At 44.7% G+C, this 139,140-nt stretch overlaps 8 protein-coding genes across 15 annotated transcripts; 4 read left to right on the top strand and 4 right to left on the bottom strand.

Annotated features, from left to right (window-relative positions):
- Positions 1–24,115: 24,115 nt before the first annotated feature.
- On the bottom strand, positions 24,116–39,643 carry REST (RE1 silencing transcription factor). Its single transcript, XM_062492935.1, has 3 exons — positions 38,740–39,643; positions 32,470–32,553; positions 24,116–29,469 (listed from the first exon to the last, which is right to left on the bottom strand). The coding sequence occupies exons 1-3, from the start codon at positions 39,641–39,643 to the stop codon at positions 27,767–27,769; spliced, it is 2,691 nt and encodes an 896-aa protein (XP_062348919.1). The 3' UTR covers positions 24,116–27,766.
- Positions 39,644–54,312: 14,669 nt separating this feature from the next.
- On the bottom strand, positions 54,313–62,119 carry SARAF (store-operated calcium entry associated regulatory factor). 2 transcript variants are annotated; one of them, XM_062492933.1, is made up of 6 exons: positions 62,038–62,119; positions 61,203–61,378; positions 59,604–59,991; positions 56,516–56,624; positions 54,898–55,016; positions 54,313–54,374 (listed from the first exon to the last, which is right to left on the bottom strand). In XM_062492933.1, exons 1-6 carry the CDS (start codon positions 62,111–62,113, stop codon positions 54,349–54,351), a joined length of 894 nt encoding a protein of 297 aa, XP_062348917.1. In that variant the 5' UTR covers positions 62,114–62,119; the 3' UTR covers positions 54,313–54,348. The 2 variants fall into 2 exon arrangements, with proteins under 2 accessions (XP_062348917.1, XP_062348918.1); XM_062492934.1 differs by lacking the exon at positions 54,313–54,374 and adding an exon at positions 56,311–56,434 and having other exon boundaries at positions 54,897–55,016.
- A 225-nt stretch (positions 62,120–62,344) lies between these two features.
- LEPROTL1 (leptin receptor overlapping transcript like 1) lies at positions 62,345–67,574 on the top strand. The gene is made up of 4 exons (XM_062492932.1): positions 62,345–62,410; positions 62,577–62,652; positions 63,854–64,040; positions 65,094–67,574. The coding sequence occupies exons 1-4, from the start codon at positions 62,395–62,397 to the stop codon at positions 65,208–65,210; spliced, it is 396 nt and encodes a 131-aa protein (XP_062348916.1). The 5' UTR covers positions 62,345–62,394; the 3' UTR covers positions 65,211–67,574.
- Positions 67,575–68,985: 1,411 nt separating this feature from the next.
- Positions 68,986–82,950, top strand: SRP72 (signal recognition particle 72). Of its 2 annotated transcripts, XM_062492921.1 has the most exons (19): positions 68,986–69,118; positions 70,142–70,262; positions 72,007–72,130; positions 72,915–73,058; positions 73,847–73,958; positions 75,057–75,088; positions 75,661–75,785; positions 75,867–75,924; positions 76,104–76,235; positions 76,631–76,759; positions 77,252–77,324; positions 77,889–77,953; positions 78,968–79,063; positions 79,520–79,623; positions 80,226–80,303; positions 80,948–81,085; positions 81,353–81,390; positions 81,714–81,873; positions 82,697–82,950. In XM_062492921.1, the coding sequence occupies exons 1-19, from the start codon at positions 69,013–69,015 to the stop codon at positions 82,869–82,871; spliced, it is 2,010 nt and encodes a 669-aa protein (XP_062348905.1). In that variant the 5' UTR covers positions 68,986–69,012; the 3' UTR covers positions 82,872–82,950. The 2 variants fall into 2 exon arrangements, with proteins under 2 accessions (XP_062348905.1, XP_062348906.1); XM_062492922.1 differs by lacking the exons at positions 75,661–75,785; positions 75,867–75,924.
- Positions 82,951–85,057: 2,107 nt separating this feature from the next.
- On the top strand, positions 85,058–91,778 carry ARL9 (ADP ribosylation factor like GTPase 9). 3 transcript variants are annotated; one of them, XM_062492923.1, is made up of 5 exons: positions 85,058–85,207; positions 85,599–85,767; positions 86,741–86,875; positions 89,202–89,377; positions 90,455–91,778. In XM_062492923.1, exons 1-5 carry the CDS (start codon positions 85,058–85,060, stop codon positions 90,632–90,634), a joined length of 810 nt encoding a protein of 269 aa, XP_062348907.1. In that variant the 3' UTR covers positions 90,635–91,778. The 3 variants fall into 3 exon arrangements, with proteins under 3 accessions (XP_062348907.1, XP_062348910.1, XP_062348909.1); XM_062492925.1 differs by lacking the exons at positions 85,058–85,207; positions 86,741–86,875 and having other exon boundaries at positions 85,752–85,767; positions 89,283–89,377; XM_062492926.1 differs by lacking the exons at positions 85,058–85,207; positions 86,741–86,875; positions 89,202–89,377 and having other exon boundaries at positions 85,720–85,767.
- A 3,730-nt stretch (positions 91,779–95,508) lies between these two features.
- Positions 95,509–101,969, top strand: SPMAP2L (sperm microtubule associated protein 2 like). 2 transcript variants are annotated; one of them, XM_062492927.1, is made up of 5 exons: positions 95,509–95,803; positions 97,347–97,460; positions 97,759–97,879; positions 99,597–99,772; positions 100,313–101,969. In XM_062492927.1, the coding sequence occupies exons 1-5, from the start codon at positions 95,643–95,645 to the stop codon at positions 100,425–100,427; spliced, it is 687 nt and encodes a 228-aa protein (XP_062348911.1). In that variant the 5' UTR covers positions 95,509–95,642; the 3' UTR covers positions 100,428–101,969. The 2 variants fall into 2 exon arrangements, with proteins under 2 accessions (XP_062348911.1, XP_062348912.1); XM_062492928.1 differs by lacking the exons at positions 95,509–95,803; positions 97,347–97,460; positions 97,759–97,879 and adding an exon at positions 98,757–99,072.
- Positions 101,970–102,160: 191 nt separating this feature from the next.
- Positions 102,161–109,496, bottom strand: HOPX (HOP homeobox). Of its 3 annotated transcripts, none has more exons than XM_062492931.1 (3): positions 109,477–109,496; positions 104,887–105,062; positions 102,161–102,641 (listed from the first exon to the last, which is right to left on the bottom strand). In XM_062492931.1, the coding sequence occupies exons 2-3, from the start codon at positions 105,028–105,030 to the stop codon at positions 102,564–102,566; spliced, it is 222 nt and encodes a 73-aa protein (XP_062348915.1). In that variant the 5' UTR covers positions 105,031–105,062; positions 109,477–109,496; the 3' UTR covers positions 102,161–102,563. The 3 variants fall into 3 exon arrangements, with proteins under 3 accessions (XP_062348915.1, XP_062348914.1, XP_062348913.1); XM_062492930.1 differs by lacking the exon at positions 109,477–109,496 and adding an exon at positions 105,329–105,345; XM_062492929.1 differs by lacking the exon at positions 109,477–109,496 and adding an exon at positions 105,329–105,343 and having other exon boundaries at positions 104,887–105,065.
- A 17,042-nt stretch (positions 109,497–126,538) lies between these two features.
- Positions 126,539–131,496, bottom strand: SPINK2 (serine peptidase inhibitor Kazal type 2). Its single transcript, XM_062492852.1, has 4 exons — positions 131,454–131,496; positions 130,933–130,970; positions 130,366–130,475; positions 126,539–126,584 (listed from the first exon to the last, which is right to left on the bottom strand). The coding sequence occupies exons 1-4, from the start codon at positions 131,494–131,496 to the stop codon at positions 126,539–126,541; spliced, it is 237 nt and encodes a 78-aa protein (XP_062348836.1).
- Between the last annotated feature and the right edge of the window lie 7,644 nt (positions 131,497–139,140).

Below are 139,140 nucleotides of genomic sequence, written 5' to 3'. Positions count from 1 at the left end.
AATCTCGCAGGGATTCCCTCTTCTCTCCCCTTCCCCTTGTCACCAGGGCCCAGTCAACAGGTATCTTAGCATGACAATGGGGAAAATTCCACAGAGGGGAAAAAGGAAAGAACCAACCCCCAACAACTCTATGTCCTGAATTAAAGCTGTAAGGTGAAAAAAAATGCATAAAAAGGAAACTAATTCAATTGTATAAGCAACACAGGAATTAGTGCAGAGCTATTTAAAAATACAGAAGGGAACATATTTGGTGGCTGAATATTATATACATTGAAATCAATTTGGCTTTACAAGCACAGATACCACTAAGTTTTACTGCCATCTTCTGTTTCAGGGTCAGTATGGACATAACCAGTAGGTCTGGACTCTGGGTTGCTGTGCCACAGGGAAGAGGTGAGAATGCCAAAAAATCTGCTGTTCACACACTAGAGGAGTTTGTGGACACTTCTACTCAGCAGAAATTAACTTTGTTTCTTCTTCCAAAAAAAAAGGAGCAAAATTTCAGTTGGATTTTCCAAATATTCTTGGCATGAGAAGTAGAATTGCGGAAACATTTATTTTTGGTGTTTTTAAAATAAAGTACTTAAAGACTTTCTGAGGTAAATTTTGGGCTACTCTTGATCTTATTTTCATTTTTGAAGACTGAAAAAATATAATCAGGACGAAATATGTGAGTCAGAAATTGATTGTGTGACCACTTGCTCTGTAGGAGTACTCATTCTAAAGTCTCTGTAGTTTATGGTCTATGCCATGTCTCTGTTGCTGGTAGGCCCTCACCTCTTATATGAAAGGTGCATCAGGCAGGTCATGATTATATTTCAGATACACCCTTGCTGTGTGCACAGCAAAGAACTTTTGAACTTTCCTGCTATCTCTGTGTGCAGCACTGTGAATCTGGTTTGATGATCTAGAATTCATACTAGTATGGCCAATAACAAAGACATTTTGTGCTGAATATTTTAGCCTGCACACTCATTGCAGATTTTGTGATAGAGGCAGTATTTCAAGATGCTAGTTTCAAAAATACAAAGATAGCTTAAAAGCTGTTCACAGCTGATTTAGGGAAAAAAAGAGACACACAAGGGACTTTATTTCCATGATAGCTGTGCCTTCATCTCAGCTGTCAGCGATGTGATTCTGTCATATGTTTTCTTTGCAAAACATCAAAATATCTCCCTTTGGAGGGGTAATGTTAGCTATCTCTTTTTGAAATGGCATCAAGGGAATGTACTTTTCTAACTTCAGTTTCCAAAATGAGAAGCAAAGGTTTGAGCTCTTCTTCACTGAAGAACCTAAGTGAATTAATATCTTCTGTTTTAGAGAAAACACTCTGATTTTGTGCTAAATATATCATGGTCTCCATCATTACCATTTTTAAAAATAAATTTAAAAAAAAAATACCAACAAAACAAAACCAAAACAAACAAAAAAGAAAACCCCAAATGACACAACATATTTCTTTCTTTTTTTCCAGTCATCATAAAGCTGTAGCCCATACATCATCAGTCAGGTGCATGAATAAAATATTATGAAGCAATTCTTCTGCCTTGTCTTGTTTCAATCCCTTTTTAAGATGTTGGCTTCAGGCAATAATTTGTCAGTGCAGGTGCGCCATGTTTTCTTGTGTCTGCAGGAGCTGGAAAAGTGACTTGGAATAAAGGAGGGTGGAAATTCTAAGGCTGTAACAGCACTGGGCCTAAAGGTAGGTCCTCTAATGACAGGGACCATTGTCTTACAGCCATGCCCATAGAAAGAGATTTTGGCCTTCAGAGAATGGAGGAGAGTTATTTCAGAAACTGATTGAAACACAACAGTGCATTCAGTAAAAGCAATTAAGGTTAAGGATGTGTTTCATGTCTGTCTTATGCTCCTCTAAACATGGGCAATTCCACTACCCTCTCACACTCCCATCCCATGGTTAAGTAGTGAGGCAGTACAAGGATGAAAGCAACACCCTATTCAAATAAATTTGTTTTAACAAGGCCATAAAATCACAGTCCAAAATAGAAAGCTGTCCACCTTTCCTGTATTTCTGGAAGGCTGAAAGCTCAAGAAGGATATCAATGGCTGTCCAGGTGCTGACACCCTCCTAAATCTCCCCATTGCTCATTTGCTTTAAAATCTGGCATCAGCACACTTTGAATAAGGCTCTGAAATTCTATTTCATGCTTTTGTTGTGATCTTTGAGCAGGAGGTGTTGCCTCTTGCAGGAAGAAAAACTGTTGAAATAAAATAGAAGGAGGAATAGAGGGAGAATATAAAAAGATATTCAGATTTAAATAAAGTCTATTTTGCAGATGTTAGGGTTAAGATACTCAACAATCAATACAGCTGACATTTTACTCTAATTGTCATCCTTGTTGCTCTTTTCTATCAAGCCCACATGCTATGAGAAGCAGTGAAGAGACAATTTCATATCTACTAATTATTATCGTGAAGTTATTAATTTAGGCTAAGGATAATAATTAGATTGGGTGTGTGTAGAAAAAATTCATTATGAAATTAATTGCACTGATTAGGGTCAACAAATAAGATAAGGTTTATAAAGCATTTTAGAAACAATTAGCTTTGATGGCTATTTGGCACCCTAAGACATGTAAATCTAGAGCATGCATTTTACATTTCTCCCCCCTCCCCATTCATATGCTAAGTCCTCTGATAAATGCAGCTTGTTCAAAAGAAAACTGCAATCAGGGGGTTGAAGCAAATATGGATAATGAGGTATTATTGATATATTCTGTAAATGCTTCAATTATTCCTGCCTTTGGGTTTGAAATTATTCCAAAGAAACAAAGAAATATATTAAAAATAGCTTTTTACAAAGTCAATTTTAATGTCTCCATTGCATTTCTGATTGGTGTCTTTTCCCCTTAATAGATATAGAAAGGGCTTGATTATAGTTATCTTTCTGAATATACTGTTGCTTTTTGCAATTCCTTTCTCTTGACTCTCAAGAGCTCTCTCATAGAATGGTGGCCCTCAGTTATATGAAGCACCTGTTCCCAATTCATCTCTGTAAATGAAACTTAACATGGCTTTGTCTCCTTGCATCCTAAATACCCTTTCTTCTTTCCTTTCTTTCTCCTAAATTATTAAAGAAAACAACTGACAGAAGGAACTAGCAAAAAGATCCTTTAAACCAAAGAGTGATTGTGCATTCAGGATGTTCTTTACCATAACGGTTCTGCAGTAGTCTAGATTCCTCCCCAATGCAGTTGATTTTTGGCACTTGATTTCAGTGTGCCCATACTTAGTCAATCCTGACAGCTTTCATAGATCTCATCCAAAATACAGGATGTTCACACCAAAGAGACAGTTTAGCTAAAATTAACTGCTTCTGACCCAACAGAGGTCTGATCCTTGCTGCCACAGCAGGTGAGCTCTCAGAGGTTCATCAGTGTAGCTGCCCTGAAAGCAGATATATCCATTTAGATCTTGCTCATCTCCCTTTCTCACTGTCCAGTCACTCTGGAAACAACCAGCTTCTCTATACAACAAATGAGAAGTCCGCAGGCCGTTTTTTTAAAGACACAACTGTTATTAGCTATATATTTGCCCATGGGGAAAGTGAGGCCCTGATGTCCATTACTAATGTACCCAGAAGACCAAAGTGCTGCTGGTATCCAGCCTGTTTCTCCAGAGTCATGGCACAGAAAGGACATTAGGGAGCTGTGAGTAAAGAAGCACAGTATATACAGCTTCCTGGATTCAAATCCCTGAGAAACACAGGAGGGTGTAATTAGGAATGGAACCAGAGCTTACTGAAGTCAATGGAAATCTTTCCAATAATTTCAACAGGTATCTGGCACCAGCCTCTGATGAATCCTCTGGGGTTGCCTGTTGCCTGCTCTGCATAGCTTATTAACAACAAAACTCATGGTAAACATGCAAGTCCTCAACTGGCAGGTTTGCTGGTATCTGTGCTTATCTTTTCATTGCAAGCAGCAGCTAAGAGACAGGATGGGGAAAAGAACGTAAGAGGGGAGAGATCAGCCATAGCAAGTCACAAGAGAAAGCAGCTTACAGGAATGGCACGAACCCTTGTTCACTTTTGCCTGTCCCCCAGAAGCTTGGCAGAAAGCTGACAGCTCTCTGGCAATCAGTAGAGCAAACACCATTTCTCATCTTATATTCTATTGCAAAAGTAGCTTGATACTGTGATTGATCAATGCTCCTTGGAGAGTCAATACTCAGATCACATGCAGTATATCCCACAAGCAACAGCAAAACTGCAGTGAGTGACTATGTCTCAGCACACTGCCAAATTCTCCTTCCCCTCCCACACCGGAAACCCACCTAGCTGATGGAGCTGGTATGAGTGACATCAGCACACCAGGAGCTAGAGGTTGGCTCATTTCAGTCTCAGAGACATCATCAATGGACATAAAGGTCCAAGGGAAATGTCTAGAAAAGGCAACATGTTCTTTAAAAGAGAAAATAATCCAGACGGGAATTTTGGAGAGCTGCAGTAATGCAGTACAATACCCCAGGTGATATGCCACACAAGCAATGCCTCTGAGTCAGAGCAAGCTATTTCATTAGACTAGTAGAAGAACAAAAAAGAAAAAGAAGAAAAAAGGAAAGAAAAAAAGAAGAAAAAAATACCCCCACCAATTTATACAACAGCAGGCAGCCCTGCTGCTCAATGACAAGTAATAAAAATCAATTGTATGATCAATAGGCTTTTTTGTCCACAGGGCATTGAAGATTCTGTTATCATGCTCTCAGCTATAATTAGCACCTGATGAACTTAAAATGTTTGATGACTGTGAAATTGCATTCCTGTGGAGACAATGCACATCTGGAAGAACAAGATTCAATTCAGAGGTCTATGGAGTCTCACACCATTAAACACAGAACTTTAAATAGAGTTTTAACTGTGAAAATGGGGCAGCCTCTTTGATGTGCTACCATCAGCTCTGGTCCACATTCTCCTCAAATAAATGTGAAGCAGACAATCTTCATAAAGCTTGGGATATACTTTCAAGCAACTACAAAGTTTGCTTGTTTAGGAATGAATGTACTCTCCCAGCAGAAGAGGAAGAGAGGCAAACTACCCTTACTTCAATTTCACCTTCACAGTCAGAATGAAGGCAGAATGGGGTATATCACTCTATATACCAATAAATGTAGGGAGAGAGAAAAACTTATTAACAAATTAATCTGTTTTAGCTTCAGTACAAAATAAGCTGCTTTGTGATATAGATAAGAACACAGAACATTTTGTCGGAAGAAAAAAAAGATAAAATGCACTGCAAACATGATTTACTCCAACTCACAGTTTTGCAGGACTGAGAATGCAATGGAAATGCAGAAGAGAGTGTGTGTTTTCTTCTCCAGAACCAGTATTTTCCACTGTAAGCATTTCTGCCTTGCACACTAAATGAAAACAGCCCCCTCTTTCCTGGGCTGGGAACACATGCGTGAAAAGGAATGCTGAACTGCCAAAGACAAGGCAAAGGACAAGGAAAGGCTAATGTTCTCATTCCCACGAGCAGCAGAAACTTGGCTACACCCTCAGGTTAGAACTGACCCCTTCATAGGGTCAGGATAACCTTAACTAATGTTTCCACCTTTGCTAGTCATTACTCATCTGAGGAACTAAAACCCCCCAAAGAAAGGGCCCATTGTATCAGACAGCTGTTTCCAAAGGGTGGACACACAAGACATCAGGTTGTGTCACCAACCCTGCTTTAAGTGTTAATGCCAATGGAGTGTGAATGTGACTTTCAGAAGACATTGGGTGAGAAGCTGGCCCTCTCAGAATGAGGGCCCACAAAATAGGAGCACTGTGTGGCAGCGCAGACTGGCCTAAGCTCACTTTTACTCTACAGGAAAGCCTAAACCCAGAAAAATAAAAAATGAAGGCCTGCAAATGGATCTTATCCTTACAGAGGTGGGCAGGGCCAATGCTAAGAACCAGAACACTGGTTTCTACTATCATACCAGGCAGATGTAAAAAGAAACTGAGCAAGAGAATCCATCAGAATTATCTCTTTTAGTGTGTCTCCTCAGACGTGGAAAAAAAATCTCTTCTGTCTCTCTACATATCCCACCATTGTGCTCACAGTCCAAGGAAACAAATGTAAGCCTAAATATTCAAAAAAAATTTGATGGTTTCACTCTCACTACATGTGTTTCTGTGCAGAAATTCAATGTGAATTGCTGCTTTAAATATTATGATTGATCTCTTTGAATTTTAAGTCTGTGTTGGGGGTTGGTTCTTTCCCTTTTCCTTCTGTGGAATTTTCCCCATTGTCAAGCTAAGATACCTGTTAACTAGGCCCTGTTGGCAAGGGGGAGGGGAGAGAACAGGGAAACACCGGCGAGATTCAAACAGCCAGAAGAGGAAAAGGAAGGCTCAGGCTCAGCCCATTTCCCCCGCGGAGTTTGGACGAGAAGGACGATCGCACCCTCAGCTCCATCCCTGCCAACCCAGTGCCAGGAACCATCCTCGCTACTGTCCGACCCAGTACTGCTGCCTTCTTTCTTTAACCTGCCATCATCCAGCACTCTGCTGAGCACCAGGACCCACACCGTGAGCGGAGGGGTCTCTCCATCATTTTCTCCTACGTGGGACAGCGATGCCATCAACCCCAACCCTCCTGCAGCTCTGCAGGACCTGCCCGCCCCCAGAACCGGGAACTGCAGCTCAGAGAAAAGGTGCCTGCAGCCAAAAAACACTGGGACTGAGTTACTGTTCTGTTTGTGGGTAATTTCATAGCTGTTGTTGTTCTTGTTTGTCTTATTAGATATATTAGTAAAGAATTGTTATTCCTATCCCCATATCTTTGCCTGAGAGCTCCCTTAATTTCAAAATCATAATAATCTGTAAGAAGGAAGGATCACATTTTTCAGTCCAAAGGGAGGCTTCTGCTTTCCTCAGCAAACACCTGTCTTTCAAACCAGGACAGATTTTGGCCGCCCAACGTGGGGGCCAAGGGCATTCAGAGAAAAAGGTTAAAAAGGAATAACAGTTCTTGACTTACCTCAGTTTTGTGTTAGGTGGCATCATGTTGTCCAGCTTACCGTGGTTTGGGCTCCATGTGGCCACAGCTTTATCTCTCCCATTTACAATCCCTTATTTAAACATGGGTCCTATAACTCAGGCTGCTGTAACTCTTATCCAGTTCCTTTTGTGGGTTGATAACATGAGAAATTCATGGATTTTTAATTTCCTCTGGAAGGTGGGCACATGGATTCAGGGCTATCACACTCTAACTGTATGTTTTTGGGGTTACTTTAATAATGGTACATACTGTGAGGATATGACACCAGGAAAAATTTTGTCCCAACCCCTTACACAGTTTTTTGGGTCCGCTCCACCAGCTTTTGAAGGGTTCAAATCTCTTCTAAGTGGTAATGATATCATACAGTGGCTGACATTGCTAATAGGCCTTGTAAACCTGTTCTATTTAACATTCCGAGATGAGGGGAGATTGACTTGGATGACAACCCTGATACATCCCTCAAGAAGTAGGGATTCTGCCCTAGGGCCTGACCCTGCCCCAAACACTAAATATTCTGCCCCAGAGCCTAACCCTGCCGCAAAGGTTAAGGATGTTGCCCCTGAACGTAACTCTGCACCAGAACCCAACTCAGAGAAGAACCACCCAGCGTGAGTGGGGTTTCTAGTGAAGGAGATGGGTCAGATGCTGAAGAAGTACCTTTCCCCAGCTCTTGAGAAGCTCTACCCCTGCCTTAAAGAGGGAGAATCTGATGGTGCAGCAGTGGAACCCACAAATGTTACATCTCTCCAGGTTCCAGCTGAACTGCAAGGGCACTCACAGCCAGCAGCAGTTGCCCCCTGTGGAAACTAGGAAGTCTAGGGGGAAAACAAAGCACCTAGATAATAAGGATCAGAAAGCAGGGCCCTCACAACCAGCAGGGGAGCCAGAGGTTGAGATCGTCACCGAGTCCCTGTCGTAAGAAAGTCTCCGTAATCGGCATAAAGACATTGTACGAAGGGGCCGTGAGGCTTTTACAACTTGGCTGTTGTGGGTCTGGGACCTTATGGGTACATGTGTGCAGCTGGATGGTACTGAGGCAAGGAATATGAAACCCCTAACCCAGGACTCAGGCGTGGATCACGTATTCGTAAGGGAACCAGGCCTCCTTTCCCTCTGGGAGCGGCTTTTAATGAGTGTAAGAGAGACGTTTGTCCATAGAGAGAGAATGCAGGAGCACCACCATAGAATGCGCTGGAAGACCGCTGAGGAGGGGATCCAACAGCTGAGAGAAGTAGCAATACTGGAGATACTCTTTGGGAGGGGTGGACAACATGACAATGACCCCGACAAGGTCAGGTGCACAGGGCAGATGTTGTGGAATCTGGCACACCTGGGACCATCTCAATACACCACATTCATTGCAGCCATTAATGCTGACAACAACCAAGAGACAGTGGGTTCTGTTGCCAATAAGCTCAGAAATTTTGAGAGTATAATGAATGGCCCAGTGCAGGCTCAGGTCTCTGCCGTGGTTGGGGAAATCAAAGAGGAGATAAGAGGGGTGAGGGAGGAGATGAGGAAGGTCAGTGCAACACCAGTGCGAGTCACACATCCCAGAGTTAGAGCCCAACGCCCCCCAGCTAGGGATAGAGGGTACACCCCATGAGCTGACCTGTGGTTCTTTCTGCGTGACCATGGGGAAGACATGAGAAGGTGGGATGGGAAACCCACTTCTGCCCTGGCAGCATGGGTGTGTCAACTCAGGGAGGGAAACACTAACCAAAGGAGCTCCACTAAAGTGAAGGTAACCTCAACTTCCCATAGCCCAGGTGCAGGGTATTACAAAAGGGAGGATGATTTGTCAGATCCACTTGTGGGAACCTCCAATATGTATACCCAGAAAGGAAATAATAACCAGTGCTAGAAGGGTCCTGCCTCTAGCCAGGGAAAAGCACGGAAAAACCCGGTCAGTTTTGTCGGATTCACAGTGTGGATCTGATGGCCTCGCACATCAAAGCCACAGAAACATAGAACATTAGTTGATACTGTTTCACAGTGCACCCTAACACCATCAAAACACGTGGGGAAGAACCTGTTTCCATTGCTGGAGTGACAGGGAGATCACAGGAATTGACTTTGCTGGAGGCTGAGGTGAGCCTGACTAGGAAGAAGTAGCAGAAACCTCCAATTGTGACTGGCCCAGAGGCACCGTGTATTCTAGGCATAAAGTTCCCCAGAAATGGCTATTACAAAAAACCAAAGGGACTCAGGTGGGCTTTTGGAATAGCTGCTGTAGAGGCAAAAGGCATTAAAGAATTGAACACCTTGCTTGAAATGTCATAAAACCCATCTGCAGTGAAACTCATGAAGGTGAAGGAGCAGCAAGTGCCAATTACTACCTCAACAGTGCACTGCCGACGATACAAGACAAATGGAATTGCCGTTATCCCCAACCGCAAAATGATCCGTGAGCTGGAGGGCCAAGGGGTGGTCAGCAAAATCCACTCACCCTTCAACAGCCCCATCTGGCCTGTGCGCAAGTCTGACGGAGAATGGAGATTGACTGTGGACTATCGTGCATTGAATGAAGTGACTCCACCACTGAGCGCTGCCGTGCCGGACATGCTGGAACTCCAGTACGAGCTGGAGTCCAAGGCAGCAAAGTGGTACGCCACCATTGACATTGCCAATGCATTTTTCTCCATTCCTCTGGCAGCAGAGTGCAGGCCTCAGTTTGCTTTCACCTGGAGGGGCGTGCAGTACACCTGGAACCGACTGCCCCAGGGGTGAAAACACAGCCCCACCATCTGCCATGGACTGATCCAGGCTGCACTAGAAAAAGGTGAAGCTCCAAAACATCGGCAATACATCAATAACATCATTGTGTGGGAAAACAGCAATGGAACTATTTGAGAAAGAAGAAAAGATCACCCAAATTCTGCTGGGAGCCGGTTTCACCATCAAGAGGAGCAAAGTCAAAGGTCCTGTCTGAGAAATCCAGTTCATGGGAGTAAAGTGACAAAATGGGGGGCACCAAATCCCTACTGAAGTCATCAATAAGATCACCGCGATGTCTCCACCAACCAACAAGAAGGAAACACAAGCTTTCCTAGGTGCCATAGGCTTTTGGAGAATGCACATTCCTGAGTACAGCCAGATCGTGAGCCCTCTCTACCTGGTCACCCGGAAGAAGAACGAATTCCAGTGGGGCCCTGAGCAGCAGCAAGCCTTTGCCCAGATCAAGCAGGAGATCGCTCATGCTGTAGCCCTCGGCCCAGTCAGGACGGGACCAGAGGTGAAGAATGTGCTCTACTCTGCAGCCGGGAACAAGGGCTTGTCCTGGAGCCTTTGGCAGAAGGTACCTGGTGAGACCCGAGGCCGACCTCTGGGATTCTGGAGCCGAAGTTACAGAGGGTCTGAAGCCAACTACACCCCAACAGAGAAGGAGATCTTGGCTGCTTATGAAGGAGTTCAAGCTGCCTCAGAGGTGACTGGCACAGAAGCACAGCTCCTCCTGGCACCCCGACTACCAGTGCTGGGGTGGATGTTTAAAGGGAAGGTCCCCTCTACCCACCATGCCACCGATGCCACATGGAGCAAGTGGATCGCCCTCATCACACAGCGCGCCCGTATCGGAAACCCAAATCGCCCTGGGATTTTGGAAATAATTACACACTGGCCAGAAGGTGAAAATTTTGGTCTTGCCGATGAAGAGGAGCAAGAACAAGTGACCCGGGCTAATGAAGCCCCGCCATACAACCAACTTCCAACAGACAAAACTCACTACACTCTTTTCACTGACGGTTCCTGTCCAATTGTGGGGATGAACCGGAAGTGGAAAGCAGCCGTATGGAGCCCCACACGACAGGTTGCACAAGCTACTGAAGGAGAAGGTGGATCAAGTCAACTTGCTGATCTCAAAGCCGTTCAGCTGGCCCTGGACATTGCTGAAAGAGAGAAGTGGCCAAAGCTTTACCTTTACACTGATTCATGGATGGTAGCCAATGCTCTGTGGGGCTGGCTGGAAAGATGGAAAAAAGCTAACTGGTAACGTAGGGGAAAACCAATCTGGGCTGCTGATAAGTGGAAAGACATTGCCAGTCGGGTAGAGAAGCTACCCGTAGAGGTCCGTCATGTAGATGCCCATGTCCCCAAGAGTCGGGCTAATGAGGAGCACCGACACAATGAGCAAGTAGATCAGGCTGCAAGGATAGAGGTGTCACAGATAGACTTAGACTGGCAACACAAGGGAGAGTTGTTCCTGGCTCGATGGGCCCACGATGCCTCAGGTCACCAAGGCAGAGATGCTACCTATAAGTGGGCATGAGACCGAGGGGTGGATCTCACCATGGACAGTATTTCCCAGGTTATCCATGACTGTGAGACGTGTGCTGCCATCAAGCAAGCCAAGCGAGTGAAGCCCCTCTGGTATGGGGGGCGGTGGTCCAAATATAAGTATGGGGAGGCCTGGCAGATTGACTACATCACACTGCCTCAGACACGCCAAGGCAAGCGCTACGTGCTGACCATGGTGGAAGCCACCACTGGATGGTTGGAGACCTACCCTGTGCCTCATACCACTGCCCGCAACACCATCCTGGGCCTGGAAAAGCAACTCCTTTAGACACATAATACCACTTAAAAAATTGAGTCAAACAATAAAACTCATTTCAAGAACAGCCTCATAAACACCTGGGCCAGAGAACACGGCATCGAGTGGGTGTACCACATTCCTTATCACGCACCAGCGGCTGGGAAAGTGGAACGGTGCAATGGGCTGCTTAAAACCACCTTGAAAGCACTGGGTGGGGGGATTTTCAAAAACTGGGAGATTAATCTACCAAAGGCCACATGGTTAGTGAACACCCGAGGTTCCACTAATCGAGCAGGCCCTGCCCAGTCTGAGCCCTTGAGAACACCAGATGGGGACAAGGTTCCAGTAGTGCACATGAGAAGTATGCTAGGAAAAACTGTTTGGGTGAACCCTGCCTCCAGAAAAGACAATCCAATTCGTGGGGTGGTTTTCGCTCAAAGACCTGGTTGTACCTAGTGGGTGATGCAAAGAGGTGAAAAAACCCAATGCATACCCCAAGGAGACCTTGTTTTAGAGTGAACTACCTATGATACTGTGCCTGTATCTGTAACTGTATGGATGTGTATAATTTGAAGATTTTAATTTGATGTAGCATGATGGTAGGGGAAAATTCGGGGTGGATAATGTTGGGGGTTGGTTCTTTCCCTTTTCCCTCTGTGGAATTTTCCCCATTGTCAAGCTAAGATACCTGTTAACTAGGCCCTGTTGGCAAGGGGGAGGGGAGAGAACAGGGAAACACCGGCGAGATTCAAACAGCCAGAAGAGGAAAAGGAAGGCTCAGGCTCAGCCCATTTCCCCCGCGGAGTTTGGACGAGAAGGACGATCGCACCCTCAGCTCCATCCCTGCCAACCCAGTGCCAGGAACCATCCTCGCTACTGTCCGACCCAGTACTGCTGCCTTCTTTCTTTAACCTGCCATCATCCAGCACTCTGCTGAGCACCAGGACCCACACCGTGAGCGGAGGGGTCTCTCCATCATTTTCTCCTACGTGGGACAGCTCTGCCATCACCCCCAGCCCTCCTGCAGCTCTGTGGGACCCGCCCGCCCCCAGCACCGGGAACTGCAGCTCAGGGAAAAGGTGCCTGCAGCCAAAAAACACTGGGACTGAGTTACTGTTCTGTTTGTGGGTAATGTCATAGCTGTTGTTGTTCTTGTTTGTCTTGTTAGATATACTAGTAAAGAACTGTTATTCCTACCCCCATATCTTTGCCTGAGAGCTCCCTTAATTTCAAAATCATAATAATCTGTAGGAAGGAAGGATCACATTTTTCAGTCCAAAGGGAGGCTTCTGCTTTCCTCAGCAAACACCTGTCTTTCAAACTAAGACAGTCTGCTATGGAAATATTGTCATGAATCCTGGAATATTATGAGTTGCAAGAGACACACAAGGATCATGGAGTTTAACTGCTGGCCTTGCACAGGATACCCAAGAATCACACCATGTCACTGAGACCATTGTCCAAACACTTTTGGAACTTTGTCAGGCTTAGTGCTGGGAGTCTTCCCTTGGGAGACTGAATTTATTGTGAAGAATGAAAAGTAAAATTGTTAGCTCTCCTCTAGCATTCATTATGTGACAAGGTTAATGCATGGTACGGTTTGAGGGCTGGATATGAATCTATGAGGCTTCAAGATGAGCTTTTTAAAGGTTTGTCCATGCCAACACTGCTAGAATTTTCCAAGTCATTCCCATTTCTGATCTGTAAGGTCTGAAAGCTAACAGTTCTCTGCACATAAAAATACAATGAAGATAACACATTGCTGAAACAGAGCAGCATCTCATATTTAAAGACACCTGCAAAAAATGTGCAAATATGGATCAAAAAACAACAAAAAATTCCCTTCATATATGACATGAGAAGTACCAGTGTGTATTTTCTGTTTGCTTTTATTAGGGGTTAAACATTCAACCTTTACTTTGCACTTTCCTGTCCCCGAAGTGTTTCCATAGATACTTAAAATATAAGACAACCTGACCTTTGAAGGATGCTCTATTGAGTTTTCAGATATTATCTGATTGTAACACTTTACCCTCATCCTATTCTTGGCTTCTGCTTTGTATTATCATGAATCTCTAGTTTGTACCTTTAGGGGCAAGGTCGTTGGGTATTTTCTTCAAAATTAGTAGCACATCACCAGGACCAGCTTTTGCTGCACCATTTCTTTGATCATAACAGAACTGCAGCAAAACCATACAGACTAGAAAAAAAGCTTTGTAAATTCAAGTCCCTACTACTCCTAAACTCTCCCCCATCCTCTTCTCTATATTCTCCAAACCCGCCCCCGCAAGTGTAGGTATAATTAGCTGATATTTGCCACTTCAGCTATGACACCTAGCAAGACAACCTGTGGCAAAGGTTGTCCTAAGGGCATATCCCAGCAGGCAGCCTGGTACATCAGTTACTAATCTAATGCATCTGCCTTGTCATACTCATCTAAACTGACCTGATCATAGCTCCTATTTAGGGAAATATCCCAAGTTGTGAGAGCTGGAGGAGCTGGCAAACTCACCTCAATGAAGACATGATAATTTACATCAGCCAGACTAGCATCTTTGTGCAACTTTAGGATTTCCCCCATTGTCCCTGGAAATGTTCCACAAATGTTCCCTTTAGTCTCTGTTGTCATTGTCTTAGGCAATTACTACTCTATACTGCCAAGAAAAGTGTGCAGCAGGATATATTTTAATCTCAAGGTGACTTACTGCCTGTTTTTCTGTAATGAGAGAGGGGTGCTTTACTTCAATAGCTTTTATTAGGGGTGAAAAAAGAAAATGCAGTGATCAGATTTTGTGATTGAATAGAGAAGGTAATTTGCACTTCAGTCTTCTTGGAAATGAGGCTTTTTATTAGAAAAATGGGAAGGTCTGAAAGGAATAACGGTCTTTCATGCATTATGGTACATAAGAAAAAGGCTGGAGAATAGTGAGGGCTGTTTCTTTTGTCTAATATGTAGTTTTTTTGCTGGAAAGAAAACCAGAGCTAAATCTTAGCCAGATGTCTGTGGCACTGACCAGTTAGTTGGCCCTCAGGGGTCCTGAATGTGGGCAGCCCTTGTAAGTACAGGCCTTGTGTTGCACTGATGACACAAGACACAGCACAGAGAAAAAGAGGGATTGAGTTCTGGAAGAGTGTGAAGACAATGTGGAAACCTGTATCATATTCCAGGCTGTACCTAAGGAGACTTTCTCTCCTGCCACCAGGCCGCAGGAACCAGCACTGCAAAACCTATAGAAAGAGACAGTAAATAGATCTTTCATTGCTAACATATTTGAGGTAAGGGTACTGCTACTGCAAAATCAGATATTGTGAAAAATGAGCATTGTGTACTTTGAAGAAATAAAAAGCTTCCATTTTAAATAAAAGGCTTGGAATTAAAAATTGTGCCAATAATTTAATGAATCAGACTGAAACCAGTGGCTCAGAGAGTTACAATTCTACTAAAGTAGTCTGGAACACAGTTGAAAGCTCAAAGACTTTTGTTTTACATAATATGAGGTAACATTTTTGATATTATTCGTTAAAGTTTTCAAGTAAAGCAAAAAAGCCTGCTTAGAAGTTGAATTTACATTTTAATTTCATTATGAAATAGCAATTTTTTTTCTTTTGCTTATTAAAATCCAGCATGAAACACAAACAGAAGGTGAAAATGCCAGCTTTATTTTGAATTTCTTCAAGAAAAAGAAATTAATAGCTAAACTGCAGAAGCAGTTGATGATAAAGACTCCACTGTCAGGGGAAAAAAAAAACCCTGCTCATTTCCTAATTAAGGAACAAAAGTAAGAACAGTGATATTTTTCATCGACTTAAAAAAACCCGTAAACCAACTGAAATACTGTTTCCTCATTTTATATGATGGAATGGATTTTCTCACTGTTTTCACTTCCAACTTTTCTCTGTCTGCAGGCTATTCCCCACGCCTACAAAAAACAGAAAATGATGCTGATACATAAGTAAAGAGGAACTCACTGGAGCAGAGAGGTGAGAATGGTTGAGCCAGTCTTGACAGGAGCTCAAAGGAAGATTATTTGTTGCTCAGAGGGGAACTAGATGGTTGTGTAAGATGCAGATGGCAAGACCAGCTGATTGTAGAGACTGTCCTGAGACTGGATGTCCTGGTTTGAAAGACAGGTGTTTGCTAAGGAAAGCAGAAGCTTCCCTTTGGACTGAAAAAAAACCCGTGATTCTTCCGATTATTATAATTTTGGAATTAAGAGAGCTCTCAGGCAAAGATATGGGGGTAGGAATAACAGTTCTTTACTAGTATATCTAACAAGACAAACAAGAACAACAACAGCTATGAAATTAGCCACAAACAGAACAGTAACTCAGTCCCAGTGTTTTTTGGCTGCAGGCACCTTTTCCCTGAGCTGCAGTTCCCGGTGCTGGGGGCGGGCAGGTCCCGCAGAGCTGCAGGAGGGCTGGGGGTGATGGCAGAGCTGTCCCAGGGGGAGAGAGAGAGATGGAGCGAGCCCTCCGCTCACGGTGTGGGTCCTGGTGCTCAGCAGAGTGCTGGATGGTGGTAGTTCACAGCGAGAAGGCAGCCGGGCAGGGTCCGATGGTGGTTTCCCGACGCTGGGATGGCAGGGATGGGACACAGACGGCGATCGTCCTTCTCGTCCGAACTCCGCGGGGGAAATGGGCCGAGGCCCAGCCTTCCGCTTCCTCTTCTGGCTGTTTGAATCTCGCGGGGCTTCCCTCTTCCCTCCCGTCCCCTCCCCCTTGTCACCAGAGCCCAGTCAACAGGTATCTTAGCATGACAATGGGGAAAATCCCACAGAGGGAAAAAAAAGGAAAGAACTAACCCTCAACACTGGAACTATCAAGTATACACTGCAGCAGAAGAAAAGAAACACAAACAAAACTTTCCCATTTAGAAATACTGAGTAACATCTTCAACCAAGACAATCAGCTTCTCAAAATAAACAGAGCCCAGGATCAAGCCACTGAACGTTTTTGTAATGTTTTCAGAGCATGCAAAATAGAGCAACAACCACCATTATCATTAGGTGCAGCTGAAGAAGAACATTTTAAGCACCATAATATGAAGTTTTACTGTTCAAAATTACTTGGGGGATCTTCCACATGGGACACAAATACGAACTGTAGATTTTAATAAACTGGTGTGGTTTTAGTTGCTGCCTCAGCTTTATTTGGTTGCTGAGTATACAGCATGAATAAATGAAGAGAGAGAACCAAGGGGGTAAAGAATATTGCAACCAAAGTTCAGCCAAACTTTATTTTTCAATTGGCTAAAGAAGGAAGCTTCTTATACTTAATATGACCTAGAAACTGCACATTCCCCAGCAGCCCTAATTAGTTGAAGAAACTAAGCATTTTACCACATAACCTTGAAATAATTTCTTTGAATTCACTGGTTTCCCAAGTGTTTCTCCCTTGTCCCATTTCATACAGTTAATGAAACATCTCAATCAAGAAGCAGGTTTTTGTATGTGAGCAGTTCCTGCCTGCATTCTAAACGGCTGAGATTTGAAATAAATTACCACTCTTTGTTTTGTTCCTTAGGGTAAAAGGAGTGTCACTGCCATATCCTCTTTCTGACTCAGAAATTATTTCTCAGGTATTTCACCTCCCTTTTTACTGTCCAAGGAATATTTTCATATCTCAGGAGAAGGAGAATATGGGCATGGGAATCCAAAATGCTTTGTTTCTCATGTAGAGCTGCTAATTGGAACATTTAGCCCCTCTCCAGCTTTACCTTTGAGGTGAGGTATTTTGCTCTGTGCCCTGAGAAACTTCTTGTGAACAGAACGCACTTTGTACTTGTCAAGGCACTGATGTTGCCATATAGGATATATGTATTTAATAACATTTTCTCCAGGGGCATCCTGTTAATGGAAGGCCTGTTTTCCTCTTTTTTCATCCAGCAGCTGTTTAGAATTGTTTTTCAGTGACATTTGGCCCAACCTTCCATGAACAGATCTCTGACTTAAGATACGTAACCTAAGCTGACCAAAGTAGTATCATCCCATTCCAAAATCTGGGGAATTAACCCACATACAGAAAGTCTAGACAGTGTGCAGCATTTCTAGAGCTTCTTCTGCCATTCTCCTTGTTTTCCTCCACTCACTTATTTCCACTATGACTAAGTAGAACAAATACAGTTAAAATTCCTGTTGGAATTATTGCTATTGACAAATCCTCTACTAGAGGGAAAAATTATTGGAATTTAATCTATATGAAATATTAAGCCACATAATTCAGATGGTTAAAGTGTTCATGTAATACAGGTACTTGATGACCTGCACATTTTGGGGTCTGATTGGCTCAGTGAGCTACCCCAGAATCCTCAACATGGTCAATCCTGTTTTGCCTCTCTCTCTCTCACCTTGAACTGCACTTTGATAAAAACTTAGTAAAGAGATTTATGTGTTAGGGGTTGGTTCTTCCCCTTTTCCCTCTGTGGAATTTTCCCCATTGTCATGCTAAGATACCTGTTGACTGGGCTCTGGTGACAAGGGGGAGGAGAGAGAAGAGGGAAACTCCACGAGATTCAAACATCCAGAAGAGGAAGCGAAAGATGCTGGCTCGTCCCATTTCCCACGCGGAGTTTGGACGAGAAGGACGATCGCCGCCGCCTCAGCTCCATTCCTGCCATCCCAGCACCGGGATTCATCCTCACTGCTGTCAGACCCTGCCCTGCTGCCTCCTCGCTGTGAACTACCACCATCCAGCACTCTGCTGAGCACCAGGACCCACACCGTGAGCGGAGAGCTCTCTCTCCATCTCTCTCTCCCCCTGGGACAGCTCTGCCATCACCCCCAGCCCTCCTGCAGCTCTGCGGGACCTGCCCGCCCCCAGCACCGGGAACTGCAGCTCAGGGAAAAGGTGCCTGCAGCCAAAAAACACTGGGACTGAGTTACTGTTCTGTTTGTGGCTAATTTCATAGCTGTTGTTGTTCTTGTTTGTCTTGTTAGATATACTAGTAAAGAACTGTTATTCCTACCCCCATATCTTTGCCTGAGAGCTCTCTTAATTCCAAAATCATAATAATCGGAACAATCACGGGTTTTTTTTCAGTCCAAAGGGAAGCTTCTGCTTTCCTTAGGAAACACCTGTCTTTCAAACCAGGACAATAAGCTTATCACTTTTAAGGACAGCTGGTAAGCAATAGAAGATGAAGTCAACTAATCTGTAAAACAGTTGTTAAAACTGTCTTTTTTTTCTAAAAAAGTTCAATTAAAAGATAATTTAAAATCAGAAATAATATTTTTCACTAGAATTTCACTGGATATTCACTAGAAGTTCAAATTCTGTTTATGCTGAAGTTGTGGGGGTTTAGAATAACTGAAGAACATTGTGTGTGTGAAAGTATTCCAGTGAAAACATTTTGCCAGCCCAAACAGACTCTTAGAAAACTTACTCCTCTGTCTTACTGTTACAAATGTGGGGATAAGTACATAATGGAGTAAAGAAATTACTTATTGACCAAGGTTTTTATCTGTTCACTTTCTGAAATAAACACACATTGAGGTTTTGAAGGCTATAAAAACTACAATGCAAATGCAAGCCCACAATCTGCAGCATTATAACCTATTAGTGACTAGGCACAAGGAAGAGAGCAAAGGCCAAAAGCGAAGAGAATAAAGAAAGCAGGGCATACAAATCTAACCTCAATAACCAGCTGGAAATTATCCATCAGAGGGTTTCCTAATGGAAAACAACTTCAACAAAAATGCAAATTTTATTTTTTACAGTAACTATTTCAAGTCCACAGTGGTAGAAATTGCAATGAAATTATGTTATTTCAAGAGTTTTCAACATTTCCAAATCCTACTTCAGGTCACAGACAGACGCTCAAAGGTTGAAAAAGCCCTTAGGAGGAGGGCGGGGGAAAAGAAAAACAGAAATAAAAAAAAAAGTTGTTCATACTGGGTTGTTCATTTGGATCTTCTTAGGTAAGGTTTTCTTTTGACAACTAAATTCTCATCAGCTGGAAGCAAACCAAATGGGTCAGAACCAACTGAGCTGCCATTTGGTTCACAGCCTTGATAGCCTCTGTTTTCCTGGATGTTCTTGGAAGAAGGCTGTTCAGAGAAAGTGTTTGCTTCTGGTTGTAAATGCATTTCCTGTTCAGAGTATCTTAGGACACACAGAAACCCACACCACAAATGTTCTTCACCATATTCTGACTTCTCACAGAGGGGTAACAGAGTAGGTTAGTATCAGTTCAATATCACATAAACATGTCATATATCTGCTCTGCTGCAACTGTTACTCCTTTCCTAAGACGTGCTCGTCTTCTTCATGCGTAAAATTTTACAGCTGCTTGAAAACATGATCACATTTCCAGCACTATTTTTGCCTAGAAGCGATTCACTAACTAGGAACCTTGTGAAAATTGCAGCTGATTCTTGTTTTCAGCTCCAGAAAAATAAACCGGGCTTCTTGTCCTCGGCCGAGTAGTCCAGCACACAGCCCGGAGCTCAAACCTGGTGTTCCTCCAGGCTCGAAGAGCAGTGGTGGAGCCGGCGGACTGCTGGCACCATCTAGTGATGGCTGAGGGCTTGTACAGCTCCCTCCTGCCTGAATCACGAGGGAATCCTGGCTCAGGATGCCAGAGATCTCTGGAATGAAAAGAGAAACAACACTTAAACCACAAATAGTGTTACAAGGACTAGAGTTTTATCCTTGGCATCACCATTTTTAAGTGGCTTGTCCTCTGACACACCATGTAACACTGAGTTAAATACATCTGCATCACATTTTTTTGGATATCTAATGAAGGTTTACGGGGCACAACAGAGTGGTACTGGAGATAAGATGCAGTGGGAAGGTCAACCGCATTTCCCCATGGATTTTCCTGTAAATCCAAAGTTTTCAGTTAAAAAAGAATCCAGACAAACCCTCAGGTTTTCTCTCCTCCCTGATGAAGTTGTCAGCTCTCAGTCTCTGCTCATATGGCAACATGCAGGATTTCCACTGGTCCTCTTTTAGAACTTTTTGAAAGGCCTTCAGTAGGGACACTAGCCTTTCTCTCAGTCTTCTCATCAGCTGTGAGACTGGGCTTTGGTTCCATTGCAGAAACCAAGGTCGAAGGTGCTGCCACCTGTCCCCTACCATGAAGGTGGGCTGCAGTGGAGAGGAGGCCTGTGCTGATTTCCTGCCTTAGTAACAACAAATTGCTCCATTGTGAATTTGACTTTAAGTTCCTCATCTCATCCCAGTCAGGCCCCTTAGTGGTCACTTGCCTTTCCTGCCTGCTCTTTTGCTTCCAAACTGGCACAAACCAGAAGGGAAAGAGTGGGGCAGAGTCTTCTGAGGACTGATATCACCTGTAAAGCTGGACACATCTTCTCTTTCTTGCTGTCCATCTTCAGGAGGGGATGGTTTTGGTCAACTAAAGGCTTTTGTGACTCTGTTCCCACTTCTTGGTCTGTTGTATTTTTTTCCTTTAGAGGAAAACTAATCAAGCTATCCAATGCCATTTTAGGCTCTACAGTATCAAAATCAGGCCAAAAAACATTCTAGGGGATTTGGAAGCCAGTTGTAGTCGAAAAATCTTCTTTCTTTATAAGACATTTCAGAACTGCCATAGAATGACAGGGTCAGAGTTGAAACCAAGTGTTGAGGCTGACCAGAAATTTCTCCCCCATTGTTTTAATCCACTGGAAGATACAGGAGGTCAAAAACAGATTACTTTAGAAAGAAAACATTCCCTTTCCTCTGTGCTCCTTCTAAACCAGTGATCTGAGTTTTGGTGATCTCTTTAGTGCCACATCACTGTAATAATAGCAGCGAGAGACACACTAAGTACCATAGAAAAGGTAGAAGATGACAGAGAAGATCATCAGGTTGGAGAGACCCAAGGGCAAAGCAGGGGAATTTGGCTGAAGAGAGAGGGCTGCAGAGAGGCGTCCATTTCCAAATGAGGTCAGCTCGTGCCCTCACCTCCCAGGCAATTGAATCACACCCATGGAGCGCAGAGCAGCCCTAGAAAGATGTTTGCTTATCTACCAGGGGCTATTTCGCTGGAGTTCAGCCCTTGCCAGAGAAGGAAACATACCCTGCAAATTCATGCTGAGGCAAGAGACCTTGCCTGGGGCTAAAGGTTAAGTCAGGGAACCAACAGCTGACCCCCAACCCCTGAGACAGTGCTTGGAGGACCAGCCCAGGAATGTATGCATTTTGTAGGGACCAGTACTGCTCAGAAAAGACAGAGTTTGGTGGTTGTTTTTTGTTTTTTTAATTAGAAATGGTAAATAGGAGTCACAAGTCTCAGGATCTGTGCTGTAAATTACTAAGCTCCTAGTTTAACTTCAATTACATTGCATGTCACCATAGACCATTGTGTAAAATAGGAACGACTCTTGCTTGAACTGTCAGAACATTTCCAGGATTTGCTGGCTTGAAAAAAGGCATAGAAACCTTTGATTGAAAATTCTGTGACAAAGAATTCAGGAGACTAGAATTAGAGCAAGAGAAAGAGCAGATTTGTGTGAAGAAAAAACACCACAAATATTTCTCTAGCTCTGCCATGGGGAGCAGGGAAGCTATTCACCTAAAAATGAACTTAAAGGCTATTGGTGACTTCATGGAGATTTTTTCTTTTGAATTCAAGAGCAGAGAAGATGGGAAGGGATGAGAGCAGAAGTGAGGCGCTCTCCATTTTTCCTGCTAGTACACTAAAACTGAGGTTGACATTGTGTTCCCAGAGATTAAGCACCTACTCACAGTCCAATCTTTTATTGAAATGATTCAAAGAGGTCTCACCTTAAGAGTTAAATTGCTGAGTGACATCTATATATGAACTGATAGATGCACTCTGCAATGACTCAGGACACTGTCAGCATCCCTGTCCCCAGCATCCCCACCAAGGGACCAGTCACTATCCTTCCACTCAATTTTTTGCCGTAACTCTCCTTTGGCTGTTTTTGATGGAAACAAACACCGCAATAAACCTCATCTGTCCTTCACCTACAGCACAGCCTCTGCTGCAGATGACAGCAGCCTGAGCACTCTGACCCATACAGCGTTAAAAGAAACCAAGAAGGCTCCTTTGACCAGCCAGTGGGCAAGGGACAGGTTCAGCTGCCTGGCCTGAGACAGGATACATTGCTGCAGGTCTGGTGCTTCCAGCCAAAGTTGAGATTCAGAGGTCAATTTACCAAGGTTAAAAATACAACCTGGGCAAGGGAAGGATCTATCCTTTTAGCTCTACCTTTTTCTACATACAGCTTATATTATACATATATGTACTTATATTATATACAAGTACAGTGATCAAGCTATTTATGTCAGCATGGCTAAGCTTTAAAAACAAACAAAAGACAACCACCAAACCAAAATCAGGAACCTAGCGTTTCAGCTCCTTCAGAAGATTAGCAAAGCCTGAATAAGGCAGCTGAATTAAGACATGAGCTTGACATGCCATCAGGAAGCTAAGCCATCCCTCAGGCCAGCCAACTCACCTTTTGGGCAGTTCACTGTGTGGGCAAGGTCTCCTGCTGGCCTGCAAGGTACTGCAGAGCCATGCACCTTTGCTTGGCTACCTGGTTCTGTTAAAAAACAACTTAGCACAAAGCAGATTCTTAGCATGTTTTCAACCTAGTGGGTTTTATCCTGGTTTTCTGCTGGGAAAAAAATAGCAGGTTTTCTGACAGGGTGCAAGGAACTAGTCAAAGGATGACCTGACTGCAGGTTTAAGGGAAAATTATTTCTCAGGTTGCCAACCCACTTGGGTTCTCTAGGTAAGCCAGCTTGTCCCAGGAACACTTTTCTGAGGGTGGGGGGCAGCACTACCTGGTGGTACAAAGGGCAGGGCCTCCTCTATTGATCCAATTTGAAATCATTAACTCAGCACAGGAAAACAGGCACTCAGGTACCCAGCCCCTGCTATCTCTATGCCACACTCCTACAACCTCCTTTGCAGTCTGTGGGCAAGCTCAGGCACCACTCCTGTTCCCTGTCCATACCACAAACTGCTCACATGCAGCCTACAAAATTCCAGGAGGAACAACCCAAGCCTGCCCCTTGTCTGGGCACTGACAGCCCCTGCCACACTGCAGCCCCCAAGACTATGTCCTCTGGCAGCACTGCACCCTGCTCTTTGCTGCTTGAGTAACAACTGCACAGCTCACAAACCTCCATTTCCACTGTCACTTGCATTACCTCTGTAACTCAAATTTAAATTCCACAGCTTCTGTCAAGCTGCACTTCTTCTCTGGTGGCAGAAAATACTGCCCTTCATCCTATTGGGCCCATCCTTCCAAATGACAAACAGCTTCAGTATTGCATTTGAACCTTGTCTGTGTGCATGCAGCCCCCATCTTGCACCCTGTCCGTACTAAAGCGGGCAGGGAAACAAAAAAAATACACTGAAAAGGAAAAAGAACCTATTTCTGGAGCCACTGTCCCTGTCTGCAAGTCTGGCATCTCTGTATTGACTCCCTCAGGCCCACCTACCCAGCTTAAGGTCTTCAGGAGCTCTGTCAATGATATTGGCACTTCTCCTGCCTCTAATTACAAATGGCTTCCACAGCCATTAATAAGTGGAAGATAGAAGCTGCAGGTTCCTTAATAAAGTTTATTTAATCATAACTATGCTTAGGAAAATACACTTGTAAAGGTTAATATAATGCAATTTAGTTTAACTTTATACTACATTTTGAACAAAAGACTTCTTATACATGATTCAGGTAAAAACAGGAAGTATGATCTGGCTTGTTTTACATCTACTACAAATGCAGAAAAGACTGTGATGCACTACAGTAGAGAGCATGAAAAAAATTACCTTTGGTTTAATTCAGAGAATACAAGTATTGCACTGTAAAAGCATCAAACATGGTGCAACTAAACATCATAAACATGTTTCCATGCCAGCTTACAAAATTTTGTTAGCTAATGTAATTTTAGAAGGGGGGAGGGAAATATATGTACACATAAACCAATTTCTTTAGCTATTTGGATTCTGTTAATATCATATGCATGCCACATATCTACACAACTGACATTCAAGAAAACTCTTGAATTTTATTTAATACCTTTCAGCTACATTAAATCTGTTGAAATCAATGACATTACTGTAGCTTAACTGGCCTCACAGCTGTTAAACATTCTTCTTTAAATGACTACAGTTCCAGCCTAGATCATCCAAATCCAGAAACAGTTGCAATACCATGGATTTTAAGTGCCTAGCTATCGATTTCTTGACCATTTTTCAGGGCAGTTAGTTTGAGTGTATAGATTCATACAGAAAAAGCCCAAAATATATGACTCAACCAAGGGCTGGCAGTGTAGGGGTATATCAGCATGCTAATCCTTCCACCCATGTATTGGAGGTTGAACACAAATACAGGTATTATAGCCAAGAAACCACAAACATGCTAGCATTGGCAAAAACAACACAAAATAATTTAACAATATTGAAAAAGACCAAAAAAAAAAAAAGGGGGCACTGTTTAAAGGGAGACACAGCAATGTAAGACCACCATTTATAGTGGGCTACGTGACCCATACTCCCCCTCAAATACTTGTATTAGCAGTGCCTAACATTTGAGTTAAATATAATGCATTACATCCTTGCCCTTTTATTGTATCAATCCCAAACCTTGCAGAGAATTCCAGTAGAGTTCTGCACCAAGATTAGCTAGTTCAGGATGTTGTTGATGGGTCTCAGATAGAAAAAAAATCAACTTTTCTTCTTCTTAATATGTTAATAATTTATTTTCAGTTTCTCATCTCATAGTAGGAAACTCCGCCAAAGAAGAGCCAACTGTTGCCTTCAAAGAGTTCTTGTCAGATCAAGCATTGAAACCTTGACCACTTCACAGAAATGTGCAGCACATTTCAGAGAACCATCTTTGCTTTTGTCTCACACAGAGAACTTTAAAGTCAGTCAACAGCATAATTTTCATTTAAAAAATAACATGAAAAAATTACCAGGACAGTCCATGAGTTTACTTGAACACAGCTAAAGTCCTTGAAGTCTCTCACAAAATGGCCAAGACTCTTCACAAGGATAGGAAGGGAGCTTTAAACCTCTCCACAGTACTGGAATTCCCAGCATCTGCTCACATCACTCATAAATGGTGGCAACATTTATATATAAAGAAATACTATTATGAAGGAAAAAAAGTACATCTAAAATTATTACAACTGGTAGTTTAGGAAAAAATTCAGCTACGTTTGTTTTTTTTAATGTTTAACATAAATATAGTTGCAACTTGATCTTGAGTTGACAATGATTGTCACAGCCAAGGTAAGGATTGAACACTATCTATGCAAACAAAAACTCACTATACATTATAAAACTTATCTCTGCCATGAGGGATGCCTTCCCTCTCAAATCTTTGGCCTCCTGTTACCTCTCCCAAAAGCAGAAGCAATGTAGCATTGTTGCTCTGAATTCATTCACAGCAGTGGGTTTGTTTGGAAGGGAAGATGCTGTGGGGACAACAGAGTGAAGAATGTGGTTTATTCCAGAGCTTACACAGAGAGAGTTACTTGCAATAAAGTGCTCTGACAAATGTTGTCTGAGCTCTTCAACTCAACTCCCCAAGTAACATCTGCCTCCAAATTTGCTTCTTTGGAGCTGTCCCTAACTGCTCTCACTGGAAAGGCGGCTAATGACAGTCAGAAGAGTGCACAGATGGGACCTGGAGGCTTTTGCTTCCTCCCTGCTGATTAGGATTTTGTTTACATTTTGCCACTCGTTGGTTACAAGCAGCTCGACATGCAATATCTCTTGCATTAGTATGCTAGAAATTAAATCTGTTTAGAATTAAAAACTCCTGGTATGACAATCAGATGAACTAACTCTCTGCATGAAAGCAGGATAGTTTAGAATTAATATGGAGCAGGAATTCCTACAGTTTTTTAATGCCAGGTTTGTTGCTTACCAGTTATTTATATGTTTGTTGGGGTTTTTTGTGTATGAAATGCTAGATTATATCACTGCTACTATTTTGTTTTTTAAAGCTCATGAAGTTCGACTGCTGTCCACCACAAAAATGAAAATGGAACTTGCAGAATCTGCAGACTGTTTCCACTGAGAATGATTATTTTCCTGTGTGGTGATCCCAAATTACAAATCAGAATTTATTACTCTGAATGTGTATTCAGAGTATCAGAAGTCACATTTCCATGACAGAATAAATCCTGTAAGTGTTTTGGAACTGCACTGATATTGTTTTTGCTCAAGGACTGTACAACACTAAACCAATTAAAAAATAGCCAAGTAGTTCCTAATTTCAGCAACTTTATACACAGTTAATCACACCCCAGGAAAACAAGAAAAATCTGCAGTAAGGAACATCACAGAAAACTGCCACAGAAAACTGTCCCATGGTAAGCAACAAGTCTGAATATTTCCAAATAAAAAAACTTACCCATACAAAACCAAACATGCATATATAAAGTGTACACATACAGCTCAAGCGTTATTCCTAGAAGATTAAACTGCATAGGTAAAAATCAAAAACAAGTGCAACATTTTAAGCCCTTAAAGCACAATCAAAAAACAAAAAGCAGAAATTAAAAATAACAAACTTGCTCCCCCACAACAAAGCCAATTACAGATCAGTGATCAAAATATTAATCAAGAAAGAGGTTCTCCAATCAAAAGTTGGAAGGACTACTTTCAAATTTTGGCTCATCAGTCATGCTTAGGGGATCTGTAATGTATGTTCATAATTGTAATGAGCTTTAAACAGTTATGTTCATCACTAGCCAACTTTGATTTCTTTTACAAAGTGCTCTTTATGTAATAGAATCTATCATCCTGGTAGAAAAACCATCAAGTAGTTTAACACTTTGAATATCAAGACACATTGAAAAGAAGTAAAAAAAAAGGGAAAGGGGAAAAAGGGAGAGAAAGAGTTGGCTGCTAGAACAAAAAGCAACTTATGCCAGTGGCTCTATAAACATCCAACTTCTATATTGTTAGCTCCAGTCTTGTTCCTAAAACTCATTTTAGAAAAGAGCTGCATAAGCTAATAGACTAGAAGCTTACAGTGACTTTATAGAACACAACCTCATACACCCTACCTGCTTTCTCTAGTTAAGAGATCCAATAGTTAATGAGTTCGCCATGACGCATAAAGTTGTCAAAAATATTTTCAACTTAAAAAAAAAAAAACTAAACCAAAAAAGAAACCAATGCAGACACTAAAGCAAACCTTGCTTAAAAAAACAGTCTACAGTATTTTTACATAACCTGTGTAGGATCTTACAAAAAAGATTCCCCAAACCACAGCTAGTTCTACTCCTGCCCTTTTGCTGCCTTCTCAAGATAATATACATTAACTAAGTGCCTGTTGAGGTGCTTGCTGTATTCACTTTCCTTTTTAAATGAGCGGTCACAAAAAATGCACACATAGTTCTCCCTGGCCACCGTGGTGTCCGGAGCTTCTTGTGACATCTTTGGACTTGTTTCCTCTTGTACAGAGCGAGCACCATTTAACCCCGAGTCATCGCTTCCTTCTGATATGTTGTCACTGATGTCACTGCCTTCATGGCTGTGGATGCCCTCATCCTCATCCATTTCCTGAGATTCATTCATGGCTGGGTTATCCTGAGATAAGGACAGAGCCACTTTAGGGCTTTGTGTACACCCTTTTGTGGGCACGGGCACAGGCACTGGCACAGCATCTGCTGCTGACTCTGTTGCTGGTAGGCATGTCTTGGTCAAGTCCATCACGTTTGAGTTAGTCTCAGTTTCTGCCACAGTTTCATTTAGCTCATTCTCAGGTGCCAGATCTGGCACCACATCCATGAGTATATCCAAGTTTTTGTCAGAAGACGCTGCATGGGAAGATTCCTGAGAGCAAGTGTCTTCCCCTTTGTCCACCTGTCTCTTCTCCTCTTTTGCACCACTAGTATCTTCACTATCTCCTGCTGCCACAGGCGTTTCCTGGTCCTCTACCTCACCTTCTGTGTTTGCATCCTGAGCTGGCAGACAAAGCTGCCCTGGACCCTGGATGCAGTTTACTTTGGGATCAGCACTCTCCCTGCTGAGAGCATGACCACCATTGCTGCTTAATGCCACTGTGTCAGTGGGATCTTGCTCCTTCTGGTCACTGCCCTCAGTGTCCAGCTTAACACCTCCATCTTCTTCTGTAATAGGATACTCATCTGGCATCTCCTCTTCCTCAATCTTCTCCTGACCAAGTTTACTGTTCTTTTTACTGTGCTTAATTTTCAGACCTTTCTTTTTTCTGTTTTTCTTGAGGTGAAAATTTTGCTTTTTAGGCTCTTCCTCTGGTGCAACATTACATTTTTGAGCTTCCTGGTAGTCTCCGGGTTTAGCTTCCACTCTTCTTTTCTTTTTTGTTACTACTGAGGTATCATTTGCAGGCTCTTGCTTTGAGGAAGTTGTCTCAGTCTCTGCTTTTCTTTTTACCTTCTTTGTTTTACATGTTTTCTCAGTACTTTTCTCGGTTTTAATATCCACCTTCTTGTTTTCTGAAGCCGATCTCCGACTTCTGGTTGTCACCTGGCTTGCAGAAACATTGCTTGCTGACTTTTTTTCCTTTGCTGAATTATCTTTTTTCTCCACCTTCACAAGTTTCTCTGTTTTCTTTGCAGCTGAATCTCCTTTTGTTGGTTCTTTCCCCACTTTGTCATTACCACTCTCAGAAAAGTCAGCTTCACTCTTTTTAGTCCGTAGCTTCACCTTTGAGACATCCATGGTGATGTCAGAACAATCAGGATGCCTGGACTTGATGTGATACTGCAGGTTACATTTTTTAGATGCTGCATAATCACAAACAGGGCAGAGAAACTGGCGCGGGTTGATGTGGAGCTCAACGTGCTTTTTGAAATTGCTGCGGTCAGCGGTTTTGTAGTTACAGTGTGGGCAGATCAGAGGCTTTGGCCCGTTGTGCACTTGCCTTGCATGACGAGTCACTTCATGCTGGTTTGAGGCCACGTAGCTGCACTGGTCACATTTGAATGGCTTCTCACCTAAGGAAGGAAGGATGGAAGGGAATGATGGTGATTATCAAGCATGGTTGCAGGGCAATCACTTCCTACTAATACAGATACAGAAATATGAAACTTGAAAAGGATAAAAAAAATTATCCATGCGCCTTTAAAATGAAGCAAAGTCAACATAAGAAATCCACAAGTCACAAACACATTCACAAGACACTAAGAACAAAATATTAAAAAAAACAGAGAGAAGGGGTGAGGGCTGGGAAGAAAGGGATCCAAAAGCAAACAAGCAGTAAGAACATCACAGGTTCGGGCTAGGCATACATACCAGCAGAGATCTCTCTACAGAAATATTAGCAAATGGAATCCATACCCAACTGGTCCATTGAATGCATTGTAGAAAAATGGAAATGTAACATTTGATGAATAGCAGTTTCACACAAACGTTTCAAAAAAGTCCAACTTTACACAGATTTAGCATATTTCATGTTTGCATTGAAAAGGAAATGAGGGAAAAGAAGCTAGCAAAAACCTAAGAACACGAAAGGGGTGCCCAGATCATCTCTACCTCTGAAAAAACTTCAGTCACTGTTTTGCTTCCCCAAACACATAGTGCTCTGGCTGAAGGCTACTCTTGGAAACCAGCCAAGTGCAGTCCACAGCCATCATGGTACTATTAAAATCTGCATTTGTCTTAGTGTAATGATTCCTGTAGAAGTGTTCCTGAAATGTTTTGCTTAGTGCAGGCCACTGCAGCAGAAAGAGCCTTCCCCTTACATATCAAAGCAAATAAGAAGAATACTTCTAGTGCAACAACTCAAGTCCAGAAATACTTCAGGAGCATCTGTACATGTGCCAATTTAGCTGAGGAATTTGGGATGCTCCCGAGCTCTGAACCAGCATGTCAAAACTCATCTGCAGAACCAATGCATGCTACTTCTTGAGTATGTTGAAAATCCACTCCAGTCCGTTCTGTTTGTGATACAATAGTGCTTCTCAGACCCCTGCAAGCCACTGTCCATACTCAAGCATGCTCTGTGGCATGACTCAGGAGACCAGCCAGCCTGCACTGAAGATGTGGTGCCTGTTTGTGTGTTAACCACATGATCTGCAACACCCTCGCAAACTCTAGAAAAGGCTGTGCTGCCTCCCTGGCAGGAAGTAGGGGAACAATTGTTTAAGAGTCCAGATCATCTCATGTCTGTCTGCAGCATGTATTTATTATTTAAAGAAGAGCTACTTTGATTGCCTCCTTTTCCACCTTACTTCTTTCTTTTTTCCTACATTTTCTACAAGTTTAAGTTTGATGTGTTTATTGCTCATCCTTCCTCCAAGTATAGAGCCTTTATTATCTACACTTCAAAGAACAGTTCCGTGTTACACTGCAGAAGGACAAGAACAGCATCTCTTACATATATATGAACAAGCTGTTCTAAGTGAAGAGAGTGGTTAGAGGCAGCTGCAACCAGGTAACTCAAAGACAGCATGTGAAGAGTTTGTGTCCATCACCTCCACTAAATCCTGGAGGTTTATTGCAAAAGTGAAGATGATGTGTACCGAGATGGCAAAAAAACCAGCTGTGAATTAGGCTCTAAACCACTGTCAGTTGCTGTCCAACATGGGAAGAAAGCTACAGCACCCACGGACCTTAAACAGCCAGCCTGTCAACTGCAGGAGTCCAGAAATTGCCATAGAAGAGGTACAGCTGCCTGGGCAATCCAACAAAACATACAGTAGACTTTAGGAGAGCTATTAATACAAGACCCCTGATAGTGAAAGTCATGCCTTCCCTCAGAGACCTTTGAGGCAGGAGCCACAGGCAGATCCCACTCCTTACCTCCTTCAGAGTTGAGACTTCCTTGCACAGAACAAGGGCAGAGCAATATGTTTGTGAAATGGTTTCCAGGTTTAGTATTGGCCAAACCATTTGCAACTTTGGTGGTTCATTTGCACATAAGAGGTTCTACCAAATACTGTTTCTGAAATCAGAATACTACATTCACAAAATTCTCACACCAGAATACTGACATGTCATTTTAAAGCTGGCTATTTTTAATGGGCCCAAGCCCTTCTCTACTACAGTTGAAATTGCCTGTCTCCTGGTTTCAGTTTAAAGCCTTATCAAATGAAATTGAGACAATTACTGTTCAGGAGACTTCAACTCCTGTTTGCCAGCATTAGGAATTCACCTAGGGCTGGTCAATTTAGATTTTACAAAAACAAATCAAAAGCACAGCCTCTACCTGAACTCCCTTATGAGAGTCGTAAAAGACAACTATGCCTGTGTCTATGGTGTTACAACTCCCAAAAATGCTGTTAATTCATTCAAAAAGATTCACGAGAGCACAAGAGTAAATGTTTGTAACACCACAGCTCATGACCAGTAATGGGAAATAAAGGCTAGTGAAAATTGCTAATTTGGCTTTTAGCGCCACAAGACTGAGTCACTTGTGAACATCCTCTGAGTCTGCTTTTTCTCCTGTGTCTCCTTACCATAAGCAGACACTAATTTACATCACTGTGTCATACTAAACAAAAGCTAAGGGTTCCCTCAGAACTCCTGGAAGAGACTCAAACCCAAGCATCACAGAAGAGATTCTCAGCTACTGAAATGTTCCCAGCTTCACTGATTTGAATTCAGATATGACAGCAGTGTACAATAATTTGTTCCTATATTGTCACAACATTGTATTTATTACTAGATTACTAGGACTACTAGAGCAGCCATATGAGTACCAGAATAGATCTTGAAAAATAAAAAGAAGAAGAAATATTCCCATTATCAGTTTTATTCATGACGCATAGCATTCCTTAGCAAGACAACCTTGCCCATTAAAAAAGGAGCTAAAGCTCAGGCTGTACTGGCTAAGATGGCATCTCACACAGAACAGGGTAGACTGCTTTAGGCGGCCCTTCCAGAGCCAGGGTCTGCCCAGACAACCTCCAAAGGTCCCTTCCAACTGCAGCCATGCTGTGATACTGTGAACCACCCTCTTTTCCTCAGTCAGGCTGCTGCCACTCCATACCAACCTGAGTGGGTGCGCATGTGCCTGGTTAAATGGGTCTTCTGAGAGCTGGAATAAGGACACATCGCACACTGATAGGGTCGCTCCCCTGCAAAAACAAACAGCAAAGTAGTTACTGAAACACAGCAGATTCCCAAATTTGGTTACTAAGCCACACAGGGGAGACTGTCACAGATCCCCACACTGTATTTGAGGGCATGTTATCTCTCAGCAAAGGGACTGTGAGAAGTTCATGCCCGAGCTAGACCACATCATGCCTTATGCCTTATGAATAAGGGTAGTAAAAGAGCAGGATATGACAGAGGCACATCCTAATGTCCACCTGGGGTCAACAGTAACCTCAGCCAACAGATAATGAGGACAGACAACTTTAGGAAGCCTTAAGCCACCAGACCTGACTTCCCTACAGCATTTTCTCCCAACACTCTGAAGATGCACAAAGGATCCTGTAAGAAACTAGGTATGTTCTTGCCTTGCTTAACACCTTACCTGAAACCTCCATATTTAATTTGGATTAAGATGGGATATGACCATCCATTTCACATGGACTTGCATTTACCAGAACTCAAGTGCAGATAGAGTAGGTCTTTGCTTCCAAAGTTTTACTGGCAGAGTGAAAGTAACTTGCAGCATGGAAAAGCATGATACCCTGATCAGTGAAATTATACTGCTACCAACAGCTTATGTGTATCATAAACATTAATTTCAAAGACTCAAAACCCCATGCCAGAAGAGTTACTGGTTCTGGAAAACTAATGGAAACTAACCTGTCATACATTATATCTCCACTGAGGACAGACAGCTTGCAATTGTAGCTAAAAATTGTATCAGTACAATGATACTTGAAAATCTTTTTCAAGTGAAGACAAGCTCCAAACAAAGGCAGACAGTTTTACAATTAACATGTTAGGCAGGTCAGATAAGCAGGGGTGTTTGTCCCAAACTGCTAGCACACTGTCTTCACTATAAACACTTATTAGACTTTGGTAGAGACCACAAGAGAAGAGAGGAGTGAAGCTGAAAAGGGAAAAGTAAGTTACTCAGTCCTAGTATTTATTAAAATCATAGCCATAATTAGACAACAGCATTTTGCAAAATTTGCTACATATGAGGGATACAGCCAAGATGCTTTCCAAAGCACGGAGACCTGGGCATCAGCAAAAGCCCTGCACACAGGATAAGTGTTCACTTTCAGAGTCACAGCTCTATGTGCAGCAGCAAAGATCTGCATCTGCCAGTGTATGATGTGAAGATCCACTGCTGGCTTGTGCCAAAACAGCAGTAGAAGCAGCCTTTGTAATGCAGATTAATTCCACATTTCTTCCTTCCATCAAACATTTATACTATTATTCTTGATTAGATCAGCAGTTTAAAGATAAAGTCACCCTAACAATCACAACTCCCCTCCCTTTCCAATTAAAACAAGGTAGGAGATTGGCAAAATACACACAATAAAATTAAGTCATGTACAAGGGAGGGGTAATGTTTTTGTTACAAAAAAATGGTTTTGGCTTTAAATGACTCCTTACAATTAAAAAATATGTGGCTAAAGGTCCTGGAATACTCAGTCATATCTTCTTCCCACTACCTGAAATTTCATATCTGTAAAGTTACCTATAACATTAGGAATGTAAAACAGGCTTTCTTTCATGGCCTTTTTTACATAGGGCATGGCCACAAAACATACTAGATTTAAGTATAATGAACACAACTAATTTAAAATGTGTTATTGCCACTCAGGAATTAAATGCATTTTACAGGCTGTTCTGTAAAGTACTATTCCCTAAAGGATTTGTATTATAATTTTACATGGTGGTTCATTATATGCAAACAAGCAGTCTTGCAAACAAGATGCTTGCAAACAAGCATCTTTTCCTCACCAGAAGACATTTACAGAATAAGGCCCAATCTAGCAAAAGCTCAAGCAGGCACTTAACTCTATGCAAATGAACATGCAGTCTGACATGGGCATACAAGTTTAAGACCACCTTTGTTAAGGAAAGTTCCCATTCTGACTATTCAGAAGTCTCTCTGGCAGCCACACTCCTAAGGCCAGACTGCTGGGACCGAAGCCCTTTCATGGCAGGTGGCTCCAGTGATCCAACAGGTGCCCCACTTGACTGCCTGCACATCCCACTCACACACAGTCAGACCAGGTTTCCTTACTGGCTTGATCCCAGGTTTCCCATAGCAGTCTCAGACATCTTGTTCCATAAAGCCATTTACCCACGGCACAGTAACACAGAAACAGAGCTGGTGCCTCCAAAGAGGACCCAAGAGTGGAATTCCTGCACTTACACACCCTCATAATCTACCTGCACACAAGTCTTGCTCTTTCTCTCCAGTCTTCTGCTCTTGCTGCTGAGCTCTCCGTGTCCATCTACCTTGCTGGCCTCAGTCGTTTTCATCTGCTTTGTTATTCTTCAGCAGGTTGGCAGTTCATGGCTCCTGCTGTGTCTCTTAGTGTCCATTCACTTGGCTGGCACCACCAGTACAGGGCTGGCAATTCATGGCCTCACTGTGCTCTCACCCTAAGCAAAACTTGACCTTGAATGGCAGCTTGCACACTGAGCAACCTGCACCAAAGGAATTCCTCAACAATCTCTTGATAAAGCCTTTTTTTATAATGCCATTAGAAGTCCCATCTGCTTGAGACCAATCTGCTTCCATCAAACTTCCAACACAGTGGCAAGCAAGAAAGATCCCCTCTCACAACCAAAATCTAAAAAAAAAAGCCAAAAAACCTAAAAGGAAACAACAAACCAAACCGAAACCAATCCAGAACTAGACACAAACATTGTGAACATTCTGACTGAAGCAGATGTCTTTGCCATATAGCCTTTCAGATTATTTTCAAGGAATAATTTTCCAGAAGTTTTCCAGAAATTTCTTCTAACAAGCAAAATAGAGAAAAAAGAAGAGAACAATGCTGCAGTGCCTTGCACATAGTACAGCTCCAGAATCAGCAGGTAAATCAAGACAAAACTTTGTCTAAAATGTCTAACAAGCACAAACGAGCCCAGGTAGATCCATCACTGACACAAAGAGTCCTTTCAGCGCAAGCAGCAGAGGAACAGATTGTCCCGAATACCTCCAGCAAGCCACTCCTGGGCAGCAGACAAGCTCTTGCAGATGTAGCTTTCCCAGGTGACAAGCCTATGACCATCTGTAAGGTCCTTGAAACATGCCTCTGCCCAAGGTCCCACACATTTTTTAGCAGCCTATCCCATAAGCACTGTCACAAGCTGCAAAATATGTTCAATACAGAGTAGGTTCTGGGACATCTGCTTTCCAACAGGAATGCAAGAAACAACAGACAGGCAGTAACCTCTGCCTGCCTTCCTGTGGTCCCCAAACATGCAGAGGACAGGTATTTGTTCCAATCATGCAAGGTACTAGCATGCAGCCCCCTTCCCTGCTCTTGGCCATGTGCTCTGGTATTTGCATGTGTCATTAATAAGGCAAGTAAGTTCACTAACCAGCAGAAAACCAACCTGGGGAAGAGGAAAGGCATATTTTTACTCCTTTACACCATTTCATTGAGCTGAACCAACTAGTCCCAGGATACAGGTAGAAAACTGAGACTGCCCTTCTCCAGCAGCAGCACATTAATCCTGTGAAACTCCACTGTACAGTCAGTATTTGAGAAAACTGTATGGCTCTAACACAACAGAATCAAATTAACTGTAAAGAGGCATTTTCCACCACAGAAAAAAAAAGTCTGATAAAGAACAAAAAAAGCAGGAGAGATAGTATCTTTCCAAAATTATTTAACCTATATCAGATAACCAAAAAAGTAAACAATTCCAACTTCGTTCTTTAATATTCCAAATCCATAAAATAGGAAGAAAATGATGGATGAATGGATGGATGTATCCCATTAATTTTTCCCAACAAATATGTTTATTTAGTTTTAAATGAAAACTACAATCCACAGCTATTTTAGTATTATTCAGACAGTTCTTACTAAATGCAATACTGTTATGTAAACAGACTGAAAATACTTCTGACTATAAAATAGCTGTGGGTATTCTTCCAGGTTTTCTTGGCTGAGGGTCGTTTGGGGGGAATTTTTGCACATTCTGGTTTTGTTCGTGTTCTTTAGGGCAATTTATTACACATTAGTATTGGCGGAGACTTTTAGCCTGGTATAAAATATACCTGCCAGCAGCTCATTCATTCTTTTAATACTCTAGCTTTAACACTCTTCTCTGCAAAAACAATGTTATTGGAAACAAGGCACATTCCTAAATCATTCTATTAACATATTTGGAAGTTTTTTATCAAGCAAGAACTGCCTGAAAGAACTTAAGCATGTCATTACGAAGTAGCAAAGAAACACCCACAAGAGTAGACTAAAACATGCTGAAATCATAATCACTCATTCCAGCTTGATTACAGTAATGAAAAGAACCAGAAACCCTGACTGCACTACTCTCTTCAAAGGAGAAAAAGGGAATCTAGATATACTTGATTTTTCTAAAAGTTTAATACAGTTAATCGGTAAATTGGTCAAATTCAGTGACAACAGAGTACTTCCTCAGCAAACATGCTTTCAGTTAGGTCCTGTAAAACTCAACAAGTGCTTTTAGAAATCAGAAAAGGGGACCTAATTTCATCTACAAACACAAGCAGAGATGAATTTAAAGTTGAGACAAAGGTAAACTAGACAGCAACCAAAGAACTGGCTCACATTTGGCCATGAGTTCCCCACATGATTTAGTTTTTTTCCTACTATTTTGCCATTTTTACCTAGTCTCTTTCCTGTTATCTCCTAGGAAACACACAAAGAAAATTAACTGGAAGATAAACTACATCATTTTCCTAATACCTCCCACAATAAACTTTGTTTACTTGTTTAGAAAAAAATATTTAGACAGGACTGGGTTTGAAACTGGTGGTATCCTCTGAATAACACCACCCAGCTATTCTTAGAACAGTCTTAAAGTACTTAAAGACTTAAAGTACTAAAAATTCCCACCAGACCCTTCCAGCCCCAACAAAGTAAACACTAAAGTGAGCTGACCAACACAAACTCCTGCACACTTAAGCTCAAGCCCAGCCCCGAGGCCTCTGGAGTGTCCAACCCTTCTAAGACAGCTGCAGGCAACTGAACTGAAATCTCCAAACCATTCATGCCACTGCTGTGACAAAACATGACCTTAAAGGAGAAATTCCCCAGTGTTTTGCTCAGCCAGCACAGTCTACAATAAGGGGGAACCAAGTCAGGTGAGCACCCTAGAAGATGGTTAGCAAGTGAGCCCCCTCCACAGAAAAGCCCCGACACGGTGGAAATAAAAGCTTCTGAGAAGCAGCAAGGAAGTTCTGAATTGCACTCTCACTTCCACAAAAGGGATCAGGAGGCAAAGTAATTGCATCCCATGGCCCAGAGAGGTGAGATGGCTATGATAATCCCGTGTCAAAAGGAGTTTTGCTTCCTCAGAACTCCCCACGTGAGAGGGTGATGAGGCTCTCTGATAAAAAGCAAGGTATTTCCTAAGTCACCTGTGGTCCCAGCTCACAGGATGGCACCAACACTGCAGTCCTCTGATTCCATTTGGTATACATCAGGCTAAAAAGGGGCCTCACACCGTCCCTTCCAATTATAAAACAAGGTTAGGAGAAGTCAGGAAATCAGGCCAGACTCCCTCGAAGGCTTCAGAAGTATGTGCCTACTTCTGAAGTAGGGCAACAGAAGTATGTGTCTACTTCTGGCTGCTGCAGTGATGCAGGCCCTAGAAAAAAAACGAAGCCTCTGAGCATTAAAAGGAATTAATTCACCATTCAACTCCTAGTCCGATTGTGTGGATGCTGGGGAACTCATCTGCATGTATATATCAGCTGTTCCTTCTCTGTAATTACATGGAAGTCAAGTTTCAGCTCAATCTAAAGGTACCATTTTCAAGACTACCTATGGGATTCAGGCACCTTTTGCTAACCTGCTTGTTTTAGTTCCAGACTACATCAGGTTTTGATATTGTGAGAATTATCACAGGCACACTTAATCATGACCTTTTCAAAAAAACTGGCTTAAAATTACTAAACCAGATGCCCTTCATCTCCTCTTGGGCACCTGACATTTCCTCAGTCCTCTAGGACTATAGACTGGAGCTCAAACCAAATTCCACTAGGCTATAACCTGGTAGCACCAAGAAAGCAAAAAGCTCTATCAGAATAGAACAAACTTTGCAAAAAGACTCTGCTTCCTTCATTCATCACAGTTTCTCAGTAATCTTACTGCACTTCAGTAAAAAAAACAAGATTAAAAACTTACCTGTGTGAGTTCGAATATGTTGAATATAATTGTTCTTTCGGTCTGAAAAATAGGAGCACTCTGAGCAGGTATACACTTTCCTGGGAAAATGATTTCTTAGGTGTTTTTTCCAGTGATATTCACTGACAGTAGTGTAAGTGCATATGGTACACTTGTAGACTCTCTCATTTTCCCCTGCTTTGTTGTGGTGCTTCAAGTGAGCCAAATAGTGATCGTATCTGTTAGTGTTATAGCCACAGCGATCACAACGGATTGGGCCCTTAGAGAAATCCACCTCTTCTGCAGTGCAGGAATCAGACTCTTTCACCTGTGCTTGCTTTTCTGCATTTTCTTCCACAAAGAACTTCTTAGCACTGTGAACCCTGATGTGATGCACAAACTCCTCTTCAGACTCTGCCTCATATTGGCAAGGCTTACAACGAAATGGTTTGCTCTTCAAACTCTTATTACACTTGTCCTCTGTGCTTTCTGGAGTACTCAATGCTTCCAATGAGCCATCTTTGTCCACACTGGGAGTCTTAGGAGGGGAACAAGCAGCTGGACCTTGAGTTTCCACACTAGGAACTTCAAGAGAGCTTAATTCCACATTTTCAGGTGCCCCATGGTCACTCTCTGCAGCCTGGTTATCTTCCATACCCTCTCCATCACTATCTGAGAAGTTGCTGTCCCCCACCGTTGTCAATTCTGCCATTTGTCTCTCTTCTCCAACCAGATAATCACAGCAGTTGCCACTAACTTCTCCTGTCAAGGCCACATTTGCCAACATAATAAGCTGAGGAGCTGCCAGCTCAGCTTTAGAAAGATCCTGTAAGTCATACATGTCATTGGACAATGCCATGCCAATATTAGAACTGCTGGGAAAGAGGCTGTTCCCACCAGACTGTCCCAGCACTTGAGTTGCCATGGCAGTAATTCTGTTGGAAGAGAAAAGGAACACCTGTAAGCACCCGAGTGTGGAAAAGTCTCCTCTGCTGTATACTGTCGAGCCCTCCAGGGAACATGAAAAAACTAAAGCTCTTTGCTGAGGTGCTGGGACATCGGGAAGCAGACCCCGGAGCTGGGGGGGCGGGGTGGCTCTTTCCTATGTGTGGTGCAGGATCCCACCGTGTGGAGGGCGGGTGGGACCCAGGGCCCAGGCGGGGCTCAGGAGAGGCGAGTGATCTCGGGCCGGGCCCCGCGGCTCCCACCACGCCAGACACCGGGGGAGGAGCAGGGCCCGCCGGTGGGTGCTGCGTCCAGGCTCCGCTGAGTGCCCCTGTCCGGCTGCCGCCCGCCCCAAGGTCGCCAACAAAGGGGGGCTGCCCGGCGCCGCGGCGACCTCCCCGCGGCCCGGCGCACATCCGCCGGGGAAGCCGGGCCGGGCCGGGCCGTGCCCCCGTCACCCTCCCTCCTTCCCTTCCCCCCTGCCTGACAGGCATGCGGCCATTTTCTGCCTGTCCACACAAAGCGCCCTCCCCGCGCCGCCCCCAGCCCGCCCGCTGCCGCCGGCCGGTGGGTACGGCCGGCTTCCTCCTCTCCCCGCGGCGGGCGGGGAAGAGCAGCGGCGCCGGTGCGGGGGCGCGGGATGGAGGAAGCGCCTCGGTACCAGCAAGGTCACAGCCGCCGCGCCCACCCGATGGCAGTCCGCGGGAGGGGGAGCGAGCGGCGCCCGGGCCTGCTCCTGGGCTCGGGGCCTGCGGCTGCGCCCGGCCCGGCCCGGCCCGGCCGGCGACGACTTCGCCTTCCGGCGGCGGCACGGCCCGGCGAGCGCCCCCGCGGTCGGCGCGGCTCCTTAGCCGTGGTGCTGATCGCCCCGCGGCCGGCCCACCCGGCCGCCCCCGCCCGCCCGCCGGTCGCAGATCAGCTCTGGACAGCGCCTCTCGCCCAGCTCCCAGCCTGCCCTCCCCGGCCCCGCCGGGCCCCGCTGCACTCACTCACCCACCGGCGGCGCGGGGCCGCGCGGCTGCTGCGGGGCGGGGCGGGGCGGGCGGGAGGCGCTGCTGGCGGCGGCAGCGGGTGGAGGCGCCCCTGCATTCCAATACACAGCGCGCAGCGGCGGCACCGCCCCGCCCGCCCCCGGCAGGAGGGGCCGGGCCCTGTGGGGTCACCCGGCAGTAGAGGGGGCTCCGGGCGGGAAGCGTGTGAGGGGGAAGGGGCACCCGCCCAAGGAGAACGTTCGTGCCTAGGGGTAGAGCTGGCGGCCGCGGGGTTTGTCCATGCCCGGCCCCGCTACCGTGAGCTCTTTGTCCCGTTCAGGAATGATAACGCTGATCTGACCAGCTTTGAGGCAGTGCCCACGGCATCGCCTTCACGAGGCGAGTCCCGAAGAAGAGGAGCGAAGCTGGTGAAGGGTTTAGAGCCCAAGTCTAATGAGGAGCAGCTGAGAGAACTGAGTGTTTAGCCTGGTGAAAAGAAGGCTCGGGGCGACCTTATCACTCTACAAGCGCCTGAAAGGAGATGGTGCCGGATGGGGGTCGGTCTCTTCCTCCAGGCATCTAGTGAGAAGAGTCTTAAGCTGCACCAGGGGAAGTTTAGGTTAAATATGAGTCACAGAAAGCATGGTTAGACATTGGAATGGGCTGCCCCAGTAGATGGTCATCGTCTCCGGAGGCGGTGTTTGGTCAAAGGGTAGATTCAATGTCCCCAGAGCTCTTTTCCAACCTAAGTGATTCTGTGATTCACCCTGCTTCATCATGACATGGTCTAGGCCACTAAACTGTTAAAATTGCTCTCAAAACATAAAATGCCTTATGCAATCTTAGGACCCAAAACGTCCATAGTTTGTCCTCATTGTTCCAAAACCAGGGAAAAACCCCAGAAGTTGCTTTTGTGGAGTCTAGCTGTGCACTCACTGTTGCACCCACTGGCTGCAATGGAGACCTCAATAACAGCAGTCCTGCTTAGGTAACAATACTGGACCTAAATGAGGATCTCAAATTTGTTAGTGGTTCTTTCTTCTCTTGGGTACTTGCAAGGCTCTTCACCATGAATATCTGAAAAATTTCTTTGGCCCTGAAATTTCTCAGGTTGAGCTGATTTATAAATTTCAAAACTTTCAGCAGGGGCCAAGTATCTGTTGAGCTGACACCACTGGCAGGCTGCACAAACACCTTGCTCTGTGTCATCTGGCCAACCTCAAAGAGCTGTGCTGTATCACCTGGCAGTGGGTGCAGAGACAGGGCTAGCCACCCCGGGGCTGGCAAAGCAGAAATGTCTCTGAAACTGGGGAAAACAAATGCATTTTTTTCCTAGGTACAAAATTTGGGGAATGCAAACTACATCAGAAAATGCTGAAGTACCATAAAGATACTTTGTTAGACATTTCAACTAGGAATCTAAAAAGTATCCCTGATCCGTTCCTGTGCATAACAGCCTTCCTGGCCTGGAGAGCATAGATGTGGTGTGTGGCGTGTGCTGGCCATCTTGCCACCTAGCCCTACCTTAGCCAGTCCTGTTTCCCAAAGGCAAGCTCCTTTCTCCAGCCTCCATATCTGCCTGCCTATCATTTTCATCATCCAGAAGAGAAACTCCATAATACACATATGTTGTATTATGAATTTATATATATTTTTATGTATTATGTTATGGGTTTATTTGAGAGAGGTTGCCCTAAAACCTTAACCCAAAGTCCCTTGCCTAGGAACCACATCCTTGCAAACTCCATGTGTCTTTCCTCCCTCTTCGCTGCTCTCAAGATACACATAGTTTGGAGTACGGTGCTTGGACCAGAGTCATGCTCTCAGTATTAATGCAAGCTACAGCTCTGAGCAGCTATCCTGGCATAGGAACTTGAGCACATGGGGGAACAGGCTCACATCAAAGCTTTGCCTTTACAAAATACATGGATGCTACCGGTTCAGACTACTTGGGTCCAAAAAATCCAATCCAACTTCAATCCAATTTCTGTAAGCACTTTTGACATTGCCATTGCCTACACCTCTTCCTGCAGAACTTGCCTTATTTGCAGACAGGTCTTTCTTTGTTTGACACTCTCCTTATGCCAGGCAAACACAAAAGATGCATTCCCCAGTGAAAAGCTCCTTTGAGCTCTATGTCAAGTCTGAGCCATTCCCAAAACACCTTAATTCTAGGGCTGCCCTATCATATTTATAGGTTAAAACCCAAGTTACACCACTCCTAAACCATGCCAGCAGTCAAGTGCAGTTAGTTCTCCAGTGCTTTCCAAAAAAATCTCACATATGCACCCCAAGAAATCTTAGCAGCACACGGAAGTGGCTACACCAATTATTTTGTGGTCAGGATGCTTCTGAGCAGCTTGAATGTAGATAGTCCTGCAGTGAATATGTATTATGAAAGAAATGTTCCACATCAAAGCTTGTAATGTCTGCAAAAAAAATGCAATCGTAAATAAAAACTTCTGCCAAAACAAGAAACTTGACATTAACAGCCTGATTGATTGTTTCCATCCTACATCAGCTGGAGTGCAGGGAACTGAAACTGTGTTTCTAATAGAAAGCATACTTCAATATTAGCATCCATCTGTTATAAAAATAAAGGCACTGCATTTAGAATTGTTAAAGCATTTTAGATGACTTGAGGTTCCTATGGGAGCTTTGGTTCTTTCCTTTGTGTATAATTTCACAACTGGATTTGACATAAGTGCCCTTTTAGGTTTGTTGCCTGGAAGCAGGTTTTTTGCACCATCTGGTTTTCCTCATTTTTTTTTTTCTAGTGACGAGATTGCTTAGGTTTCTCTGAAAGCACAATTATTAATGTTATCTTAATAGTATTTAACGTTTATCACTTCACCAGAGATCTCTTTCACCTTTCAAAAACCAGTCTGACTAGATTTCTCAACTTTTGTACTCTGCAAGTATGCTGTTGTGCCATAACTGTCTATGTTAAGGTTGTAAAATGTGTTTATGGCTCCAGTGTTCAAAAAAATAAAATATTAAATGCCTCACTGCCAGGAATAGATCCTACAAGCACTTGCTTAATAATACAAATGCTATTCAGAGCCTCTCACGACATATACACTTTGCAGTATTGTGATCTGAAAGGAATCTCTTTTGGTGCTAATGGAGAAAAAGCATTGCTGTCTGGCTTTAAAAAGATCTCCAATTGGTTTGTTTTGCCTTGTTCACTATTTATGAGGCATGTTATGTTTGACGGTCAGAATGGGCCAAAATTTCAGGTTCTATGCAGCATCACATACATCTCAGAAATTCTTGCCTTAATCCTTTTGAACAAGCTCATTCTACAGCTTTCAGTAGACACAGTTTTCATGATAAGACAAATCTAATAAATTATTTTTTTAGGAGTCAGTAAAATTCTCTGACTCATAGCCAGTGTGGCACCTCCTCCCTCCTTCCAGAATGAAGGTTTCCACATCTGTGTGGAATAGGATCAGTAGAACAACACATACAAAACCAGTTCTCCAAAAAGCTCCTCGTCAGTGACCAGCATTGATTTGTCCTACCTTACAAGGCCAGTGTAAACACCACATTGTCACTTCTGCCTAGAAGTGGGTATAATAGGGGTCAGTTTGAGGGAGTACAAGTTTCCAGATTATCCATACTTAACTACTTGTTCTTTGCTCTTTCAGAAAAGCACACAGAATAGATTGCATTTGTTATGGTTTTGCTGCCTTCTCAGACAGCAGTTTATGCTCTGAAGGAGCAAACTTTGGCAAAGCCATCATTTCATACAGTACAAAATGCCATGTTCAAAGAAGGCTAAGACTCTTCAGAAAGGTATTCACTGAAAGTTACCTTTTTTACTCACAGGGTATTTCTCTACCAGCAATCAGGCTTAATATTTGTACCTATTTTAACACAGCCTTTTCAAAACATCTTTGGGTTCTAGCATATGTTTCCAGCTTCTGTGGCTGGGATTTTACTAAGCAGTAAACCCAGTGTCCAGGCTACCACTACCAGACCTAATCCACCACAGCCATCTGACTCAAATCATGAACCTGGCACAAAACATATCCTGTCAAGTCCCGTTTGTTTCAAGATGCTCTGAATGGTTAATTTTGTGCCAACAGACCTTACACAGTTCCCATTTATGTGGTTGGTACCACATGATTTCAGTCCATGGAAGGAAGAGGCAGCAAGGCACCAAGTGCTGTGGAAAATGTGATCTCAAGTTTGCAGATGAAAGTTGTGCAGCTGGGTGTCAGGGCTAGACACACAGCACCTAATCCTCTGTAGCAATTCTGGCTTCTAAAACTAAAGCTGCCTGAGTTTGGAAGGTGAGAGTAATATTGTGCCTGGAATTACAGTGCCACAGCCTGAACAGATGTCCAGCTGCAACAACTCATAAAACTGTTTTTAAAAGCCTTTTTCATATGGAAGCACTGGTGTAACTGGATTTGGACACGTACATTTTTTGTCTTGGGTGATGACAGGATAAGGAATGGTGTGTCTGGTGTTGGACAACAGTTCCCTGGATGAATGACTGTTTCTTAAGCAACAGCCCTCTGAGCTTTGCCACAGGCTAATTCTCAACAACAGGCATTATGCGGGGAGGAGAGAAGATGTAATGTACAATTGCTGGGTAAGAGGAACAGCAAGGGAGGAGGAAGGCCCCCTTTAGAAGGAATACATGGTTGTGTGGTGGAGCTCAGCTGACCACAGTTCTGTCCCTCAGTTTACCCTTTCCTTTGACTTCCCAGCAAGTCAAACTCTGTGCTGCATGTCCACTCTCAATAAGTCCTGCTGGGAAGAGTCTGTCTTATACATCTCAGCTTCAGAAATTCCACCTAACTTTCCTAAACACCTCTGTGTTTAACCCACAGTCCTCTTGTTCCTGCTTCTCACCAGGCTTCCTGTGCCCACTGGCTTGGAAGTGTCACTCAACCAAACTCATATGGGATGTTCGCCCTTTCTTTAATTGAGCCTTTATTCCTCTGTTTCATCCTTCCTGGTGTCTTTGCCCCTTTTTTCCACTGCAGCAGCCACTGCCTGTTCTCCTACCTGCTGCAAACACCAGCTCACCCTCTGACAACCAGGGAATATTTAACCAACTTTGACTCTCTGGAAGAGCTGTACTTTTCCAGTACCAGGAACTGGAAAAGGGGTTCAGGACTGTACAGTAACAAGGGGAGAGTACTTTAAATCATGCGATAACACTAAAAAAAGATGTAAAAAACTTCCAGCATTCTCTCCAGCCCAGCTCTCCAACCTTTGCTGTTTGCACCAGTGCAACTGTTCTGAGGGGAAAAGCTGAAAATGTTGCCTAAATAAGCATATACATCTTTCCACTTTGCCTCCAGTAATTGTTCAGTCAACAGAAACATCATTTCACTAGCCTGAAATAATCCCAAAGAATCAGTGAAGTGTATGAGCATTTTCCCAAGCACACACTCTATGCACTCCCTTGCAATTGAATGGGCGTTTTCAAATTCTCAGTACTTGGCCATGCCATGGATTTCCATGCTAGGAAAGCTGCACCATGCAGGACACCCACTTACTGTCTCAAAAAAGCACCCAAGAGTGTTTCATGCCCCTCTGTTCTTAGGGTAAGTTATGGGGTTGCAGCACAGTTTCAGCAGAGGTTTCACTGGTGCAGTCACATCACTCAATACAACACTGGCTAAAGTTCAGGTTTAAGCAAGGCCTAACATTTCCATTGAATATGGAAAATGAAGTGCTCTACACAAAGAAAATTACTTTTCTATTGTTTTCCCCATTTTTTTCTCAATGGGAAGCTAGAAAAAACTGAACAAACAAAACAAAAGCTGTCATTAACAGCTGCCCTTCACTTTTGATACGCAGGTCTCAAATCCCCATTATTAATGGCTCCCTTTTCACTCTTTTCCTTCAAGTATCTGCAGCTCATCCTAACCTAATAAACCTCTGCCCACAAAGTCAGAAAGGAACCAGAAAACCCACTTCCCATCCATTCTTGCAGACTGATCCTTGCCCCCAGCCTTTAGTCTGGGGCACCTGCAGGAAGGGGATTGTGTCTTACTGGGCTGAAATGCTGCCCAGTATGGTCCATCCTTTTCTTCTTCCAGTCTGGGCAAAGCGTTTTTCAGTTGACATTACCTTTCTGTCCTAGGAGGGCCTAGGATAAGTAGATCCTTTTCCTCATAGATAATAATGTAAGAGCTATCATACTGCCTCGGGAGGAAAGCTGTCTATTACAGTACCCTGAATCTGATGGAGGCCATTAACACCTTCTGCTTCTGGAATTCAAGTTTTAGGGATTTTTTAGCAAGAAGTCATGTAATGGCTCAGTAGCTGTGTTGGGGGTTGGTTCTCTCCCTTTTCCCTCTGTGGAATTTTCCCCCTTGTCATGCTAAGATACCTGTTGACTGGGCCCTGGTGACAATGGGGGGGGGGGGGGGGGGTGATGGAAGCCCCGCGAGATTCAAACAGCCAGAAGAGGAAGCGGAAGGCTGGGCCTCGGCCCATTTCCCCCACGGAGTTCGGACGAGAAGGACGATCGCCGTCTGTGTCCCATCCCTGCCATCCCAGCGTCGGGAAACCACTATGGGACCCTGCCCTGCTGTCTTCTGGCTGTGAACTACCACCATCCAGCACTCTGCTGAGCACCAGGACCCACACCGTGAGCAGAGGGCTCTCTCTCCATCTCTCTCTCCCCCTGGGACAGCGCTGCCATCACCCCCAGCCCTCCTGCAGCTCTGCGGGACCCGCCCGCCCCCAGCACCGGGAACTGCAGCTCAGGGAAAAGGGGCCTGCAGCCAAAAAACACTGGGACTGAGTTACTGTTCTGTTTGTGGGTAATTTCATAGCTGTTGTTGTTCTTGTTTGTTTTGTTAGATAGACTAGTAAAGAACTGTTATTCCTATCCCCATATCTTTGCCTGAGAGCTCCCTTAATTTCAAAATCATAATAATGGGAAGGATCACATTTTTTTTTCAGTCCAAAGGGAAGCTTCTGCTTTCCTTAGCAAACACCTGTCTTTCAAACCAGGACAAGCTGATGTGTTGTTTTGGCTTAAAATCACCCAATCCTTTCCTCCAAAATCTCTAGTTTTGGTCTTTAGAATGTGCTGTGGTACAAAGTTTCATAAACCAGACTGCCTTGTGTTTGAAGATGCACATGATCTCTGAGTTGGCAAGATTGGGAAAATGCATAGTTAGGCTGCGCATTTGGAAGGGAAAGCAAGAGAACAGCCAACACTGCTCCAGCAGCTGAACCAATACACTCTTCATATGCAGACCAAGGGATGCAGCTGCTCCAGCCTGCTGCAGCCATCATGTACAAGAATACCCTCCATTGTGCCAACTGTCTCACCAGAGCATTCTACATTCCTTTTTAAAGATCTCTGCTGCTGACTGTTCCATACCCTTAATTTATTTGTCATTCCAGGGCATGACACATTCCTGTAGCTCAGCTGTCTTCCTGGGCCTCTCCTGACATGCTGTCCAACGGACATCAAATACAATTCCCTCAGCCACAGTCTCTTGGCTTGGAAGTATGCCAAGCTGAGGCAAAGTGGTAGCACTCGTGGCTCCATGAGGCCTCTCAGGTGCTTAAGCAAACAAAGACTGGAGAGGAACAGATGCTTCAGTAGCAGGATCAGGCTAGAAACACTGGTTTCTGTGTGGGACTTCCTGTTCTCCCCTCCTCTTCTCAGGCTGAATGACCTGGGAGGATGGTTCACACTCTGTTTCTCTCTCAGCTGCTGCAGAAAGTTCTGTTTCTCAGTTATGTCCAAAGCAGCTTTGCAATTTAAAAGTCAGTATCTGCCCAAACCCCAACTTCTCTTCAGCAGCTGCAGCAGCTGTGCTAAAGGGAATGTATTAGTATCGTAGGCAAAAGTAGATTACACCAGTCAAGTATGGTCTTCCTCTCATCACTTACATTTGCACTGTTTCAGCTCTATATGCATTCATTTAGTTATAGCCTAATCCCCAGCTTCTTGTTAAAAAGGAAATAAATCCTTCCACCTGTTAATGTAGAATTAACCACCCAAGCCTGCCAATTCAGAATCACACTGCACTGTGACCCAGGGGACCTGGCTGATTTTCTAATAGTCAGAATGAGAACAGAGGGTTTGCCTACCTAAGGGAAAGAGAACTTCAGTGCTGACAGTAGTTGTCAGCAGCAGATAACAATTTATTCCAAAGAGGATCTCAGCTCAAAGCAAAGACAGGAACAACCTTCTGAGCTGCTTCAGACTGATTTGAGCTTGTTTTTACTTTGGTTTCAGAAACAGCACAGATCAGTTTGTTTCTGTCTATGCTGAAGCCACATGAATTTCTACACTGACCTCACTAACCTCACTTTTTACTATTACCAGTTCTTTGCAAACTATTCATGAAACTACAAAGACACCCAAACAGGTCTGACTGTTCAACACCAAACCTGTTACAGTTCTAAGTCTTCCACTCTTACAGTGCAGAAGACACTGACGGCATTATTTAAATACAAATTAATAAAGTACTCATCCAACTCCTGGAGAAGAATGTTGATAAAGTAACCCCACGATGAAGGTTAGCTCTGCAAAACTGTTCCAACTCAACATTTTATCTACATTCATTTTTCACCCCCAACCATAACCGTTGTCTGTCCATTAAAGCAGATGTGATATGTTTACAGCTGCCAAATGACATGAAAATGACCACAGGAGCTGACTGGCTGATGAATAACTCCCATTAGGCAGGAGCAGCAGCAAAAGGAAATCTGGATTGCTGGTAATTCCAGTGCTGCCTCAATAAAGACATCCCCACATGCTGATTACAAGGACACAAGAGGCATAGAAAAGAAGGCTTACAGGGACAATGATGTCAGGGCTGTGATCTCAAGGCCAAGTCTCAGAGGATCCTACACAATGACACCTAAATAAAGTTGCACAGCAAAGACTGCATAAGTCTTGAGCCAGGGAAATCACAACAAATGCAGTAAACGAGGAAAACTTCCCTGTGCAGTACTTCAGAGACTCTGGTCTCTAAGCAGGCAGTGATTTGTCTCCTCCAAATTTCACAGTGGGTACTTTGAAGTCTGAATTATGGAATGACTCAGATGGCCCTCAGAGCAAAAGGTGTCAATCCATATTACTGGTAATTGTCTGTAGGACTTCAGAGATGTAGGAAAACCCAGTAAAATAATCCTGATACAACAGCTATTATAACTGCCTATTATTTTGTGCTGTTGTTTGAGAAGAGTGAGCAGGTAAGATATACTAGGGTACAGACTTCACCTGCAAGCTTCGCTTTGGCCTACTTGCTATCCTTTGTCATAGTTGCTTGCTGCTTTTTCCATGTTTGGCCTCCTCTGTTCATTCTAAGTCACACTGCAGAGGGAAAGAAATATGGATGCAGGGCCAAGTCACCTTTCTTCTGCTTGGCATTTTCAGAAGCACCTGGTATCTTTAAACATGCATCTACCTATGGGATCTGCGATGGCATGACTGTGGAGTGGCTGAGCTAGCACATCCTAGGCCAGCTTCCTGGTGCTACAAGTCTCAGTCATTCCTAAGTTAGGATGGAGAGAATGTTTTCAGGCCTTCTTGCTGTCAGTTCACCAACCCTTAATCTGCTCCAATCCCCAGCTGCCATACTGTACCTTTGACAAAAATGCTTCTCTGACAGAAAGCTAAAAAAATGTCTTTCCACATACTGCCCACAAAGGTTAATTCACAGTCTGACAGTTGGCTCCCTTGACTTCATCACTATCTACTCCATCCATTCCTGGCTCAATACACTTTTTACAACTGCTGGTCCTTTCCTTGCTAAAGAAACATTGACTCCGTAGCCAGAACAGAGGGAACTACAAGATGGAAGACAGCAGGAGATAAGATATACAGGCCACATAAAGGGAGTCTGCTGATTATTTTCATTAGCATTGGCAAATCACAGCTGCAACAGAAAAAGGTGTCAGAAAGTAAAGACTACTGCAGCTACACACAATATTAGGAAAGCCAAAGAACTGGCTGCAGAGGAAGGCTCTAGCAAAATATGCTGAACGATAAGGAGCCTCTCCCACACAGCACTCAACCCCAATAGGTGCAGAAGGAGAATGAGGGACCTGACATGTTTCAATAGACACAATAGGATACAACAGCATTGTCTACTGTTGTACAGATTGCATTGCTGTGAGATTCTAATATTTTTGTGGGTTTGCTCATATACCTTAGTTCACATGCAGCTGGGCTATCTCTGTACCACAATCACTGGTTGATAGGGATTCTGAAAATATTAAGAATACAAATTTGCTTTAGTAAGGAAGAAAAAAATACACTTTTTATAGATGCTAAGTGGACAACAGTCTATGTGCAAATGCTGCATTTTCAGCTTTTAGACAGCTGGGCATGCAGGTAGGTATTGCTTGCCACTATACTTCAGTAATTTCTCTGCGCGGAAATTGTACCACCTGGCTTAATTCCCTTTTTGGAACTTATACGTAAAGTGAGGACCACTGGAGAATTTTATTTTTAAAGCAAACCACCTACTGTCTTGTCTTTGTGCTAAATCAAACACACACATGGCACCCAGGGAAAAGAGCAAGGTGCACAATATGAGAGTCCACACAACTAGCCAAGATCTGACCTGACAGCTGAGTCACAAGAGTAGAGCACCATAGAGAAAGTTTATCTGTCCATCTTTTTTTTCATTCTTTCATCACATGCTTCATGGGAAGCCAGCTGTAAAATCAGGAGTTTCGTTTCTTTGTGTGAGGATATAAGCCTTGTCAGAGTACAAGCAGTACCTGGTCCCAGGTACCAAATAGAATTTCAACTATCTACAACAGCACTTAACATTCTAAGCATTTACATATGCCTTGCAACTACGAAGCTGCTGTGAAGATGCTGCCAAAGCAAGGAGCAGAAGGGAGATGAGGACCTTCCAGATCTGATGTTCAGGAAGGAAGCTCAAGGTGTCTCACAAGTATGAGCACTAAACTGCCTTCCACAAGTTCTTTTCACTCAGGAGCATCAGCAACATTTGATAAAGGAAACAACGATAGTGGAATTTGCAGGCCTCCGTTTAACCCCAGTTTACAACTGCCAAGACGTTTGATTCTCTGTGTAGACCATGTATCTGTTCAACAGTGACACATCCTCAGTGTAAAAAGCCAATACATCAGCTTAGGCTATCCCTGTGTAGAGTTCTGTTCTGTCCACAACCAGAAACAGTAGCAGTGATCAAAAATTCTTTTGAAGGGTTCAGGTCACCACCAGGTAAAACCAGGAACTTGGTGACATAACAGAGCTTTTCTGCAGTCTCAGATCCCTAACTCTGATTTACAAGAAAGCCTTCAATTCCTTATGGGGTTCAGTATTTTGCTACTGAAAACTTGATAAATACAATAACTCTACTCCCAGTATTCTTTTAATGAAACAACATACAGCCTACCCACTCTGCATCCGGGGGTAAAGGATGATATTATTTACCCAGAAAGTGGATGATGAGAGAGAGAACTCTGAGAAAACAAACAATGCCATCTCTGCAGGTCTCAAGATAGTGACTTAAAGACAAAAATACTCCTTATTCACTTTATTTCATTCCTTTATCAGAGGGAAGGGCAAGTATATCCAAAAAGATTCAGGAGCTATGGTAGATTTATCTATCAGATTTATTTATTAACTCACATTTCATGCAGAAATTATAAATACATAAATACAAATGAAAACATTGTCTGAAACATTTCATAGGATACTGTAATTTATTTCAAACTACCCACTGAGAAAAAAATCCAGTTTCACTGTTAAGCAATAAGCTGACAAAGCAAGTATCGACTGTGACAAGCTTAACCTGAATACACTTAGAAATAAGTAAGAACTCCATATTTAAAATAAATTCTTTTGCTGCACTTTGTCATAAAGATAAGAGATTTACCATGGACTTCTTCTCATAAAAGGCAGAGCTTTCTAGGAGGCCATCAGTAAGGTCTTTGCCATTTCCTTTTAGGTTCACAGTGCAGGCTATTAATGCAGTTATTTTCCCCCAACCCTCAGGTAGCTCTGAGAAGCAAACCACCATTTCACCCTCAAATTATCAATTTCATTTGATACTTTTGAAACATCACTTTTAGTACAAGCACTTTTTCACAAAGCACTTTTTCTGGCTGTTGACTTCAAAAAGACTTCTGGGATTTGCTGGTTTGGTTTGCTTGCATATTTTCTTTTCTTTTCTTTTTGGTTTTCCCTCTTTTGGTTGTTTAAGCCATACACTGAACTTGGGTGTTACCATACAAGCTAACCCCTTCTGCATTCATGATGGACATGGTTGCTTTTCCCTGAGTTATGCTGAAGTATGTAACTTCCTTAGACTAACTAGACCAATTTAATCTTGCAGACGCAACCTGTATCAGCTGAACAGTGCTTTGCTTTTGTTGTAATAGCTGATATCAATTCCCAGACACAGTATTTTCACAAGGTTGAAAGACAAAGCTTCTCTGGCTGCTGCCAGCATACACAAGCTGTGTGCACACAAACACTTCTACACTCTGTTAGGACAGGCTCTTGAGAAGAGCTGGGTGATCAGGCAGCCCATTTTTCACTATTCCTCTCCCCTCCCAAACCTGAGAAATTTCTCAGCTTTTTATCCAGCAATGCAATATCCAGCAATTCCAGAGAATAAGTCATCCAAGAACTGGATGACACTCCACAGAGGCCCCAAAATATCATCACGGAACAAAGCAAGGCCTCTCTGCTTCCCACTCTTTGACAGCACTTTGTTTTTAAAAAGCACATTTGTGGAAGTTTGCATCCTGTTAGATATTCAATTTCCTTTTTTTGTCTAGTATCAAGACCTTCTGTATCCCAGAGACTCTATCATCTCTGCATTAAGAACATTTTCTTCCCTTTTGCAATGAACACCTTTGGTTTACTGTGCCCTGGACAGGAGACCCTGCAGGACAGACAATACACATCACAAGTTTTCACAGCATTGCCAGCCATTAAAATCCACCATTAAAAGGAAAATCTGTGGCCTCAGTGTAGGCAAAATGTCTGTAATCACCTGAATTTAATTATCTCAGTGTTCCAGAAAAAGGTCCAAATTTCCAGGTTATTTACCCCCAATAATTTATAGACAAAGTCCCCCAGGTTGTCACAGTCACATTTGATAAACTCTCTAACTTGGAGAATCCATCAATCTGCACATTTTTGCTCCAACAGTCACATAGCACAGATACAAACACACTAACATTAATCTCTTCATACACAGTTTTGCTCTTGTCCACTGAGGAAGAACTCATCTGAGTTCTGAGTAGCTGACTGCACTTATAGTTAAACTTCACATGAATTCTGCGAAGGCAAACAAATGTAGCTTCAAAGAACAGCACTCCATATGTATCAGGTATATGCTGGACTAACAGGAAAGAGGAAAAATATTATCATAAATTCTGGATCAAGTGAAATTAAGCCCAGAACATGAGTAACAAAATACATGCTTTGAAAATCTGGTAAGGCTATCACTGCCATAATGCCTCAAGTACAGATACATGGTTACTGTAACATCATTCTTCTTAACTTGGATGAGCTTTTTCTGTAGGAGATGCTCCTGATGTGAAACAGTGGATGTTCCAGTACCTGTGATACCCTAAACAGCAATAACAGTCCACAGAGAAAGTGAGGAATTCTTTGCCTAATCCTTCATACCTCATATCCACTTCTGAAGTATACTACTACTAAAAGAAGTACAAGTACACAAGATTTAGTTCAATAACTGATATAATAATGTCAAGGATTTCATCTTCGCTTTGTGCCCCCAAAGCCTAAAAAAAAAAAAAAAAAAAAAAAAAAATTAAAAAAAGAAAAAAAAGTCAGCTCCACCATGACCTTTCCACTGAACTCTCTAGCTCCAGAAAGGCTGAAGGTGGCATGAGATAAACATATTCACATGAAGCAGAACAGCAAGCAACTGTGGGCTGACTGGCCTGGAAACCATTCTGTTCTTGCAGATTAGACAACCTGCATTCTATAGAGAATGTGCATACTTGCTAGAGAAGGATACGCATAGTGTACATCAGAAGGGAAAGCCTTAAACTAATGCACCTTGCCAGTGAAGACAAGCCCAATGCTGATGGTGTCATGACCACCACAGGCCTGCAGGGAATTTCATGCCCCACAGTGCTACCCTGCTTCCAGAGGGAATGGAAGGAATGGACATTGTTGCATGCCATCTACACCAACTGGGAAAAGAAAACAAGGATGCTTGTTGAACCGCAACTAACATCTGCATGTTTTTGATAGGTCAGTCTTGTGAGCTTCAGGAAGTTAAAAGGTGTTTTGCCTTACCAGAGGCAGTTCTTGTTCCTGAACTGCTTCCTTCTGTGGAATTCCTTGAGTGCCCATGCATAGGAGGTACAGCTGTGGGATCTGTCCACATACTGTGATATGAGGAACATGGCTGTGGTCTGGCATGAAACAGAGTAGAAGGAAGGCTGCATTAGTGGCCTTTGGAAAAATTAAGAGGACACCAGTCCAAACAAGAGAACTGCACCTCCAAGAGAAAACTAAGCAGTTACTTCAAAGCTGGAAATATTCCTATTTAATGTATTTAACATATTGAGAGCAAGGACATCCAGTGCTGTGATATCATCTGTAGACTTTCAAAAGGAAATTAGCCTTTATTCTTCAGAATAAAGAATTCTAACAATTGCAAATGAGGAAATTTTTACCTTAGATTCTGTCAGACAAGAAAGATGCTAGAAATCTGAAGTTTAAATGCATTCTGGCATCACCTACATCCCAGCCATATTTGGCAAGAGAACACATCCTTCTGTTAATTATTTTGAAAAGGTCGTAGCAGTAACACTAACATATCATGGTCTTTGACTCACTCACTTAAAATTACTTGCTTCCATGGATATGGAATTTCCTGCTGTTGAAATTTGCAAACGTATCTCTCACACTTCCTGGCACCAGCACTTTGAAGCACATAATTTCAAAAGCCTAAGAAACCAAATTAAATAATAGTGGACCAAGGACATAAACAAAAAGAAGCCCAAGCTAGGAAGCTTGCTTATGTATCTGGACTTACTCAGATCTTTTATCCTGAACAGTAATTTGTGGCTACTGAAATGGGGGTGTGTACAGAAATCAGGAAACTAACCTGCATGTAGATACTACATAAACATAATGCCTCAACACAAGAGTAATGTATTTAAGCCTTAAGAAATACAAGGTCAATAAAAACTTTAACACATTATACCTTAGAAAAATTCTTAGCAGAATTAATACAAGGCATCTGTTATTAAAAATAGCCCACTTTTCCAACACATTTGCTTAGCCCACTCCTGTCCATATACCTTACTCTTTAATCATATACCTTAATCTGTAATCATTTCTACAGGAATAGACTTGATACACAGGCAAGTTATTTGATAAATAGAGAAAACTGCTTAGGCTCTGAAGATTCCCTGCAGGAATCTCATCTTTTCTCTAGTGAAGCCTAAAATGGCAGAAAGTACTCTCTTTAAACTGTTAATCTAAACATGATGCATACTAAATGTCTAAAAGTCTATACAAAATATGGCCATCCAGACTTATTTTAGGAAAAATGATACTGATACAAGAAATCTGTATACAGATTATTATATGCTTAGTATGACTATGTGTGTTTTAAGGCAATCTGCAGATAAATTGTTTAAATGCCCAATTTAAATTTGCAGGTCATCATGCCAGGTCAGAGAAAGCAGAATGAAGTACCTCAGTCTTTCCAATTCTGCCTCAGAAACATGTTTGAAATGTCTCTGGTCATAGAGCTACAAACAGCTGATCAAAATTCTTCCAGTGGTAGGATGATATAACTTGAATGACACAGGCCTGAAATCTTAGAAACAATGTCAATATAGTATATGGCATACCCCCTGAAAGCTTAAATGCTTAAAATCTGATAGTATGCATATTTTACCTGTGACTGCCTGCCAAGTAGCCTAGCAAGCCTCCTGCTCCTAATCCAGTCCAAAATCCTGGTCCTGAACTGGTTCCATGGTGGGAATGAGTTCCAAAGCTGTTGTCATCTTAAACAAAATGAAAGTAGGAAGCATTAAGTTAGTAACAGACTAATCCTCAAACCAGCTGTTGCAACAAAATTATCTCCTGTTAAAGATAACAGAAAATTAGACAACAAACTGCTCCTGATTTCAGCAGATTTTTGATCAAGCTTAACTTGAAAGGCCTCAAATTTCAGAAAGCAGGAAGCCCCACGTAAACTATCACTACTATAAAGAGTTTATGTTAAAAATCTGCTTCCACTTCAACTCACAACCCTGACGTTTGCAAGACATGCAAAGAGTCCCTGCCTGCTGATCTATAAACAGACAAGTTAGATTAAAAATAGGAAAGGAAACGAAGAAAGAATGATCTGCTGAAGGTCACCAAGCAGGCCAGAAGCAGATGCAGGAACACAAATCAAGTAGGAAACACTGCATAGGGATCAAACCACAAAGACACAGAGCTCCTAATCTCGCAGAGCACAGCTGCACAGTTTGAGTCACAGTGGCTCAGTGTAACGCTAATATTACTGGTATTGTTCCTGGTAATCCTAGTCTGGCACTTGTTATCAAAAGCCAAACTAACTGCAATCACATTGCAAAGTTGTCATTACCCATGAGTCACCAAGCTTGACAAATACCTTGATGAAAGTGCAAGCATATCAAATAGGTTGTGGGGGAAGGGGAGTCACAAACTTTTTGACATGTGACCTGCATAATGTGAGGTTCTGAGTCAGAATGAATGTCTTTCATTTAGAAAGAAAAAGAGAAAATACAAACCCAAAGGAGAATAATTTTCTGGTCTAGCAAAAATCATGGATGCAAGAATAAGCTCAACCACAGGTTTAACACATAATAAAGCATAAAAAGGACTGAAGATAACATTAGGGTCTCCCTGAAACATGCCCACCCGAACAAGTAGGCCAGAGATGGCAAAGGTAAAAATTAGAGGGCCTGGTTTGTCTTCAAACTGATATGGGTTTGAAGTCACAGAAGATAAAACAAAAACAAAATAATAAGTTTCAGTCTAGACTGGATTTTATGTTGAATTTCATTTTGAAATATGTGGGGAGAAATATAATCTCTCATTAGGATGATATGCCATTAAATTATGCTGATTTGAAACGACAACAAAAAATTACTTAATTTGCTGCAAAAACAACATTAATCAGAGGTGAACCAACTCATTTGTTCAAAAGCACAACTAAACACTGACTCAGAAAACTGAGTAATTTTTGTTGAAATATCTAGAGTAAACATTAAGAATCATGTCAAACAACTAAATGAGAGAAAGCAGAATTTAATTAAGATAGTCTAGCTAAACAAGTTTCACAGGACACATTCTGCACGTTAAGGGATTTAAAATTAGGTGAATTAAATATTAACAGCAATATTTGAATAATATTGCTTTTCATTACTGTCATGTTTCCAAAGACTAATACATTCCTGGAACATGTGGACATACATACTCAGAGATGTGCTCTTGCTCTGCTCCCACAATGTAAGGCAGACACTAAATGCATGAAGTAGCCTAACATTTAATATTTTTAATCTGTCTCCACATTTCAGTTTTCCTCCTTACTTTGCCTGAAATCTAAGGACAAGTCATTGACATGCCTTATTAAACACATCACAAGTTAAGCACTATATGACTCCCAGTGTGCATTTTAAGTGTCTCAGTTTTCAGCAATCCTCACAAAAACATTCTCAAGGCCCTGCCCTTGTTAGATTTGAGACTCTTACAAAGAAAATGTTGTGGGGCAATAAACTGACAAGGACTGAACAGAAAAAGAAAATTAAAATAACCCTTCACTGTTTCACCTGTGCCCAGTGTTAGAGAGCTGTGTGTCATGGCAAGGAGTCGTGCTGACCACCACAGTACAGCCAGTGCCGTGCCCACACATGGACACTGATGCCCTCACAGACAGACAACCTGCCATAACTACATGCAAACCTATTTGCAAAGCCAACAAAAGTAGATTCCCTTTCATTTTCTGGTGCACGTAGAGCTGACAGTTTCTGCTGTGTACACCCTGCATAAGGGTATCCAAAAGAATTACACTGTCCCCTCTGCTGGCCAAGCTGTTTGAACAAAACTTGGAGAAAGCATTAATAAGCATTATTAAAATAAAAACTTTCAACTAAGTAAACCTAATCGTTGTTATGTATTTTCTCGCCAAAACCCCTTCTCTATTAAAAAATTATGTAACTTGTGGGAATGTAATTTTCCAGTTCCAGTCCTGTGAGCAGCTTGCATGTTTACACGGTTAAATGAGTTAATCATACACCATATGAGTAATATTTATTTCCCTGAGACACTATGAGGCCTAAGGAATACCATTTATTTATGCAACAGAAATCACCAGTTTTCTGGGAAAAGCTGCCTCTTATCCCAGCAGCAGCTTTGTCACTGCTTTTGTAATTTCAACTTCAGATGAAAGGCCTCACATGAGATTCAGATGCTGTACCCTCTAATGACACTTCACAGACACTGTTCTCTGCTCTGGGAACCAAATCTTTCAGCTGCTGGGACTACACTGAAGCCCTGTTAAACACAGGGTTGGTACATGATACTCAACTTCACCAACTGCTTTGTGAGTGATATCAAGGCTGAAAGGCTGTTCTGTAAACTTTCAGACTGCTCCTTTGGCGTGGGTTTGTTTCTGGCTGTGTAAGAACGTTCTCTTTTCCCGATTACCTATGACAATTACTCTCCTCTTCACAGTCCTGCTACTTCACAGGTGATTAAAAGAATGCTTGTAGAACATGGGAGGTGGCTTTTCAAAGGTTCAAAGGGCAGCCTGCCCTGGAAGCCTGTGGAAAACCAAGCCCTTATTTCCTCTTTTGAACAAAGAGCAAAATACAAAGCTGGCTGTAGGCTCCAAAGCCCATTGGGCAGTTGTATGCAAATTCTGTGGTTTTAATTCTACCCCACCTTCCCTTACCACACATGGAAAAGGACAATCCTGCTTGCTCTTTCGAATACTGTAAATGGCTGAACCCTACCTGTGAAGGCGGACTTAAAACCAGGAGGAGGAGGAGGCGCCTGCTGACTCTGCCAGAAGGGCTGAGAGAAGCCATCACTGTGCCCAGAACTCTGCTGAGACTGTTGGTTGCTGAGGAATAACTTGTATACTCCAAAACCAAGAACAAGAAGAACAATTACAACAATTGCTCCAGAACCAGAATAATTTTTCCTTAACTGGTAATAGCTAGAGCCAAAGCTTCCAGAGCTCTTCACTTTCCTTTCACCTTCTTCAGTCAGCTCTAGACTGAACAGCAAACTACAAGAACCTCTTAGTATGTAAGGATCATGTGGGTAATTGTAGCCTTCACAGCTCACTTCCATTTGTCCAAAACGGTAGGCATTTTCCAAGTCTGCTCTGCACTGCCACTGAAAAAAATAAACAAAATACAAAGTAAACATAAAGCCCCGAAGATGAAAACAGCCATCTGCTTCCCCACATACCCCCTGAAATAAAGATGCAATTGCTAACAAATCATCTACTGGCCATACATAAGAAATTTCTGTGAGCTCCTATTTTGAAAAGGAGTAGGAATTTGATTACTAAATGAATTTTAAATCCTAAAACTTAAAAAATATTTTCTCTTTCAGAACACTGAAGAATTGTAACTCTTGGAGATTTTATTTTGTTCTTGATACATAATAATAGTTCTAAAAATGTGCTGTACTCTGTTCAACAACTATTTAATAAATGCCTGTCCCGTGCAAACTCCATGGCACCTTCAAAAACATAATACGTGAGACTGAAATCCAGTTGCACCATTGTGTCCATTTGTGTCTGTGCAGAAATCAAACGAAACTAGGACAGACATCACTAGGCATCCATATGCAACACTTAACAATTACACTGGGGATTCTCTGGTTGAATAGGTGGGTCCTCAGGCTCACATCCCCTTGAGGTACCCAAACATAGGGATCTCTAATGGCACGTGACATGTATCTTGGATAAAAAATAAGAAAGCAGTTGTTTCTAAATTAGCAATTCAGTACAGCAGTACCAACTGCCCATTAATATTTGGCAGTTCTTTCACAACAGTGTATCAGTTTTAGCAATTACTTTGGGCCTTGGTTCCTGGTTGTCTATTGACAAGGGCCTCAGCAACAGCTGTAAGCCAAGACTATTTATTGACTAGCACTCCCGTCCTAAGGTGGAAATGAAAGTCAAGCAAGTCTGAAATTTAGTTTTTAAAAGGCAGAGGTGAAGTGAAAAAAATATTTCGAAGCCCTTTCCATGCTAATGAAAAACTGATATTCACACAGCAATAATAATTCTAAACTATCCTCTGGGGTTTGCAAGAGTTTGATTTTATAAACTCAAGCACCATTTTGTTTAAAACCAACAAAGGTTTGTTATGCCGTGCTTTTACATTAGTTTCTTCAAAGATATTTCAAACGCATACCTACAATAGTTCTGGAAAATCCAACCCTAAAACTATTTAGGTTAAGTTTTAGCTGCAAGAGCTCATCTAACAAAAAGCACCTGAACTGACAACCTAGCTCACTACTCTTTGCTCCTTCAGAACTTAGCAGCTTGGGGAAAACTGATTTCATAAATAGTTTAATAAGTTTTAAACAGTTACCTGTACATCATAGCCATCCCATCCTTTGTTGTAACACTGAACCACCTCAGGAACATGGGAACACCCCGCAGAGCCTCCTGTGCACTGCAGCTGAGGGACCGCAGCTGTCCGCCTGGATGTTGTGTATTGCCCTCTGTGGAGAGTGAGCGCCTGAACATCCCGCAGCAGAACCTTCCCTGAAACAAGCAGCACAAAGAATCACAGAATCCATTAGACTGGGAAAGACTGCTGCAATCACCAAGTCCAACCTCGATAAAAGAATACCACAATGTCAACCAGACCATGACACTGAGTGCGACGTCCAGTTTTTCCCTAAACGTCTCCAGGAACGGTGACTCCACCTGGGCAACCCATTCCAGTATCTGATCACCCTTCCTGTGAAAAAATTCTTCCTTCTGCTTGTCAGCACTTGTGCAGGTGCACTCCTCTTTGGCTACAAGAGCCTCCTCTCAGAAGGCTGACGATACAGAGGCCGAAGCGGTACGCCTGCATCTTTACGAGACGAACCTCTAGGAAACATCAGACGCCCAGAGGGAAACGCGGCAGAGTTCCCCATTTCCTTCCAAAGCGGCTCTGGGCTACTCCTCGCAGGCAGACAGCCACCACCGAGGGCAGTGCGGGATCACGGCTGCGACACAAGCCGGTTAGAGCGAGCCCAAACCCAAATGCTTTCCTGGCGCGGACCCCGGCACAAGCCCTTCTTCCCCCGTGCCGGCTGCAGCTAAACCGGCAGGACTGCGAAGTGCCAGGCCGCGGAGGAGCCGCCAATGCGCCGGGAGAGGAGGCGAGGGCGGCTCAGGCCGCGCTGAGCCCCTCTTATCCCCGCGGGTCTCACCTGGTCGGTCCCAGCCCAGCACGGGTCCCGCGGCGACACAGAGCAGGAGGAGCAGGCGTAGAGTAAGCCCCGCCATGGCAGCACCGAGAGCTGTCACCCTCGTCCTCGAGGGCGGGGCCCGCGCCGGAACGCTCGGGGAGAAGCCCCGCCCTCATCGTGCCGTGGGGCCAATGGGTGGCGAGGGCGCGGCGCTTCCCGCTCTCTGCGCGCGCCCTGTATGAGCGTCACGGGGCCGACCCGGGAGGGCCGGCGCGTGGCTCTCACCATTGCCGGAAGCGGCTTCCGCTTCCGTGCGGCAATTCCGGTTTCCGGCGCGCACCTCTCCGGTGCTGCGCGGCTGGCGGGACGGGCGGCGCCATGGCGGGAATCAAAGGTGCGCGCGGCGAGGGGAGGGGCCGGGCCGGTATCCCAAGTGCCCCCACTTCGCCGGGCGGCCGGGGCTGCGCTGAGCCCCTCGTCCGTTAGCGGGCGGCGCTCGGTGGGTTTGTTTGCACGGTGTATTGCACCTTTCCGATTGGTTCGATTTGTTCTCGTTGTAGCGCTGATCAGCCTGTCCTTTGGGGGAGCGGTCGGACTGATGTTCTTGATGCTCGGATGTGCCCTGCCCCAATACAAGTATCGTGCACTCTCTTTCTATTCCTCTATTCTTTTATGTGTGTTCGTAATTTCAGAGAAGTCAGGCTTCCGTAATGGTAGATTGATAAATCCGCTCTGTGTAGGAGGGTCCTCAGGTTTTTTGGGTGGGGTTGAATTGGATTTTTTTGGTTGGTTGGGCTTTTTTGGCTTTTCCTTCAAAAGATTGGGGTAGGGGTAAAAAGAAGGACTATCCAGGATTTAATTATTCCTAAAAAGTAATGGCAGCAAAGGTTAAACTACTTGGCCTGGCTGCAAACTGTAAAAGGATGCATTGCCGTGACTCTCTCTACTGGTGTCCTATTGTGACTGACCATCAGATAGCAGCATCTTCTGAGGTGGGCAGCAAGTGTGTGTTGCCCAGGGAAGTATTTGCATTTTCTATGGCTGCCCAGGGTAGCTGGGCTGTTGGTGACAATCAGGTGGATCCTTGGCTGTGTCCCACATTTGTAATGTAGCATCTCACTAATCGCACCTGTTATTTGTGCTTTCCGGATGTGAGTCCTATCTCTTGGTTTTCAGGAGATACAAAATAGCAGACCAAAGTGTTCAGTTAGTAAGGCCTATGGCTTTGACTCTTTGCAAGAATGCTGACTTTACAGAAAATATTTTAAATTTACCTATTCGCTGTTGAATAAATACCAAATATCTTGTTGATAGACCTGTTATTGGTTGTGAATTGCAGTTTCTACATATATGACTAGAATACCTAGGCCAGCTTTCTTTTGTTATAAACCTAGTGCTAGTGACACAAACCTGTGTGAAGACCATTATGTAGTTGCCCTTAAAACAATGCAGTACAGTTTTATTGAAACAATGTGCACCTGCATTTGTGTACCTGAGAAATCTAGTCTGGGATGCTGTGAGGATATCTCTTAAGTACAGCTGACAGGATAAACTTGGAGTTAATTTCACCTTGTGAGGTGGCATTAGATTTGCCTAGTGAAATCTTGCTTTATGAATCCAGTTAGTGAGCTTTCCTGCAACTGAAGTCAGCTGAAGCCACTCACACACATGGTCTATTGGATTAATGACAACTTATTCCAAGGTAAAGGATTTGCCTTCTCTGGGATTGTCTGTCTTTTCTAAATGGGGATGTTGAATGGGGAAAATGCCTTGCACTGATTTTTAAGAAGAGCAGGAATTAAATCCAGCTAACTAAAACTTTTCCTTTCGTTTTCAGCCAATACTGGCCACTGTTTGTTCTGGTTTTTTACATCCTTTCTCCTATCCCATACTGCATAGCAAGAAGATTGGTAGATGACACAGATGCTACAAGTAATGCCTGCAAGGAGCTGGCAATATTCCTTACAACAGGGATTGTGGTCTCAGCATTTGGGCTGCCCATAGTGTTTGCAAGAGCAGAACTGGTTAGTAATATTTCAACTTGTGATTGTCTTTTTTTTCCTAGAAAACACTGGGTTTTGTGCTTGTTCTTTTTGTTGAAGGTAAAGCTTTCATGCACTGAATAAGTCTTAAAATTACTTACTTCTGGAACCAGAATAAGACTTTTTTTTTTTTTTTTTTTTTTGCAAGAAAAATTAAAACAGAAACATGAGCACGGCAGAACATTGTGGTTGCCATGGTTGCTTCATGTGGTCACAGAATAAAGCCTAACAATACAATGCAGAGAAAATGAGACAGAAAAATACTGTGAAAATTTAACAGGGAAGTAACCAAATATAGAAGTGTAAAGAATACTTCAAAGACAATTTGTGGAATAGTTGGGCTAAAGCAGCATAAATAAAAGAAAAAAAAAGCAAAAAAAAAGGCATTTTTGTACTCACTGTAAACCATATTGTAAATTATGATTATGTCAATTTCTTAAACTTCCAAATTCTCATTACATATTTCCCAGTGTACAGCTTTTCACTAAAATACTTAAAAAGTTCACTTTGTGTGAATGACAGAAAGCACTACCAAGTCAAAAAACACGGCATATGCTTTCATAAATGTCTTTAGGCAAGAACAGCTCAGATGGGCAGTTTGAATGCCTCACACCCTTTGAGTAATCCACTTACTCTCCTGTGAAAACATCCACCTTCTTTTTTGTTACTGGGATACCTGCTGGCATTTTGAAGACTTTAAATATCCATTTTAAAAAGTCTTACATAGCTGTAAGATGTGGCTGCAGTTGTGTTTGATGCTGTTATCAAGCCTTACTTTACATACCAAACCAGTTGTGCCTGCTAGCCAATGCTTTGAGTACAGCTAGAAGAAACTTGCAGTGCTGCTTGGCTGGCTGTGAATTTGTCAGGTAATTTTGGGTAAACCTAGCCTGCTTGGCGTAACCATAGATAGTGAGATTCCGCCTCTTGCATCATGGACGTGTTGCTGAACTTCGTTGAAAATGGGACAGTAAGATATTACCTTTTGTCTTGTTCAGCTCCAAACACATCTAACTAAATTTCCTCTGTTCACAGATTTACTGGGGTGCATGTGCACTCGTTCTTACTGGGAATACAGTCATCTTTGCCACGATCCTAGGATTTTTCTTGGTCTTTGGCAGCAATGACGACTTCAGCTGGCAGCAGTGGTGAAAGGAAGATAAGACAACTATCCACAGGCATCTTATCATGCAGTGGCCATCCATACAAATGAGAGAATGGGCAATAAAGAGAAGTAGCATAGCAAGCCTCTTGAGTATTCTAGATGCTCCTTTTGACGTTGTTCGTTCTGAGTGTACTACTGTTGCTGACAGGGTTTCTGTGTTTTTATGAAGTGGAGAGATGATTGATTTCATTTTTACTTATGGTATGTTTTTAGGTGCTCACTTGGTTTAAAATTGTCATCCTTCTGTCCAATGTTTTATGTGAAGCTTTAAAACCAGGAACAACATTTAAATATAATTTCAAAGATTTAAAGTTGGGGGGTTTGGGTGTTTTGTTTTTTTGGAGTTTTTTGTGTGTTTTGGAGTTTTTTTGTATTTTTTTTTTTTACGTTAAGCATTAATACTATGCTTCAATTTTATTTAATACCGGGATTAAATTATATATAAACTGAATGGAGGTAAGAGATTGTCCACCACCATTGCCAATTACCATTATCAATAGATTGTTGCTATATTTTAGCAGAAGCAAGTTGGGTTGGAGAGTACCAGTTACAGATTTTCTTCTGCCCATACCTCAGACTGGGTGATGAATGCTGATAGCTTTCATTTCAGGAGAATACTGGGGAGCAGGTAGAGTTATTTGGGAGAAAACTCCTAAATTTTAACGCCACTAGCTCTTTTACCTGCTTTGTTCCCAGTTCTGAGGATGTGACATTCAAATACTCTGTAAATGTGTTGATGCTGACATACAAAACTGAAGTGTATGGTAGGGGAAGAGAAAATTATGTTTAAATTCCATTTTTTTTAGAAAAAGTATCTTTTGAACTCTTTATAAGTATTGTATGTTTTTGAACTTCTATGTCAACTTTTTACCACAAAGATGGTAAAATGTTCATTTATGGAATTACTGGTCTATGTTAATTTGAAGCATATAAAAAGGTATTTTCTCCTCCTGTTTTAAATTTATTTTATACATAGCATATATATATAAAAATATATAATAAAACAGCTTTTAAAATGTATATTAAAACTTTTGTGTTAAACTTACCTGCGTTTCCTTCCCTGCTGTTTTTTTTCCTTTTTCCCCCCCCCTCAAAGCAGCTGAGGTACAGTTTTTTTGGAAGTCACTGGCTGAACTGATTTCACTGACTGGTTTTAAGTTCTTATGCATTATTGGTTAATAAGATATATTGTTATGTCCGTAACTGTAGCTTGTGTTCTGTAAGATTGCACGTGTATCTTCAAGTATTTAAGACAAGTTTTCTGCATACCTCTCAATTGTCCAGATTTTTTATTTGAAGAAATCTGCCATTGGACATTCAATCACAACACAATTGATGAGTACCACTTAAGCAGATTTGCCTGTACCACGTGCAGTGATGACCTTGACCAAACTTACTTCTAAACATTTTTCAGTTCTTTAAAAATAAGTCTATGAAACTTAGCCGTGTGTAATTGAAAGCTGACAATTGCTTAGGTTTTGCTCAACTGTATGAAAAGTCACAGAACTGCAGGTCTTGGCTGTAGTATTTGTGTGTGGATGAAAAAAAGTATAAAGTTTGCATATATATATATATACATATATTTATATGTTTCTAAACGTATATGAATATATACAAAGTCTGATAGTAATAGGGTGTGCTCAAGGAACTGCAAGTGGGAGTAGCTGGGGTGTAGGTACCTCCACTCACTGCTTTGTTAATGACCTGTGTGTGGAACAGAGGAACAAGCAGGTGCCAAGGCTCCAGTGCAGAAGCCAATCCAGAGCAGATGAATTTCAAGTATAAGCAAGTGCTTCACCAGGCTGCCTTCGATGGTCGTATTTGGAGCTGTATGAGGGCTGTAGGGTCATGTTTCTTTCCCTTTTTTTGGCAAGATTTCTGCCTCCATGCCCCCAGTACAATGGAGGCTTCAGAGAATCTTCCAAACTAGTGGTTAAAGTTGCAGTCCTTATGAAGGAGGAATGCCTATGACTTGTACAGATATGAGTCTGTTGCCTATTACTTTTCCATGGTCAGGAACTGTTTTCTCCTTCATCCCTGAAGACAAGTGATGCTGTGGATCTCTGTATCACTGGTCGTGGAGCTGACTATATATGTATTGGTGGTGCATTTTTTGTTTGTTAATTACATTACAGCACTCCTTGCTTGCACACCAAGTACAAGAAGTATTGCTCTGATTTATGAGCAGGACATTTGAGAGGTATGATCCTTCCATATAATATGCACTGAGATTGTGTTACCATCCTTCTAGAGGGAAAAGCTTTTGAGTGATACAAATTTTAAATAGCAATCTTGAGTTCTGTATATTTAATCAAAAATACTCTAATAAAAAGAGTATTTTGTTTAAAGTATTAATTGTTCTTTTTCCTTTCTTTAATGTGGTTTTTACTTCTGTGGTAGAGATGACACCGGACTGCTCACTAGCTGTTCAGAGTATTTGTGGTTTTTACCTGGGCCTGCTTTATAAAGAGAAGCTCCGTTGTCCAAGTTGCACTGAGCTTTGTTGGTCATATCTCACATTGCAGTTTTTTCTTCAGTTTCTGTTTGAAAGCCAAATTCTGGTGTGTTGGTGGTGTTATAGAAAATGATGGCCACCTTAATCCTCTGATATAACTCTACAATTTTTATTTAAAAAAAAACCACAGCCTTTGTGATATTTTTATTAATGACATTTCTGAAATTTGAAAACTGAAAACTGATGCCACTCTTTTAGCAGAAGAAAGTAATGGGAGTTGGTGGAAGATAATTTTGTGGTGTTCAATCACCCCTTCCCTCTCCATACACACACTTTGATCAAAACATTGGAAGAGGAGTGGAGTTATTTGGCAAGGTGCTGCATCTGCAGAGCTCTTTCATGAAAGCAAATTAAATGAGTAAAATCATTGAATATGCTGAGCTGGAAGAGACCCATTGGGGATGACTGAGTTCCAACTCCAGTCACTGCACAGGACCATTCCCAGAAGCACATCATGTGCCTGAGAGCATTGTCCAAAAGCTTCTTGAATTCTGTCAGGCTTGGTGCTGTGATCCCTTCCCTGGGGAACCTGTTCTAGTGCCTGACCACTTTCTGGGTGAAGGACCTTTTCCTGATGCGTAACCTAGACATTCCCTGACTGAGCTCCATTCCATTTCCTTGAGACCTGCCTGTCACCAGAGTGGAGAGGTCGGTACTTGCCCCTCCTCTTCCTCTCACGAGGATGTTGAAGACCACAATGAGGTCTCCCTCTCTCCTCCAGGCTGAACAGACCAAGTGACCTCCAACACTCGTCATACAGCTTCCTCTCAAGGCCCTGCACCGTTCTTTGGACACTCTCTAACAGCTCAATGTCTTTTTTATGTTGTGGCACCCAGAACTGCCCCCAGCACTCGAGGTGAGACCGCCCCAGTGCAGAGCAGAGCAGGACAATCCCCTCCTTTCCCTGGCTGTGCCTTATTCCTCCCAGAACAGGGCTGGCTCTCCTGACTCACATTCAATTGCCATTCACCAGGACCCTCAGCTCCCTTTCTGTAGCGCTGCTCTCCAGCCTCTCGTTCCCCAGTCTATACACACCACCAGGGTTGCCCAGGTGCAGAACTGCCACTGCCAGCGTTACCCGCAGTTACTGGAGCATTTGAGCACTGAGACAATCGCAGCGAACCGCCCCAGGGGCGGTTCCGGGCAAGGCGGGGGTAGGTGCCGGGCAGGGCGGGGCTGCTGGAAAGGTACGAGAGCAGCCTGGGGGCGGGGCCCCGTTCGGCACTTCCGCTTCCGGCGTAGTGCCGCCTCTGCGACGTGTGTCTAGTGCCAAGATGGCGGCGGGGGCGGCGGCGGTGGCTGCGGCTGGGCTGTGGAGCGAAGTGAATCGCTGCGGCCAAAACGGCGACTTCGCCCGCGCTCTCAAGTCCGTCAATAAGAGTGAGTGAGGCGACAGTGCCGCTCCCCGCCCCGCGGATATGTGGTCTCTGCCTGGGCGCGTTGGCCTTGTGGAGGGTCGGTGTGGCGAGGAGCGGGTGGTGTCCGTCCTTAAGTTTCATGTCGGGAGCAGGGCTGTAGGCAAAGGATCCGTGGATCTTACTGTGTTAGGGTAGAGGGAAGAGGGGCAGTCGGGGCCAAGGCTGCGCTGCTGTACCGCGACCATCAGGTGCTTGTGTTGCATCACGCATTCTTTGCTGTGGGTCGAGCCTTCGGGTTTTCTTGTGGGTTTTACGTCCGTATTGATCACGGGAGGAAGGAGGGCTTTTTCTCCGAGAACCGGAGGAGTGGTGTTCTGCATATGGACTGACTTGAGAGCAGTAACTTGCTCGAAACGGAGGGTTCACGTTGAGGTGTGTTGTTTTGGTGGTTTGGCATCCAAAACGGGATTGCAGTATAAGGCACGTTGTGGTTAAAAGTTTTGTCTTTTCTGCTGGTAGGCAGTAGTGATTAATCTGCTGTCCTGGAAAAGCTAGCATCCATGAAAAAAATCAAATAGCAAACCCCATGCCTCTCTTCTAGTTCTCCCTCGCTGTCATCCACTGGCAGAAAGTTTTAGCATGTAAAGTGGTGCCCTGACAAGAGCCACACTGTTCTTATCTACCAACCTTTTTTCCTTCCTGAATATCCTTTATGTGGCACTGGGGCCTTGGCACTGTGCTATCTGCTTAGAAGTGAAATGCCAAGGGTTTGTCCAGGTGTCTATAACCCCTTTGGTTCAGCTCTTATTAGTATATTAGCACAGTCCATGCTTCTGGTAAGTTAGGGATTTATGCTGGATTCTTTTGTCCTGATGGGGTTTGTTTCATGATCTGAGCCAAAGCAAGCCATGCCAGGATGCTTTAAGTTGATGTGACCACACTCTCGAATGGATTTTTGCAGCTATAACAAAATTAGTGTCTTACAGAGCCTGAGTGTATTTGATTATGAGTTTGATTGTTGTGTTGAAATTAGTTTCTCGTCCAGTATTGCAGATCAACAAAGATGATGTGACTGCACTTCAGTGTAAAGTAGTGTGTCTTATCCAGAATGGGAACTTCAAGGAAGCCCTTGGTGTGATCAATACCCACACTAAAGTGTTAACCAGGTGAGTTGTGTCTTGCTGTGCTGTACAAAATATGGCACTCCTGAGTCCTTGAGAAGCTGCTGCAACTTCAGTGGAGGGTACTAATAAGGCAGCAAAAAAAGGGCAGAATATGCTCGAAGACACTGGGGTTGGTCTTCTCAGTGACATATTTATGGGAGGGGGTGAGACAAGGTCTGGTTGAGTTTGAGGCAGTCTTACATCTTGCTGTTTCTGTTGAAGGGATTGTCCCTAACTGAGTTTTCAGCCACCTTCACATGCTGATTCTGCTTGTAGATGTGGCTGGGTAGCATAGCTGGTACAAGGGAAGGGGACAGATCTCTCCAGGGAGGAAGTGAGAAGGGAGAAACCTTTGTTGGTGGCAGCAAGCTATTGGCTTTGTTTGGCTGTCTCACCATATGGCTCCTTGGGGTCCTTTGCTTTGCCAGCTTGAAGGGACTGCCTCAGTTTTGGCATCGTGCAAGCACTTTGTGCATCCTCTCAAAACCAGAACATCAGAGACAAATTGTGTTTGAGAATAAGTCAAGCTTCCCATTTGTGTCCTTAAGATTCTAATTTTTGTTTTTTGTAAGGTTGCTTTTTGTGCAATGACAAAAGATGAAAAGTGCTACCCAAGAGCTGGCTGACAGCAAAATGTTTGTATTTTAGATACTGTTCTTATTAAGGAGCTTCCCAGAAAGGTGTGTTGAAGTTATCAATGTGATGAAACATACCTTTGTTTTTGTTTGCATCTGAATAACACATAATTACCCTTTTCTGGGACAAGAGGAGTTTAATTCAAGTTTTTTACCTTATTATTTTATTATGTAGTAAGGAGAGGGAATTTTTTTTATTGTTATTCGGCTGGTTTCAGAGTTCTTCCTATAACTTCCTTCAGCTCGTTCTACTGTGTGTCTATGTCCTGCAGAGCAAGGAAAGTGGTGGTTCTTGGTCTATCTTGAAGTTTTCCTATCCTGCACTGAGGCTGCTTTGCTTTAGTTCTAAATGTCATTAATTTTCAAACTTCCTTAATACTCAGTTGAACTGAGTTAATTTTAAATAGGCAGAGTAAAGCTGATAATAAGTGGCCCCAGGCATGAACTAAAGGAATTCCTGATTAATTTTCCTTTGGCTTAAGTGGTAACTCAGGGAGTAAGTGGAACATAGCATTCAAGGCTCTGCTTCTTTGAGAATGCTTCCCTGCTGGTGTGAGCTTGCTTTGAAGCCAGTTTTATGTTGGCAAAAGCAAACCCTTTTGCTGCAGTTCTGCTGCAATGATATTTCAAAATAGGTTAATGTTACCTTTATTTTGGTGTCGGCCTGTGGGACTGTGTTTTATACCTTTTCCCCCCTCTGTATGATTCAATCGTCTTTAAAAGTTTGCTGTAACAATATTTCATTGCAATGTAATGCCTTCTTAAGAGAACGTCACAGAATGAAGTTTGCTATTGTTTTACCTTTTAAGCATTTTATTAGCATAATTAGTAGGTGGCCTGGAGCAAAGAGGATTTTGAATACAATGTGTGTGGAAATGCCATTGAAAACGAGCCTGTTTTTGGATGAAGTTTTGATATACTTTCTTTGTTGAACACCAAGTAAATAGAAGGTACTTTCAGTGCTCAACAGATAAATAATTCAGTAATGTGGGATCACATATTTGGGTTTTTGGTATGTAGCAGACTGACTAAATAGGGCTGGTTATATGTCAGTGAATGCTGTTGAATGGAAACTCTAGTGCATGCAGTCAGCCTTTGTCCTGTCGTTGCAGTGATATTATTGCCTTTGAGAAGGCCTACTGTGAATACAGGTTGAACCGTATTGAAAGTGCTCTCAAGACCATTCAGAGTGCCAGTCAGCAGACAGACAAACTGAAGGAGCTTTATGGACAAGTGGTAATTACAAGCTTTTCTTCCTGGTGGGTGTTTCATAATGCTAGGTGCATTGTCCCTCTAATGGGGAGCAAGTATGGGGACAGAATTTCCTTCTCTGGCTTGAAGGTAAGGACAGGTGTGGTTCCAACTGCTCAAACTTTAGTGGAGCTTTAGTTGCCTATTTCTGGCAGAAGAGTCGTCATCTTATTCCCACTGAACCAAAGCAGTACATTTGTGACTTCCATTCCCTTCCTGGGTCTGGCCTGGTATTAGCCATCTGGTTGAGTAAGGAAGAGACTCAGTATTTGTTTGTGGTTCAGCCATCTGTTTGCATTAGATACCTGTTCAGGAATGGTTAGTGGGACCTGACATCTCAGGTATTAAAAGTAATGCAGAAAAGAAGTTACGCTTTTTCTTCTCATTTTTTTCCTGGTTGATCAGAACAGTTTTGTGAAGAATTGGCTATCTTCTCTCAGCTGCATGAAAGACCATTCATTTAATTTCTTTCTTAGAGAGGCAATCTAATTTGGAAGAAGGCTGTTTTAGGACAAAACTGAGTATACTAGTGCATTTAAAGAAGCTGTTTTAGGAGTAAGAGCTGTGTAATTTTTGTGCAGGTATCTGGTGTCATTGCTTGAGTATATATAGTTTTCCCTTAAAGGTAGATGCAAATGTTAGTAATATTCAGCAATTAAACATAGGTTGTTCTGCTGCCCCCAGCCCATGGGGAGGGAGGAAGGAGCCTGTAGTTACCAGCATGCACAGAAAAATACTGTTCTGAGGGTGAATCCCTTTCCTTTCTCAGTTGTACAGACTGGAGCGTTATGACGATTGTCTGGCTGCATACAGGGATCTCATCCGCAACTCCCAGGATGAGTATGAGGAGGAGAGAAAAACCAACCTCTCTGCTGTTGTGGCAGCACAAAGCACATGGGAGAAGGTGGTGCCAGTAAGTGAGTATGTGTGTCTGTGGGTGCAAGAGTGAGAGCCAAGGAATAAAGGATAACAGATTGTATTGGAATTGTAGATACTGAATGGGACAGAAATATGTTCCTGTCTCATAAAGATTTCTGAGTGTGTTAAAGATGACCAAGTGCTTTTCCCTGTATGGAGGAATAAATACTGTTATTGTTCATATATATATGAATTATACTTAATCTTTGATCTCTAGAAAGCTTGTACTGTTAGATGTCACAGCAGAACAAGAATTAGATCTTTCTGGACCTGCATTAGCAGAACACCTGTGGTGACTACCACTTTTCGCTCTCATTACCCTCTTGCCCAGGGTTAAAGCTAATTTCTCTGATCTCCCATGCTTTGGAATATTTTTGTTAATAAACAGTAAAGATTGTAATGTTCACATTTGTTTAGAGATCCTTGTCCTTGGAGGTGTACACAGCATGCTCAGCTTTCTGTTCAGTGCTGTGGATCCACCTTCTAATTCTCTACAGCAGCAGCTCTTACTTGCCTTCTTGCACCAGCCTAAGTAGTCCCCAGGTTCAGGCTGGAGTTTCCTTGCTGTCTTGTCAGTTGCCTCTGACTTTGTGCAGTGTGTGGGAAGGTCCTTTGTGCTACAACTTAATTTCCAGGTGTATGCCCTGTTAAATTTGCTTCTTAAATTTATTTTTCAAGGATTCATTAGAATGTACAGGAAAATTCTGGTTTGTCTGTGTTGCCTGTTAAATCTGTACAGATCAGTTGGTGTTTATGCTATGTTATATTTGTTTTTTGTGCTAGGAGGATTTAGGCCTTCGAGAAGCTACCTACGAGCTGTGTTATAACAGTGCATGTGCATTGATTGGGCAAGGAAAGCTGAATGAAGCAATGAAAAAACTACAGAAAGCAGAAGGTAAAAGCCTGGTGAGGTGGGAGAGAAGGAGCATCCCTGAGAGGGAAGCTTTGTGTGGTAGAAGTAGTTATTTGTTTTCTGTAGACACAAATCAGAGGAAAAGAGGTTTTGAGAATTTAAAAACAGAGCAACAGCAGGATTTGTTGTGAAATCTTTCTGGGGAACTGTTCCTCTGCAACTGTTTTCCAGAGCCATGCAGCTTGTACCACCTCCTGGCTCTCCTACAGCCCCCTGATTTGTATTCAATAACTTTGTGCATTTTTTTGAAGCAGGAAGTAGATGTGAGTGTAATCTCATAAGCATGAGATGTGTCATCTATTCTAACTCCTGATTTTGTTAGTATGAGTATGTATTTAAATATATGCTATAAGAGTTCAAAATACTTCATGGTATGAATTAGTATAAGGTAGTAAATGAGCTTTTTAGCAAAAAAGGTATTTTTTTTAAATGGGGTGAAATGGGGATTTTGTGTGTTTAAAAAAAAATGGGGAGAGACCTAGGAAGGACTAATTTCTGTCTGATCTAATTGGTTCTGCAGATAAATAGGTCAGTTCTGTCCCAGTTTTGATGAAGAAAAACAACTGTCCCATACAACTGATAAGCATGTGTACTTTGAGCCTATGTCATTTGATAGTAATCATTTTGAGAGCAAACAAGTGATGTTCTGGTGAAGGATGAGAAAATTAAGAAGTGACTCATATGGGTACTGAAAACTAACAATTGCTGCTTCATAAAGGGTGTTGTAAGCTGAATATTGCAGGCTTGCAACATGACTCACAAGACCAGTAAGCAGCTCCAGCTGAGTGATCCCTATGGGAAAGATCAGGAGCTATGTCTAAGGAAGTTTGCTTAGGAGAGAGAATGAGTGTTTGTGAGGGACAGTATCTCCTGTGCCTTTGATATATCTTCTGTATCACAGAGTCTGCTCTCTCATGCTTAGTCCCATCCATCACCAGACTGATAGTGTGCTGTGCCCTTGTGGTGCTGCAGAAGTTTCAGGGATACATGAAAAGAATCTGTGTTGTCCCATGCATGTTACCTGATTTTTTCCCTCTAAAGCCTTCTAAATTGTGTTTTTCAATTTCTTTTTCCTTGTAGAACTGTGCCGCCAGTCGCTGTCAGAAGACTCTGTAAGTTACTGATGTTGTTCTGGAGAGTGTTTGCTTTGCAGCAGCAGGGGTGTGGGTGCAGTCACAAAATGCAGAGAACCAGAGGAGAGCCAGGGCTGCTCTGCTAGTACCCATTTGTGAGGCTGGGGCAGCCCTCATGGCTGTTGCAGGAGGGCAGCTGACACTGCAGGTTGTTTACTGCTGTGTTCCTTGCATAGTTGACTGTTCTGGTGCAGGTAGAAGGGTACAGGTTGTCTGAAACCTCCCTGTGACCTATCCCTGCTAGGGATGAACATGCTGAGTGAGTAGTAACAAACAGGGAATTTGTAACCAATTACAGCAAAGGGGCAGATTGAATGTGCAAGTTAAGATAATCTTCAGATTCTAGCTGGATTATGTGAAGCTTTCTTTTCACCTAGTTTAACTCAGATACGCTTCTGTTTGTGCTGTGGCTACAACCTTCACCTGTGGCAGCTGGGGTACTTTGCTGCTAATATTACCCAGGAAAGCTCACAGACGTTTGCCAGCAGAATGCTGAAGCTAGAAGAGAGGTGAGATAGCAGCTTTTTACTCTTGCTTTGATTTTCTTTCAGGATGTGACAGAGGAAGACATTGAGGCGGAACTGGCTATTATTCATGGTCAGATGGCTTATATCATGCAACTGCAGGGCCGTACAGAGGATGCTCTACAGCTCTACAATCAAATAATCAAGTTGAAGTAAGAAGGTTTTTATAAAACAAATGCTCAGCCTTCCATCTGTGACAGTAACAGTATGCTTTCTGCTTTTCTTATCTGCAGGCCAACAGATGTAGGACTCCTTGCTGTCATTGCAAATAATATCATCACAATTAACAAGGTATAGAATTACCTTGCCACTTACATTGTGGTTACTCAGCTTGCTTCTCTGCTTCTGTGGAGAGAAGGGAGATAATCATTAAAGATGTTTCCTTAAACAGTAGTTAAATTGCAGACCCAGGGACCTTTTCTTATTCAAGGAATGTAGTGAAATCTTCTCATGATGTGCAATTTCCACAGGACCAAAATGTCTTTGATTCAAAGAAAAAGGTGAAACTGACTAATGCAGAAGGTGTTGAGCATAAGCTCTCCAAGAAGCAGCTCCAGGCCATTGAATTCAACAAAGCTTTGCTTGCAATGTACACTAACCAGGTAGGGGAAACTTATCTGCAGTAAGTAGCTATGGATTAAATCCACAGGAGTTTGACTGGGCAAAAATAGAGATGCTGCTGTTCTATGTCAGAAGATAGAACTTCTTGGTTTAGGCACATAAGTGAGCAGAAAAATAAAATCATCCCTAAAAGCACAACTGTCTGTTTAGTGACTTGGATATTAGTATAGGGAGGATTGTGTGGAGATAACTAGAAGACAGAAGGGATGTGGGGGTTCTTAGATGTATCTGAAGTACCACTAAGAGGACTTCCTGGTTTTGTATTCTCATTTCAGGAGTCACCACTAGTATGTCTTCTTAGATACTGTTGGTTTCTTAGCCCTGTGTAAGGTGCTTGCAGACGTTGAGAAAAGTATATTCTCTCATTCCACTCCAGGCAGATCAGTGCCGCAAGCTGTCAGCAAACCTGCAGTCCCAGAGCCCTGAGCATCTGCTCCCTGTGCTTATCCAGGCAGCCCAACTGTGTCGTGAGAAGCAGCATGCAAAGGCCATCGGGCTTCTGCAGGTAGATTAAGAGAAAGTTGGCCAGGCACCATTTAAACTTGTACTTTGCGTTCTCCTGTGCTGTTTTCCCTTTGTTTTGTTTGGTTTAAATTTCCAGGTGTATCTAATTCCTTATTTTGGTTTGGTTTAATGCTGCTGGAAAGCCTTCACACCCAATTGAACAATTCTGCATTTAAAGGGAAATAGTTCCCCTACACCTCTGATTTCTATGCTTAGGAAGCTGTAGTAGACTACTAGGGTAAGCAGTAAGCTTTACTGCTCTGCTTACAAGCAGTTTCCAACACCCTTCTTCAGAGGGAGTGAGTGGCCTAGGACAGAAATCTGAAAGGACACACTTGGGGGTCCTTCTCTGCTGTGTGCTGAAGCCTGCTTGTGCTGGAAAGCTTCCTTTGGCTGTTGCCAGCTCACTGTGACTCAGCATGACATATGATTCACAAAAGCAGCAGCCTGCTGCCCACACACAACTTGAACTGTTGTTTCTTTTGATTCTCAGGACTTTGCAGAACAGCACCCTGCCAATGCAGCTGAGATCAAGCTGACGATGGCCCAGCTAAAAATTGCTCAAGGTATCTAGTCCTCCTTTTGTTGGGTAGTGTCTGCACATGACAATGGTACAAGGGGTAAGAAAACCAGACTTCAGGGCAATCTTTGCTGCAGTCACTGTTGTGACAGAGGTGCAGAGGAGAGATACTTTCAGTCAGGTAATACGTATAATTGGCTATGGCAGGATAATGCTGATAGCTTAATATCTGGATATATAGGCTCCACAGATTGCTGGCAGAAATGCCCACAGTCTCTGTGAAAAATAGGACTGAATCTCTTCTGGGGCAGGATTTTGGGAGCAGTGTGAGGCTCCGTAAGGGTACCATTCCTGTATGTAGTCAGGCAGCACAGACTTGAGGCTGAAGAGAACTCCCTGCTAGCCAAAACCCTTGAATCCTGTACCTTTGCAGGATGTGGCAAGAGCAGAAAGATCCATTTTATGGAGAACTGTCCTTAATTCCTAGAACAGGGAATATGTTGTGAGAAGGGGAATTGTTCTGTCCCCATTGTTTACCTTTGGCTCAAAGTTCACTGGTGGGATTAGGTGTTGTGATCCCATTTGGAGTGTGTTCATGTTTCTCTTCTAGGCAGTGTCACCAAAGCCTGCATGATCCTGAGGAGCATAGAAGAACTGCAGCACAAGCCTGGGATGGTAAGCAAAACTGCATCTGAACTGTGTAAGGCTTTTCCCTTGTAGAAGAGCTTTGCACTGCCTGGTCCTTTTTGCTTCTTCCCCATGGTTTCCACGTGTCTGCAGGGATTCTGAGCCCATCTTCCTTGTCTTGGACAAAGGTGGTATTATAACTTGCTTCAGGTAGCCTGAACATAGCCACAGAAGTACTCTGCCTGTCACAGAGGAATGCTCTTTGCCTATGTTCCCACGCCCTGGTAATCTCTCAGTCCTTGCATGTTGCATAACTCAGTCCTGACTCTTAGTCCTGCATTTACTTGCATAACATGACTGGAGCAACTGCTGGTTGCTGATATGTACTGTTGGGATGTTTTAGAAGCAGCATTTGGACAGCAGACCTTAGGGGGAAACTGCTGTGTTCCATCCCTACAGCATCAGCCTGGTCTGCATGCTTACCACATCTGGTATTCAGAAAAGCTTGATGGGCCTTGTAAATGCTCATATGTTCAGCATAAGCATCTTGGAACAGGGGCTCATAGTTGTGGATGTGTTCCAATTGTAAGTGTGAATGATCAAAATAATTTGTAGGGGCAGTTAACAATAACAGCTCCTTGCCCTGGGTCACCTCTGCTTGTGACCGGGATGTTGGCAAATGGATGGTATCCTTATAATCTCTGCAGTGCTGATTTCTTTTTTCATAGCTCTTGGGATAGAGAATGGGGGATGAAAAAAGGTTTTCTAATGAAACTGAGTCCTGTGATAAGCAAATAAAGTGCCCGGACAGGAAGGGTCCTTTTGTGAATGCAATTTTAGGCTTGTACTATAGGAAAAAGGGGGATGTTCCTTTGGGAGTGACTTGGGTAGGAAGATCTACCCTGGGTACCCTGCTAGTTACCACTGCTGTTTTTTAGGGACAGGATAAAGCTCACACTGACTCACATTGCTTTTGGGAAATCCCATCATTTAACTGCTGAGACTCTGGCTATAGACAATTTGCATGAAGATCTGCTGCATACTGCTCTTGAATGTTTGCAGGTGTCTGCGTTGGTGACAATGTACAGTCATGAAGAGGATATTGATAGTGCAATTGAAGTCTTCACACAGGCTATCCAGTGGTATCAGCAGCACCAGGCAAGTCAGATCAGAGGAGCTAATGTGCAATAATCTGTCCTGGATTTTTCTAGCTCATCCAATTCAGTTTTTCCTGTTGGATGCATAGCCCCAGCAGTTATTCAGTTGTGGATTTGGAGACATGTGAGCTCCTGTTTTGTGACCATTTATCAATAATGTATTATTTTTAGATGTTACAAATAGGGAGCAGCAGCTCTTGTCAGATTAAGGAGAGTAGCAATCTAAAAATGTAGCAATCAGGACTTCTCCCTGATGGAAAAACATGGTGGAGCAGCAAGCTGCCTTGTCCCATGTAGTTCTGCCTCATGTCCCCAGAGTGCAAAGGTGGTCTACTTTCTGCATGATAGAATGTTAACTCGCTTCTCCTTGGCCAAGCCTCAGGGGCATTAAAGCCAGCTAGAGCTGGGCTCCGTGCTGTGATAATAAGGAACTAATCATGGCTGCTGTGTCTTTCAGCCAAAGTCTCCTGTCCATTTGTCACTGATAAGGGAAGCTGCCAACTTCAAACTAAAGCATGGCAGGAAGAAGGAAGCAATCAGCGACTTGGAGGAGCTCTGGAAGTGAGTTGGGTGGTTGCTGAGCAGCAGGTCTCCACCCAGAGTCCTCTGCAAGCTGTCTGGTGGCAGGCAGTGTCTGACAATTTTGACTGGTCAGAAGCTGTCCTTTAGAGTTGCTTTTGCACAGGGGCTTCAATGCAAGGCTGTATTTTGTAAGAGGAGATAATGAATTTGATTTATAATTGATGTTCACTTGAAAACCTGATAGACTTATCGCAGAAGCTTCTTGTGTGTAGTGGACATTGCTTTGGGTACTGGAATGCAGTTTTTTCTAGTGCTGCATAAACATGGATGTCTAGGTTTTAGTTTCTGTTATGCACTTTATGGGATCTTTTGCTGGGGGAGTGTAAGCCTGCCTTTGCTACTGGGGTTTTCCTCTTCTGTTGCCTGCTTCATGATACTGTGAAGTTGTCTGCACCTCCATTTACCCACAGCAGTGATGTTTGGTGGTATGCTCTGGAGGAGACCACGTACTAACATGTCTGTCCCCACAGATAGCAATTGTACTGCAGCAGCAAGCACTGTGTGGTGTTGCCAGTCGTTGGGATGAGTAACATCAGTAACTTGATCCTTTTTTGTTTTGTTTTGTTTTTTCCACTACAAAGGCAAAACCCAAAAGATGTGCATACTCTGGCACAGCTCATCTCTGCCTATTCCCTCGTTGACCCTGAAAAAGCTAAAGTGTATCCTTTTAACGGTGGTGAAAGAGGTGTTTGGGTATTACTCCCTTGTATTTTAAGTTGTGTGGGGACTTCAGACCCACTCTTACTGGAAGAAAGGCAAGGAACCTCCCTGGAACAGCTACATATCCAGGTCAAGTTTTCTGGAGCTACATTATTTCTCTAATTGTCTTCATTACTGTGATATCTCAGGACCTTTTTATCTTTGGCCTCCTTCTCTTGAGAAGGATTGAGAAGGAATTCTCTTGAAAATTAGTAAAACAAGGTTGAACCAAAAATAAGAGCACCTCCATCTTTTCTGTGAGAATCTTAAACCTGTGGTAGTAATGCAGGACTGATACAATATGGCTAAGCTCTTGTTTACCCAATCTGGTTTACATACTGCTTTTGTCACCTTAGCTGCTTTCACAGGAAGTTGTTCCCTGTCCCCATATTACAGAGGGAAAAATTAGGCAGATGGCAACTAAGCAGCTCATTGCAACTTGTGTAAGAAGCTAGTTAGAGAGATGGAAATAACCCCATAGGCCTGTCTGGTGTCTGCATTACTAACAGACAGAATTTATTCAAACTGAGGTTGCCTTTTGCTGTCTGGAAGAACATGGGTGTTTATGCTTGCTGGTTTGCATCCCTGAATTCTTCCCTTGCAGTCTTAGCAAACACTTACCTTCCTCAGACACCATGTCACTGAAAGTAGATGTTGATGCGCTGGAGAACTCCCATGGAGCAACCTATGTTCGGAAGAAAGCTGGCAAGCTCACTGGAGACAACCAGCAAAAGGAGCAAGGGTAAAGCAGGGTGCTAAAATTGTTTCATTTTATTGCTATAGTTCTGGTGCTTCCTTCGTCGGGGTGGTTCACCTGGTATGGTGAAGGCATAGCTGTAGAAGGCAGGCTGGTGAAAAGGGAGCCTGTCCTTTAACTTCAAGGAGCTTTATACAGCAGCAGACCAAGTTCTTAGAGAGATGGGAATGGTTTAGCTTCTTGCAGACCTAGTTTTTAGTTAACTTGTCTGCTCTGTCTCTGCTATGTCACAGTGTGTTGTTTTCGTTTCAGACAAGGGGAAGTGAAGAAAAAGAAGAAGAAAAAGAAGGGTAAGTTGTATTTCCTAGCTCTTGACACAGCACAGCTCCAGAGAGCTCTCCTGCTTCTTTCTTCAAAGAGCAAGCCTCCACATCCCTAGAAGCTGGAGTGCTTTGCTAGGACTGGTTCTCTGGGAACCCAGATGTTCATGATAGCTTGTTTGGTTGGGGCATTTTTTCCTCAGAAGTGAGAGCAGTGGAGCAACACCTTGATAGGATAATGTAGTTGCTGGTTGCTTTGTGCTGCCTGGTCATTGACATCCCATGCGTGTTCCTTAGTGATGCCTCAAGTGTGTTGTCCCCAATCTCATTTCCTGGCACTGGATGTTCTGCAGGAAAGCTGCCAAAGAACTACGACCCTAAGGTAACTCCTGACCCTGAGCGGTGGCTTCCAATGCGAGAGCGGTCCTACTACCGTGGACGGAAAAAGGGCAAGAAGAAGGATCAGGTTGGCAAGGGGACTCAGGGTTCAACGACAACTGGCTCCTCTGAACTGTAAGTACCTGTTTTGTAAGGACTGATGTGGAGATTCATTTCCGGGCAGCTGGGAGGGCTGTGTTCTTGCTGCTCTGCTGCAGCTCTGTCACCACACAAACTGTGGGTAGCACAAGTGACGTTTTTGCTGCTTGAACCTGCTAACAGCTGCTCTCCTTGGAGATCCCTATAGGTTCCTGAAAACCAGTGTAATAGGATAGCCATGCTTGAAGGTGCCAAGGTGCAAATAAAATTTTCAGTCTTTTAATGTACTTTTCTTTTGGCAATGAGATGAATTTTGCATGCTTTCTCTTGAGCAGTTTGCTTTCAAGTGTTTTGGCAGCTGCAGAAGCATTAGCCATGATTTGAGAAAACACTGCATTCCTTCTAGCCTGATACTGATTATTTGAGCTGGAATCAAGAATTACCATTATGTATGAAGGCTGACAGCAAGATGGTGTCTTACTAGCATCTGAGAGGAAGGATGCTGCGTTTGCACTGCCTAGGAGTGGGACCTGAACGGCTTCTTGTGTGTTGCATGAGCTGTCACATGTCTGTTCAAAAGTTAGCCTTGTTTTCATTGTCAGGGACTTACACCATCTAGTGAACATCAGTAGGAGGTGATCGCTGCCCTTTGAGACATGTTCCCATCCCCCACCAGCTCTTTCTGTATGTTGAAGCCTGTTTAAGATGTCCTTTCATGAGTGCCCTCATACATAATGCTTGCTACCTAATGGGGCAGCTGCTACTTTTCACTGTCAGCTCCCTCCATTAATACCACATAACCACATCTTGCAGGTGGTTATGAACCCACATGGTGTCTTTTTCTCTTGTCTTCCGGCAGGGATGCCAGTAGAACTGCCAGCAGCCCACCTACCTCCCCTCGGCCTGGCAGTGGGACAGCTGTATCTGTGACAAGTAATGTCATCCCTCCCAGGCACCAAAAACCTGCGGGTGCTCCAGCCACCAAGAAGAAACAGCAGCAGAAAAAGAAGAAAGGGGCTAAAGGAGGGTGGTAAAAAGCAGGGTTTGTAACGTCCCTCCTTCAATATGTCATGCTGATTGCAGAATAAAGATCAAAAGCAAGTGCTGGTGAGACTTGGCATCTGGTTCTCTTTCCTGCCTGTCAGTGGTCTGGGGGCAGATGGGCTGGTATAGATGCCATGATATATCTGCTCACCAAGTTTCCTTCCTCACATTTGCCCCACTGTGACTTGGGTTGTTGCTATCAAACATAGCCTCTAAGAAGAAATCTGTTTCCATATTGCCAGACATTTAAGAGATATGGGATAATCAAGAATTTCTTTAAAAGTAGTGTCATGCTCCTCTTGCATATGTCAGTTTAGGCCTTTAGATTTATCTGTGCATCATGCAAGCACTGTTTTTTATGTCAGTCAGTCATTGACCATCAAAGAGCAAAGCCACAAAGCATCTTAGAAAACAACATCAGGAGTCTATAATACAGGATAAGAGAAGCTGAAGGGGGATAACAAGACTGTTAGGAGAAAGCATGGTGAAGTGTATGGCAGCAGATTCAGTGTCCCATTTCCTGCAAGCCAGCTGTCTTATTCTAAAGGGCATGGCAAAACAAAGATGAGTGAAATGTGTGTGGTTGTTTCAGTGCACTTCCTCCTCCTATGGCTTTGACCCTATGTTTCTACAAGTCTTTGGTGCTGGGTTTATGAAAATAGAGTGGTACAGCAGCAGGTCAGCTTAAGCTCAGTGATTGGAGAGGGGCCCAGAACAAAAGAAATCCCATAGAAATTATACCTTTGAGACTGTAAGTGCCCACCCTGCAGACACCTTGCACATGCCTCTTGGCCCGATGGTTATTTTCAGTTAGGATCTCTTAACACCTTACTGAGGTGTTTCTCTGTGTCTCTGCAGGAAGGCTGCTGATGGTTCTTGTTGCAGCTTTGCTGACAGTTGTCTCATCTTCTGGTGCACCTGCTCGCTGGCAGAGCATGGGAAACTAATAAAGCCCAAGATTTTGGATAAACACATTTATCAACAATTAAAGCAACAGTGTGTTATCAGTATTCTTCCTGTACTAAAGACAAAACACAGCAACATACCAGCTAGTAGGAAAATTACTAAGAAAACTAATTTCAGCTATGGAGGTGTAAGTTCATGATTTGCAGCCTGAGGCTTCAGCAAATCCAGCTTCTCATTCTGAGGAAGTAAAGCTAAGAAACAGCATACTAAATCATACAGAATTATAACTGTGTATCTTATTCTGCTGAAAACTTACTCATGCTAAACTACTACCTCTCAATACATGTCTTGAAACTTCTGGTATCATCTGAATATAGCCAAAACATTTTTCCAGACTGACTGTCAGTGGGTAGAAATGGCACCTTGGAGAGTGGTTGTCAGATATCAGCCCAAAAGGCAAAGGCTTTTTGTCTCTGAAAGAGTTTAAAGCAAAGGCCTTAAAAGGCAGGCATCAAGGGACACTACAAGTTACTGTGTCTGAAGAAATAACTCCTGAATAACCAGGGAGTAAAAATCTATTATGCAGAACCCTTTTTTTTTTTTATTATTATTACTTTGCCTGTACAGTGGGAGTATCTGAGAAGGGGCCTGAAAGTGTGTTGTCCGAGAGAGACAAAGGTACAGAGCACAGAGAAAAAAAATAGTTGTATGAGTGGCTTGCAGGCCCTTGCTGCCAACTGAGTGCTGAACAAAGAGGGGTGTTTTAAATTACTTCCCTGGGCGATGTGCCTCCGCTTAGGCAGCAGCTGGTGACTACCGGAGACAGAGCACTGTTCTGCAGCAATCCTGTTTGGAGGGAAGATACTGGGGGAGAACGCAGCTCTCTGTTCTGCAGGCGTCTTCTCTGGTCAAACCTAGCACAAGCTTTGCCCTGATGGGAAGGCTGACCCGTGACACTGCTGGAGCCCTGTCCCGGGTACCTGGACAGTGTCCTAACTGCTTCACCACACCTGGGCGCGCAGGCACAGGCAAGCTGTGAATAATTCCGGCGGGGGGGTGGGGGGGAGGGGGGAGTGTAGCAGCGGGTGGGCGGAAACCGTGACCTCCCTGTACCAGCGAGAAGCCGTCCGTGTGCTCCCAGCCTGGCAGCGGGCGCTCGGCTGGCGGAGGGAGCAGCATTCGGGGCAGCGTGGGGGCGGTCTCCGTGCGCGGCGTGGCTGCGCGGTGTCCGGTGCTCGCAGCCGGAGCGGTGCCCGCGGCCGGAGCAGCGATGGGCTCCCGCCTGCGGGCCGCCGCGCTCTGCGGGGCGGCGCTGGCCCTGGCGGGCGGCACGGTCGTGGCGCTCCGGGCCTGGGCCCGCCTGCGGAGCCGTGTCGCGCTGCCCTCCCGCTCTGTAGCCGCCGCTGCCGCCGCCGATCAGGTACCGAGGCCGGGTCAGGGCGGTGGGCGAGGTCGCGGGGTCGGGGAACATCCGCGGGGCCGCCCCGCCCGCCATAGGCCACCGCGACCTCGGTCCCGGCGCTCCCCGGCGGCGCCCTGGGCCGCGGCGGGGCGGTAGCCGGGCTGGGGCCACTCTCCCCGTTTTTATTCCCCGCGATGCCCAGGCCCGGCTGGTGTCCCGAGGATTTCCCATCGCTGCGGTCGTGCGTTTGTGCCGCAGGAGCCCCGCGGGCATCTTCAGCTTCTTAGCCGGAACGGGCATTTGCTGTGTCCTCTAGGCCCCTTGTTCAGTCTCCTTCTTTCCCCCAGCCCTGCTAAACTTTGCTCTTGTGCCGGCTGCCCAGGTAAATGTGGTGCCCCTCGCTTTGTAGGGTAAAGGACACAGTAAGCAGATCCTGGTCCTGGGCCTGGATGGGGCTGGGAAGACTAGCATTCTCCACTCTCTGGCAACTAACCACGTCAAGCGCAGCGTGGCTCCCACCGAGGGCTTCAATGCTATCTGCATCAACACCGAAGAGTCCCAGATGGAGTTTCTGGAGAGTGAGTGAACCTGTTTTAGTATTGAACATAAAATAAGTTCCTGTTTTGTGCCTTAGGGATCAGGCACATATTTTAAAAGCTCAGTGTCCCCACATGCCTGCTTCGAAAGTGTGAAGTTATTATTATTTTCTCCTTGGGGATTCTGCTTTCCTACACAGCTTCTTTGAAGGAGAAGACACAATGGAGTTAGACATCAGTTTTCATTCAGCCCTGACATCCTGGGAATTCTACTCCCAGAGAGAGATGGGTAAATAAGCCTGATGGAGTGAAACCAGCAGAGGTTTTGCCCAGTGTTGTAGCCCATAGCTGTTCTGCTTTTCCTTGGTGCTTGTGCTTGGCAAAGGGCAAGAGCTACAGAGGAATAAATAATAAGTGAAAAAAGAGAGTGGGAGACAAAAACTTTGTACCCTTTCTGTTCAAAAGCCTCAAAATGGTGTTTTCTAGTCTTTAATAGTCTTTTGAATATCTGTAGCGTTTTGTTAAAATTTGTGTACTGTCCTTGGCTCTGATTTTTGGATATTATCTGTGCCTGCAGAGGGCATCTCCTGTGATACCTTTGGTGTGTCACAGCTATTTGAGGTGCAGCTAGCTGATGGGAAAGATGGAGGCCCTGGGGTCAGGTCACTCCCTGGTACAAAGAGGCTGACATCCCAGCTTCATCCATGCCTGTCTTCTGTCGAGGCAAGAGCTAGCTGCTCATTGCTTCCTGCTGTTTCTCCACTGTGCTTTACCAGTGCTTGACTGGCTCAGTTGGCAGCTAGCCCATAGATGCCTCTGTATCTTTAGCAGGTCTAAAGGAGTTGTGCTGTTCCCAGGTAAGTTTTTGGGGTGCAGGGATGAGGCCACTTAGGCTGAGTTTCATTCCCAGTCTTATTACCATAGGAGTCTCTGCAGTGGTTTGGGGAAATCATCTTTAGAGAGATTCTTGTAGGCTGTGTCCCTTGCCTGGTAGGTAACAGGGTGTCTCCTACTGGGATGTGCTTTGTCTGTCTGAGCCCAGAGAAATCCACAGTGTCTCTTCTCTTGCCTGAGGATGGTCTGGGCCCAGCACTGCCCACACCACAGCAGAGCCTGTTGTTTCTGAATTGTCCTTCCCTCTCTGGTCCAGGTTGGTAGTGACTGAGATGTGATGGCTGCGATCTGACCCATAGGAAATGCAATGTCTCAGGCCAGTTTCAGCCAGGTAAATCCGTGCATGGCTCTCTAATCTGGTTACTTATCCAGTCTGTACCATCGCCTGGTCCAGGGGCTAGCAGCCTATGCTATGATCACATGGCAGGGGTGATGAGCAAATAGCAGGGGTTTTATTTTGCTGGCTTAGCCAGGTGGAAAACTGTTCTTTTTCTTTGTACTAGCATACAGATAACTTGGTGGTATCTTGTCCTCTGCAGGGGGTAAGAGCTCCTGGCTTCTGAGTTCCTGTAAGTTTGGGGGAGAAAAGTATTCTCTGTGAGGTTGCTGACCCCTGGGTTATGCTATGCATGAATGCACTTAACAAAGGGAGCCCCTGCAGTATCACAGTACAGAATTGGGCTCCTTTTGCAAACATTATATGTCAGCCACAGCCCTTTGGCTCTTTTCCACAGTGGCAGACTTGCAGTCCTGCCTCCAGGTACACTGGGCCACTTGAAGAGGTAGGCATGCTCTAGTGGGAAATGTTACTGCCCTGGTTTGAAAGACAGGTGTTTGCTAAGGAAAGCAGAAGCTTCCCTTTGGACTGAAAAAAAAATGTGATTCTTCTGATCATTATAATTTTGGAATTAAGAGAGCTCTCAGGCAAAGATATGGGGGTAGGAAGAACAGTTCTTTACTAGTATATCTAACAAGACAAACAAGAACAACAACAGCTATGAAATTAGCCACAAACAGAACAGTAACTCAGTCCCAGGGTTTTTTGGCTGCAGGCACCTTTTCTCTGAGCTGCAGTTCCCGGTGCTGGGGGCGGGCAGGTCCCGCAGAGCTGCAGGAGGGCTGGGGGTGATGGCAGAGCTGTCCCAGGGGGGGAGAGAGAGATGGAGAGAGAGCCCTCTGCTCACGGTGTGGGTCCTGGTGCTCAGCAGAGTACTGGATGGTGGTAGTTCACAGCGAGAAGACAGCCGGGCAGGGTCCGATAGTGGTTTCCCGACGCTGGGATGGGACACAGACGGCGATCGTCCTTCTCGTCCGAACTCCGCGGGGGAAATGGGCCGAGGCCCAGCCTTCCGCTTCCTCTTCTGGATGTTTGAATCTCACGGGGCTTTCTCTCTTCCCTCCCGTCCCCTCCCCCTTGTCACCAGGGCCCAGTCAACAGGTATCTTAGCATGACAATGGGGAAAATTCCACAGAGGGAAAAGGGAGAGAACCAACCCACAACAGTTACTTCCCTTTCCATATTCTTGAAACTACAGAACCCTTTTGACTTAAGTGAAAACAAAATTGCTTTGACACAGAGCAGTCAAAGAGGGCAATAAAAGATGGCTGCATAGTCAGACAATTTTGAAAAGAACTCCTGTATAAGGCAGGAGACAGTGATAGGGAACCCCAGATATATAGCTTTGAAAACTTGCTACTTTTGAGAGACTCACACATACCTTTTAAGCACCTCAGTACTCTTTGTGAGTGGTCCTGCAATGTGCCTGGAGAAGACCTAGAGACCTGAAAACAAACCTGAAAATACTTAATATACTGATACTTATTCCTTCTGCTATTAAACTCGGCAAACTACTGAATTCTTTGTCCCCAGATGGGAGCAACAATCTCAAACAGCTTGCTGTCTATGGTTTCACTAGAAAATGATTTTAAGACCTAGTTTTGAAGGTGAACAGGTTTCCTCTGTATCCAACAGAGAGGAGCTCATGGATAAATGTGTGCTGTGCAAAGATTACTCTGAAGGGTTGCCTGAAGAGTCTGCTGGGAGCTGAGTTTTTTCTCTTCCTTAAGCACTTCTAGTTATTGACAAAACTGTGGGAATTTTGAGCTAGTTCTTAGTGTCATAAAAATAAAATGAGAACCCTCCACACTTCAGAGTTAAATTTCTCCTCTGGAAATTGTAGACCTGCTTTGTCTTAAAATGAGATGGGCGTTTGGAGATAGGTTGTATGGGGACATTTTGTGTTCATGGACACTGAACTCCCCTTCTACTCTCCTTACTTTCTTGAGAGCAAGAACCAACAAGTCAGAAAGCAACTGTTAAGAAACTGAACCTAGAATCCTCTCAAAATAAAAGCTTAAAGTAGAAATATTTTTTTTCCTCCACAGCATACACATATGCCTTCATGGGACCTGACTGGGGAAAATAAAGCTACTTTCAGTCTCATGTGCAGTAGCTCAAATACTTTGAGGTTTTGCTAATCCAAATACCTTGGGTTTTTGGCCCAGGGCCTGCTGTCTGCACCTCTGGGAGCAGTGCTGCTTTTATTACTTGGTGAATCCTGTGCTGCTGTCTTCTCTTCCAGTTGGGGGCAGTGAATCTCTGCGTTCATACTGGAAGATGTATTTGCCCAAAGTGCTGTTGCTGATCTATGTTGTGGACTCAGCTGATCATGCCCGACTGCCTATGGCGAAACAGCTGCTTCATCAACTAATCCAGAATAACTCCACCCTGCCTGTGGTTGTTCTGGCCAACAAGCAGGTAAGAGTTCCCTGCTGCTGGCACAGCTTAGGCTGGCAGCAGCTTTGGAAACAGCAACAAAGCTTTTCAAAAGAGTCTTCACGCCTTTAAGGAGTGCAGATAGCTGGGAGTCTTTCTGACACACCTGTTGACCACAAAACAAAATAATCTGAGGTTGTTTTGGATCTGCAAGTTGCAGGTCCTGTGCTTGGTGAAGATGCAGTCAGAGCTGTGGGTGGAAACTGCTGTACAGTTGCAAGGTTTGGGAGCTTCAAGGGAGACCACAGTTAAAATGTGAAGTTAGGTTTCTGTTCTGAGTATCTGCCTAGAAGTACCACTTCACCAAGCAGCAGCTAAAAAGTGAAGCACTGTTTTTTGCCTTCAGACTCTCCAGTTGGTTGCTCCTAGGGCTGCTTCTGAAACCTGAGAGAAAGAGCAGCTTTCCTCACAAGGATTGCTCCTAAGATCTTTGTGAAAGTCTCAGTGATTGGTGCTGTACCTGGAAAAGAATCTGGTACAATCAGATGACAGAAGAGCCCAAAGGTTTTAATCACAGATTCTCTTTTATCAAGGTTGTTTGCTCAGTTTGCTCTACATTGTTATTTCCTAAATTTCTAGCAACTGAGACCCATTACTAGTTGTCATTTTTGTTACTCTTGAACACAAGTGCAGGCTTGGACTTCATGGGACTCAAATGCATCAGGAACACTGTTGGCTGAGACGGTAGGCAGGGCTACCAGAACTGTTGTGTATTTGCCCTATTCTTGTAACTCTTTGCTGTGCACCTGGGGTCTTGGGCCCACAGTCCTTTTGTCTGCCTTGTGCAGGTGGTCTTACATATTTATCAGAAGCAGTGGAATTGGTGTAGCAATAGAAACAACTGTATACATATTTCTTTGGGAAGAAATTAGGTTAGAGATTAACTCTTTTCCCCAAGGCATTTTAGGACATGGGAAGTGACCTCATAGAAGGTACATAAGAATGATGCCCCAGAGCCTTTGAGACTCTTTCCCTCCCTGGACAAAAGCAGTGGCTCAAAGTGGGAATGGTGTCACCACCTCTTGCAACTAACAGGGTTGTTTTATTTTTGTGTAACAGGACCTTGAAGGTGCATATTGCATCACTGATATTCACGATGCTCTGGCTCTGTCTGATATTGGGGACGAGAGGAAGATGTTCTTGATTGGTACCCATGTGGCAGAAGATGGCTCTGATATCTCTTCCGGCATGAAGGATGCCAAGGAGCTGATAGGGCAGCTGGTTTTGGAAACACAGTAACAGATCTTTCCTTACAATGTGGTGTTTGCAGCTGAGGGAGAGCAGGTGTTAGTATATGGTCAGTTTGCTGTGTGGCAGCTGAAATGTACAGATATGCTTTCCTGGTGGGTATGGAATTCCTCTGAAAGTGATATCTAGTTGGTAAGAAAATCTTAATTTTTAGTGGTTTGAAAATACACTTGAGAAGTAGTCTATTTTTAGTGTGTTTGTAGGAGAAAAATAGTCTGTCTCAGGCAGCAGATTTAAGGGTAAAATACAGCTTAGATGGGCTAGATTCCTTCATGTCAGGTGGGAATCAAGCATTGACTTCATAGAATAAAGTTGCATGCAGTGAATTTAACATGGTTTGATGTCTCAGGTTAAAGTGAAATATGTTTACTTCACAGATTTTTACAGAACCATTTTATCGGTGTTCTGTTAAAAATGAGACCTCACTTCTTGACAGTGTCAGAAATTTATAAAGTGCTGCAGCTAGTATTTTTGACAGTGACAGTTCTTTTTGCTGTGTTGGACCCATTTGTTATGGGAGTGGCAAATTGGTAATCTCTGGAAATTGGGTTGGTTACTGCTTCTTTAATGGGTAAGAACAAGAAAATGAAATCAGTAATATATAAGGTGTTTCTTTGCCCACAGGCAAAAAACCAAAATGAGTAATTTGAGGTAGTGACTGGATGCTTTTAAGTTACATTGGCAGCAAAGGTGGGAGACTCGTCCATCAGGTTGAGCAGCTTATTTAAGATTAGTCCGAGATGTCCTTGAGCAAGCAGTTTTAGTTGTGAAAACTCTGTTGTTTCTTGATAGCGATTTCTGTTAGCACAGCAGGTTAGGAAGGTGACAAGTTGCTGAGGAGTGTCACTCTCCCAGTGTCGTCCTAATTATACTCGAAGGACATGACCCAGGAGCAGTCCTGTAAAGGACCTATTTTGCACCCGCATCTATTGTACGAGGCTTTTACAGTTTTGTCTTTTGTAACAGACGCATAAAGCAGAAAATTCCACCCTCACCACCGGTCCTGGCTGCTCTCTTCTCTTCCAGTTGGGGAACAAGATGTCCGGTTGCGGGAGGCTCCCGAGGCCTCTCTGGGTCGGCCAGCATGACGGGGATCCTTGTGACCCGTGGCAGAGGCGAGGCCGTGCGGCTGCCGCCGTGGCCCGGTGTAGGGCTGCCGCCGTGGCCCGGTGTCGGGCTGCCGCCGGCACCAGTGTGTGTGCCCGGGGCGGGCGGAGCCGTTGGGCGGGGCGGGGCCGGGCCGAGCCATGGCGGCGGCCGGGAGGATGCGCGGTGCGTGAGGCCGGGTCAGCTGGGCTCCAGCGGCGCCGGCACCCGACGGGCTCGGTCGGGGAGGCCTCCCGGGCACGGTGGGCTGGCTTGCGCCTGCAGGCCCCGGGCACCGCGGTGGGAACTGCGGGATGCCGGCCCCGTTTCATGGCCATCTGCCATCAGGGCACGTGGCTGCACGCGTTGCCGCGTCGCTGGTTTTCCTGTCATCTCGTATTCCCGACCCCCTAGTCGTTTTGTACCGGCACCGAGTCTCAGTTTAACACAGCTGCTATTCCCCGAGACTCTGAAAAGCTCCGCTGGAAGCTGCTGAAGGCAGTCATAAGGGGTGGCTGCACTGAGTCAGGTGGGAGCCCATAGGCTGGTGACCACTGGTGCTTGTGTAAGGAGGAGGATATAGTGCTGGGGGTGCTCTATCCTGCAGCCTTGGGGCTTGGCCAGCATCCCCACATGAGAAGCAACCACTGGAGAGGAAGGTACCAGGGAAAAACAATACAAACATCTGCTGAGCAGCTGTTCTGAGGAGATGCACAGCTTCATCTGCAATATGATTATTGCATGCTAAAGAGCAGGCAGCCTAGGCTCCAGGTGTTATCAAGCTTTTAATTTCACCTATTCTTGTCTTTGCAGTGCCATCTTATACATCTTATACACCTGTACACCCACGCAGCAGGTAAGAAGCCCTCCCCTCCTGGCTGGGTGTTCAGGCCAGTGTCCGATGTTTCTTGAGAGGGCTCAGTCAGGGATTTACACCAAGCAGTGAGTCAATATATTGGATGGCACTATGACACACACATGAGAGGAAATTATGCCTGGTTTTACCCTTACCTCAGCTTCTGAAAAACATCTGACCATCCTGCCTCTTCAAAACGGACTCTATGCTTTACAGGGAAGTGATCTCAGAAGGAGTTGATGTCCCTTAAGCAAGGAGTCTGTGAATGCTCAGACAGTGGAAGGGAGGTGTTTCTGTGTCTGGCTGAAGCAAGACCTCATTTTTCTTGCTGGGAAGCATGAGCAGGCCCAAAAAACAAAGGCTCCACCAGGGCTGTCAGTGAGGTGGTTTAACCCCTTCAAGTTGCAGAACTGCTGTAGGTACATCCTGAGTGAGGATGCCTATCTGTCTAGAGCTTTTGCCATGATAACTGTAATCTTTCTTTTTGTAATTGGAAAAAGACCAAAAAAAGGTTGTCAAATGAGTTGAGAGACCTGATCTGAATGTATGTGTGCCTTATTCCTTTGCTGGATCATGATGCAAGCTTTGTACAGTAGTGTTTGGCACTCTAGGGCCATGTGCATGTTGTGCTAGATTTGGCTGTGGCTGTGTGTTGGGTGTATGCCAGCAGCTGAGGAAAAGCAATGAGCCTGCTTGCAGAGATAGTGCCAGCTCTGCAACACAGCTAGGCTGAGGGGGGAACCGTGTATGCTAATCCTTCATCCCCTTGCTCCTTTGTAAGGAAAACCCTCTGGGCACCTGCTTGGAAATAAAGAACTTGAACTGGGTTTTGGCTCCTGAAATGATGTCTGCATTCCTGACCTTGTCCTGTCTTGGACTGGTGGCAGGGGGCCAAAGTCCTACAGGCAGTTGCCTCTGTGGGATCTCAGCAGGACTTGTGTTTGCGGCACTGTGGCCCAAGTTAGGCGTGACAGGCATCTCATGCAATGATATATAACAGCAGCCTGCCATTTCAGGGATCTCTGTGGCACTGAGCTCTCTGACAAGCATTTGCCAGGGCTTGGCATCTTACTAGCAGTGTTAGTCCCATGAGAGCAACCACAGGTGTGTCCCCAAAGCACAGATTGTTTTCTGTTGGCAAGTATCTCTGCTGGTGTCCTTGCTCTTCTCTAGGGCCATGCTGCCGCATTGCCAGGTGATATGGAGCAGAGAAGCAATGCCCCAGGCTTCCACCTTTTGTGCTTTATGCATGGTGGGGCACTTCTACAGCTGCCTGCACAGTGTGGTTGTTCACTAGCTGGCTGTGGGTAGGCAGCTGTAGCCCCAGTGGGTGGGTATGGGGTTGGTCTGTGACATCAAGGAGTTGTGTAACACAGTTGTGGCACTGGATCATCTTGTTTTTCTCTCTGTACCAAGGCTCATAAAGTTCAGGCACTTCCCAGTCAGGAAGACCTGGGATTTCAGGTCTCAGCAGTGACACCTGATCTTCATGAAAGGTTTTGGTCTGTTGTATGTGTATTCAGTAAAAATGTTTCCAGAGCTGCTCCTGGGGCAAAGACCTTGTATGTTCCTGTGTGCCTATAGCATCTAGGACCTCTGTGCTAAATGGGCTGAAATAAAATGTGCTCCTAAAGCCATGTGGGGACACAGTGGTGTCCCCATGGTGCCTTTTAGTAAACCACGACAGTGGTGATAACAGGTCTATCTGGCCTCCCATAACCTGGGAGATCATCCTTCTCATACCTGTTCCATGATATGTTATTGACCAGAAAAGTTCCTTCCTACTCTCTTAGCCATCAGTGGAGGCAGAATTGCAAATTTGTGTCTCTACAGTCCAAGAGAAAATACAAAAATTAATGGATTGGTGAGTTTGCCAGATTAAATGGATGGAAAGTACTTGAAGAGAGAGGTCCTTAAACACATTCTCAAGGGAATGGAGGCAAAAACACAGGGGTTTGAGAGTGTTTTTATGGCTTTGAGTACAGCAGTAGCTTTTTTATGCTCTGTTGGTTTAACTGTGTTGTTAATGGCATGTTTTTCCTTTTCTGCAATTTTGGCAGGATACATGTACTTGCAGAACCCAAGCCAGTATTTTGTGAAAACAGTCCCAGGTAAGTAGGTGTTGCACTTGCTCGAGGGCTGGGGACTGACAGGGCTCAGCTGGAGCAGATCCTTGGCCATTGTATTGCTACTCCTTCACCCTCTGTCTCTAGAAAAGCAGACCAAGATGTTCCATACTTGAGCAGGCTCCCTTATCAGGGCTCCCTTCAATTTGGTCTTTCAAGTTCTCAATCAAAAATTTGGGCTTAACTTGAGCCTTGCCTTTGTTGCCCCATTTGATCTGGGCTGCCCAACTGTGGGGTAGAATGGTGTGTGGTGCAGGGTGACCAGACCATGGTATCCAGGCTGCTCTGTCCTGAAAGATAGGGCCCAGCTTTAGGAACAGAGTTGCTCTCTGTGTGATACAATCAAACTACAGCTTGACAAGCTGGGGCAACAGTCTCCTGATAACATCTCTTTTCTGTTATCTGTATGGGTCTTGAAAAAAGCTCCACAAAGCTATTGCCCTGCTGTCCCGACTACCCCAGTATCCTCTTCCCACCATGGCCTCTCAGTGAGGGATGAGTAACTCCAAATTTGCCCTGGGCACAGGAGAGTAACCACTAACCTGCTGTAAAATCTCACCCACTTTCCATGGCACACCCTGCCTGTAAAGTTATGACTATTTTTACTGTCATACCTATGGTGTAGTTAGGTGGTAATGGTGAGGCAAAAGAAATGCACTGATTAAACTCCTCCAGGAGTTTCAGAGATGTAATTAAATGACCCTTTCTGCACATCCACTGGTAACTAAAAACAGACCTATCACTTTAAGACCCTTTTCTTTTTAGTTGACTGCAGCCATCAAGAGAGCGTTGGGAAATTCAGTGCCACAGAAGGAGAATGCTCAGGGGGTGGTAGTGGCACTTTGCAGGTATGGGGAGCCATAGGGTGTGTGAGTGTGTTCCATCCTAGGCAGGGAAGGATAGCCCCAGCAAACACATTTCACACTTGTGCATGTTACTAAAATTTTACAATCATGCTGTTCCTGCTAGGCTTGTATGGGGAGACCAAGAGACGATATGGACCCTCTCATGGGGTGCTTTGACAGCTCGACCATCTGCAAGAATATTGTCTCTGTCCAAGCCCAAGAAAGATTTTAGCAAGTACGAGTGCAGGTCAGTGATGTTGTAGCACATCCTGGGGAAGGAGGCAGCTCAGAGCATGTTCTCTAGGGGGGGCATTCAGGCTCCCAGGGAAAGGGGAGATGCCATCTCCTCTCCTGAAGAGGCTGCCCCGCAGGTAGCTCCATGGCACTGAAACTCACCAGGTGTTTTGTGCTTGGAACAGGGGCTGTCTGAAGCAGAGAAGAAAGTGCTATGGGACTGTAGTCACCCTGAGTACTTGACTTCCAAAATGGGGAGTGCTAAATTTTGGTGCCTTTTTATTTCCTTATACCTACTTCCCAGCTTTGAGAAGAATCTCTGCAACACATAGTTGCTGGTCTGATTAGAGCTCTCAGTTCCTAACAGCTGCCCTAGAACCTTGTCTTGATCTCAGTCTCCAAGCACAAGGGAGCATGTTCCTGTGCTGTAACAAAAATACCTATCCAACAGCTCTGCTTTGGTTTGAAGTAGACATCATGTGCATGCATGTATTCCTTGATGGAATGCGTGCGCCTGTGAGTAGAGAGTAACTGTCTTTGGAGTGTTCCCTGTCCCATTGGGGCTGATGCAGCCCAGCCAGGCACCTGGACACAGCTAATGATCCCCTGCATCTTGGAGTCTGACCTAAGTCTTAGAAACAGAGAAACCTTGCAGTGTTCTGCTTCTGGAAATAATCCTGGTCTCTTGCCTAGAGTTAAACCTCTGCTGTCACTGCATGGTGAAAAAATAAACCATGTTTTGGAATAGGAATGAAAAATTATGTAAAAAGTATAAATGACCATGGTGCTGCATTACTCGAAGCAAGTCATCTGTAGCTCTGTTGGAGGAGATGAAATTCTCTTGGAGACAGGATGGTGGTTGCTAGTCTGCTAGAAGTCCTAGAAATGAGAATGGAGATGAAACTGTGTTGCACTTTTGGCTTTCCTCTACCTGGAGGGATGTTGAGACATGCATGTCTGTAGTTTTCTCCCCTCTGCCACTATCACTAGTTATGGGTTCTCATCCTCCTGAGAGCTTCTGCCTCTTGCTAAAGGTGTCCATATGACATCCCTTTCTGCCTTTCTGCTTACCTCTACTTGCTCCTTCCCTAGTGATGACAGGCATATTCCAACAGTTATGCTTGATTGAAAGCTGGATGAACAAGGCACTGAGGGAGATACCAAGTTGAAAGGAGCTACAAGGGCACGAGGTGCTATCAAGCCATTGTAAAAAAGGTTTCTAAATTGGCAGAGCTGACCAACATAAATGCTGCCGGGTTTTGTGGGGCAGCTTCTTTAAACGGTCCAGGAAAAGCCTAGATTTTGAAAGCAATGCACTGAGGGTGCTTAAAAGAGGAGTCTTCAGGTGCAAACGACATTTTAAAGTGAGGAAATCTCAGGTGTAATTGCCTCCTTGTTCATGGCTTTTCCATTTGCATTAGTACCAGTTTTTGTACATGCAGCGGGCATGGATTTTTAACCAGACATAGGTTACTATCTGCCAGGATCATGTTCTCTGTCAGTTGCCTTTTGCTAGCTGTTCTGTGCTATTCCTCAAAATCCTTCTTTCTGTACAGATGCAGACCAGTAATCGGTGGGCGTCCCCCACTCGCAAAGTTTGGTTACCCTTCTGAACGGCTACTGAGGTTGGCTGAACCTAAAAAATACCTCCCTGCTTACCTGAAGCAAAGGTAAGAGGCTAGAAAGCCTATAGGGTGCTATAGGTAGACTCTTGGGCCTTGTAGCATCAGTGCATCTTCAGAGTAATAAATGTGGGAACAGAGGATGGGTAAACAGAGGACAAAATGCACAGCAGGGTCTCTGCTGGGATTAGAATTTCTGGATTCTCTCATGTGATGAGTTCTACACTGGAAATTGCCACAAGACAAAGCTGCCTTCTGCTGCAGCAAATGTGAGGCTTAGACATCCCAGCTGCACCCAGAGTGGGGAACATCTGTGACTGGCAGTGCCGTGACTCTCTGCTTCCAGAGCCCGTGAGTCCCCTGAGTGGCCTGTGTCCCTGGCTGCACGGAACTGTAATGCCTCCCAGCGGATACTGGAGCTTGCCCAGCCAAAGGGGCTGCATCCAGACTTCATGCCGGCCAGAGAGGTGAGAAGGAGGTTGAATGAGATTTGGATGGTACAGGGATGCAGCAAACTGTCCTGAGTTTTTAGACCCCATATCACACCCCTGGATGTACCCAGTGTGTGGAGGGGAGAAGCTGTCTGTTTGTGCTGGGGTTTACAACACTGGGAGAAACTGTCTTTTCAGAGAATAATGTTGTCTTTGCAAATCTCCTGCTGGGAGACAAAAAACAGCCAGGTTGGAGCAGCTCAGTATAGCGGGAGAGCCAAGGGAGGCATCTGGGGCATCAGGAAAGCCAAGGGCTGTGTCCTCTGATAAAGCAGACTGGGAAAGTGGAGAAACCTGATGGAAATGGCATGTTTAGCTGTTAGGGAGTACTCATGTTTGTAGTTGGGCAGCTGTGCTCCTATCTGAGTACACAGGGGGCATGACATTGCAAAGGCTATGTGTATTTTAACTACATTTTATCAGAAGCCTAATTTGTATTTCTGATCTTGTTCCTTTTAGATGGGTCATTGCTTTGGCAGGGGTGAAGGAGCTTGGAGCAATCTCAGCTCATTTCCATGACAAAGGCTAGGTTTTCTGGATGCAGCCTCTGGGCCTGGGAAATGGGAGACTGGGCTGGAGCAGGACCAGGCAACAGTAACCCTGTGAAAAATTTTGGAAGAAGTCCCTTGCTGGAGAAGAAATCACATTTTCTATAGGAATGCAGTTAACTGTACCAGCAAATTTACCCTGAAATCTGAGTGTCTCTCCTTCGCAGGGAAGTTATTTGATTCGGTCAGGAAGATTAATATAAAAAATATAGAAGAAATTTCTCTGCCCTTCTACTTGGCTATATAGTCTCTCATTACAGGTGCTCTCCTCCTGGCTGAGTGGGTGACAGCTGGGGAATCCCTGTAGCACCAAAATTACTTAATAGCTGAGGTGAAAGAAAAATTATGGATTCTGGAAAATTGAGAGTGACTGTGTCTGTAGAGGAAGGGTGCTGGGAGGCTCATCCTTGCAGAGAGGGAGCACGTCTCTGCGGGCTGCTGTACAAGCTCTGTGTCTGCACATCCCTCCCCCATTCTGGACCCATGCAGGTGCCAACACGGGTTTCCAGCTTTGCAACCTCGGCAAATGCATTGGTGCGGGTCCGGAAACTCACAGAGCCCTTGATCAGGGAGTTGACCTGCTGCTCTAGGCACACCCATCCTAGTTCAGTCATCTCTATGGTAAGGAAGCATCACTCCAGACCCTACATGGACAGGACTCTTGACAGAGTAGAGGGCAGAAGTGCTCAGTTGCTTTTGGCTCTCTCCATCCAGCCCTGGATATTGCTGCTGTCCATGAGGCTGGCGTAGCTGCTTCCTGAGCTGGAAAGTAGGACTTGTGCTCGATTCAGAGCATGAACTGACTCCCAGTACATGTCCCCAGAGAACAGCAGAGCTCTGCCTAGCCTGCACTTGGTGGAGATGGAGAGACACGGACAAGTGCCTAACTGGGATCTCCAGTGCTGGGGGTGGGTTGGACAAAGGGCTGTGAGTAATAGGAGGCTGGAGAGCAGGTTGTGGGATTGGCCAGGCAGTGATTTCTGCTTCTACAGTTTGCCTGGTGCCAAACACAGCTGAGGACAGAATTGTGTCCTATCTGAATGTAGTCAGTGACTGTGAACCTGGGAACACTAAGTTGGTTGCATGCTGAGCACTCTTGAATGCCAGGAGCACCTCTAAGGACCTTCCTTGCCATTCCTCCACAGGTTTCCAGGTCACCTCAGAAGGCAATTGTGAGCACTCGCACCATTGAGCTGTCAAAGCCAAAACAACTCCATGCTAATTATGTGCCCCTGCGGGATCCTGAGTGGCCCGTGACAGAAGCTGCCAAGCATGCAGTGGCTACACCAAGGGTTCTGGAACTGGCCCAGCCTAGCACAAGGTAGGTACAACTTCCCTGTCACAGAGAAATTATCAGCTGCCAGCCCATTTTGTGTGGCTTATGGTACCTTGTTCATCTGTGTTTGGCCAGAGAGATTAGGCCAAGATTAGGAAGTTCTCTTCCACTTCCAAAATGCATGGATTTTATATGTCTGGATGTGTTAATGCTACATGGATTGCAGTTTAAAAAGCCATTTTGAGGTAGAAGGAGAGTCAAAAGAGAATTATTAATTCCAACTATAAAAAGCAGCCAACTGGCAAAGGGCAGAGTGTAATACATTCATGTTGCCCTGCATGTTGCAGCTAACCTCAGCCCAGTCTGCAGGAAGTTCTGGGGAAGATGTTTCACAGAGGGTGAGGGATTGCCTGGTTATAGTGGCTGTGAGATATCCCTCCCCCGACGACAGCCATGAAGGTGTGATGCCTTTTATCCTCCCTTGACAGGGAAGGGCAGGCTTAAGTGGAGGTGTGGGAGCTGGCAGGCAGCTGACAGCTGGCCTTGCTCCAGTCAGGATTGACCATCCCTACCCTCTCTCTTCAGATCTCATATGGGCTTGACTACACTCAACCCAGATGCATTCAGAGTGAAGGAGACTGCTATGAAGGCAGCTTGTTCTCCAAGGCTCCAAGAACTAGCTCGACCAATTCAGCGCTAAGCTCCCTCAGAAGTGCCTGCCATCTGCCCACATCACCCCTTGGAACATCACTCTCTCTGGGCTGTGCTGTACCTGGAAAATATCCTTGAACACAGTGCAGAGGCAGCACTCAGCAGGAACACTTTCTAGGAGTTCAAATAAAATCATCATTCCTTAAAAATAATCATCAGGGAAAATTAACAGAATTCTACCTAATGTGGAAAGACTCTCTCCCTAGGATGGGTTGTGTCTGGAGTTTCTCTCTTGATTGTTTTGCTGTAGTAGTTTAAGAAGTAATGAAACAACTGCTGGGGGAGGGCAGCACAGGGATTGTCCTTTCATGCAGGAAAGCGTGGCAAACCAAAACCAAGAGCATGGAGTAAGTTGATGCAACACAACTCCTGAATTTGGGTTTAAATTTTTTTGCTGAACTTTAAACATCTTCTTACTGGCAGTCAAACAGAAGTGAAAGAAGTAGAAATACAAAGGCTACAATGTATGTTGAGTTGGCTTGGATTTGGGGCCCGTTTTCTCAGATGCCTGGAGAACAGGCAGTTGCAGTTATGTAGGTGGGTTAAAGCTCTGTGGTTCAGATACTCAATTGTGCAATCCTGGGCAAAATAAGAGAATTCTGCACTGGGATTTTTGGAGCCTAACTCAAAAAAGCAGAGTTCCCCTCAGTGTAAGAGAGAAAGCAAGTTGCAAAGGCTAAGTTGAAAACAAGTATTGATACCAGAGTCTGCATAACAAATTCTGAGCTCCAGTCAGAACTGTGGATGAGTCAGTTTGGCAGCTGGATTGCCAGGAACAACACAGCCTGTGTGGAGTATGGCATAAGGCCGTTATCTACTTCCTATATGGTTAGTGTGTTTTGCACTGGCTGCCCAATCACTGGCTACAGGCTGGAGATACTGAGGCAAGAGAGATGCTTACCAGTAAGGGACAAAAGCTACAAATGAAAGCATATGGCAGTTTCAGAGCCAATGTATTTTAATCTTTCCTGTGTTAAGCTGATTCTCCTTTAAAGGAGTAGAGGCAGGTGACCACAAACCAGAAGGGTATTAATTATAGGATCCATTAACTGATTCAGTAATCCGCTAAGTAGAGGACTTTTGAACAAGGTAAGGTCGCTGAGCAACAGTACTGATTATTTTTAGATCAGGCCTTGTCCTGTGCCAGGATGGATGAGAGTTTGGACGAAGTCTTGGACTTTGTCCAAGAGCCCCTGTGCAACTTCATTCCTCAGAGAATGCAGTTGAGAAAGGCCAGGAGGAGACTGGGGTCTCCCCCTAAAGCCCTCATGCTGTGGGGGAACCCCAGCACCATCAGCTTCTGCCACCCTGGGGATTAGGAGGTGTGTGGGCTCCCATGCATGGATACACAGGTGCCCTAAGAGACAGCTGCCTATGGCTGTCCCTGTGGCAAAGGGAAACCCACTGTGCCCACTGAAGCTGCCTGGGAAAAATGTTGCCCTTCCAGAGGAAGGAGTCTGCCTCCTGTCATGGGGGCAGGGAGCACAAGCAGGGACATAACACAGCTCCTCATCAAAAATGTTGGGGTTTTATTACTGCACTGGGAAAAAAAACCCAAAACAACCCATGAGTTCTTTCTCTTTGGTGAGAAAAACAAAGGTAAAAAAGGCATTCAAGGGGTGCTTTGCTCGGTCTGATTATGGTGTAGGCATTTGGTCTGCCAGTATCCAGAGCTGATTCAGGTATGTTGAGCCAAACCAGGTCACCTGAACAAGACACACGGTTTTCCAGATGCCCTGCTCTCTGGAACACATACTTTGCCTCTGAGGATTGTAAGGAAAATGAATCTTTATTTCTTCATTGTATTTTTGAACATATATCATGACAAATTTTCTGCAAGCCTGGGACAAGGGCATGAAATTGCCTTTTCTTTTGCAGCTGCTGTTAATGGGTTGCAATCACTAGACAAGTTATCAGCCATCAAAAGCTGTATACACACATGTATATGTATATGTATATATATATGTTTTTTTCTGGTTATGTACTTGTTAAATAAAATTTATGTTAAATAGCAGAGTATTACTTTGTATCACAAAACCTATTGCAACAGAAGAACCCCAAGAAAACCCACTCTGAAGAGCTTCACCATGGTTTTTAAGAGGCAAGGGGAGTGGAACAGCATCCTCTAGTCCCTGACAGACCCGCTTTCTGAGGGCAGCCCTTCAGACTTCCTCCACTCTGCCAGGCGCTGCTTGAACCATTTCTGGAGAGAAAGAACAAAGCAGAGACTGAATGCACTGTGCTGAGTGAAGCCTCCCAATAACTTTGCTAGAGGTGCAGATGTCAGCACATGGGACGAGGTGAGGGGAACTCACGGTGCTGCTGCCTTGTAGTAAGGTGGTGTTTCCAGGCTGTACAGGCAGCCAGGATGGTCGCTCCTGACTGAACAGTCTTGTAACCTACTTCTGCACCTCTTTCAAACTAATTTCTGTAGCTCACTTCAGACCTTGGCAGCATGGGTGAGTCCTTTTTTTTGTTACTGTGACTCCAGGTTTTTCTTGCAAACACAATAAGAGATTGGCTAAGGAGCTGGATGGTGTCTGTTTAAATGATTGGAGAAGTGAAACAATCACTTGCAGGTCCAAAACTGACAGGAATCAAAAGCTCAACTGTTTCAGAAAGCATGAAAGGAGGTACAACACACTGGCTCTCAACAAATTTAAGAACAAATCTGTTTTTAAAATTGTCTTAGTGTTCAGGCAATATGCACATCTATGTTAGCAGTAACTTAGCACTATGTCTGTTGTAACTTACCATCTGGAAGCCCATTCCAAGAGCTGCTGATGCCACTTCAAGACAGCCACAATTTAAAATATTAGATAAAATGTATCTTGTTAAAGCTACACTACATAAGAAGAAAAGTAAGAAAATAAATATAACTCATATGCTGGAAGCACAGCTCAGCCTTTTGTTTGGCAATGTGCCTGTCATTCCTCTTGTTGTAGCTCATTTTGTTGCTATATATGTGCATAGTTATTTTTGAAGCTATTATGGTCAGTAAGATAAAACCATGGTGCTCTCTGCAAGTGTCTCTCACAGTCACACTGCCTTTGACCACATCCAGTCATATGATTGACAGCCTAGCCTCCTCTCAAAAATTTCACTTTCTGTCTTAAACTGTTATCTCCTCTTCGCATCTCATTGTTACTGAATTTTTTATTATAATAGCTGCTATTTCTAGATGATAAAGCACTTCAGATGTCAGGGGTGATGATTTCCTGTATTCTACACAATGCAGGCACTTTGCAGCTCACCACCCTAGTCTTGATTCTGTCCCTAACATGACCTTCGTCCCAGATCTCGAGGAGCACTCTAGATTAGTGGAAAAAGATAGCTATCAGGGAAGATTTTAAGACATCTACAGAGGTTCCCTGGGCATATATGGCCTGTGTTTACAAGTTGCTGTAGGAAAAAAAAAAAAAGGAACAGTGCCATTTCTATGGAGAAAAAGGTATTTTAGGGGTACTTTCTCCTTGGTGCCTCAAACAAGCAGTGATTGATACCTGCCTGTCACCAAAGCACAGTCCACTTCATCTTTAGATTATCAGTGCAATGGATACTTGTTCCAGCATCTTTCCCCGGGACAGGCTAAATGCTGACATTGCTAGCTCAGCTTTTATAACGCTTTGGCTTTGCTGAGGGAGAGCCAGGCTTGGCAGCTCTCTGCAAGCTGCAGCTAGCTTTCCAGTTTCTTTTCTATACTCAGAAATGCTGCCATGGGTCTAGTAAACACCTGCATCACAATGAACTGCACTGCCACCTGAAGGAACTGGGAAGAAGCCGTTTGCTTCTGAAGCCCACGGTAGCCTGCAAGTAGCTAGTTGGAGCACAGGGCTTGCTGGAATTCCCAGACAGTGGCAGCCTGTCCCTGTGGAGAGGTATTTGGAGGTCTCTGTGTCTCCTGGAGAGGCTGACAGACTTACCTGACATCTGGGCTTAGGGATACTAAGGCAGAGGGTGCACAGCCTGATCATGTCCCAGAGCACACCCTGCAGGAATTGCATCTATCCTCTATCTGTTTTTAAATTACAGTAGTTTCTGCAGACCTTAAAACCAGCAATTGTTTGTGCATCCAAGACTATCAGAAATGGTTTGGAAGAACAGCATGCACGAGTTGTACATTCAGGAGCAGAAACGTGGAGTGCAAGAAGGATATTCTGTGTCACATTAGAGCTCTCTGGGTGCAGAGGGTTGTGGGTGCAATGAGGAGTGTGCAGGGTGCATGATGATGCAGAGTGCCAGCAGGGAGCACATGGGGCACAGAGGAGTGCAGGCAGTGTGGGGGAAGCATGAGAAGCGCAGGGACTGCTGTAGGAAGCCTGTGTGGGAGACAGATGGGTGCAGGTGTATGATAGAGAGACCAGGACAGGACAGGCAGATGTGGGGCACAGAGGCATGCAGGGAGCACGGGGCTGGTGCCTGGGGCAGAATGAGGGGCATACACTCACCAGAGTCTGCTCCTCGGAGAGCCCAGTCTCAGCAGCGATGAGGCACAGTGTGGTGAGGTCAGGATGCTTATTCACCTTGCAGAAGTGGTACTCCAGGATCTCCAGTTGCTCCTCAGTGGGAATCACTGGCTTTTCCATGGCCATCTCCTCCTGAGGCAGGTCTATGGGGCCAGGCACTGCTGGTGAGAGGGGCTGGTGTCATTGCTTAAGATGGGAGTGGCCAGTGGGGTCACACTTGCTGGGACACAGATTTGCCATCCATGTCCCCACCAACCTCCCACACCCCACCCCAGCTGTTGCCTCTGGCTGTAGCAGGGCTCAACTCCCTTTCCAAAGGCATGCCAGGGAGCTCAACTGGAAGCATAAGCCCCCCAGCAACTCGTGTCTCAGTTTCCTCACTGCAGTGACCACACAGCAGCAGTGCCCAGTGCTGTTGTCTCACCATCCTTAGCTGACAGGAAGCTGCAGGCTGCTCAGCACTCCCCTGGTGCTGTATTTATAGCCAGTGTGACTCCCATGGGAACAATTCCTGTTTATAGCCATATTTAGGCCTGGACGTCACTTAGGAGTGATGTCATGGCAATGGGCATGTTCAGGGGGTTAATTTAAAGATATTAGTTAAAAAACATTTATTTATCCTGTGGATGAAGGGACAATATCTAACATCTAACCTAGTAGGTTGTTGTTTTTTTTCCCCTACTGCTCAGTAAGCAGGCAAGTTTGTGCAAAGGAATGATAAAACAGAGCATACAAGATCTTCTGGGAGCATGGTCTTTGACCCAGCAATCACCCTCTTTCCCCTACTCAGGGTCAGTGTCCTGGTCCTTCTCTTAATGTGGCCAGACATCACACACTGCTGGCCATGAGAAGGTGAGCTGCATTGTTTTAAGTAATATTTAATTTCACCATATGTGGGCATGAACAGTTAGTCCTATTGTTCCTGAGCATAACTGAACTGGTTGGTTGGTTGGGTTTTGGTGTATAAGTATTCAAATCCTTGAGGACTGTGCCCAGTGTATGTCTGTTGCACAAGTACTTGCTGCCTCTGTGGTCAGTCCTAGGTGCTCCCAGCAATGGCAGCACTAAGAAGCCCATGTTTTCCTCCAGAATAACACTTCCCCCACTTGTGCTTTGCATAATCTCTGGAAGATTTGGCCCAAAAGAACAAGCAAAACAAGCGCATCTTGGCTAAGTCACACACCTCTCCTCTGCTGGGATCCAGGTTTGCTTTCACATGGCAGGGGGTCCAGCTTGCTAATTCAGTCAACTAAAACATGAGGCACTGCCCCCACACAGCATGCACAAGCCCCTTGATGCTGAATCACTGTGGTGTTTTTGAAACCAGGCTGTGGGGTATTGGCAGGGGAGGAGCTGTTTGCAAAAATGTGGCCTTTCTTGATCAGCTCTCCTGCTGTCCCAGTTGCCTGGCCCATCTCTGTCATGTTGGCTGGCTGGTGTTGCTGGCTCTCCAGTGCTGCCAGAAGCCCTTGGCCTTTCTTGGGACTCCTGTGGGCCATCTGCTGCCCTACCTCCACACTGCAGTCTGGCTTTTTATACCCCTTTGGCTCTGGGGTATAATCCTGGAACAGCCATCATGCTGCACTCCTACTGCATAGGTTTAAACCCAACTGCTTTCTTGGTTGACTGATAACTCACTTTTGTGTACCCTGGGTTATTGAATGCTCCAGGGCTTTCACTTGCTGACAGAACTGCTAGGATGGAGCTCAGCTTCAAAACTGTCTTGCAGCTTGCTAAGAACTAGGCACAGTGAGAAGCTGGAGAGATTCTCTTCTTTGAACTTTACCTCATAAAGCAAAGATGCCCCTGAGTCTCCTCTGCAGAAAATGCTTTGACTAATAAAAGAATCCTTTGGCATTTGAGTAGGGGCTAATAAATAGACCAGGGCTGGTTGTGAAACAACCCACTCTGCTTGAGTCACTTGGTAAATACCGATTGTAACATAGTGGTTGCATAACACTGGAGTACTTCTGAAATGATAGAGTGCTGGTAGACAGTATCACCGACCAGCCCTGGGTGGACTAAGGAAAAACCATCTTTAACCCCAGGTACTGCAAGCCAAGCTGGCCTTGTCGGCTGAGTGTTGCAGCTACCTGGGTTTTCCTGGGGTCAGCTCAGTTCAGAAGTATCTATATAGGAAGGGGGCAGTTCCTCATTTATGTGAAGTAGTAGGAGGCTGCTGAATGCTGCTCACTTACTTAGATGTCTGCAGACCTCTGGAAAAGATGCAGGGGTAGGAGGTCCCCTGGACTTGAGTTTCTGCTCTCTAGCACTGTGGCTGCCAGGCTCTCCATGAGGTCAAAATGCAGGTGAGGCCAAGCTCAGGCCACCAGTCCTGCCTTTCCTTTTTTCAGCACACCACTGAGCCACCTGCCCTTCTCATAGAAAGCCCAGCCACAAAGAGATCCTCATCACCTCCAGATCATGCATCTAGCTCGGGCCACCAACAGCAACATGCTTTGGCAGTTCATAAATCATTGTTTGCAGCTTGACGCATTAATGTGCATTGATGTGTGTGCATGGATTTGCATAGGGAACACATGCTTCACCTTTCATGTTTCACCTGCACAGCTATTTCTGCTTCTCATTATTTCCAGGTTCCTGAGGCATTTCCCCATAGGACACAGTATCTTCTACCTGCTGGCAGCTCAGGGTGCCCCAGCATGTGGGATGTGATGCCTGATGGCTTTTCTTTGTGTCCTCTCTACCCCTGCTCTAGAAGGAGAAAAGTTTTTACTTCTCAAGTTGGCCAGATGGGTTTCAGGAAGAGGCAAAAAAACCCTGGAGCTACTGGAGGGCTTTACAAGTCTCACCACATCACTCCACTGTGTCCTGGAGGCTTTCAGAACTATATGACCTCTGCTGCAGCATATGGCCTCTAGCACTTGGCACCTCCTGGGTGCTAAAAATTGGGGGCATATGATATGACTTGAGGGCATCAGGAGTGCTTAAATGCCCTGACTGGCCCTATTGAGACCACTAATCATCTGCCCACTACTTAAATGGAGACTCGTTTAAGCCCAGGCATGCAACCTGGCCTTCAGGCTGTCCAACATCTCTCCCCTGTACAGGAAAGGTGATTGTCTCAGTTACATTTATTTAAGCCTGGTAGAAATATGGAGACTCGCAGCTGTTTGGCTTAGCTACTGAAAAGCACCACTTCTCACTGCTTTTTTCCTCTTAAATTTTTGACAACATTGAATAAAAAAGGCTTTTTCAGTGCAATGAATGTTAGGTGTTTAGAAGGGCTGTGGGGCTGCAGTTGTCATCCAGCTGGGGTTTACTAACCCAGGCAGAAATGACAATGCCAGATACACTGTCACAGGGAAACCACCACACCTGCTCTGTCCTAAGTGTCAAGCTAAAGGCTCCTGGGGAATTCACTCTTGGCTCTAACTGTCTTGGTTTTAGGTAGAACAATGTGAGAGCAGAAGCTTGCAAGTGGTTCAGCAGTTGCTTGAGCTGTGAGCAGCTCCAGACAGCATTGCTATGTACACGACAGCACCTGGTGCTCTTAGTGAGGCAGATAGGGCATTAAAATGCACCTCCAGGGTCATTTTGGAGTGAGAAGACAAAAGGTAATGGCCGATGGACACAAGTTGCAGCAAGAGAAAGTCTTATTATAAATATATAGTACTCTGCCCATGTCCTGGGGTTGCACCTAGCTCCCCAGAAACACCCTGGGGTTACTAGCAGGACTCCTAGCTCTGGCCTGAAATGGGAGAGGACATCTTTCTGTCTCCCAGCATGCTTGCCCAGCGCTGCTAGTGCAGTCAGCATTTACTATCCTGGCAGAAATCTACCACTTTTCTAGAAAAGACATGATCTCTGTTTGCTCAGCTTTGCTTTTTTGAACAGTTGTCACAATAGCTGGCTGGCTGTGCAGCTTTCTGATGATTTTACTGCACCCAAAGCCCCTAGAAATCTCTCTGAGCAGTAGCTCCTGCCAAGCTGATGGGGCTCCACAGCCTCCATTGGGCTTCTTGACCCCTTTCCCACTGCTCCTCCTGTCAGGGCTGGGATGTGACTGGAGGCATCTGCATCTGCTTGCAGCTACTTCCTGCCACTACAGGGGAACAAAATGGCAGTTATCCATGCAAACGACCTCTCTTACCCTCCCTTACTCTGCTGCAGAGCCACGTCCTGTCCTGAGCTTTGCTCAGCCTCCTGCTGTGGGGTAGCTGTGGATAACATCAGCCAGCATGGCGCACAGGATAAGGCGGGACAGAAGCTTTAAAAATAAACCGGGGCCTGCCATAAATAAGAAAAAAACATCTGTCATGCATCCTGTAAGCTACCCGTCCAGTCTTTTAGAAGATAATATCGGATGAGAACAAAGCAAACAGGACCATAGCAGCTGCTGCAGCAGAGGCAGGACCCCATGGTGGCCCCTGCCTGGGGTCTCTCCTGCCTGGGTGCCCTTCTGCCTGCCCCGGGCATGAGCCTTCCTGCCCTGCGGGGTGCATCTCTGACCTCCTCAGCATCAGCACTCACGGCGCAGCTCCTCCCTCCATCCCCCCATCCCCAACTGCAAACCCACCCCAGCACCCCCAGCTCACAGCCTGTGCTTACCTGGAGCTGGCAGGGAACAGAATTGTGTAAAACAAGAACCCCGCAGGTCCCCGGGTGACTGCTTAAGTATCTGCGTGTGTGTTTGACAGGCGGGGACCTGAAAAACCTGCCGCAAATCACAGGAGCTCCCGGGATCCACAGCCACTCTCTGGTCTGGTAATTCAGGTTTGGCACCCGCTCCCTTTGGCAGGGCTCCGCGCGTGGTTGTGCGCGCCGCGGGCTCCTCAGTGGCCCGGCAGCCGTCGGGACGCGCCTGGCCACGCTCGGGGCCCCAGGACGCGGCCCCGGCAGGGGCTGCTTCCTGCGGGGGTACAGGAAAGGTGCAGGCGGGGTGCGGCGGAAACTGCCTTCGTACACAGGAGCTCCAGCCGAGCCCGCCCGTCCCTCTCGTCCGGGTTGCATCCCGCTGCACCGTTGTAAGGAGCCCCGCTTCCACCTTTGCTGATGGAACCCGGCAGCGCTCGCTGCTGTGCTGGATTCTCATCTCGCTTTAGTGTTTTGCAAATGATGTGTCCAGGTTTAACATTCCTAAATCTGCTGTCACTTCAGTCAGCCCTGTGATCCCGCCAGGTTAGGTATAAGGGCAGGACTAGGTCCTGAATCTGTGCTGCTGATTCAGCCCAAGTACCCTCAGAGGCACAGCCTGGCTGGGGTTGAGGAGGAGATCATGGCATCCTCCTCTACCAAAGACCTCTCGATTAAAGTGCTCGGGAGTCTGCAGTTGCCAGTGGGTTGGTCTGGAAGCATTAGACAGGAGCTTTAAAAGAGGCATCTTGTGGGGTGGGGTGGAGTGCAGTGGGAAGGGGCTGATATTTCTCTGTTTATAGACAGCTGGAAGGGGATACTGAGAGGCTGAAGACACAGAATATAAAAGCTGTGGAGCTGGCTGGGGACAAACCCGGGCAAGAAACCTGCCATATGTTTAGCAGTGGGCCAAGACCGTCCTGAAGGGGTTTTGTAATGTTGGGAGAAACACAGGCCAAGGCGAGGGGATTGCAGAGATCTGTGCCAGAGGACAGTCAGACCTATGCCAGTCTTCCTAGCAGGATGACATTGATCAAGCAAGATCAGGGTATAGTTTTGCTGCCTGATAAACCAAATAGTGCTGTTCAGTGGCTGTCAGAGAGATTTTTGGGGAAGACTTGATCCTGCATGCCTTGGGCAGGCACCTGGCCAAAGGAATAGGTCCTGTTCATCACTGGTGCTAAGCAACAGAACCATGGGTAGCAATGAGTGCGCACAAGCAGATTGGATGATGTGTCTGGGGGGATGGCTCCAGGAACTGTGGCTGGGAGCATCAGAGTGCATTCGAGGAGGCTGGAGAAGACCCCCTGCAGCAGGACTCAGTCTTGAATTTCAACCCCAGTGTGGGAATGTCCAGGCAGAGGTCCCAAAATGCATACTGACGTGTTTGCAGGGGCTCTCAGGGATTTTGTACTTATCTGCCCCATGTCTGTGCTTTGCTCTGGCATCTGCTTTTGGCCAGCCTTGGTGACAGGACAGATAGGAAAATATTCTGGTCCAAAAATGATTTTCTTATGTTTGTATGCTGTCTTTATTTTCCTGCCATGCCTGTGCCCCAAGCTGTGCAAAATGTGAGTAACCTGACCCACAGGAACAGGACAGGCTCATCTCTTCCCTTGTTTATTACTGTCAACAGAGAGAAAGCCTTTAATATGGAAAAACTTTTTTCTCTTAGCCTGTGAACCCAGCCCGGATTTGCACTGGGAGCACTGGCAGTGACATGTTTCAGGCTGAGACACCCCAGTGAAATGGTTTCGGAGGTGCTGGGAGTCAGTGTGACAGTGTGAAAGTCATGTCACTAATCTGTTCACATCTGTCTGGCACATGTTAGTGCTTTTCTGATCTCTTCTAAAATCTTTTAGGCCTCATTTCTCCTCCTATGAGGAAGTACTCCTGGAACTTAGGCCTCACTTGATATGAAGAGATTCTGTCCCCAGAGGATGTCCTTTGTCAGCAGAATTAGATTAAATAAAACAAAATGAAGGGTGTATCCAGGCCCATCACAAAGACTTTTTTCCTGTTGAGAAGAAGTACAGCTGATGTGATGTGCATTTGACAATTTTGCATAATAGTGTGGCATTGCAGGGAAGGGTTGGCAGCTGCAGCCTGCATTCAGCACCCCACTCCTCCAGACCCCTCTTGCAGAAGCTTGAATATCACCCATATTGCTCCATGGCAAGAATATGGCTGAAGTCACATTTGGGGGAAAGGTGGGGTGGGCATTCAACACAGAGCTCATGCCCATCCTGGCCCAGTTATTGTTCCTTTAACACTGTATGTAAACAGAAGCGAAAAAAACCATGGAAAGGAGAAGGGGGAAGCAACTTGTCAAGCCATCAGGATAGAATGGGATATAACTGTACTGGTTTGAAAAGCAAAACCAGTGAGACTTCAAGTCAGTAATACAATTTTTAATAGGGAAGAGAAAAAGGAAAAACAAAATACATGCAATAATAAAAAATAAAACCACTGACAGAGTCAGAATACAACCTGATACCCTGTCAGTCAGGGTGTTGGTGCAGTCTGATTAAATAGTGGCTACAGTCCTCCTGGATTTCAGATGGGGTTCAGTTGAAGTAGTGGTATTGTAGAAGGTGCAGTTTTCCCCCAAAAGGTCCAGCGATAATGTGGGAAAAGCCTGGTTCTTCCTCTGGAATCCAGTGGAAGAAGGCTGCTTTTGGCATTCTAAAACTCAGTTTTTATCTAGGTAGGAAAGGCTTGACTCCTCCTCCTGGCTGGAGCATCTCCCAATGGGATGATGTAATCTTCTCAGTTATACAGTAGGACTCAGTGGCCCATCAACAGAAGATATTTCTCACACAGATAAGGATGATCACCCTTCTCAGATGGTAGTAGAATATGTATCTTGTATTGTAAACCAGGACATAATCCACCCCTTATTCTATTACCATCTACATTATACCCAAACCAATACCCTCTATATATATATATAAAATACAGAATGAAACCCTAAACACAGTTCTCTCTTAATATAATGTCTCCTTGCGGTACACAGCGAGTTTCCCCATCTTTCTGTATTACCCACCAAGTTTAACCAGGTCCTTGAGTAAAAGCAATCCCACTGATTGGTTTGCCTTTGCCTGCAGTGGGATTAATCCAAACAGTCTTTCCTAAAATACCTTTCATGTGTACCACAGGGATTCTGTCTCCATCCACTGTGTGAAGGGGTTCAGACTGGGCAGGACCGGCTCGATTGATGGACCCTCAGGTGTTGACCATCCAGGTGGCTTTTGCCAAGTTCATTTCCCAATTTCTGAAGGTTCCCCCACCGAGTGCCTTCAGGGTAGTCTTAAGGAGTCCATTGCACCATTCCACTTTCCTGGCAGCTGGCGCGTGGTAAGGGATATGATATATCCATTCAATACCATGTTCTCTGGCCCAGGTGTTGATAAGGCCGTTCTTGAAATGGGTTCCGTTATCTGACTCAATTCTTTCAGGGGTACCATGCCTCCAAAGGACTTGTTTTTCTAGGTCCAAGATGGTGTTCCGGGTAGTAGCATGAAGCACAGTGTATGTTTCCAACCATCCTGTGGTTGCTTCCACCATGATTAGTACGTAGCACTTGCCTTGGCGGGTTTGGGGAAGGGTGATGTAGTCAATTTACCGGGCTTCCCCATACCTGTACTTTGACCATCGTCCACCGTACCACAGAGGCTTCACCCACTTGGCCTGTTTGACTGTGGCACAGGTCTCACAGTTCTGGATGACCTGTGAGATGCTGTCCATAGTAAGGTCCACCCCTCGGTCACAGGCCCATTGGTATGTTGCATCTCTCCCCTGATGACCAGAGGCATCATGGGCCCAATGGTCTAGGAATAATTCTCCCTCGTGCTGCCAGTCTAGATCCACCTGTGATATTTTCACCTTGGCAGCTCGGTCCACCTGCTCGTTGTTGTGATGCTCTTCATTAGCTCGACTCTTGGGTACGTGCGCATCCACGTGTCAAACCTTCACGGTTAGCTTCTTTACTCGGGTGGCAATGTCCTGCCAAATCTCAGCAGCCCAGATGGGTTTCCCTCTGCGCTGCCAGTTGGCCTTTTTCCAGCGATCCAACCATCCCCACAGAGCATTAGCTACCATCCATGAGTCAGTGTAGAGATAGAGCCTTGACCACTTCTCCCGTTCAGCAATATCCAAAGCCAGCTGGACGGCTTTTAGCTCTGCGACCTGACTCGATCCAGCTTGTCCCTCGGTAGCTTGTGCAATTTGTCGTGTAGGGCTCCATACTGCAGCTTTCCATTTTCGGTTAGTGCCTACAACTCGGCAGGAACCATCAGTGAAGATGGCATATCGTCTTTCAGTCTCTGGTAGCTCATTATATGGTGGGGCTTCCTTGGCACGTGCCACTTGCTCCTCTTCTTCTTCAGAAGATAACCCAAAAGTCTCACCTTCAGGCCAGTTTGTAATTATTTTCAGAATCCCAGGGCAATTTGGATTTCCAATATGGGTGCGCTGAGTGAGGAGGGCAATCCATTTGCTCCATGTGGTGACAGTGGCGTGATGTGTGGAAGGAACCTTTCCCTTGAACATCCAGCCCAGTACCGGTAGTCGAGGTGCCAGAAGCAGCTGTGTTTTGGTGCCAATTACTTCAGAGGCTGCTTGAATTCCTTCATAGGCAGCCAACATTTCCTTCTCTGTGGGAGTGTAGTTGTTTTCAGACCCTTTGTAGCTTCTGCTCCAGAATCCCAGTGGTCGACCCCGAGTCTCACCAGGCACCTTCTGCCAAAGGCTCCAGGATAGACCATGGTTTCCAGCTGCAGAGTAAAGCACGTTCTTTACCTCTGGTCCTGTCCTGATTGGACCAAGGGCTACCGCATGAGCGATCTCTTGCTTGATCTGGGTGAAGGCTTGCTGTTGTTCAGGGACCCAGTGGAAATCATTCTTCTTGCGGGTAACCAGGTAGAGAGGGCTCACAATCTGGCTGTACTCAGGGATGTGTATTCTCCAAAAGCCTGTGGCACCTAGGAAAGCTTGTGTTTCCTTCTTGTTAGATGGGGGAGACATTGCGGTGATCTTGTTAATTACCTCTGTTGGGATCTGACAACGTCCATCTTGCCATTTGACTCCTAGAAACTGAATTTCCTGAGCTGGTCCCTTAACCTTACTTCGCTTAATGGCAAAACCAGCCTTCAGCAGAATCTGAATAATCTTCTCTCCTTTCTCGAAGACTTCCCCTGCTGTGCTCCCCCATACAATGATGTCATTGATATACTGTAGATGTTCAGGAGCCTCACCTTTTTCCAGTGCAGCCTGGATCAGTCCATGGCAGATGGTGAGACTGTGCTTCCACCCCTGGGGCAGTCGGTTCCAGGTGTACTGCACGCCCCTCCAGGTGAAAGCAAACTGAGGCCTGCACTCTGCTGCCAGAGGAATGGAGAAAAATGCATTGGCAATGTCAATGGTGGCGTACCACTTTGCTGCCTTGGACTCCAGCTCGTACTGGAGTTCCAGCATGTCCGGCACGGCAGCGCTCAGCGGTGGAGTCACTTCATTCAATGCACGATAGTCCACAGTCAATCTCCATTCTCCATCAGACTTGCGCACAGGCCAGATGGGGCTGTTGAAGGGTGAGTGGGTTTTGCTGACCACCCCTTGGCTCTCCAGTTTACGAATCATCTCATGGATGGGAGTCACAGAGTCTCTGTCGGTACGGTATTGCCGACGGTGTACTGTTGTTGTGGCGATTGGTACCTGTTGCTCTTCAACTCTCAGTAGTCCCACAGCAGAGGGGTCATCTGAGAGACCAGGCAAGGTATTCAGTTTTCTGATGTCTTCTGTCTCTACAGCAGCTATCCCAAAAGCCCAACGATATCCCTTTGGGTCTTTGAAATATCCATTTCAAAGATAGTCTATGCCGAGGATGCATGGGGCCTCTGGGCCAGTCATGATGGGGTGTTTCTGCCACCCTTTCCCAGTTAAACTCACTTTGGCCTCTACTACAGTCAGCTGCTGGGATCCTCCTGTTATCCCAGAAATAGAGATTGACTCTTCTCCTACATACCTTGATGGCATCAGGGTGCATTGGGCGCTGGTGTCAACCAAAGCCTTATGTTTTTGTGGGTCGGATGTGCCAGGCCATCGGATCCACACAGTCCAATAGATCTGATTGTCCCTCTCCTCTACCTGGCTAGAGGCAGGGCTCCTCTATTCGTGGTCTTGGTACACGTTGCTCTCTTCCTATAAAAAGGTTCTTGAGGTCCCTTCAAGAGGATCAGTCATATCATCGTTCTGATACTGTTTGGAGTTCTGTGCACGAGAGACTGGAGCAGCGTTGACTCTAAATGAGCTTCTCGTGTCGGGTGTCCCTCTTTTCAGTTCATGTACCCAGGCTGCTAAGGAGGAGGTAGGTTTTCCATCCCACTTCCTCATGTCTTCTCCATGCTCCTGAAGGAACAACCAGAGGTTACCTCGTGGAGTGTTTCCTCTCTCCCTGGTAGGGAAATGCCAGCTCCTAATGGCAGAGATTCTTGTTGGTTCTGGTGAGATCTGGTAGTTTTCTTCCTTAAGTTCCTTCTTTAGTTTCTGATGGCCCTCTTCAGTCAAGCTCCGGACTTGCTCAGCCAGCCTTGTTTCCACGGACAAGACATGGGTACGAAATGGGGCAGTGACAGCGTCCTCATAAATTCTTAGTTTATTGGCCAAGATGCCTACCATGCCCTCACCTTCCCTCCATTGCAGCATTGCCAGGTTACGGGAGTACATCTCTGGTCCAAGCCGTGCAAATCTCAACCACATCTGTGACGTGCACCGGACACAGTCTGGGCTCTTAGGAAATCTCTCATCTTCTGAGAAAATGATCTCCAGCACAGCCAATTCTCTCAGGCATCGGATACCTTGTTCCATTGTGCTCCATTTTCCTTGGTGCACCTGGAGATCTTCTTTACAAAGGTATCTGTCCTTCACACTTGTCAGCAGTTGCCGCCAGAGGCTGAGGGTTTCTTGGGTTTTCCTGATCCCCTGGTCAATGACCACATCCCAGAACAGATATCCCAGTTGCCTGTCCTCACTTCCATCCAGAACAGTGTAATTGGCTGCAGTGTCCCAGATGCGGAGCAGCCAGGTCAGGATGGACTCGTTTGCCTGGCGGGTGAATTCCCTCTGCAGGTCACGCAGCTCACCCAGGGACAGAGAGCAAGTGATGAATTCTGGCTCTGTCTCTTCTGCTGGGTGCAAAGGTCCCGCCACGTCCTCATCAGTGACTATGCGAACTGATTTGCTCTTTGATTTCTTCTTCTGAATGGGGGCAACTGCTACTGGTCTGGGCTGTTCTGGTTCGGTGACAGTTTGTGTGGAGATGCTGATGGGGTTTTTGGTTCCTTTCTCCTGGGTGACAGCCTGCATAGAGACGGATGCTGTTGCTTTTCTTTTGGCTTTTTTCTCCTCTGTGGCAGTCTGCGTAGACACGGATGCTGTTGCTTTGTGTTTGGTTCTTTTCTCCTTTGTGACACTCTGTGCAGACATGGACACAGTTGATTTGTTTCTTTTTTCCTCTTCCTCAAGAATAAGCTGCACTACACCATGTAGTGTTTTGTTTCTAAGCATGTTGCAGGCTGTGAAGGCTGTGCAGAGGAAACAAGGCAGAACTAACAGCAACATTATGCTGTCCTTGGCATCCAGAGAGAACTCATCATTTCCAAAAACTGCTGTGCCAGGCCTGAAAGATCGGAAAAAAATCATCCTTTTCCCCTCCCCCCAGGGGCTGGGTGCGATTGTTGAGACCCCAGATGTAGCAGCCTAGACTAGGACAAACAAACAAAGTTGAGTATATATTCCGAATGATGTTCATTGCCTCAGAGGTTATCATGCAATGGACATAATAGAACAATAAAGCAATTTTTATACCATACCCTGGTCTACACAGGAGCATTACAACCGGCAGATAGTTCCCCATGTGCGGAAAAATATAGAGAGTAAGATATAAAACCCATGTAAGCATGTTGAGAACCATCGCGAATAGGTGGCTTCCACAATTCAAAATTGTAATGCTGACTTTTTCTCAGTACCTTTGTGCGCCACATTGGGCGCCAATAAATGTACTGGTTTGAAAAGCAAAACCAGTGAGACTTCAAGTCAGTAATACAATTTTTAATAGGGAAGAGAAAAAGGAAAAACAAAATACATGCAATAATAAAAAATAAAACCACTGACAGAGTCAGAATACAACCTGACACCCTGTCAGTCAGGGTGCTGGTGCAGTCCGATCAAATGGTGGCTACAGTCCTCCTGGATTTCAGATGGGGTTCAGTTGAAGTAGTGGTATTGTAGAAGGTGCAGTTTTCCCCCAAAAGGTCCAGCGATAATGTGGGAAAAGCCTGGTTCTTCCTCTGGAATCCAGTGGAAAAAGGCTGCTTTTGGCATTCTAAACCTCAGTTTTTATCTAGGTAGGAAAGGCTTGGCTCCTCCTCCTGGCTGGAGCATCTCCCAATGGGATGATGTAATCTTCTCAGTTATACAGTAGGACTCAGTGGCCCATTAACAGAAGACATTTCTCACACAGATAAGGATGATCACCCTTCTCAGATGGTAGTAGAATATATATCTTGTATTGTAAACCAGGACAATAACATAGCCTGTCTGACTTGCTTATGTTTCCTCCTTTTCATGCATGTGTCTGTCTTGAATTTTGCCATGTTTTCTTTTCTGAAAACGAGGCTTACCATTAGTAGCCCTTCTCTGGGGATTAAGCAGAGATTTTTTTTCCTTTTTCTGAGTATGTCAATTAAAAAATATGTGGTTTCCAGACTCCACCCCAACCCAAGTGTCAGAGAGAGTGCAAAAGCTTCCTTTCTCCCTTTGAACACCGCAATGCAAAGGAAAACCTCAAAAGCCATCTTCTGTTTTGTTTACCAGTAGTTTTTGGTTTTGTTTTTCCTGATGTGCTGGGGTTTTCTGGCCTATAATAAAAAAAAAAAAAAAAAAACAAACCACAAACGAACAACAACAACAACAACAACAAACAAACTTAAACAAAAAACAACAAAATACCAAACCAAACCAAAACGTGGAAACAATGCTTTACACAATATTTTGGCTTCCATTCAGTTAGAGAAGAGCTGTCTAACTAGCCAGTACTGACTCACAGGACAACTCTTGCCGCTAACCAGATGAGATTTCCACCTCCATACCCCCATACTTGCCCCATAACAACATAAGAGATTGGTTGATCTTCAGGGTGCAGCTGGCAATTGCCTTTTTTAGACATCCCAATACACAAGAACTTGACTTTTTTTATTTTTGACTTTGTTATTTTGATCAATTTTTCATTTGTTCTTTTTTTGACATTGTTCTTTCGATCAGTTTTTTCCCTAGGAGAGCAGCAACACTGGTTGCACCCCAAGAGCCTGCAGCACACAATGCTTACCCAGACCATGCGCTGGGCAGGGGGAAGTATCTGGGCACAGGTGGCTGCTTGCTGCTGGAGCAGAGCTGCTGGGCTGGGCTCAGCAACAACCTCTTCTGCTCTCTCCTTCATGCATTTTCCTTTATTTCTAGTGGGCAGGGTTCAGCATGTTTCTCCTCAGCAGTAGAATAGATCCAGGTCAGACAGATCCTAATAATATGTGACTTCAAATAAGACCCCTGCCTTTACTTTGTCCATGGGATTCAGTTGTGTGGATGGAAACTGCGGTGTTTTATTATTCCTCCCATTGTTTCAGTACTTCTCAGAGAACAGTGTCATCTCATTGGTATTTCCATGTGCAATCTCTGCCTGGAGTATAGTCTTCCTCCCTACTCTCACTCTTACTAACCAGATTGTTTTGAAGTGACTAAACCAGGAGTTGATACATGCAGTTCCTTGTCGGGAGGATTTTCAGCAGTGCTGCCATAGCTTGTAGGAAGAACATGCTGCAGCACGAAGAAACAGCCAGCAGGGCATTATCACATGTGGGAGCAGCTGCCATGCCCAGCCCAGGAAAACATGGGCTGTGGGACTGGTGAGAAACAGCAAGAGAGTAGGACAGAGTAGACCTGTAGATCCATTCTCTACCCTGGGAGTGCCAGGGGTATGTGCAAGGGGTATGTGCAAGGGGTATGTGCAAGTGCCCTTCCACAGACTTGGATGGCTGTGCATTTTCTAGGGAGCAAGTCAGGGAGATGGCAGGCTGGAAAATGTCTGCTGAAATCTGTTCTGTTCTGAATATCTAGGCTGAAGCTGCCTGGTTTTGGAGGTCCTGACTGAAATACTTCAGTAATCAAATACATCAAGTCAAATACTTGAAGGTCAATTAAGGGACTTTATCCCTCCCTAGAGCAGCGTTGAGCTCTGGCCAAACACTTGCCTGCAATCAACATGGCCCTCTTAGTTGCAGCAGGAACGCTCTCCTGAAGACCTACTTCGAGGGTCTCAGCAGGGCAAACATGGGTGCTGACTGTCCCAGACTTTCCTCAGTCTTCACCATGAGGGACAAGGACCACATTTTCCCCTTTGCTGTCCCATGCCAGGGAGCCCACAGGTGCCTGACTCTTGTGCCCACCTCATGGCAGCACTGCCATGCAGCTGGCAGCCTGTGGTTTCTGTTGGACCAGTTTGGGCAGGCAACTGTGAAGAGGTGGCTCTGGTGCCACCAGCTGCTGGGGCATTGCCACAGGCAATGAGCAGGATGGGTTATCTCTGGGTGACACACACCACAGCCCCTGTGGTACCTGTGGTGCACTGTGGCACTGCCAGACAACTAGAATGACTTGCAGAGTGACAATGAACAGGGAAGGAATATAATGGAGACTCTGCTCCACCTGCTGAGTGTCAAGGAGATGCTTCAAGGGCCCTAAGCAATTAACTTTAAAATTTTTGTTCCCTTTAGCAACCTAGTAGCTAAAGAGGGCTCCTGGGAAGCTGGCGCTAAAGGGATGCTAGCCCACAGTCTTCTCTACACAGCTGAGCATGGGGACATCTGAGTGAGCACAACAGAAGCACTCACAGATGCCTTCCTCATTGCTCTGACACCCCAGAGAGCAGGTCATCCTCAGTGTGACATCCCCTGCCCCTGGAATCCTCCCCCTGCTCAGGCACTCCACTGTCAGAGGGTTGGTTGTGTCTAGTGTGCCTGACAGAGAGGCTCCAGGATGGAGGAGGGTGCCCTTGACATGTTTCTCAGGGTATGGTGGCTGGGCTGGTGAATGGGGGTGCTGTCCAGGGAAGGAGTACGGGACCAGGGTGCAGCACTGCACAGGCAAGCAGCTGGAGAGTGTTCAACCCATGGGAGAGCCCAGCAGGCTGAAACAAGCACAAACAACCTAAGAAACCAGAGCTAACGAATCTGTACCTGCACCACTACTTAGGGAAGTCACACTCTTGTCACAGCACATCTTTTAGCACCTTGTCCTGCTGGAGGGAAGTGGTTTGGGGGACACCTAGGGCTGGGGGCACAGCTCCCATCAGCGGTGAGGGCAGGTTCTGGAGGCTCACTGCCAATCTGAGGCTGTTGGAAGCAGAAGGAAAGCTTCTGGCACTGTCTGGGATTGCTGTCATGCTGCTCCAAGTGTCTATGTGCCTGTCTCTTGGCTGGCTGGTGCTATACACAGCCACTCTGTTGGCTTCTCTGGGTGAGTTTTTTCCCTTCTGCAAAGGCTGTTTCTCATCCTAGGCCTAGTGCTGGCTAGTAAAATCTTCTCCATGGAGGGCTTTATGTAGGGCCATATCTCCTGTTTCTTACGTCTCTGGCCTGGCTGCATAAAGCCCTGCTCAGAGATTTGAGTCCCCTGTGCTACTCCTGCTGTCCAGCACAGGCCTGTCTGCATGGCAAGGGAACACTGGAACAGACTGTCAGGGATTTCCAGAGCCTGCTTCCCTTTAAATATACTTCACATAGCAGATACTCTTTTAGCAAGATACTAATTCTAACCTCTTCTGCTCATTCACCTGCTCTGTGCATAGAAATAGATTGCTGACTTGTGTGCCTGACCATGGTAAATATGAGCCATGGGGAAAATAAAATACACAAGAGGCCATCTCTGCTCTCTATGCCCAGCCTGCTGTTGCACTGGAAATGTTGGTGACCTAGGAGTAGGGACACACAGGAGACACCTGGTGTGTAACTGCTCACAGCCTACTGGTCTCTGCCAGAGGTTTTTTAGTCCTGTCATTTCTCCAGACCTGGGGCTTTCTTGAGTCTCTGAAAGTGTTTTATCTGTTCTGAAGAAAGTACTCTTATCACTCCCTAATGGCAGACTGTTGACCCTAAATACTAATTTCATTACGTTTTTACCCAAGGAAATTGAATGCAAGAGATGGAAAGTTAGGCTGAAGGCTCAGAGGCATTGTTTTGCTGAGCACTTACACACAGCACTCCAGATAACTGAGGTACTTTCTCATAAGTAGTCAGACATGTTAGGGTGGTTCTGGTCGTTCTGATAACACCCGACTTTGGGCAGCACATGTGCTGGTTGCAAATGCACCAGTTTGTTCTATTGCAAACTGCAGAATAAGTGAAGTGGAAATGACCTCTCCAGGTCTCTAGTCCAACCTGTTGCTCCAAGCAAGGCCCTCTAGATCAGGTGACTTAGGATTGTGAGCAGCAGAATTGTGAACATCTTGAAGAATGGTATTCCTAAAACCCCAATGTGTTCCTGTTCTAATATTCCTTATGGGACATAAATTTTTGCTCGTATTTAACAAATTGTTTGCATGTGTAAAAGATCCCTGTTCTAGCCTATTATTACTTATATGTGGTTTTCTGCCTTACTCATGCATGGCAGAGTCTAAAGGCAATGTTTGTCAGGGGACAACAAATGTTTTTTTTCCCTCCTCATGAACCGAAACAGTTTTCTATTCAGAGTTCAAAACCTCCTTTTCCTCTTCTCACAACTTTTAAAAAAGATATCCTTCTTTCTCTGTGTAGGAGTGGATGAAGTCCCCAAAAGAGGTAGGTTTTCCCTCTTTTCAGACTCAGTGACATAGCAACAGGTGGTACTAGGAGTTTACAGACCCTTATGCCCAGAGTTTAGGAAATCTTTACTTTGGCTTATCCATGGAAATTACTTGCTTATTGCTTTGTCCCATTTGATTCTGACCTGAATACTATCTAGCTCTCAATAGATAGTCAAGTTTTAAACTTTGATTATAGTTGCAGATCCCTAAATTCTCCTGGAGATACTGGCTGGTAATGGCATGGATGGGTGCACTGTTTGCCCTGTAAACAACTGTCTGGTTAGCAGGACCCAGAAAGTGTTGGTGAATGGAGTTACATACAGCTGGTCGCTAGTGGGGTTCCCTAGGGCTCAGTGTTGGGACCAGTCCTATTTAATGTCTTTATCAATGATCAGGCCACAGGGATTGAATGCATCATGTGGGCAGAGGGCAAGTCGACAGTCAGAGAAAGCACCAGGGACACAATGTGCATTTTGCTTGATTGTCAGGATTTACATTTAGTAACACAACTTAGTGGGACTTGGCAGTGTTAGGTTTACAGTTGATGATCTTAAAGGTCTTTTCCAACCTATATGATTCTCTGATTCTTAGCAGATAAACTTAACCACTGGTGTGACTTCTCATTCACAACCTCACATTTCACTACATCTTTGTGCATCCAGCTGTATTTATGTTTCCTGCCATAGATCTAGGGAAGGCAGAGACAGTGTAGGGCAAGAAAAGCTATGCATCTCATGTAAATGCAAAGCTGATTTTTAGAAATTCGGAGAGAAGCAAGCTACTTAGAGTTTCCCAAAGCTTACCAGGAGGTAAGAGCGTGCATGCAGATAGCTACAGTACAACAGCCCCAAAGCCTCCTACAGAAGCCACTCCTCTTTGACAGATGTTCTTCAAATGAAGAGAGAGGGTTCACTTCAAGCATCCATTTACAGACATCTGAAAATTGCTGGATATACAAAATATTTGACAGGAACTGGCAGATAAGAAAACACTTCCAGAAAACCCAGGCCCTTCCAGCGCAGCAGTTTGGGGCTTGCTGCAAATATCCCACAGAATCTACAGTGACACCAGATATTACTAGACAAGTTAAAGACCTCAGTCCCAGCCCTATTCTCTACTCCAGAGTGCTTCACAGTAGGATTTTTTTGGGGAAGCTGGAACAGACTAACTTATGTAGGAACAGCTTTAGGTCAACTCTAAACACTTTGGCACCTAATTTCAGGAAGAAATATTCAGAACTGCTTAAAAGGTAAAATTAAACACATGTATCAGATTCTTGCATAATTTCTCATCAGTTGACTGTAGAAGCACTTACAAGGGTTAATTTTTCCTTGATGTAAAGATGAGGCACTTTCACAGATAAAAGTTGGGGTTTTTTCCTGAGGTTATCTAGCTAAGAATTCCCTGCCCAGAAACCCACACTACTTCTATAGATGTTTAGAGTTTAGAAAGTGAAGCAGTTGCTACATGACCAACTTGAAAATCACAAAGCTAAGACAGAAGCCAGAGCAATCCTACACATGGCAATGGAAGCCACAGCTTCACTTGTGAGTCAACATTTCTACCAAATTGTGTACCACGGAGTCTCCTCCAAAAATAACATACTTGGATTTAATGATCAGGAAAAAGCAAATTAAAAAAGCAAATTTGCCAAGTAAATGAGATTGACCATGTATTAATGACACTAATAATACAGCTGAAAACAAACAGCTCCTAACAGAACATTTATGCATTCAAACTATAATGATTAATAAAATCCCTTTCATACAGAGAATAGAAAATGAGATTTAAAAGAAAACAAATGCTGCCGCCTAGAGAGCAAGCTGGAAATCCACAAGTCCAAGCTCTTCATACTGACTGTCTCCCACAGGATTCAGACATGGCTTTCCCTTCTGCTTTTGCTCATGGTCCTGTGTCACCCACGAGAGACTTCTCTTTTCCTGCAGATACCATTGTTACTAACCAGTTATGCCTCTGGTGGAGAAAGCCTGCATACCCTTCTAAGGGTGCCTGAAGCAAGGGGCTGAGCACTTCCAAACTACCCACAGCTAAACTGGGAGCTGGAGCTCAGCTGTCCCAGAAAACACACACACTGTGCCTGCTGAGCAACAGCATGTGGAGTTCAGAGAACTTTTAAAAACACATTTCCTGGACAAATATAAAAAGAATTAAAATTCCATAGGAGGGAGAGTTGGGAACTTAATCAATTTAAAAAAGCTCTTGTAACTCAGCCACGGGGGAAAAGAAAGCCATTCATCTCCACATTTCATTAGCAAAAGCCAGTAAGACATCTTCTGACCTTCCTTTGATCTATATGGATGGCTGCACATTCTCCTCCCAGTGAGATCAGGACTCTGCTGATCCTGTGAAGCTAGAAAATATAATAAAATCCTAACCAATCAAAATATTGTTCAACCACCTGAGCTGAGACAGCAAAAGGAGCCTTTCTTGATTCACAGTCATGCCATTCAGCTAGCATAACTCCTTGTTAGCCTCACACATGTAATGAGCTAATGGGAATGCTTGCCATAAGGTTGTTGATGTCTTAAGACTACAGTAACATCCTTCTGTGATACTGTATTATGCATTATGCTGTGAATCTGTTATTATTATGTTAATATTATTTTAAGTTATGTTATGGAGCTGTGTCAGGGGAGGTTTAGGGTGGATGTTAGGAAAAAGGTATTTGAGCACTGGAACAGGAAGCACCAAGACTGTCTTGAGTTCAATAAGTGTTTGGATAATGCTCTAAACATGGTCCTAAATGTAATGTACAGCTTTGGCCTAAAATAATTAAACCCATTGTATTGAAATTCACCATATTTTTGATCTATAAGGCTTCATAAACACCCAGCTGGGGTACACTACTCTTTTGGTTTTGTTTTTTTTTTTTTTGCTTCTAGCCCTCTAGTTGTGCCACACATGACATTCCTCCATCCATGATTAGTCTTTGCCTAAAAAAAAAATGAAAGCAGGCATGCATTGGAAGGTAAGGATAGTTTTGACCCTTAAAAGGAACTGTAAGGCAAAAGCAATATTGTTTTTCAAACCCAAAGTCACTGACCTGAGAATGTTTGTCAGGCATGAAATATGCTGTACATCTCTGCTTACACTGCTGCTGCCCAGGAAAGCCTGACAAAGCCATTGTCTGGGGCCAAGGGGAGAGCAGGTGCTGTTTGGCTGAGATCAAAGGTAGAAGTCACCTGTGTATTGCCAAGCACTGTAGGATGGTTAATTTCAATCAACTTGCAAAAAACTGTTCAGTGGAATAGAAAGGAACAAACTTAAGGTATGTGCTCATATCAATGACAAATGCAAAGAGAGGACCAAACCTCAGTTCTTGCACACCCTCCCTATGGGAAGGCCCACCAAAGCAACTCTGGAGTGCACCCCTTCACAGGAGTCTTGAGCTTCCCAATTTTGCTTTGGTGTTTGCTACAGGAAGTGGCTCTTGGGTGCCAGCCAGGCTGGTGACATCATGTCCCCAGAGAGCAGTGCCCAGAGGGACAGGGACCTGGAGGGCAGTGCATTACCCCTGCCCATGTCTCCAGCATTCCAAAACAGCCCTTACTTGCAGCAAGAGCAGAGGATGCCCAGGTCACTGTCCCTCACCAGCTGGACCTGCAGGTAGGGAGCCAGAGGCAGAGGCTTGGTACATGTCAGGTGGCCATCACCAGTTTGGTAGTCACCACAGGAAACTCTTCCAGTGACTCTCCAGAGGTCACTGGCACCTGTGGGCTCAGAATATCCCAGAACCAAAGAACACTGCCTTTGACAGAGATGCTGGGGCCTCCTTGATCCCAGGCAAGGCTGTGGCACCCATTGGGTACTTGGTACCCATTCACTTATTTGGTCCACTCAATCCCTTCTCTGGACAACTGACCTACTGGTATAGAGTCAGAACATCTCTTTCCTATGATCCATCTTTAGTAAGAAAACAAATCAGGATTCAGGATACAACTGTACTATGGATATGTTTACAATCACTGCTTTTAATACAGTAAACATGCTTTAAATATGCAAATATTTATTGTTTATTAATAAATATTTTTATTAAGACAGGCTACATAGAAGGTATACTTATGGCATTGTTTCCATTTGGATTATCTGTGACCCTCTTATTTTCTTGAAAAGTGGCCAGCTCTCATATCAGCAATGTCCCTTTCGGAGAATTTCTATATTTGTGTGATCTTCACTGCAAACAGAAGAAAAATATATTAGAAGAGGAACACTACTTCAATTTTACAGACACATTTTGTAAAGTGGACTCTCTCATGTCTTTCTATGTGTTCAATTAAATACTGTGATGCATTAATTCCGTAACTTACTGCAAGCATTACCACAAAGTAACCATGATGCAAAAATATATGAATCACATACAGAGTGAGTAACTTACCACAGGCTTTGTTACTTTTAAAAACCTGGTAAAACCATCTGCAAATCTGAGAACTGTCAAACCACATGACAAATTGCACCATGAGGACTAACATGTCCATTACAAAGCACTAATGCAAGTTAAACTTCGCAGTCTCTGAGGTGTGAATGAGTTCTAATGCTTAAAATATTTCCCCCTTTCACAGGGGAATTCAGTGGGAAGGGTGTGAATCCTGATGCACCTCTGCATCTGAGGCCTCACTAAATTTTGAATGTGTGGTTCTCTGAATGCTGAAATCTTCTTTAAGGAAATTTTAGCCGAGTACGCCTTAGCTGGGAAACATTGGTTTGGTTTTTCTGCAAGTCCTATACACAGTATTTTGGGATGCTCCATTTACAAATCTCAATTTACCAAGCAAGTGCACATGGAAAAAGAAAGTAATAGAATACAAACTGTCCCAGATCACCAGTTTGTTTTCTATCTTAATAGAATCAAGCTGGTTTACTCTTCCTGAAATTCAAGAGACTTATGTTTACCCAAAAGCAGGTACTAATAGCTTTATCACAGATCTTTTAACCAGAAGGTAGTGGAACAGATCAAAAAGGCAAAATCAAGGTCAGGGGGTGTAAAACACCAGTAAAGATGTAAAGAGAAGTTCTGGCTGAAGGACTTGGCCCTTACACTAAATCCTGAAGAGACAGCTCAAGCTGCTGAATCTATTTCCAAAGAGTGCATGCTGCTGTCAGATTAGGTTTAAATTAAGATCAGATGTTGTCATTGCTACTGGATACTGAGTGTGGAAGAGACCTGGAATTTGCATTTGAGCACCCACTTAAGAACAGATTAAATCTATGCTTTAAAAGAAAAAAAGAATGTAGGTAGAAAACCAACTTTGGTCTTAACAGTTAAGGAGTTTCACTGCAAAGTCAGGATGAGGAGGGTTTGTGCTGCACCTTTGCTCCAGGTGTCTCATGTTATCATGGATCAACTGCAGCAACCTCTTCTTGCAGCACTCGATTCACACATGGCTCTCCAGGTGCCCACACAGTCCTTCATGGCTAAAAGAGCTCATGAACAGTACTGTCTTGGCCATCAGGAAGTACAACTCCCTCTAAAAAAGTTCCTTCATGGGGTTAAATATGGGCTAGAACAAACATGCAAGTTGGCCATTGAGAATCACTCCAAGGTAATTGAGAAGTGACTGTTTTGTAATTTAGTACTGGATGTGTACCTATATCTGTTTCTATATCACCACATTACACTATTTCAGCAAATGGTCATGCAGCTTGCTAAATAGGGCAGAAAAATCTCTTTGTTCTGTCCTCCTAAGAAGTGTGTCAGACTGTACCTTAGTTTACTTGGAGTGGAATGACCATTGCTTATGACTATGGACAATTTTTCAAAGCTGAAATTCCTCCAATAAAGAAAAATGTTTTATCCGTGTTGTATTCATGCCAAGTCAAACACTTTAGAACAACTCCAGACTGAACTAGAAGGTCCCAAAACATGCCAACTACTGAACTATAAAGAAAAACCATCAGCAGAGTATCTTACCACCCTGTGTCTCTCCAGACCAAAGTATATGTTTCTGAGCATGTAAGAAGCCAGCAAAAAAAGATGGTTGAGACAAAATTCTATCTTGTGTGTATAGTTGGATTTAATCCCATATATCACACAAAACACTTACTTTTGCATCTTATACTAAAAAGACATAAGCCTCATCACTAATTACTTAAGGAATTACTTAAGGAATTACTTAAGGAATTACTTAAGGAATTGAAATAAGCAGCAGATTTGACTGCAGAGCCCTTTGTTCTGTCTTCAGTGCTGTATTTAGGAATCTGCCATGCATCCATCTGGAACTCAGGGATCATACCTAAAAAATTAAGCGTCCTAGAAACGTAAGGCTGGATCTCAAAGCCCATCCTTCTGCTCTGAAAGGATCAAAGATACTGTTAAGATCAGGAGACACTCTCCCGTCTGTATCCCCATAATATGGATTTTCACTCTCTATGGGTGATAATCAGCATTTCTCTTTGTGTTTTAATGTATTGATTTCACTCAATTTCTCCAGATCCATGGGAATTTTTATAATATCCTGTACAGATCACCATATCTATGCCATTTTGCAATTTTTATTACATAAAATATAATAGCTCTTTCAAATGTAAAATGCTGGTCACTGCTTATGAACCATAGCATTTCAAACTTCTTCTGACTTCATTCTTTAACAATTTCAGCACTAATAATTTGTCTGGTTATGTGAATGTCAAGTGAAGGTATTACTGTCATGCACCAATGACTTATTAATGTCATGCACCAATACTTCTATTTCCTTCTACTCTGTTTGGCCAGTTTCGTGCCAAAAAACTAAATCTCATGGATATGATTGGATTATTTCTGACAAATCTGTATCAGTTTTGCTTACATTCCTCTTTAACTCTGGCTATGTACAAAGCCAATCACTTAATAACTTACTCCAACATCACTTGAGGCAGGAAGGATGGGTAGGCTCCTAATACATAACATGCCAGAACCTCTTTTCTTCCCTTTTAACAGATTTTACTGTGTGAATTTTGAATAACATCTTTTTTTTTCTAACTGTAGGTTTACCAATCATCTTTCCAATTTGTTGCTTACTTGGGTAGTTTGTGCTGTGCTCTGGTGAAAGTGTTACCAAACTCTGCAGATCTGCTTGACACATTTCAGCACTTTACATATTACCGTGAGTGACATTTGATACCTTTGTTACTTTCCTTACTTTCCTATGTTCCTTTTATCTTGGCCATTTGAATTTTGTAGATCATCTGGTCAGAATTAATTTTTCCTCTGCCCCAAAGCCAGAAACACATTTCAGCCTTCCCTTTCTTGAGATCTATCTGTTTGCAATTTTGTAAGTTTCCCTCACTTCTATTCTGCTACTCTCACTTATATCTTCTGCTGGAAACAGAAGATCTTTTATTTCATTAATATAAATTGCCTTTTACTATCAAAATTCTATTCACGACAGTTCCTCCCAGTTTGTATTGAGAGACTGCTTTATAAAGGTTTCCAGTCAATTGTAATGGGGAGTAATAATGCTCATTAGATATTGATTCTCTGTGTCTTCAATTTTAAAAAATTATTACATTATTAAATAATAAAATCTCCTCTCTCAAATATCAGGCAGTCTTTTTCTTGATCTTTAGACACCCAGAAGGCAAAATAGTTTTTTCTCCTAACATTTAGCATCCTTACTCTTCTTTGTGAAACTAAGTACAGGAGATTGGATCTTAAACATAAATATTTTATATGTAAAGCTGCATTTTGGGTGGGATCTTTCATGTTTTCTGATGGAAAATGTGGAAGGGTCTGGCAATATATTTATTGGTGGTATGGCATTGTATGAATGCTCCTTCTCAGGAATTACTAATACAAATATTCAGTACATCCAGCTGACTCATTTACAGGTATGATAAAACCTGTTGCAAGGGATTCACTGCTGAAACTGCAGTGCAACAGTGCAAATGATCCAAAGCCAGCAAATTAGCTATCAGTTATCTGGAATGTCAGAGTGAATGTTCTGCTTGCATATAGGGAAGGGAAAGACAGAACTGACTACCTGTTAGCAAGGCAGAGCACACACTCGTTTCCGTAGGTCTCTCCATCAGTGCCACAGACTGGATGGTAGTCCCTTGGACATGCATACTTCCCATACTTGGCGCAGTCAGGCTATGGAAGACAGGTACAAAAGTTTGAAACAGGTTTCTATTCAGCTTCTGAAGAATCCTGGCATACACAGAGAAAAGGTGTCCAATGGGAGCTGGCACAGCATTTTAAAGTGCCGCATTATCTTTCATGTTTTTATGGGAATCCATCACTTGAGGCTTGGCTCCTACTGCCTGCACGGCTTAGCTGTGGTGTCAGAACATATTTGTGCCCCACAGAGGGACAGCAAGGCCCATGAAGGGCAGTGCAGATGGAGATGGTAAGAGGTGGGCATTGCCATTGCTTCTGTGCTGCGGAGCCAGCAGCTTCCCGGGCCCCTCAGCTGTGGGGAAGAGATCCCTACTCAGCGCCGGGACTACGGAGCCAGGGCAGGCGCAGACGCCCAGCGTGGGCCCCGGGGGTCTGGGGAAGGGGAGGCCCGGCCGGACGCAGCGAGGGCAGCGGGGCAGACGGCACTCACCGCGTAGCGGGCCGTGGCGCCGGGACACGAGAGGAGCCCTGTGAAGAGCGAGCAGCGTTAGCGGCGCCTGGTCCCGCACGGATCACCCCGACCTCCGCGGGACCAGCCCTGGCTGTTACCGACCGGACACTGCAACGTCCCGGCACCCTCTGACCAGTCTCTGTCCGCTCCTGGGACACCCCGACCGGCCGCTATCCGATCACGGCATCCCCCGATCAGCGGCTGTCCCATTCCGGTCCCAGGACCCCCACGACCAGCTGCTGTCCCGGTCCCGGCCCTGACCGGCTGCCGTCCAGCACCATCCTGTGCCGGTTCCCCGCTCTGCCTCCGGATGGCTGGTGCCCACCCCCGGCTAAGATTCCGCCGCTGCGCCTCGGAGCCAGTCGGGGCACGACACCGCTTCAGGTTTCCCCTTCTCTGGGCCGGAACTGGCCGGAGCACGGTACCAGCCCGTACCCCGCTTCCCCGGCACCGGCTCCCCTCCCTCGACTTCCAGTGCCCCGGCGCAGTGCGCGCGGTACCGGCGAGGAGGACGAGCAGCAGCAGCGCCAGCGGCCGCGCCATGTCGTGAACTGAGCAGCGACGTGAACTGAGCAGCGACGGGGCGGCGGCGGGGGCGACTTGAGGCGCAACGGCCGCGCAGCGCGGGAGCCAACGGGAGCGGCGCCGGGCCGAACGGGTACGAGGCGGAGCGCGAGGCCGCCGCGGGGGACGCTCACGACTAGTACGCTACGGCGGGGATGCGGGGTTGAGCACTGCAGGAACCTCTCGTCAGAGTTGTGCAGGTGGGCAGCACAGTTAATTGGGGGGGTGGGGGTGGGGGGGGTGCGCAGGCTGTGATTTAACCGTTCCCCAGGCTTCCCCACATGCCTTCAGCTCGTTAGTGTTGTGCTTTGATTGCAGAGTGTCTTAGGCAGTGCAGGGAGATTGGAAATACGCACGCAGTACCGATAAGAATGGTCGGCTTTGCAAAGTCCAGAGGTTGGCTTTGCACAGGCTCTGACTTTGCAAATGTTTTTATGCAGTTTCCTAAACAGTAGGGTATGAACTTCTTGTAAAATGACCTGTACTCCTGCATATGAGCTGGGGTTAGACCTGGAAGGTGTTTTGATACGTTCCACACAGGTACATACACAGGCATCACACACACCTTTCCTGTCTGAGTCAACCTCTGAGTCCTTTCAAGTATGGCTTTTTTCCTTTCTGACAGTTTGCCCTGCCTACATGGCATCATAGAGAGGTTATTTTATCATCTACTTAGTATGTTCTTATTACTCCAGGTAACTTCTGCAAATTGATTGCAGTTTCAGATTTTCATTCCGTGCACACCTTTGTGATTACTACCCAACACAAGGCATGTTTCACACAAAGGCCTCTGGCTTGGCTGTTTTAAGCAAGACACCTAATCAAAACGTTTTGTGACTGGTGAAGCATGTAGAGAGTTATTTCTCTCTGCCTGATCTCCTTCCCTAGCTTTCCCAACTTTCTGCCCCAGCTTTGCCTATTCAGTCATTTGAGGTGAGGGTGTCTTTCTGTTACCTTGCTGTTGGTGGGATGGTTGCTGGATTGGCCATCCTGGGGGAAGGATCGTAAGGGGCTTAAATACTGGAGAGTTATGCTTGGGGTGGGTTCCCTTGCTTATCAAAACTGTGATTTTTCAAACGGAAGGGTTCCAGCTAAAGGTGAAGAAAGCAAAACCAAGAGTAGAAGTTAGCTCTCAGGTTGTGAATCTTATAAGTTCCTCTAAACAGTTAAATGGAAAGCTCTTGCTCTGAAAAAAAAGCCTGAACAACATGAACCAAGGAAGAGCTCGGTGTTCCACCTGCTGGTAGGCCAGACCAGCTTTCTCCTGAACAACTCATGCACAACAAGATCTAAATGTGTGTACTGTCATCAAGTCTCCTAAGAGAATAGCTGCCCCCTAAAAAACATTCTCTACACTGATGTATTTTCCAGCATATTTAATGTTAATTCCATGATCATTGGTGTGTTGCACTTGATCTCAAACAAATGCCATGAACGGGACCATTTGGGTAAATATCACTTCAGTTGCCTTTCTCTGACAGTAATATGAACTCAGTCATATGTGTTCTATCCTAGAAAAAAATAGGAGAAAGTAAAATAATGGTGCTCTGTTGACTCTCATTGTGACAGTCATATTTGAAACTGGTGTCAGTCTCCTCAATTCTCAGAGCATTTTGTTTCATTTACTTACAGTTTTCTACTGAGAGTACTTCATTTTGCCTTATTTAAGTAAAATTTTAGAGACAAGTCTTTAAATAAGGGAAAATTGTAGAAATTAGATTTTAAACAGAAGAAAAGATAATTTACAAAATTTTTCTTCTGGCAAGATTGAGTGTCTATTACAAGAAACTAATTTTCTTTCATAAATTATTACAAACTGGAGGCAAGGAAGAGTATAATTATGCAGAGAGCTTCTTAATAACTTTTGTATTCTGTTAACACACTTCTAATATGAATGTTGCAGAATTATTTGCATATCTCCTAGAATTTCTCTTCTTGTTAAAATCAGGTAGTTGAATAACAAACATGGAAAATAATAATGAACCTAGCATGTAGGCTGCAGGGAACAATGCATAATTGGAAGTTGCATCCCTACAGAGATGGTTTGCTTCTGCTTTAAGGCTTAGTGGAATAACCCTCTGTGCTTGGAAGCTAGAATTTATTTGAACTTCAGTCAAATTCTTCTGGTGTTCCATGGCCTTGCTGCTGCTTCTGTGAGTGCTAGCCAGCTCTTTCTGAGATGTACCTGCTGCAAAGATTGGTACTGATCATGACTACCTCCAGGTAGGGTCTTGTGAGAGTGGAGGGGGAAAATCACCTTCCTTGATCTGCTGGCCATTTCTCTTTTGATGCAGCTCAAGATACGGTTGAGTTTCTGGGCTGTAAGTGCACACTGATGAGACATGTCCAGCTTTTCACCCACCAGCACTCCAAGTCTTTCTCCACAGGGCTGCACTTTATATCCATTCATCCCTATCTGATCATTCTTAAGTAACAGAACCTCTTTGTGAAAATCTGACTTTTCCCCATACTCTTGTCTTTCATGGAAAGATAATGTGTTGGAGACTTGTGGCCTTTGACATCTTTATCTTTTTCAGGGATTTTCAGGACTCAGCTAGACAAGATTATAATTTTGTTGATCTACTGTTGCCAGTAGTCCCATTCCAAGTGTCAGGGTGGGTAGAGACCCAAAGGTCCTTTTCAGCCGCCCTTCACAGGGTTTAGGTGGCAGGACAGATTAGAAAATAGCTTTGAGACAGCAGATCTCAGCATAATATTAGTTTACAATCTCAAGAAAGGAAAAAAAAATCAAAAAGCCAACCAACCAACCAACCAACCAACCAACCAACCAAAAAAAGCTAGCTAGCTAAAAGCTAGCTAGCTATCACTTCACCTGCTTAAAACAGATACAGGAAGAAGTCCAGGTACCAGGAGGTTTGGGACTAAGGAACTTGATTGCCTTGCTACCTCTAGGATTCAGCAGTGTGGCATGAAATATCCTCTCTGCCGCAAGTTATGATGGATGCTAAAGGTTTAGACTTAGAAGAAAAATATAGAGTTGTAAGGTAAGAAACCATAGGTAGCCTTAAGAGCATGAAAATTCCCACCTGAAAGGTTCCTGCAGACTGCTGCAGGCAGAAAGGTGACACACAGGAAGTCTGGGTATGCATTTGCTCCAGTTTTCTCTTGGCCATGCTGATGGCCTCTTGGAGAGTAGAGGCTGGTGAGAGGGATGCCGTGGTCATATATAACCTGCAGTTAATGTCCTCTTGCAGCCCCCAGTCATTTGGGGAGGATGTTAAATCCACTGTAGCAGCAGGACAGTGCAGCTAATGGGCTTGTGCTGCTTCAGGTGGTCTAGAAGGGCACAAGTGCTTGGGCACAATGCTTGGGCGTGTTCCAACTGTATTTGTGCCATGTACATGTGTGTCTTCTGCCATAAGTACAGGAGCTTGTCTTTCCACCTGAGTAATTGCAAGGGTAAAACAAAGCTACATAGCAAAGGACAATCAAAAATACTTCTGAGCTACTCTTCAGCACACCAGTCTGTGGTGGCACTGCTAAAAGCCTCTTTCCTAAGGCACTACGGGGCTCTTGCCTCCTGTGAGCCTGGAATGCTCTAGAAATTGTTTGGCACTTGCTTACTGGCTGATTCTGCCAACTTGAATCTGCACAGCAGCAGGACAGAGATGGACAGAGGGGGAAGAGCTGATTCTTCTAACGTTTTTGCCTCCCTGACAAAGATTCCTTCACAGAAGAAGTCAGCAGCACTGAGCAGACCGATAGGCTTTTGGTGTAAATCTGGGTTTGCTGTGTGTAGGGATCTGGCTCCAGTTGACAAGCTGCCTCCCTTACCAGGTCCTGAGTGCTGAGCTGTGGCATCATCTCTAATTTTGGTAGACTCTTCCAGGCTGTTTCATAGAGGCTGGGTTCAAAGCTTTGTAGAAAAATGTGGAGGAATCTCCTCACCTCATACACTCTCTCATCATCCTGTCAAGTGGTATTCCCACCTCCACACCACTAAGAGATTGCTCTGGGGGTCGTATCTGTCACACACAGCCCATGAATCATTCCCTTCAGTTGTGCTCCTACGTTTGCAATCCCACATAATCCCAAAGATAGGATCCAGGCCTCAGGGATTCAATTATTTACACTCCCCTCAATCTTTCCATCCTTGATCCCCCTGTGCTCATTCATTTTGCTCCGTTATGTGCTGTTCTCCACTGTATCAGTCACAGATGGGCAATTTATCCTCTCCTGTTTCCCACATGAATCCCATCTATCACCTGCCTATCTTTGAAATTAATTTACTGGCTAGCTAGCTGCCCACTTTGTGTCTGTGGCTGCTTCCTATGTGTAATATGGGGGTGCTCACTGAAGGGGAGTGATTGCAGGTGCTGCAGTGTTCTGTACTCTCAGGATCATTGCTGACCTGTGGGCAGTGCTTTGGGATGGGACTGCTACATGTGCTGTGAGACAGTGGAGAAAGGGCTGCTGGGAGGTACCCATGCATTCCTGGATCTGTTCATGCTGTCAGTCACCAGCACAGCACAAAGCAGCAGCCTTCTGCCTGGCAGAGAGGTGTGTGTGTGTTGCTGTGGTGCTTAGGCTTCAACAAGGGCTTTAGTAGTCCCTGGAGCATCCAGAAACCTCCTGAAGGGTGTCCTGATGGGCAGAAGTCAACATAGTGTTCTTTTTTCCCCTCTCCTTCAGAATTTCTTTCCTGCTGTTGTTTTCAGCTCAGTTAAGCACGTATGTCTACTTGATCTGTAATGGAAAGGTTTACAGGTGTTGGCTTTGACTTCTGCTGTCTGTGTGCTAGTTCAGATGACTGATGGGAGAGATGGGCCACCATCCTGCTGAAGGGGACACACACTTTGTCTTAGTGATTTGCCCGGGATCATAACCCCTTTAGACGGAGGTGGGTGGTCCCAGTGGCATTAATTATGTCAAAAGTTTTCTCAAAGAGCAGAAACTTCCAAGATGGGCTGTAAAAGCTTCTTGTACCTGCTTAAGCTGTTAAAGGAGACAAGGTGTTGAGGGTTGGGTTTTCTTTCACTTGTCACCTATGAAATTTTTTCCCATTGTCTTGCTAAGAAGCACTGAATCGCTGGGTACTTGAGACAGGGGAGGGGAAACTCCTCTGGTTTTTGGGAGGGAAAAAGACACTTGGAGATTAGAAGCAGGTCAAAAGAAAGTGGAGGCAGTTGCTGGCTCTCTGACTCACTCTCGACTTTGGAGGAGGAGGATCACCGCTACCCCTACCATCCCAATGTTGGGAGCTACCTCTTCTATTACTGGATCCCGTACCCCTGCCCTGCCAGGAAGCCCTGCCATTTCAGCCTGCTGTTTCTGAGAGTCCTGCTGGAGCACCGGCACCGACACTGCCCCAGGGTTCATGAAGCAAACCCTCTCTTTTCCATCCCTTCCCATCCCAGACCCAGCCGCCATTACCGCGTGCTCCCCGAGCTCTCAGCACAGCGCCCCCTGCAGCCCCGGGGGGATCATTGCACCGGCCCCGTGCACCGGGAGCCGCCAGCGCTCCCTGCCGGCTGTGACGGGAACTGCACCAAAGGGAAAGTGCCTGCGGCCGAGAGGAACCGGCACTGGGTTCCTGGTTCTGTTTGTCATTAACTCCATAGTTGTTGTTTTGTTTGTCTTGTTGTACATACTAGTAAAGAAATGTTATTCCTGTCTCCATATCTCTGCCTAAGAGCCCCCTTAATTTCAAAATTATACTAATTCAGAAGGAGGGAGTTTACATTCTCCATTTGCAAGGGAGGGCCCTGCTTTCCCTAGCAAACACCTGTCTTTCAAACTAAGACACAAGGTTAAGGGAACCTACCCAGAAGGCTGCTCACCTTTTTCTGGGTGCAAAGGCTAAACTCAAACCCCTGACAGATGTCCTGCAGCTATAGAGGAACAGCCCAGCTGGAGGGTCAGCAGAAATTTTTTTCAGCTGTGAAAGGGCAGAGCATGTCCATGGGAGCAAAGCTGCTACTGCATCAGTACAGTGCTTGAAAGTGAATTGATCCAACAATACTTGTCTTTCTTCCAAGTGGGAAGACACTTCGAAAAGTCAAAGGCATCTTCTTTAATGCCTAACTATTTATCATAGAGTGGTTTCAGCCAGGGCAGTTCCTATGCAGATTTGCTTTCAGAGACAGCCTCACACCCTCTTCACCCCTCAGGAAAAAGATTTGTAAATGGTGTGATCACTTAAGAAATGTGGTCCCCATCTCTATTCCAGCAGACTTCTGTCCAACTTCTAGTGCCCTTGGGCTGGGTTTGTAGGATGAAGACATTTTACCTGATCCATGCTGGGGGAAAGGGATTGACAGTAGCTGTGACCATGGCAGAGAGAGGACAGGTGGAAGGGAGGAGGGGGAGTATTTTTAACATCTCCATTATCCCAGTGCCCTGTTTATGCAGCGCTGTGCCCTGAGCAGGTTTCATGGCACTGTGTGCTCTCTCTGATCCTATAAAGAAAGGTATTATTATCTTGAAGAATCCACTCAATGTACTTTATGGTCTCCAGAAGTGAGGATGAACTGCAGATAAGGATTTCACAGTTGACTGGTTTGTCTCTCTCTGGTTTTGATGCCTATCTGCCTGATGGATTGCCTGGTAAAATGGAGGATAAAAAGACCTTGATTCACCAGGGAAGATGATGGCAGCTTTGAAATGGATATGAGTTTGCTGCAAAGATGGCAGGCACCATCCCTGTGAAGACTCAGTGCTGCTGAAGGCTGTCCCTTCTTTGTGAAGACCAGTGACAGAGTCACCACTGTGCCATGTATGGTTGTTTCTCACTGTCTGAAACACTGCCAAACACCACTTTGGAGTCTGTATTTTCATTGGAAATCTGCCATCAGTCAAGAGAGGAGAACATCATAAAGGGGGAGGGGGTGACAAAGCCTGGAACTTGTTGGAGGCACCATTTCTATGTGGTTCTGCTAGATAGAAGACCTTCAAAGGTCAGGAATACCCAAAATACTGCCTGAGCTTGAGGATGATGGAGGCAGGTAAATCTCAGTTTTGTTTCCCTGTCATCCTTCTATGGCCTGATTTTGTACTCCTCCAAAACAAAGCTGTGATTTCTCTTGCTCCTCTTGCTTCTGCATGTGTGTTTTGGTTCTGTTACAGCAGAGCAGAACCAGTTATCTAAACTGCTCTGTAGTTCAACATGAGAGGCCAAGGCTGCCCAGCCGTTATTGGAAATGTCATGCTTTTGCATTATTTCCATGCCGCAAGCAATGTGAGTTTAGGAACTGCAAAAGCTTGGTATATTGTTGTCTGTCAGTGCTCTTAGGATCTGCTGAGCCCAGACTTTTCTGGGGCACTGTTAAACTGATTTTACTAAATTCACATTTTTCCAGAGTAAGAACAGCCATATTTCATACATGTCTTAGGATCTCTATTTTACAATATTCAGGTGATTTCTTCACAAGAGATTTTAGTGACTTAGAGTGGATGGAAGGGTGCAAGAAGAACCTGACCAAAGTAACTGATCCCACTGAGACATCAGGATTTGGCCATAGCTGGTTAGTGAGGCAAGGGCTGGTTGGAGGTGTGAGGATAGTTTTCCCCTCTCCTGCTCTAGCTCAAGGAATCTACAGCCTTGTCCTTGTACCATGTGGTGGCAGCCTTGCACACGGTAAGTGCTCTGTCTTGTCTGCTTGC

The sequence above is a fragment of the Cinclus cinclus genome, chromosome 5 (assembly GCF_963662255.1).
Source record: "Cinclus cinclus chromosome 5, bCinCin1.1, whole genome shotgun sequence".
NCBI classification, from domain to species: domain Eukaryota; kingdom Metazoa; phylum Chordata; class Aves; order Passeriformes; family Cinclidae; genus Cinclus; species Cinclus cinclus.
Note: the sequence above shows the minus strand (reverse complement) of the source record. Positions and strands in the feature narration are given on the sequence as shown.

What these genes read in the sequence shown, in the direction of transcription:
- SPINK2 (XM_062492852.1), bottom strand. Translation starts at nt 131,496, where the DNA reads ATGGCGCGGCCGCTGGCGCTGCTGCTGCTCGTCCTCCTCGCCG. An exon ending in GCGCCACGGCCCGCTACGCG is followed by an intron (nt 130,476 to 130,932) that starts GTGAGTGCCGTC and finishes TGTCTTCCATAG; the next exon opens with CCTGACTGCGCCAAGTATGG. An exon ending in GTGCTCTGCCTTGCTAACAG is followed by an intron (nt 126,585 to 130,365) that starts GTAGTCAGTTCT and finishes TTCTGTTTGCAG; the next exon opens with TGAAGATCACACAAATATAG.
- SRP72 (XM_062492921.1), top strand. Translation starts at nt 69,013, where the DNA reads ATGGCGGCGGGGGCGGCGGCGGTGGCTGCGGCTGGGCTGTGGAGCGAA. An exon ending in AGGAGCTTTATGGACAAGTG is followed by an intron (nt 72,131 to 72,914) that starts GTAATTACAAGC and finishes TTCCTTTCTCAG; the next exon opens with TTGTACAGACTGGAGCGTTA. An exon ending in TGCAGCACAAGCCTGGGATG is followed by an intron (nt 77,954 to 78,967) that starts GTAAGCAAAACT and finishes GAATGTTTGCAG; the next exon opens with GTGTCTGCGTTGGTGACAAT.
- HOPX (XM_062492931.1), bottom strand. Translation starts at nt 105,030, where the DNA reads ATGGCCATGGAAAAGCCAGTGATTCCCACTGAGGAGCAACTGGAGATC. An exon ending in TCTCCGAGGAGCAGACTCTG is followed by an intron (nt 102,642 to 104,886) that starts GTGAGTGTATGC and finishes CTTTCTCTCCAG; the next exon opens with AAATGGTTCAAGCAGCGCCT.
- REST (XM_062492935.1), bottom strand. Translation starts at nt 39,643, where the DNA reads ATGGCAACTCAAGTGCTGGGACAGTCTGGTGGGAACAGCCTCTTTCCC. An exon ending in ACATATTCGAACTCACACAG is followed by an intron (nt 32,554 to 38,739) that starts GTAAGTTTTTAA and finishes TTGTTTTTGCAG; the next exon opens with GGGAGCGACCCTATCAGTGT. An exon ending in GCACATGCGCACCCACTCAG is followed by an intron (nt 29,470 to 32,469) that starts GTTGGTATGGAG and finishes TTCCTTCCTTAG; the next exon opens with GTGAGAAGCCATTCAAATGT.
- SARAF (XM_062492933.1), bottom strand. Translation starts at nt 62,113, where the DNA reads ATGGCGGGGCTTACTCTACGCCTGCTCCTCCTGCTCTGTGTCGCCGCG. An exon ending in TTTTAAGTCCGCCTTCACAG is followed by an intron (nt 56,625 to 59,603) that starts GTAGGGTTCAGC and finishes ATTTTGTTTAAG; the next exon opens with ATGACAACAGCTTTGGAACT. An exon ending in TACTTGGCAGGCAGTCACAG is followed by an intron (nt 55,017 to 56,515) that starts GTAAAATATGCA and finishes GTTTCATGCCAG; the next exon opens with ACCACAGCCATGTTCCTCAT.
- ARL9 (XM_062492923.1), top strand. Translation starts at nt 85,058, where the DNA reads ATGGGCTCCCGCCTGCGGGCCGCCGCGCTCTGCGGGGCGGCGCTGGCC. An exon ending in CCAGATGGAGTTTCTGGAGA is followed by an intron (nt 85,768 to 86,740) that starts GTGAGTGAACCT and finishes TGTCTCCTACTG; the next exon opens with GGATGTGCTTTGTCTGTCTG. An exon ending in TTGTTCTGGCCAACAAGCAG is followed by an intron (nt 89,378 to 90,454) that starts GTAAGAGTTCCC and finishes TTTGTGTAACAG; the next exon opens with GACCTTGAAGGTGCATATTG.
- LEPROTL1 (XM_062492932.1), top strand. An exon ending in TGTGCCCTGCCCCAATACAA is followed by an intron (nt 62,653 to 63,853) that starts GTATCGTGCACT and finishes TTTCGTTTTCAG; the next exon opens with CCAATACTGGCCACTGTTTG. An exon ending in TGTTTGCAAGAGCAGAACTG is followed by an intron (nt 64,041 to 65,093) that starts GTTAGTAATATT and finishes CTCTGTTCACAG; the next exon opens with ATTTACTGGGGTGCATGTGC.
- SPMAP2L (XM_062492927.1), top strand. Translation starts at nt 95,643, where the DNA reads ATGTTACTAAAATTTTACAATCATGCTGTTCCTGCTAGGCTTGTATGG. An exon ending in TTTAGCAAGTACGAGTGCAG is followed by an intron (nt 95,804 to 97,346) that starts GTCAGTGATGTT and finishes CTTTCTGTACAG; the next exon opens with ATGCAGACCAGTAATCGGTG. An exon ending in ACTTCATGCCGGCCAGAGAG is followed by an intron (nt 97,880 to 99,596) that starts GTGAGAAGGAGG and finishes ATTCCTCCACAG; the next exon opens with GTTTCCAGGTCACCTCAGAA.